Genomic DNA, 144,179 nt, shown 5'->3' on the forward strand with positions numbered 1-144,179 from the left:
CTGTTGAAGAGAAATGGGTCTCCTGTAGCATAGCAATTGAAACGCTTTCCTTTTTTAAGAATGTTAGAATTTTCTTCCTCTTGACCACATGCCCACTGCGCCGAACATTCCAGGAGACTGCTTTAAATGAACTGTTTATGTTACAGTAGTATTATAGAATAACTTAACCCAGACTGACTAGTGCATCACAAAAACAAAACAATTAATAAGACGTTTGTGTAACCGTAAACTAAAATAAAACATAAAAATACAATTTAGAAAACCCCCACTGCCGAGTCCCCAAATGAAACAACAGACCCCCAAAACAGTACCTACCTTGTTTTCTGTCACGTTACTAACAGGAAGCCCACTAAGGGTTTTTAAGAAAAAAAAAAAAAAGTTGCACTATGTCCTATGTTGAATAACGGGGAATTAACATAGATCTATGGACATGTGGTTGAAAATGTATGACCTAATCTTTTAAATTGCCCTAAGCATTATCACTTTTGCACTCATATGCACGTGCCCGTATACACACACCATACAGTCACATGTAGCCTATATAATAAATGAAAAAATATAAATTGCAGGCCTAAAGTAAATGAATTTAGCCTAGTAACTACGCCCCGTTGCCTACCTTGAGGCCCAACTAAAGTAGCAAATGAACAGGAACGTCATTGGGCTTTGGCTTTTTCATTCATGAAAAAATAAAAAAGAACCTCAGTTCTATACATGAAAAGCTTAGTTACATTACACCATAATGCTTATTAACGATTACTTTGTATACCATGGCATGGTAGACGGTTCCATCCCGAGGTAGTCCTCCATCTATATGTGGTGCATGGACTGCCCAAATTGGGGAAATAAAAGTTACTCACGTTCACGTCCATAAACTGACCATGTGTGCGACCTAATAACATAACTAGCAGCCTTCGCGGATCTGGGTTCTGTGCCGCTGTTGAGTGGATATTGTCCCTGTAGAAGGTTAGTGCAGACTGGGTGTCGTCAAATGATGTGTGGCTATCCCCTTGTAAAGATAGCCGGGTGTATCAGGCCAAATCTGACTCCTGCCTTGTGAAGGTGGGCTTTCACATCTTTGTATGCAGCTCTGCGTCTTGTCAGGTCTGCCGAGTAATCTGGGAAGATATGGATCCGCTTGCCATTGTTGTTCAGCTGTCCTCTTTCGCGGGAGGGCCGAATAATTTTCTCTTTGGTCTGGAAGTAATGTAAGCGGACCAGCACTGCTCTGGGAGGGCGACCGGGCTGTGGTTTTGCTGCTAGAGTGCAATCCGCCCTGTCGATGACTGGGGACCTGTCAAATGTCTCTCCGCCTAGGACGTCTTGCAGGAAAGAGGCCATGAACTCGGTAGGATTGCGCCCTTCCATCCCTTCTGGGATTCCGACCACACGTATGTTGTGTCTCCGGGAACGCTTTTCCTGTTCATCTAGACTAACCTTTAGCTTCACGTTCTCTGAGGTAAGCTCGTCGTTTTTGGTCTCCAATTCGGTAAGACGCTTATCGATGTCGGTCAACAACGTTTCCATGTCACCATAGTTAACTGGACTTCTGTCATAATTTCAGCTCGTAGACTTGACACAGATGAACAAAGTTTGGTCATGAAATCAGAGCGTAGTGTAGACATTTCTGCGTGGATGGTGACTAGCATCTCCATAACGTTAGTATCCGCCATCTTGTTGCTACTCTTCGTCGTTGTTAGGCCTACTGCTGCTAGGTAGCTCTCTCTCTGCTCTCCCCCTCCCCTCTGTCTGTCCTTGATTGCAGGAGTGAGGTCTGGTGTGCGGGAGTCAGGGTTCCAGCTGCAGCTCATTCACCATAATCACCTCAGCCTTTAAGACCCGGTCAAACTTGCCACTCATCGTCAGATCATAGTCAAGACGACCATGTTAGTTTTGCTGTTGACTCAACCTGCTTGTTTTCGCCCTTTGTGTTTTTGGCCTGTTCTAGTTACTTTTCTCCTGTGCCACAGATTATTGGAACCTGACTCCTGCCTCCGCTTCACTCCTGCCACCACCATCCTGCTTTCCACTACCGGACCTCACTTTTGGACTCACCACGGACACTAGGACATTACGGTACCACACCTGCTCTGAACCTGGATTTGTTACCCTCCCTGTAAACCTGGACTTGCTCTTCCCCTATTATTGGAAACCTGGACAAATTGAACTTTGTAAATAAACCTGTTAAACCTTCTCTGGCTCGGTGTAGTTGTCTGCATTTGGGTTCAAATCCAGTTAAATCATGACAGTATGATCTGACCAACATGAACCCAGCAGACAGTAGCTCGGATACCACCCCAGAGTGCACTCAAATTCGGACTGCCATAGCCAATCAGGGCATTTTACTTGGCCAACATGATACCCTGTTTAAGACTATATCCGAGAACAGTCAGGTGCTGCTTAATCAGGTTCAATTACTCACCAATCAAGTGTCTGCCCTTACTACCCAAGTTAATAATGCACCCCTCGTTCATGGCATACAAACTGCTCCTTCTCATGCTCCGCCTGTTTTTCCGGCTCCTCCAGCCCAGATCAGAGAGCCTTTTGTTCCTGCTCCAGAGCGCTATGACGGGAACATGGGAACCTGTGGTGATTTTTTGACTCAATGCTCAGCCCCTCACCTACGCCTCAGAAAGAGCCCGTATTGCCTACCTTATCAACTCTACTAGCGGTTCCGCTCGTTCCTGGGGATCCGCGGTCTGGGAGAGTCAGTCGGACATTTGCAACGCTTACGTTGCCTTCACCACTGAGATGAGGAAGGTTTTCGACCACCCCGTACGGGGCAAGGAGGCTGCTAAACGTTTGTTTTCTCTTCGGCAGGGGGTCTCGCAGTGTGGCGGAGATGGCAGTGGAGTTTCGGACTTTAGCGGCAGTGAGTGGTTGGAATGACGAGGCATTACAAGGAGTGTTCATTAATGCTTTGGCTGAGACCTTGAAAGATGAATTGGTGTCATATGATGAATCGCCTACGCTGGATAATCTTATTTCACTCACCATCAGGTTGGATAATCGGATTCGGGAGCGCCGCCGGGAGAGGAGTGGTAGATCCAAGCAACCTGTCTGTCGTCAACCAACTCCTCCCCGCCTCTTCCCTACGGAGAAGGCAGAGTCTTCCCGAGTCGATACTAGGAGCACTGAACCCGAAGCCATGAAGGTGGGTCGTGCACGGTTGTCCTCAGAGGAGCGTGCACGTCGTATTCAGGCTCGGGTCTGCCAATATTGTGGAGAAGCTGGTCATTTCGTTCCTTCCTGCCCAGTTCGTCCGGGAAAAGGGCCGGCTCATCATTAATGGGAGAAGTTTTGGTGAGCCGAGCAGCGGATTCTTCCTCTTCTCCCCGCATTCTGCTCCAGGCATCCCTCCAGTGGCAGTCCCAGGATTTCCCTGTTAGTGCGCTGGTTGACTCTGGTGCCGATGAAAGCTTTTTGGATCGAGAGTTGGCTCAACAAATGGATTTATAGACTGTACCTATGGACCGTCCGCTGCAGGCTAAGGGTCTAAATGGACAATTGTTGACCCGTATTACTCATCAGACTGTGCCTGTTTGTCTCAGAGTGTCGGGTAATCATCAGGAGAACATTCAGTTTCACATCATTGACTGCCCACAGACCCCCCTGGTCCTTGGTATCCCCTGGCTCATAAGACACAATCCACACATTGATTGGGTGACAGGTAGAATTGTTTCATGGAGCACATTTTGTCATGTGAATTGTTTGTGTTCTGCTCAGACCCCTGCCAGCACTGTGCCTCAACCTCCACTGGAGTCCATGGATCTCTCTGCTGTTCCTGACGTGTATCATGACCTGGCATCCGTTTTCTGCAAACACAGAGCTACTTCTCTTCCTCCTCACCGGCCTTACGACTGCGCCATTGACCTCCAGCCAGGAGCCCCTCTCCCCAGCAGTCGCCTGTACAATCTCTCCCGCCCGGAGACGGAGGCTATGGAGAACTACATTCGGGACTCCTTGGCGGCAGGTATTATTCGTCCTTCCTCGTCACCTGTAGGAGCGGGATTCTTTTTTGTTGGAAAGAAGGATAAGACCCTCAGACCCTGTATTGATTTCCGTGGACTTAACAACATCACCATTAAGAACAAATATTCTCTGCCTTTAATTAATTCTGCTTTTCCCCTCCTTCATGGTGCAACTATCTTTACCAAACTGGATCTACGAAATGCGTATCACCTGGTGCGCATTCGTAAAGGTGATAAATGGAAGACTGCCTTCAACACACCCTTGGGACATTTTGAGTATCTGGTTAAGCCTTTTGGGTTGTCCAATGCCCCTGCTGTTTTTCAGGCACTAGTCAATGATGTCCTTCGGGACATGTTGAATCGGTTTGTTTTTGTCTATCTGGATGATATCCTGATTTTCTCAGAGTCTTCCCAGGAACATGAACTGCATGTGCCAGGTGTTGCAAAGGTTGTTGGAGAACAAACTGTTTGTGAAGACCTCTTTTTTGGGTTACATCATAGCTCAGGGGGAGTTGCGGATGGACCCAGCTAAGATCTCTGCTGTCACGGACTGGCCAGCCCCCTCCACCCGCAAACAACTTCAACGATTCCTGGGGTTTGCGAACTTCTACAGGAGGTTCATCAAGGACTACAGCCGCATTGCGGCGCCACTCACCGCTCTCACCTCCATCTCACTACCGTTCGCTTGGAATGAAGGGGGCCGAATCAGCGTTCGAAGAACTGAAACATCGCTTCGCCTCGGCTCCCATTCTGATGCAGCCGGACCCCGACCGCCAGTTTGTCATGGAGGTGGATGCATCCGACACTGGGGTAGGTGCGGTGTTGTCACAACGTTCTCCTGAAGATAACAAACTGCATCCCTGTGCTTTTCTTTCACAGAAACTTTCTCAGGCAGAGAGGAATTATGATGTTGGCAATCGTGAACTGCTCGCCGTTAAGCTGGCTCTCGAGGAGTGGCAGCATTGGTTGGAGGGGGCGGAACAACCCTTAATCGTTTGGACGGATCATACAAATCTGGCATACATCCAGTCAGCGAAGCAGCTCAACCCCCGTCAAGCCAGGTGGGCACAATTTTTTGGGAGATTAAATTTTTCTCTGTCTTACCGTCCTGGGTCACGCAACGTCAAGCCTGACGCCCTGTCTCGTGTTCATTCGGCTGTTGATACTGGTAGTAACCCTGAACCCATCTTGCCTCCTACCTGCAGTATTGCGGCCATCACATGTGACATCGAAGGGATTGTTAGACAGGCTCAACATCATCAAGCTGACCCTGGGAGGGGTCCTCCTAACCGGTTGTTTGTCCCTGAGTCTGCTTGACAGTCGTGTCTTCTTGTTTACCATTTCGTCTCGTTTTCCCAATTCCAGACATATCCAAGAATGCCACCCAAATGTTGCTAGAGCCAGTAGGTGTGCAAAGTGTGTCCTCGTTTTAATAGATAAAAGGTTAAAACATAAAAGTATTAACCCTTAGTGGAGAGGCCTCGGAACACGTCTTTACGTATCCATGTTGAAACCGCACCCCAGGAAGGTGTTCTTAATGTTTTGTACACTCAGTGTATATTTCCACGCTATGAGGTTGGAATAATACTGTGAAATTGTGATAATGATGATAATTCCATTTTAGTGTAAGTAAGAGCTGTTTGAAAAGACTGTCTGAAATTTCCTGGTGACATCACCAGCTGGTAAATTAGTTAATAAACCAATAAGAAAGAGTTCCAAACCTCTCTGCCAATAACAGCTATTTTCCCCCTCCCCGCTCAGACCACTCCCAGACAGTCCTAGCACAATTATTGCTTGAGAAATTGCTCTTTTCTAAAAACCATTTTAGTTTATTTTTGACCATTTTAATTGAAAACATTCAGAGTAAGGTATTTAATTGTTACCCATAAATGATTTGATATTGAGATAAAAACGGATGCATTGGAACTTTAAAAAATAATAAAAAAATATCTAAGTGCCTATTGAGTACCAAATAAAGTAACAGGGTTGACAATTTCATTTTAAATCAGCCATCAATCCCCTTGTGACAGGGGAAATGGAATATTGTTGTGTGCAAGATTCACAAAAAAACTGTAATTGTTAAAACATTTCTAGCCTGTCTGTCTATGGGTAACATTGTTGACATGTTATGCTCGACCCGCTCAGAATTCCACCACAACACACCAGAAAATGGCCAAAAATAATAGAACCTGCTTTTACACTATGATTTACTATTAGATGCTCAATGTTGTTTTGAAATACAGTGGGGAAAAAAAGTATTTAGTAGCCACCAATTGTGCAAGTTCTCCCACTTAAAAAGATGAGAGAGGCCTGTAATTTTCATCATAGGTACACGTCAACTATGACAGACAAAATGAGAAAAAAAAATCCAGAAAATCACATTGAAGGATTTTTAATGAATTTATTTGCAAATTATGGTGGAAAATAAGCTTTTGGTCAATAACAAAAGTTTCTCAATACTTTGTTATATACCCTTTGTTGGCAATGACACAGGTCAAACGTTTTCTGTAAGTCTTCACAAGGTTTTCACACACTGTTGCTGGTATTTTGGCCCATTCCTCCATGCAGATCTCCTCTAGAGCAGTGATGTTTTGGGGCTGTCGCTGGGCAACACGGACTTTCAACTCCCTCCAAAGATTTTCTATGGGGTTGAGATCTGGAGACTGGCTAGGCCATTCCAGGACCTTGAAATGCTTCTTACGAAGCCACTCCTTCGTTGCCCGGGCGGTGTGTTTGGGATCATTGTCATGCTGAAAGACCCAGCCACGTTTCATTTTCAATGCCCTTGCTGATGGAAGGAGGTTTTCCCTCAAAATCTCACGATACATGGCCCCATTCATTCTTTCCTTTACATGGATCAGTCGTCCTGGTCCTTTTGCAGAAAAACAGCCCCAAAGCATGATGTTTCCACCCCCATGCTTCACAGTAGGTATGGTGTTCTTTGGATGCAACTCAGCATTCTTTGTCCTCCAAACACGACGAGTTGAGTTTTTACCAAAAATTTCTATTTTGGTTTCATCTGACCATATGACATTCTCCCAATCCTCTTCTGGATCATCCAAATGCACTCTAGCAAACTTCAGACAGGCCTGAACATGTACTGGCTTAAGCAGGGGGACACGTCTGGCACTGCAGGATTTGAGTCCCTGGCGGCGTAGTGTGTTACTGATGGTAGGCTTTGTTACTTTGGTCCCAGCTCTCTGCAGGTCATTCACTAGGTCCCCCCGTGTGGTTCTGGGATTTTTGCTCACCGATCTTGTGATCATTTTGACCCCACGGGGTGAGATCTTGCGTGGAGCCCCAGATCGAGGGAGATTATCACTGGTCTTGTATGTCTTCCATTTCCTAATAATTGCTCCCACAGTTGATTTCTTCAAACCAAGCTGCTTACCTATTGCAGATTCAGTCTTCCCAGCCTGGTGCAGGTCTACAATTTTGTTTCTGGTGTCCTTTGACAGCTCTTTGGTCTTGGCCATAGTGGAGTTTGGAGTGTGACTGTTTGAGGTTGTGGACAGGTGTCTTTTATACTGATAACAAGTTCAAACAGGTGCCATTAATACAGGTAACGAGTGGAGGACAGAGGAGCCTCTTAAAGAAGAAGTTACAGGTCTGTGAGAGCCAGAAATATTGCTTGTTTGTAGGTGACCAAATACTTATTTTCCACCATAATTTGCAAATAAATTCATTAAAAATCCTACAATGTGATTTTCTAGATGTTTTTTTCTCAATTTGTCTGTCATAGTTGACGTGTACCTATGATGCAAATTACAGGCCTCTCTCATCTTTTTAAGTGGGAGAACTTGCACAATTGGTGGCTGACTAAATACTTTTTTCCCCCACTGTAAATATTTAAAAAGGAATAGTTTCACCATATTTAAGCGAGAGTTCAGTTCACGTAACACTGTTGACCATAAAATGACATACAGACGTAAATGAATCACTAGTCACATGAAATAAAATGACTTTGTCAAATCAACAAAATAAGGCTTTACAATGATGGTAAAAACTTGGCGAAATTGTGGGGTTAAGTGGGTTAAAAGTCACATTAGCAAGCCTCAGATTTATTGAATTCTCCATGTGGTCTGTATTAAAGGGCACTACATTTAATATAACAGGCTTTTAAAATTCAATATTGGTGCACAATTTCGACTTAAAATGTCAAAAGGACGCAAAGGCATTATTTTCGTGAATAGACTCAAGTACCAATATCTACACTACACAACAATGTGGTGATTGGCTGGTTGGCTATTGGTTGAATCGGCTGTCACACCATGGTCAGAAAAATCTATGACAAGTGTTACATCATGTTTATTAAAGTATAATTACACATTTACAATTTGTATATTTCTAGATAAAATTAGATCTCCCTAAATCTCTGTCGATGAAGCGAAAAATTGAAGGATTTAGATAGAATGTATTTATTTGACTTGAGCCTTTTGCCTCCCAAGGAGACCGGGCCAAGTTATTCTTTGGCACGTCTTTCCTAAAACAGACACATGCTGTAGAATAGCAACCTCACCTCCATCCTCATCCACATCCTTCGGCCCCCTCACCTCCTTTCCCACGCCTGGAGTTTCTATTTGTCAGTGGTCTGTGTTTGGAGTCCCGTCCGAAGTACGGATTAGTGGACGAGAGGCTTTGTCTTCCTTCAGCTCCAATACCAGGGCCTGTATCCACAAAAAGTCTCAGTTTTGGAGTTCTGATCTAGGATCTGTTCATATAATCTTATTCATTATTATCTAAAAGGCTAAACTGATCCTGGATTAGCACTCTTACTCTGAGACTCTTTTGGATACGGACCCAGATCTCGCCAATATACAATGGGAGTTATTTAGCTTGTCCCCACTGTTAGGTAATCTATGTGCCTTCAGAAAGTATTCACAACCCTTGACTGATTGTTGTGTTTCAGCCTGAATTTAAAATGGATTAAATTTAGTTATTTTTGTCACTGGCCTACACACAATACCACATAATGTCTAAGTGGAATTATGTTTTTCAACATTTGTACTAATTAATAAAAAATTAAAAGGTGAGAGGTCTTGAGTCAATAAGTATTCAACCCCTTTGTTATGGCAAGCCTAAATAAGTTTAGGAGCACAAACTTGCTTAACAAGTCACCTAATAAGTTGAAGGGACACACAGTGTGTGCAATAATAGTGTTTAACATGATTTTTGAGTGACTACCTCATCTCTGTACCCAACAAATACAATTATCTGTAAGGTTCCTCAGTCGAGCAGTGAATTTCAAACACAGATTCAACCACAAAGACCAGAAATATTTTCCAATGTCTCGCAAAGGAGGGCACTTATTGGTAGATGAAAATAAAATATGACAAGAAGCAGACATTGAATATCCCTTTGAGCATGGTGAAGTTATTAATTACACTTTGGATGGTGTATCAATACACCCAGTCACTACAAAGGCGTCCTTCCTAACTCAGTTGCTGGAGAGGAAGGAAACCACTCAGGGATTTCACCATGAGGCCAATGGTGACTTTAAAGGAGAAAACTGAGGATGGATCAACAACATTGTCGTTACTCCAAAATACTAACCTAATTAGCAGAGTGAAAAGAAGGAAGCCTGTACAGAATACATTTTTTTCCAAAACATGCATCCTGTTTGCAACAAGGCACTAAAGTAATACTGCAAAAAATGTGGTAAATCAATTAACCTTTTGTCCTGAATACAAAGTGATATGTTTGGGGCAAATCCAATACAACTTATTACGGAGTACCACTCTCCATATTTTCAAGCATAGTGGTGGCTGCATTATGTTATGGGTATGCTTGTAATAGTTAAGGACTAGGGAGTTTTTTCAGGATAAAAAAGAAACGGAATGAAGCTAAGCACAGGCAAACTCCTAGAGGAAAACCGGTTTAGTCTGCTTTCCACCAGACACTGAGAGATGAATTCACCTTTCAGCAGGACAATAACCTAAAACACAAGGCCAAATCTACACTGGAGTTGCTTACAAAGAAAACAGTGAATGTTCCTGAGTGGCCGAGTTACAGTTTTGACTTAAATCTGCTTGAAAATCTATGGCAAGACCTGAAAATGTTTGTTTAGCTATGATCAGCAACCAATTTGACAAGCTTGAAGAATCTTGAAAAGAATAATGGGCAAATGATGCACAATCCAGGTGTGGAAAGCTCTTAGAGACTTACCCAGAAAGACTCACAGCTGTAATCGCTGCCAAAGGTGATTCTAACATGTATTGTCTCAGGGTTGAATAAGTATATAATCAAGATACGGTGAGCGGAAAAAAGTATTTGATCCCCTGCTGATTTTGTACGTTTGCCCACTGACAAAGACATGATCAGTCTATAATTTTGATGGTAGGTTTATTTGAACAGTGAGAGACATAATAACAACAAAAAAATCCAGAAAAATGCATGTCAAAAATGTTATGAATAGATTTGCATTTTAATGAGGGAAATAAGTATTTGACCCCCTCTCAATCAGAAAGATTTCTGGCTCCCAGGTGTCTTTTATACAGGTAATGAGCTGAGATTAGGAGCACACTCTTAAAGGGAGTGCTCCTAATCTCAGCTTGTTACCTGTATAAAAGACACCTGTCCACAGAAGCAATCCATCAGATTCCAAACTCTCCACCATGGCCAAGACCAAAGAGCTCTCCAAGGATATCAGGGACAAGATTGTAGACCTACACAAGGTTGGAATGGGCTACAAGACCATCACCAGGCAGCTTCGTGAGAAGGTGACAACAGTTGGTGCGATTATTCGCAAATGGAAGAAACACAAAATAACTGTCAATCTCCTCGGCCTGGGGCTTTGCAGCTCCTTCAGGGTTATCTTTGGTCTCTTTGTTGCCTCTCTGATTAATGCCCTCCTTGCCTGGTCTGTGAGTTTTGGTGGGCGGCCCTCTCTTGGCAGGTTTGTTGTGGTGCCATATTCTTTCCATTTTTTAATAATGGATTTAATGCTGCTCCGTGAGATGTTCAAAGTTTCAGATTTTTTTTTTATAACCCAACCCTGATCTGTACTTCTCCACAAGTTTGTCACTGACCTGTTTGGAGAGCTCCTTGGTCTTCATGGTGCCGCTTGCTTGGTGGTGCCCCTTGTTTAGTGGTGTTACAGACTGTGGGGCCTTTCAGAACAGGTGTACAGTGGGGAGAACAAGTATTTGATACACTGCCGATTTTGCAGGTTTTCCTACTTACAAAGCATGTAGAGGTCTGTAATTTTTATCATAGGTACACTTCAACTGTGAGAGACGGAATCTAAAACAAAAATCCAGAAAATCACATTGTATGATTTTTAAGTACTTAATTTGCATTTTATTGCATGACATAAGTATTTGATACATCAGAAAAGCAGAACTTAATATTTGGTACAGAAACCTTTGTTTGCAATTACAGAGATCATACGTTTCCTGTAGGTCTTGACCAGGTTTGCACACACTGCAGCAGGGATTTTGGCCCACTCCTCCATACAGACCTTCTCCAGATCCTTCAGGTTTTGGGGCTGTCGCTGGGCAATACGGACTTTCAGCTCCCTCCAAAGATTTTCTATTGGGTTCAGGTCTGGAGACTGGCTAGGCCACTCCAGGACCTTGAGATGCTTCTTACAGAGCCACTCCTTAGTTGCCCTGGCTGTGTGTTTCGGGTTGTTGTCATGCTGGAAGACCCAGCCACGACCCATCTTCAATGCTCTTACTGAGGGAAGGAGGTTGTTGGCCAAGATCTCGCAATACATGGCCCCATCCATCCTCCCCTCAATACGGTGCAGTCGTCCTGTCCCCTTTGCAGAAAAGCATCCCCAAAGAATGATGTTTCCAGCTCCATGCTTCACGGTTGGGATGGTGTTCTTGGGGTTGTACTCATCCTTCTTCTTCCTACAAACACGGCGAGTGGAGTTTAGACCAAAAAGCTCTATTTTTGTCTCATCAGACCACATGACCTTCTCCCATTCCTCCTCTGGATCATCCAGATGGTCATTGGCAAACTTCAGACGGGCCTGGACATGCGCTGGCTTGAGCAGGGGGACCTTGCGTGCGCTGCAGGATTTTAATCCATGACGGCGTAGTGTGTTACTAATGGTTTTCTTTGAGACTGTGGTCCCAGCTCTCTTCAGGTCATTGACCAGGTCCTGCCGTGTAGTTCTGGGCTGATCCCTCACCTTCCTCATGATCATTGATGCCCCACGAGGTGAGATCTTGCATGGAGCCCCAGACCGAGGGTGATTGACCGTCATCTTGAACTTCTTCCATTTTCTAATAATTGCGGCAACAGTTGTTGCCTTCTCACCAAGCTGCTTGCCTATTGTCCTGTAGCCCATCCCAGCCGTGTGCAGGTCTACAATTGTATCCCTGATGTCCTTACACAGCTCTCTGGTCTTGGCCATTGTGGAGAGGTTGGAGTCTGTTTGATTGAGTGTGTGGACAGGTGTCTTTTATACAGGTAACGAGTTCAAACAGGTGCAGTTAATACAGGTAATGAGTGGAGAACAGGAGGGCTTCTTAAAGTAAAACTAACAGGTCTTTGAGAGCCGGAATTCTTACTGGTTGGTAGGTGATCAAATACTTATGTCATGCAATAAAATGCAAATTAATTACATAAAAATCATACAATGTGATTTTCTGGATTTTTGTTTTAGATTCCGTCTCTCACAGTTGAAGTGTACCTATGATAAGAATTACAGACCTCTACATGCTTTGTAAGTAGGAAAACCTGCAAAATCAGCAGTGTATCAAACACTTGTTCTCCCCACTGTATATATACTGAGATCATGTGACAGATCATGTGACACTTTGATTGCACACAGGTGGACTTTATTTAACTAATTATGTGACTTCTGAAGGTAATTGGTTGCACCGGATCTTATTTGGGGGCTTAATAGCAAAGGGGGTGAATACATATGCACGCACCACTTTTCCGTTATTAATTTTTTTGAATTTTTTGAAACAAGTTATTTTTTTTCATTTCACTTCACCAATTTGGACTATTTTGTGTATGTCCATTACATGAAATCCGAATAAAAATCCATTTAAATTACAGGTTGTAATGCAACAAAATAGGAAAAACACCAAGGGGGAAGAATACTTTTGCAAGGCACTGCATATATTTATACAAGCTATATATCTTCCCCGACTGCCTCTGGCCTTTCAATCCTTGGCTGCACTCGCTTCTGTCTTAAATGGAGAATGATACGAGGTTGTCTCTAGAAAGGCTCAGTTTTGATTATGACCTGGGCAGTCATTTTTAGCAAGAGGTAGCATGTTAGCCATCAGGAAGCATGCTCTGTGTACACAGTTTGAGACATTGTGCCCCTGAAATAAGAATTTAACCTAGCTCTCCTTGACAGAACTAAATGCTCTGCTCTGGGACCCAAGACCACCTCAAGAACACAATTTGAGTTTTGTTGAGCTGCAGTGGTTTCTCAAATGGTGGGAGAGAGCTCTCAAACCTGAATGTGAGAGAAAATATTGGGTAATGTTAAGTCACTCTTATCTCTCTGCACATTGTACATTTTTATTTATTTAACCTTATTTTGACAGGGAGTCATGCTGAAACCAAGGTCTCTTTGTGTCAAACATACACATCAATACACATAAATATACACTATATACATCAATCTACACATCAATACACAAAAAGCAAAACACAATAATATAAAACAAACACATTCATGAGTAAAAAGGTCCTAAATCAGCCATCTGAATTGCCCTAAGAGGCACCAACCCTTCCTATTTTAGAGAGCATTGGAGATTATTCCACAAGTAAGGTGCAAAAAGCAAATGTACCTAAATTAGCCACCCCTAAGACTGGGTCTGGTAGCTTTTACGTCTCTAGGTTAACAGTGAAGGAAGGTACGGTGGAAGTTTATGCAAGAGGGCTTTATAAACAAAAAGAGTACAATGCATCGATCAACAAGACTTCAAAGAGGGCCAGCCTACTCTGATACAGAAAGCAATGATGTGTACTGAACCTGTCTCCTGTAATAAACAACACAATCTCACACTCAATTCGTGCAAATATTTACAAAAAGTATTTCAGCAGATTTGGTGTGTTTTTGTGTGGCTTAATTCCTGTGAAAATACAAAACATTTTGTGCGACTTAATTCGTAGGAAAATACATTTTTGGGGGGCAAACTTCGGAACAATCGTTTGAAAGTTGTTGGAGCAATGCATTTTGGGCAATGGTTTCTACACTGCCTTTTTTTGTGTCCCACATTTATTTATATATTTAAAAAAACGTGTTAAGAACACAATATTGTTCATCAACCAGGTTGTCACTGAAATACTTATAATATAATAGTAGCCTTATGTTGTTTTATTCATTATTAATGCCAATGCTGTTTTCAATGCTTGTTTTTGCTACATACTTTGGGATATTGGTGCTATGTCGGATTTTATGAGGGTTGCCAGATTGGAATAAAAAGTTGTATTTGTCCGTTTTTATTTGTGGTATCGATTAAGGTATTTGATTGGGGAATGGGGATACATTTTCATAATGGGAAATTAGTTAATCAATAAAATGTGAAGACATGGAAAATACATTTGTTTGGTTTAAATTCCCCTAATGCATGTTATGTGCAACTAAAACGAGCCAGGACTATTATCAATTAAGCCATATCAATGCAGTTAAACAGGTTAATGTAAAATAATGAATTATGTTGACTTACACTTATGGCACTTCCAAGGCCGTTTCATGATGATTATTACGGTCGTGTCAATCATGTTATATACTTAGGCTATTGTAACAAGGCATATGCCAGCATTGTAGGCCTACTGCCTCTGCCCAGAGGCCTACTAGGCTTTCATGGCATTGGCCGTTAGAGCTCACTTTGCCATGTATGAGTCCTGGTTAGAGTCCCTGTTGCAGCTTTCACTTTCTTCCGCTACATTGGTGGCAGCGTTGGGATCATGTCCAGCTCACGTCTAGTTATGTGATCTAGTGGTGGGAAGCAATCTGTTTTCAACATTGTATTGGGTGTAATTACATTGATATATCTAGTGAACAATGGATAAGCAACATTGCACGTGATGGATAGAAGTAGTCACTACAGGTGTGATCAAGCCTTACATCAAATTTGCCTGAAGCTGAATGGAAATTGCTATGCCCTCACCAGTTATTCAGAAGAAAATCCTCTGTGACTGTCTAATTTACATAAGTTAACATACCCGTGTGGACCCAAAACAAACACATTCTACACATTTACAAACTACCTATTTAAAGTGTTATTACAACCATGGTGTTCTTTTGTTACTGAAGCTTATATATCAAATAACCTGACAATGATCCACATCATCTGGGTTGACAAATAATGTAAGTGTTTTATGCAGCAAAACACAACTATCCTTTTCAAGGATGAAAACCATTCAAATGAATCACTGTTGATCCATCCTGTTTTGATCTAATGAGATGGATGTAGGATTTTCTACGGTCTAGAATCAAGGCCTTTCCCAGTCATGAAGGACGAAGCTAGGCCCCTCTTGGTTCTCATTGGCGAAGACTGAACTCAAGTTAGGGGTTATATGTCAGACTCTCCTATACCCCTTTGCCCAACATGTTATACCCCCAGAGGTTGTAAATAAACCCTTTTTAAGGTGATATAACTCGTATCATTATTATAGGGCTGTGAAACCCAGAGCCGAATGGCTTCAGACTGAGCATTTCTCACTGGAAATTGCTGCTGACATTGAACATAGCTTAGGGTTAGGGTATTTTATTCGTTTCAGACTCTCCTATGTCACTATTCCCAACATCTTATACCCCATAGGTTGTAAATAAACCCTTTTTAAGCTGATATAACTTGTATCATTATTATAGGGCTGTGAAACCCATAGCCGAATGGCTTCAGACTGAGCATTTCTCACCATTTATTTACGGAGAGCAATTTCCATTTTATTACTGGTAGTGTCCATTTATTTACAGTAGTGTGTTGATTAACTATTGCTTTCTTCAGTGGAAATACAGAATATGTATAAAAATGAGATTTACGACTATTTAACCATGTTAATCATTACTGAAACATTCACACTACAAACATTTAACCAGTTAAAGATAATGAATACATGACAAATAGATACAAATATGTTATTCAAAATAATTCATACACAAGTCAAGAGTTGGCTATAACATGAGTACAAAGTGAGTGTGTGTATTTGACATAGCCTTTATAAAATACATTATGAAAGAAATGGTGTAATGTACACGAAAAAGTGGAGCCTTGTATTAAATGCATTATGAAGAAAATTGTGTAATGTAGACAAGTGCACCCGTATCCAAAGTATTAAGTGAAAAAAAGCACAGAAAACAGTATTGGCATTAATTTAAAAAAAATAACAACGTAAGGCTACTATTATATTATAATTATTTCGGTGACAACCTGGTTGATTAACAATATTGGGTTATTAACACATTTTTTTAAATATTTTTTATAAATGTGGGATACAAAAAAATGGCAGTGTAGAACACCATTGCCCATCATGCATTGCTCTAATAACTTTCAAAAGATTGTTCCGAAGTATTCCCCAAATTGTTTACTTTTCCTATGAATGAAGTCGCACAAAAATGTGTCTTTTCACACGAATTAAGTCACAAAAAAACACACAAAATCTGCTGAAAAAAAATGTGTACATATTTGCACGAATTGAGTGTGAGATTGTGTTGAAATAAAACGTAATGCGTTGTGATAAACTGCATCCAATGGCTTCAATACAATTGGCAGCTGCATTCATGTAAACGATATCACCATAATCTATAACCGTTATGAATGTCGACTGAATTATTTAATGAAAGGTATGCTATTTAAGGAAAGGCATGCCCTATTCCTATAAAGGAAGCTCATTTTAATTCTTAACTTCTTAACTATCATCAATATGCTTTCTGAATGATAGATTCTCGTCAATCAAGATACACAGATATTTATAAGTGGGGACAAGATCAATGTGGGCACTATCCAATGTACAAATGCATAAATCATCAGATACCTATTTAAGCTTTTTAGAAAATAACTTATACTTAGTTTTACCTGCATTAAGGACTAATTTCAGTTCAACAAGGCCTTTCTGCAAAGCAAAAAATCAGATTGTAGCTCAGAGAGAGCCTTGTCAATAAAAGGGGCAACAGAATACACAACAGTATCATCCACATACAAGTGGAGGTTACAACTTCCTACAGACAAACAAATGTTGTTTATATAGACAGTAAAAAGTACAGGGCCCAAAATTGATCCCACAACCAAGATACCTTAGTTGTGGGACTAGAACTGCCTACAGAGATACTATTGAAAATATGAGGCAAATAATTCAGTAGGCCATTTTTTACTCTGAATTAATTGTGTTTGTTTAATTCATTAGTATTTGAAAGTTTATTTTATGGGAAGTTGAGGGGTTGAAAATACTGCAACCTGAAACTGTAACAAAAGGGAAGTAATGTTTCCCGTAGGAGGTATAAAAATAATCGCATTGCACCTCCCCAGAAAATATACTCTAGGGACCCAAACATTTTTTTGTTTCCTGATACAAATCAATGAACAACTCTGCGAATGGAATAATATTTTGATATCAAACTTGTTATTCAGGAAATGGTTTATAGACAGCCCTCGGCCTGTCCTGCTGGGTTGTAGGACTGGTAGAAGCCATTTATCGGGCCACGATCTCACCCTAAAAACCTCAATGTACAAGTAACACACACACAGGGAACTTAGCAAAGAAACACACATACCGAGAGCTGAGCAAAGATACACATACAGAGGGCTTTGCACATATCGCCGGGAGGCAAACAGACTTGATGGCTTACTGCTCACACACCCTGCAATGCGGTCACCTTGTGTGCGCCTTTGCCCTCCAATGAAAATATTATGAACACAGCTTCTCACAACCGCAGACAAAAAGGCAGTGTGGCTGACAGTTACACATCACAGCTGGGGCTCAATTAGTACTACTGTGTTATTTATTTAGCCTATTCTAACTCCCTACACCATGATGAAAACCTTTCCGACATAGTGTAAGCATGTTCGAGGGAACACAGTTTATTAGTTGGCTTAGCATTTATTATACATGTAACCTACGCTCAATATGCTTTAATGCACTGTATCTATATTTGTGATAGCTGTTTATAATGTGTCAATAAGCTATATATAATAAATCATTAATAAGCATTTATGGCTGAATTATCTTATATCAGTGAAATGTATCCCTATTTATGTCCGCATGGATGCTTGATATTGATATTGCATAATGGGCTATATAGCTAGTTTTCTGTAGTACTTTATACATGCATAAAGAGTTTTCCCTTCACGACAAAATGTGCTGGAGGGTAATAAAACATGCATATTTTACATTACAGTCCATTCCCCGCTTTTGAAGTACACTACCGGTCAAAAGTTTTAGAACACTTACTCATTCAAGGGTTTTTCTTTATTTTTTACAATGTGAATAATAGTGAAGACATCAAAACTATGAAATAACACATATGGAATCAGATAGTAACCAAAAAAGTGTTAAACAAATCAAAATATACTTTATATTTGAGATTCTTCAGATAGCCAACCTTTGCCTTGATGACAGCTTTGCACACTCTTGGCATTCTTTCAACCAGCTTCATGAGGTAGTCACCTGGAATGCATTTCAATTAACAGGTGTGCCTTCATAAAAGTTAATTTGTGGAATTTCTTTCCTTCTTAATGCGTTTTAGCCAATCAGTTGTGTTGTGACAAGGTAGGGGGGGTATACAGAAGATAGCCATATTTGGTAAAAGACCAAGTCCATATTATGGCAAGTGCAGCACAAATAAGCAAAGAGAAACGACAGTCCATCATTACTTTAAGACATGAAGGTCAGTCAATACGAAATATTTCAAGAACATTGAACGTTTCTTCAAGTGCAGTAGCAAAAACCATCAAGCACTATGATGAAACTGGCTCTCATGATGACCGCCACAGGAATGGAAGACCCAGAGTTAACTCTGCTGCAGAGGATAAGTTCATTAGAGTTACCAGCCTCAGAAATTGCAGCCCAAATAAATGCTTCACAGAGTTCAAGTAAATGACACATCTCAACATCAACTGTTCAGAGGAGACTGTGTGAATCAGGCCTTCATGGTCGAATTGCTGCAAAGAAACCTCACCAGTATTAAGAAGAGACTTGCTTGGGCCAAGGTACACGAGCAATTTCCCACTGTAAAGTATGGAGGAGGAGGTGTTATGGTGTGTGGGGGTGCTTTGCTGGTGACACTGTCTGTGATTTATTTAGAATTCAAGGCACACTTAACCAGCATGGATACCACAGCATTCTGCAGCGATACGCCATCCCATCTGCTTTGGGCTTAGTTGGACTATCATTTGTTTTTCAAGAGGACAATAACCCTACACACCTCCAGGCTGTGTAAGGTCTATAATACCAAGAAGGAGAGTGATGGAGTGCTGCATCAGATGACCTGGCCTGCACAATCTCCCGATCTCAACCAAATTGAGATGGTTTGGGATGAGTCGGACCGCAGAGTGAAGGAAAAGCAGCCAATAAGTGCTCATTATATCAAATCAAATCAAATCAAATTTTATTGGTCACATGCGCCGAATACAACAAGTGCAGACATTACAGTGAAATGCTTACTTACAGCCCTTAACCAACAGTGCGTTTATTTTAAACAAAAAAGTAAGAATAAAACAACAACAAAAAAAGTGTTGAGAAAAACAAAGAGCAGAAGTAAAATAAAGTGACAGTAGGGAGGCTATATATACAGGGGGGTAACGGTGCAGAGTCAATGTGCGGGGGCACCGGCTAGTTGAGGTAGTTGAGGTAATATGTACATGTGGGTAGAGTTAAAGTGACTATGCATAAATACTTAACAGAGTAGCAGCAGCGTAAAAGGATGGGGTGGGGGGGCAGTGCAAATAGTCCGGGTAGCCATGATTAGCTGTTCAGGAGTCTTATGGCTTGTGGGTAGAAGCTGTTGAGAAGTCTTTTGGACCTAGACTTGGCACTCCGGTACCGCTTGCCGTGCGGTAGCAGAGAGAACAGTCTATGACTAGGGTGGCTGGAGTCTTTGACAATTTTGAGGGCCTTCCTCTGACACCGCCTGGTATAGAGGTCTTGGATGGCAGGGAGCTTTGCCCCAGTGATGTACTGGGCCGTACGCACTACCCTCTGTAGTGCCTTGCGGTCAGAGGCCAAGCAGTTGCCATACCAGGCGGTGATGCAACCAGTCAGGATGCTCTCGATGGTGCAGCTGTAGAATTTTTGAGGATCTGAGGACCCATGCCAAATCTTTTTAGTCTCCTGAGGGGGAATAGGCTTTGTCGTGCCCTCTTCACGACTGTCTTGGTGTGCTTGGACCATGATAGTTCGTTGGTGATGTGGACACCAAGGAACTTGAAGCTCTCAACCTGTTCCACTACAGCCCCGTCGATGAGAATAGTGGAACAGGTTGAGAGCTTCAAGTTCCTTGGTGTCCACATCACCAACGAACTATCATGGTCCAAGCACACCAAGACAGTCGTGAAGAGGGCACGACAAAGCCTATTCCCCCTCAGGAGACTAAAAAGATTTGGCATGGGTCCTCAGATCCTCAAAAAATTCTGTGGGAACTCCTTCAAGACGGTTGGAAAAGCAATCCAGGTGAAGCTGGTTGAGAGAATGCCAAGAGTGTGCAGAGCTGTCATCAAGGCAAAGGGTGGCTATTTGAAGAATCTCAAATATAAAATATATTTTGATTTGTTTAACACTTTTTTGGTTACTACATAATTCCATATGTGTTATTTCATAGTTTTGATCTCTTCACTATTATTCTACAATGTAGAAAATTTTAAAAATAAGGAAAAAACATTGAATGAATAGGTGTTTTAAAACTTTTGACCGGTAGTGTATATTTGTCCGTATAATATCTTAATTTGAATATATTCCACAGAGCATGCCAAACATCGTTTTCATGTAAATGGGTGCCGTGGGATTCCGATAGCGGTTTTAATAATAGAATATGACTTGAAAGGTTAAAGGAGCTCGGTTAAATATTTGTACGTTTAATTATGAGCGATCGGCATTTGATGAAGTCCCGCTTTGGTCTCCAAAGCTTTAAAGAGCTTTCTTCTTCATTAGCAAAAATGAACACCACTCAAATCAAGTATGGCAGGCCATTTCTTTCTACTATGAATTAACGGTGCACATTATTTAGCTTGTGTTTACTTAGCTGGGAACATTTACAATTCCTCAGGAACAAAAACGGGGAAAGCGCACATACTTTATTGTGGATAAATGCCCTCATCCTTCTCCCAGACTTCCCTCCACTCACCCATGCCTATGGACAAACATTCAGCCAGGAAGGAAGCAAAGGATATTTGGGCCACTTGAAGTTCAGAATCATTTCCAGGTAGAGAAGAGACGGCGAGGCTGGTTCTGAGAGTGAGTGAATGAAGAAGGGATGGGAACGACAGAGAGATGAAAGAAAGTGGTAACCAGCAGGAAAGAGCTGGATGTCTCACTTTCCCAACATGCTCCTGGCGGTGGAAGCTAGCAGGGCCTAACAGGGTGTTGACATGTCTGAGGGGGAAGCTGTTTGGAGAACGATTCCCCCGTGCCCCATCACTCCTCTACGGACTAGAGAGAGTGATAGAGAGAGAAAGAAAGGGAGAAAGAGAATAAGTGAGAATGAAAGAGAGAACAAAAAGGTGTGATAGAATGTTTGGCTTCTTAACCGAGAGCAACAACAGTGTATGTTTGAAATGGAGAGGAGAGAGAGAGAAAGAAAGAGCAATAACAACAAAGGAGGAACTGTCAGCTAAAGAAGGCACCTCATTAAAGAAGGCACCTAGATAATATACCGGCTGGCAGATTATGACAGATCTGCTGCTCAATGCAGCATCGCCTCCTCATGCTCCTCGCTGGGAAGACATTACTGTAAGCTGCCTGAGTCTAAAAAATGCAATCACCATGCTTTTATTGACTCACCCAGGCAATGATTTTCCCCCTGATGATTTCACTTAGTCTTAAATAACCATTTATTAGTGGTGTCAAAAAATCTCTCTCTCTCCCTCTCTGACAGACAACTCTGACATTTAAAGTGCCATAGCAGTCTGTTCTCTATGCTGTGCTGTGACTTCAGTCATGACATGAGTTGGGCCTTTCCATGACTGTTGTACTGGCATGCAGTCTGCAGTCTCTGACATCAATGCCAGCTGGCCTGGTCGCTCAGGTGGGGGGCTAGTCGTCTGAGACAAAGAGAAAAGGAGAAGGATGGAGAGAAGGAATTAGGAAAGGAGAGATCAGCATATGAATAAGCACAACCTGTCGCATTTAGTGTGGAATTAAGTTAGTTTCATAATAGCAACTTTTAACATTATTTCAAATGCACATGAAATGCAAGGGGGAAATATTGCAGTACATCAATGCAGTGAAAACTGATTACTGGCTTACTGTTGAACTGGCTTTCTGTTGAACTTGAAAACAGACAAAATATGACTTCTTGTGCCAATGGCATAGTGTGCAACTTCACACATGGTATGTATTTCTCTGTTCTGTTCTTTGCTTTTTGTCTGATGAAAAAGAGAAAAGCTTCAGTTGCACAGTTCTTCATCAGCATTCCTTTACAGGGCTGCTTCCGTAATGTTTCAGTGAAGGTCCTCACCAACTGTCCTTACTGTAGTTCTGTTAAAAAGGGTGTTGAGTTGAAGCACCTGGTATCCATTTGGAGCACATCATATTGAGTGTACGTGCTATGGAGCACAAAGTAAAGCTGAGAATTGGTGTCCATGGTCAATTAGTTGAGAATTTGACCAAAAACCAAAGCAGTCCCTGACCAAGAGCACAAAGGAACAACTGTGGAAATTAATAACATAGTTTAGCTCTTAAGATAAACATCAACAAATAATTCAGCAGAGACATTGTTTGCAAGAGCTGTGATGTCAATTTATTGCTATGATATCATTTCAAACTCTTTTCCATGTAAGCAGGCATACACGCACACACACAAGTACATTCATATTCTTGCCCTCTCAACACACATCCTTCCCAAAGCTAATATAATTTGGGCCATATCCTTAGCAGGGCCGTCTCCCTGGAAACGTGTCTGCTCGTCTTGTGTATCCGAGGAATCCGCTTATCTGATGCTGACTTCCTGAGCCAGTTATTTTTTTTTCGTAAACAGGTCTGGAGTCAGCAGTGCTGTATAAAGCCCAATTCAAACAAGACACGTTACATTTTTAAGTGAGCAAAGCGCACCAACTTAAAAAGCGTCTATTTTTCTTGCGTCTATGCGAAGCAATGCAAGTTGTTTGTGCATATTTTCATGTAAAAGCGTTAATAAATTGTTCATGAAAGTACACTTTATTGTGTTGTTCAGTTCTGCGTTTCTAAATTTAGCTCACCCCACAAAAATAATTGCTAGCTTAGTACCTTGACTGGTCACCTGACCTGAGCTCGTATATTACCAACAAAAACTAATCATGGACAACGAGAGGCTTATTATCAAAGTGGAAAAGTATACAGAGCTTTATAATGTGAAAAGCAAACACTACAAAGACATGCCAAAGAAGGAGATTGCTTGGAATGCAGTTGCTTCAGTGCTTGACGAACCATCTTGTGAGTTCACTTTTTAGGTTGTGTTTTGTAGCTAGTAAATTTGAGCTAGCTTGTGTGCATGCATCAGCTAGCATGGTTCTATTGGAGGGTGGTAGCTAGCTATCTCAATGGTGAATATGGATTGTGTGTAAAGTCATTGACCATGTTCTCAGGTATATGAACCATAATAGGAGCTTGCTGGCATTTTACCTGACCAGAATACCGACATTGCATTGAAGTAGGCCTACAAAGGTAGAACACAAGAATGAGCAACATCACCTGAAACAATGAGAACTTGAACTCTGTAGTATTGTTCATCTTGACCTTCACTCCCGAGTCAGAAAACAGACCTTCACTGACCTGCTTGGTTGTTAAGGGCGTGTCAACACTTTTTGCCACTGTCACCATTTGTAGTGCAGGTGAGTCAGCTAAACAATGTTCAGTTTCTACTGCCAGTACCTCAGCAGAACCCAGGACAGGGTCAGACCACTCTCCAGCTTCAGGCCTAGGGCACAGCTCAGTATTGTCAGTTTCAGTAGGAAATAGTGTGAGAGGCTCTTCACTCTTGCCAGCAACCGGCAGAGATACCGCCCCACCGCCATCCATCAGCTCCGCAGTAAAGGCCATGGGAAGCTGGATCACCACCAGCTCATCAACAGTATCAGAAACCCTGCAGCTACTCTGGAGTATCAGGCACCCCAGCCTGCAGCACGGCTTGCACAGAGAGAGTAAACTCTGCGCACTCCTCTCCTTCAGTGGACGGAAACACCGGAACCATCACCGGCTCAGGAACAGCCCCCTCCATCGGCAGCTCAGCAACAGCCCAACGCTGCAGCTCAGACTCAACCCCAGCAGGGAGCAGAAGATCAGGGACAGGTATCTCGGCGACCTCAACATCAGACAGGGAAAGCTCATCCTCTCTTCCAGGAGCAGACCGCAGAACAGGAGACAACAGAATGGGCAGCTCCTCATTGATAACTGGGCTTGACTGTGGGGTCTCTACAGCAGACCTCCATGGCTGGTGGAACACTCTGGTAGCCAGTACCGCAGGTAACACCAGTTCTTGCCACCAGGAGAGACTTCCCAGTCACATACACAGCTTCTCTTAAGGGTGCGGGTATCGCAGTCGCACCTCCTTCCCCGGAGACAGGCCTTCAGCAGAAACCGCTGCGCCTGGAAGAGCTGCACCAGCAGTGAGTCGGCCAGCTAAGCATCTGCCCAGTGCTGCCAGGCCTGTGGGAATTCATGGATAGAGGCCCGGATGACCTCTGCAGCCCCTTCAAACAGGTCATCCTCAATGTTCAGCCACCAGAACAAGTGGTAAGCAGTGTTCACCAACTTGAGCGTCAAGTCACCTTCCTCCATCTTCAGCCAATCACCCGTGTCACAAGTCAGTATTCAACGTCCATCTATGTCTGAGGATGTTGGGAGATGACGTGGAAACCGGCCTCTAGGGGCAACAGTGAGCGCTGTTACCGTCAAGTAGGTTTCAGTTTTGCTAGGGCATTGTGGACGGGCGTAAGCATCTGCCTCTGATTCCAAAGGTTGCAAGTTTGAATCCAGCGATAGAAAGTTGTTTTTGTGATTTTTGTTTTAAGCCTATCCCAAACCTTAACCATTCAGAGTTAATGCCTAAACTTAACCTTAAACAGTTAGAAATTTGACATTTGCAACAACTTCGAAATTTGAGGTTTGAGAAACATGGATGAAAGCCTAATTCTGATGTGAGACTGTGAGAGCTAGTTTCCATCTCATAGCGTTCGCCTGCACTCCTCACTGTGATGGGATTGATCCCACTTCTGACACCATTCTGAGGTTGACCATGCGGTTGGATTTTAACACTGACTAAGTAGATGCAGTATTCTTGTCAGGGTGAGGCTATCTATTTGCAAAGTGAGGATAAAGAGCCTGCAAACTGTACAATTATTTACAAAAAGAATAAACTGAACAAGGTTCAGAAGGTAGGAATCAAAGAGAGCTCTAACAAACGCATACCCAGGCTTCAATCATCCTATCATCCTATCATCCTATCATCCTATCATCCTATCATCCTGCCAACATGCCAACATGCCGACCTGTCTGTCAAACAACGCAATGGCATGCTTCTTGTAGTAACATCCATTACCCAGAGTGCATCACAAACCCTACCAATTACAGTGGGGAAAAAAAGTATTTAGTCAGCCACCAATTGTGCAAGTTCTCCCACTTAAAAATATGAGAGAGGCCTGTAATTTTTATCATAGGTACACGTCAACTATGACAGACAAAATGAGATTTTTTTTCCCAGAAAATCACATTGTAGGATTTTTAATGAATTTATTTGCTAATTATGGTGGAAAATAAGTATTTGGTCAATAACAACAGTTTCTCAATACTTTGTTATATACCCTTTGTTGGCAATGACACAGGTCAAACGTTTTCTGTAAGTCTTCACAAGGTTTTCACACACTGTTGCTGGTATTTTGGCCCATTCCTCCATGCAGACCTCCTCTAGAGCAGTGATGTTTTGGGGCTGTCGCTGGGCAACACGGACTTTCAACTCCCTCCAAAGATTTTCTATGGGCTTGAGATCTGGAGACTGGCTAGGCCACTCCAGGACCTTGAAATGCTTCTTACGAAGCCACTCCTTCGTTGCCCGGGCGGTGTGTTTGAGATCATTGTCATGCTGAAAGACCCAGCCACGTTTCATCTTCAATGCCCTTGCTGATGGAAGGAGGTTTTCACTCAAAATCTCACGATACATGGCCCCATTCATTCTTTCCTTTACACGGATCAGTCGTCCTGGTCCCTTTGCAGAAAAACAGCCCCGAAGCATGATGTTTCCACCCCCATGCTTCACAGTAGGTATGGTGTTCTTTGGATGCAACTCAGCATTCTTTGTCCTCCAAACACGACGAGTTGAGTTTTTACCAAAAAAGTTCTATTTTGGTTTCATCTGACCATATGACATTCTCCCAATCCTCTTCTGGATCATCCAAATGCACTCTAGCAAACTTCAGACGGGCCTGGACATGTACTGGCTTAAGCAGGGGGACACGTCTGGCACTGCAGGATTTGAGTCCCTGGCGGCGTAGTGTGTTACTGATGGTAGGCTTTGCTACTTTGGTCCCAGCTCTCTGCAGGTCATTCACTAGGTCCCCCCGTGTGGTTCTGGGATTTTTGCTCACCGTTCTTGTGATCATTTTGACCCCATGGGGTGAGATCTTGCGTGGAGCCCCAGATCGAGGGAGATTATCAGTGGTCTTGTATGTCTTCCATTTCCTAATAATTGCTCCCACAGTTGATTTCTTCAAACCAAGCTGCTTACCTATTGCAGATTCAGTCTTCCCAGCCTGGTGCAGGTCTACAATTTTGTTTCTGGTGTCCTTTGACAGCTCTTTGGTCTTGGCCATAGTGGAGTTTGGAGTGTGACTGTTTGAGGTTGTGGACAGGTGTCTTTTATACTGATAACAAGTTCAAACAGGTGCCATTAATACAGGTAACGAGTGGAGGACAGAGGAGCCTCTTAAAGAAGAAGTTACAGGTCTGTGAGAGCCAGAAATCTTGCTTGTTTGTAGGTGACCAAATACTTATTTTCCACCATAATTTGCAAATAAATTCATAAAAAATCCTACAATGTGATTTTCTGGATTTTTATTTCTCAATTTGTCTGTCATAGTTGACGTGTACCTATGATGAAAATTACAGGCCTCTCTCATCTTTTTAAGTGGGAGAACTTGCACAATTGGTGGCTGACTAAATACTTTTTTTCCCCACTGTACGTACCTAATTGACAATCAACTTCAATAAAGCTATGAAAATGGTATATGAGCACATTCAGGTAATATATTCACATGATAAATATCCCCACATCAATCACAGTCAATAAATGTGCTTCTCATAATAAGCAGGTGTTAAACTCTTAAATGTAATATCCCCATATTCGGGGACCCTATTAGATTTGTTTTATTCAATTCAGTCTGGTATGAGAACGGTAGCCCGTATCTTCAAAAGCAGGGTGTCTGTGGAAAGCTGAGTATCTTGGCTATTGACCTATGCCTTAAAATCTTTGTTGTGACTTACTACCATATATGGGCAAACAAATGTTTAAGGACAGGCCAAGCCGATGACCTCATTTTAAGATGGATGCTACCTTCATTCAGGTTAGCGTTGCGAAGCATAAACAAAATAAACACGGAATACGTCTTTACTCACCGAAAGACGGGACTACACAGATCATGAGTATGTCTTATTTGTCTGCCTGTGACCTACCGTTATTGATTACCAGCCCCGAGAGTCAAAATGTTTATTTTACGCAACGTTTTCACCAAACAGCAAACATCTTACAAGGTAAGCTTCGATTTGGTCTGTGTTTGAGCTATAGCTACACGGGGGTATGAAATGAATCCTTAGGTTGGTAGGAACAAATCTAGCCTATTGCCAATGTTATCTGATGATGTATGACTGAATGGCAACATCGAATGTCCCCCGACACCACCACAATGTTTGAGAGAGGTTGGTGTTGTAGAAATTTAGTTTTCATAGTGAACAATAACTTTTAGGCACATCCAGTGTGCAAAAACAGTGCAATTACCACATTCGGACACTTTAGAGAGGTTGAATGGACACTTGAATGTACCCTGGATACCCCATAACACCACCACAATGTTTGAGTGAGGTTGATATGGTAGACATTGTTTTTATACTGAACAAAACGCATTTAGGGATTGCAAATATGTAATAGCACTGGAATTATCTAATTTACAGACATATGCCACTTTGGAGAGGTGTAGGGACACTTGGAAACGTCCTGTTTCTAGTTGTTAGGTCTATCAATCCCATATTTTTTTCTGCTATTGTTCACATGTTGTGGAAGCCATCTGATGTGTTTCTAGCTCTGGGACAGGGGCGGTGTGTTCAATAGGGCGATATGGGCGACGCACTGCCAAACGGGAAAAGGAAGGGATTTTTTTTCTAATCAATTATATCACGGCAACAGTAGTTATCAGTGTTGTAATCTAGACGTCTGATCTGCCACAGTGCCACACTGCCACTAAATGTCCAATCAGGCTAAAGTCGTGCTTCAAATGCCCCCCCCCCTTTTGGGGCGATTTCAGTCAGGTTGAAAATCGCCCAGAAGTCTGTCATAGACTCCCATGTAAAATCTATTTTTTTCAAATTTCAGAGCTTTCAATACAATCTCTATGGGTTTCTGAGGGCTTGCACTTACGCGCTTTCGTCATACGTAACGTAACCATGAACGTAACTAAGAAAAGAGCGGGTAGCAGCATCAATCAATTCACGTACTACTATCAAGATGGCTATAGCGTTCAGTGCAACTCGATTGTCTCTTTGAAAGAAGTTCACATCAAAGAGACAACCACAAAGTGCAGGAGCGCTTTTTTGAGTTCCTTCCCATCTCGGAATCAACCTCAGTCTCAATCGCCAGTGTGCTTTTGGAGAGACTGAACGGTCTTTTTGCCGACGACGTGAAAGTCAAACTCATTGCGCAAGCTTACGATGGAGCCAGTGTGATGAGGCGAGAGAAGGCAAAAGGTGCGTGAGCATTTCAAGAAAGGCCATTACGTGCATTGCTATGCGCATCAGCTGAATTTGATCATGCAGCAAGCTAAAAAGTAACTAGTAAACTAGTCCTCAGCATGCCTGATTTCAATGAGAAAGTCATTGACCGCTTTGCTGCATTGAAAGAGAGAAGAGAACAGTTTCAGTACAAGTAATGTAGCCTCTCTCTCTCTTTGTCCCTCCCTGTCTGTCTCTTTAACACACACACGCCCAAATCAGTTCACAGTTGATGTTGTTTAAAATAGTTATTTTTCATTTTTAAAAAAAGTAAACAATTTTTTTTACAAATCTATACAATTGGCCAGAATATGGTTGTTCATATTTACAAAGCCATACAGATAGCTGTGTTTACCTTTTCTAGAAATTATTTTCAAATTCTGTTTTCAGGCAAAATGTCTATCACTGTTCATTTTCACAAATCTATACAAGAGGGCAGAATATGGAAGTCTATAAAAATTTCTTATTACCAATAACTTGCATCAATGTTTTCAGTAGCCTCTATCAAAAGCTCCTGCTTGCTCAGGTGCACATATTTCCAATTCAACCATGAGGCCTTTTTGAAGCAAGTAATGTGTATATCAGTATTGACTTATATGCTGCCCCTGTCTTCATGTTGTTGCTGGACATATCTTTTTTAAAATGTGTGTAGGTCACCTAAATCATCAGAAAAATTGCCCCCCCTGAGAATTTTTTCAGGAGCAGCCACTGCTCTGGGAATCAATAATTCACTTATAGCTTGTCAAAGAAAGATGACTTTCAATAAAAAAACTAAAAAACAGTTATTTTGTGTGTGCTTGATCTTGTGTATTCTGAACTATGCAACTCCTATCTATTTTCTGATCATATCCTCATAATCTCCCAGATGTGTTCTTTCCAAATATACCAAGTTTTGGCATGTCAGAATCATGTAATTACACATGAATAGCAGTTACTTTTGGGTATGCCTATTTACGTGGAAATCTAAATTTTGCCATTACATTTAAGAGGTTAATCAATGTCTGGACATAAATCAGGCAAGATTTTAGATTATGTGACGTATGACATTTATCTAAATGTAATCTGTTACAGTTACCTGTCCAATTGTAATATAACTTTTGGATTACCCAAACTCAGTAATGTAATCTGATTACTTTCACTTACTTTTAGATTACTTTCTCCTTTAAAAGGGATTAGAAGAAGACAAACATTTATATTACCAATTGAACAAAATCTATTGCAGGATAAATCAATGTCAGAGTTTACATAGCTGACCATAAATGGATGTTGCATTTTACTTTATGGGTTGGTTATGCAGGCTTCTTCTAACCAATTGCTTTCTACTACAGATAATAATATGATTAGGTTATATATTTACATTAAAAACCAAAGTCTTTCAGATTTCCAGTCATTCCAATTAAGTGAATACACCTTGGACATTTTATTTGATTTATTAGGATCCCCATTAGCAGACGCCAATGGCGACATATGGAAGTATAGATTAGCTAATTGTTTTACTTGAGCATAACCCAAAAACTAAGGACTTTTTTAGCCTACCCTTTTAGTTTATGATTTTGTTGTCATGGAGGACTGATTGGTCTCATTGCTTTGAGTTGAAAAAGAAATGCTGCTCTTGTGGAGTGGCATGCTTTGAGCACTACTGAAAAGTGCTATTTGCATGTGAAAAATGTATGTAATATGCTGCATTTGCTATAAGCCTCTTTAAGTTTTTGTTGGTGACACTTAATATATAATTTGCCTCTTTTTAAAGGGTGAATCCACACTTAAAACAATAACAAAGCTAAAAAGCTGAGGGATGGGCCTGGATAAATGTAACCATCCTCAGATTAATAGACAGTGTTATGGATGCAAGGACTGACCATCCATGATATCAACATTATTGTTTTAAGCATGTTTTGAGGCTATACAATGTTTGTTTACATGTACAATGTTTACAAACATTGGAGAAAAACAAGCTCATATTTTGGGTTCTCATGGGGTGTGACAGTTGAACTAAGCTCATGAGGCATTCATAAGTTATATTCTTCAAGAATCAATGGGTATATGAGCAATAAAAGCCCCACTCATGGTCTTTGTAAATTAAACTTGTTTTTGACAGTATGAAGCACAATACCACAGAGGAGTTTAAAAGGTACGAAATCCCTCAAGCTTTTATTCCATAGGCTGCCCACTGGTCGCAAAAAAACATGATTGATAGGCAGCTTAAACTTCTTCAATTCAACAATTAATGGGTTAGAATACACATACATTTCTGAACAGCCATCCACACCAAAACAACCACAATCCGTAAGATGCAAATAACTAAATGAGAGAGCAGCAGTGTGATTCACATCAATACGTTATGTAGATACAGTATCAATAATAAGTGATATCTGTATCCCCGTAGGCTACGCCACTGCTGTCGTCCTTACTTCCAAGCGTTTATTCAAGTTGGATAATCTTTGGGTGCTGACAGCATTCGCACCATTGTAGCCTACAAAAGCCTATTCCTGTTATTTTCCTGTGATCCATCAAACGCATTTGGTGTGTCATCATAGTGGTCTCTGACTTGTGATCAGAATCGTTCAGGCGGAACAAACTTAAACTTGCGCCTTTTTTCAATGCCGATTTGAATGTCATTGAGAAAACAGAAAGGTGTCAAATTTTTTATGCAAACATCCTTTCTAAATTTAATAGTAATCCTAGAAGTAATCATCTAGTTTTTCCAAAAGTATCTGTAATCTGATTACAATATTTTGCTGGTAACATAACGGATGACAGTTTTTTTGTAATATGTTACATGTAACGCAATCCGTTACTCCCCAACCCTGGAATGCAGTACAGTAGGTTAGCAGGTAAATTAAGTCATTGAACTTTTATGGAAAGACAATCTAGTAATGTGTACCTCCATTACAAAGTGTTTATGTAATAATTTCTAATTGTTGACACATGCATGCAGCCACATGGTAACCAGTGATTCCCAATCTATGCACACACACACACACACACACACACACAATCACTCACTCATTTAAGCTAGGCATACATTAGTTGACCAAACAAATCTTTACGTCATTGGAGCACTCACATTATGTGAATTGTCTGTATAATCTTGTCATCCTGAAGTCTGTGACCGTTTGTGTTCACATTACACGATTTTGATCAAATTGCAACCTGTCTAGACCCCTCCCTGTCCTGAGATTTCCAGATGTGTCGTGGCCCGCCTCCTACTCCGTGGCTGTAGCCGAGCAACGGAGGACAAGTTGCACAAGTTGCAAGTTGCATTGTAGCACCCCCCTCACTACACAAGATACAACAAAAATGTCTGGCATGTCCGAAAAATTATCGGGACCTAAGATGCGGACCTAAGATGTGGGTATTTGTGGATGTATTGTGATGGAAGTTGTGGTGTGTGTTTTTGTGTTTGGAAAAGTTTGGCGTTATGTGAGTGAGAATATACATTTAAAAAAAAAGTATACATCTAATGTATTTTTTATTGTTCTATCATGATGGAACGATCCCCAACCCTATATCCCAGACACCCACCTGAGCGACCCATACACCAAAGAGAAGTCCCCATCTGCTTTATGGCCCTGCTGTAAGTTGCCTCTATGCAGCCAAAACAGAAAGATAAATGCGGTCAGAGACCTACTAGAGCAGCACCGCCCCCTCAAAGATTCTGAGCCTGCCTGGCAGGGTTGGTCCTACAAAGCCAGAGCCCCCTGATGGGAGAGCATAATACAGTTCCTTGCAAAAGTATTCATACCCCTTGGAGTTTTTCCTATTTTGTTGCATTACAACCTGTAATTTAAATGGATTTTTATTTGGATTTCATGTAATGGACATACACAAAATAGTCCAAATTGGTGAAGTGAAATGAAAAAAATTACTTGTTTCAAACAATTCAAAAAAATAAATAACGGAAAAGTGGTGCGTGCATATGTATTCACCCCTTTGCTATGAAGCCCCTAAATAAGATCTGGTGCAACCAATTACAGTGGGGGAAAAAAAATATTTAGTCAGCCACCAATTGTGCAAGTTCTCCCACTTAAAAAGATGAGAGGCCTGTAATCTTTATCATAGGTACACGTCAACTATGACAGACAAAATGAGAAGAAAAAAAATCCAGAAAATCACATTGTAGGATTTTTTATGAATTTATTTGCAAATTATGGTGGAAAATAAGTATTTGGTCACCTACAAACAAGCAAGATTTCTGGCTCTCACAGACCTGTAACTTCTTCTTTAAGAGGCTCCTCTGTCCTCCACTCGTTACCTGTATTAATGGCACCTGTTTGAACTTGTTATCAGTATAAAAGACACCTGTCCACAACCTCAAACAGTCACACTGCAAACTCTACTATGGCCAAGACCAAAGAGCTGTCAAAGGACACCAGAAATAAAATTGTAGACCTGCACCAGGCTGGGAAGACTGAATCTGCAATAGGTAAGCAGCTTGGTTTGAAGAAATCAACTGTGGGAGCAATTATTAGGAAATGGAAGACATACAAGACCAGTGATAATCTCCCTCGATCTGGGGCTCCACGCAAGATCTCACCCCGTGGGGTCAAAATGATCACAAGAACGGTGAGCAAAAATCCCAGAACCACACGGGGGGACCTAGTGAATGACCTGCAGAGAGCTGGGACCAAAGTAACAAAGCCTACCATCAGTAACACACTACGCCGCCAGGAACTCAAATCCTGCAGTGCCAGACGTGTCCCCCTGCTTAAGCCAGTACATGTCCAGGCCCGTCTGAAGTTTGCTAGAGTGCATTTGGATGATCCAGAAGAGGATTGGGAGAATGTCATATGGTCAGATGAAACCAAAATATAACTTTTTGGTAAAAACTCAACTCGTCGTGTTTGGAGGACAAAGAATGCTGAGTTGCATCCAAAGAACACCATACCTACTGTGAAGCATGGGGGTGGAAACATTATGCTTTGGGGCTGTTTTTCTGTAAAGGGACCAGGACGACTGATCCGTGGCACACCGCCCGGGCAACGAAGGAGTGGCTTCGTACGAAGCATTTCAAGGTCTTGGAGTGGCCTAGCCAGTCTCCAGATCTCAACCCCATAGAAAAACTTTGGAGGGAGTTGAAAGTCCGTGTTGCCCAGCGACAGCCCCAAAACATCACTGCTCTAGAGGAGATCTGCATGGAGGAATGGGCCAAAATACCAGCAACAGTGTGTGAAAACCTTGTGAAGACTTACAGAAAACGTTTGACCTGTGTCATTGCCAACAAAGGGTATATAACAAAGTATTGAGAAACTTTTGTTATTTTCCAAATACTTATTTTCCACCATAATTTGCAAATAAATTCATTAAAAATCCTACAATGTGATTTTCTGGAGAAAAAAAATCTCATTTTGTCTGTCATAGTTGACGTGTACCTATGATGAAAATTACAGGCCTCTCTCATCTTTTTAAGTGGGAGAACTTGCACAATTGGTGGCTGACTAAATACTTTTTTTCCCCACTGTATGTTCATTAACACAGTAGTTATTATTCAATGTGTCCTCACCTGGGATTTGAACACACAACCTCTTGTTTCACAGCAATATGATATTCCTGCTACGCCACCTAGTCTGCTTCAATGACTGATTCCACCTGTATTCCTCTACTTTGAACTTCAAAGTAAATATCAGCTCACTTAAAAATACAATTAAGAAAAACAATTATATTCCTCATAGTGATCGAGGACTAACATTAAAACAGAATAATATGCCACACCAACATTAACGCTAGAATCTCCAAGACAGTATATTTCAATAAAAACCTTCAACCCACCTGTCCCTGACTTTTCCTAAATATATGTTTTTTACACTCTAGCAGAACCTTGAGATAAATATCATAAAATACTAATACTTTCGGAACATTTCTATCTCAAAACGACATGACAGTCAAAATGACCGTATGCGTAATTAACAGTAGAATAGCCGGGCATCGACGAGTACCAATTAATCCATTTAATATACACAATCACAAAGAAGTGCATTAGTATTTGGTTAAGGGAGGTCATAAAAAAACATGATAAAATACTATTTATTTATCTGTGCTCAGTAGCCGAGGCTATATGGCTGCGCCATGGCAATGAAATCAACTTGTTCATTAAGCAGATATCAGAGGTGTATATTCCCCTGCCCTACCACAGTCAACACACATGTATTTTACAAGTACAAATATAATGGAATAAAAAAATATATAGAAAGGGTATTTTTCCCCAATGCCTATAGTTGGTTGTCACCAATACTCATTACATTACATTTTAGTCATTTAGCAGACGCTCTTATCCAGAGCGACTTACAGGAGCAATTAGGGTTAAGTGCCTTGCTCAAGGTCACAGACAGATTTTTCACCTAGTCGGCTTGGGGATTAGAACCAGCGACCTTTCGGTTACTGGCACAACGCTCTTAACCACTAAGCTACCTGCCGCCCTCAAATGAGGAAATCGTGGAGATGCGCTTATTCTAGGCAAATCTAGATTCATTAGAAACCTTTGAATATGCCCTTTCCAATAGGGTACATCAATCAAAACGTCTGGCCTGCATGGACCTCTTAGAGATAGTTGAAAAAGTGCTGTTTGGTAAGCTCCATTCCCTTCTTTGTCAATGCACGCTGTGCTGGTCATCAGTCTGTTCCAACTGGGCATACCACGTCATTTCAACGTGGAGAATTTGATTGACATGTTGATCAATGAGATTACAACCTATTTTCACCCACCCAAAAAGACAGTCAAAAGTTTGTTGAATTCCCACTATGCTTTAAATCATCTGAAAGCAAAACCAAATTCCATTGGAAAATCTATGTTCAAATGGGAATACAATGATAGATATTTTGTTTATTTATACAACAACTAAATGTGTTATCATTGTGATTGATCTACTAGCACAACCAAATTACCTGGATTGCAATTGAGTTTACTTAAATACATGGTGCAAGTGGTCAATGCCATTTGAGATTCTGCGCAGATTATTAAAGCAATTGTGAAGATCTCCACAGACCTGCGACATTCAAATGCTATCTTGAACATGCACGCTTTTTTCTGATTACATAAGACCGTAACCTCAATGTGGCCAGGGATTTGTTACTCATTATTAAAGTTGAATAAACACTGTTACATTAGTTTGTAAAATTGCCTTAACTTTAGGCTATTTACTCTATTACAAAAGTTATATTGAATTGTGTTGGTTAACAACCCAACCAAATATCAAAATTTGAAGGAGACATATCTAATGCTTGGATAGTTCCATTTGAGCCACTGGCTTAGCCCTTTACACTCGTACCTGTATACGGGTTGGACATTGCCGATTTGGGCACTGATGAGCGCCTAAATTGGAACGCACTGGCTGTACTGATCAAAAATATAAACGCAACATGTAAATTGTTGGTCCCATGTTTCTAAAAAATTTTCTACACAAATTTGTTTACATCCTTGTTAGTGAGCATTTCTCCTTTGCCAAGATAATCCATCCAACTGACAGGTGTGGCATATCAAGAAGCTGATTAAACAGCATGATCATTAAACAGCTGCACCTTGTGCTGGGGACTCTAAGGACACTCTAAAATGTGCAGTTTTGTCACAAAACACAATGCCACAGATGTCTCAAGTTTTTAGGTTTGAAACTGTGGGTTTGCACAACCAAAGAATTTCTGCACATCTGCTCATCTGCATGCTGGTCGTCCTCACCAGGGTCTTGACCTGAGTGCAGTTTGGTGTCATAACTGACTTCAGTGGGCAAATGCTCACCTTCGATGGCCCCTCGCACGCTGGAGAAGTGTGCTCTTCACGGATGAAGCCCGGTTTCAATTGTACCAGGCAGATAGCAGTATGGCGGTTTGCTGATGTCAACGTTGTAAACAGAGTGCCCCATGGTGGCGGTGGGTTATGGTATGGGCAGGCATAAGCTACGGACAACGAACACAATTGCATTTTATCAATGGCAATTTGATTGCGCAGAGATACTGTGACGACATCCTGAGGCCTATCCTGAAGCCTATTGTTGTCCATTCATCTGCCACCATCACCTCATGTTTCAGCATGATAATGCATGGCCGCATGTTGCAAGGATCTGTACACAATTCCTGGAACCTGAAAATGTCCCAGTTCTTCCATGGCCTGCATACTCACCAGACATGTCACCCATTGAATATTTTTGGGATGCTCTGGCTCGACGTGTACGACGGCGTGTTCCCACCAATATCCAGCAACTTCGCACAGCCATTGAAGAGGAGTGGGACAGCATTCCACAGGCCACAATCAACAGCCTGGTCAACTCTATGCGAAGAAGATGTTGCGCTGCATGAGGCAAATGGTCACACCAGATACTGACTGGTTTTCTGATCCAGTCCCCTACCTTTTTTTAAGGTATCCATGACCAACAGATGCATATCTATATTCCCAGTCATTGACTGATTTCCTTATATGAACTGTAACTGTAAATTGTTGCATGTTGCGTTTATATTTATGTTCAGTGTATAAATGACGTCAGAGCTCAGGCTCTGCATTTCACAACGCTGTATGGGTTTTGACTGACAGACATTCTGAACTTGAGCACCGTACGCGACAAGAAGTACCCCGAACCCTCCTGCTAATTGGGCAAATGTTTTGTTGTCTGAGTGACGTTGAGGATTATAATAAATACAGATACAGCGTCAAAGTTGATGATCACTCTGTTTGATGTACAGTTACAAGATGACATGGCATCATACCCTGGGCCATGCATAGACCTTTCAGCGGGCAGGTGCTCAAAATGAAAAATGGGCATCTTAACATTTTTGAGCAAAAGCCTATTTATTTCTGCAACAACCCACTCACTCATTATCACAAATTGTAAGCAAGCTAGTTACAGTGCCTCCTAAAGACATGATTGACATCAGGAAAAGAGCCTATGTCTTTCGGCTGCGTGTATCAGCCAGCCGAACTGAATATTGATGATGGTGTAGACTTTATCAAGTGGTAAACAAATTTGTATTTGTATTTATTAGGGATCCCCATTAGCTGCTGCCAAGGCAGCAGCTACACTTCCTGGGGTCCAAACATATTAAAGCATATTAAATTACATATAAAACAAAATATAAAACAGTATGACATTATTACACCACTACCTATCTACAATACAACATGTTTAATACCACCATACAACAATATCACAATGTGTGCGTATGCACGTGTCTATACCCTTATGTGTGTGTCTCTTCACAGTCCCGGTAGTTCCATAAGGTGTATTTTTACCTGTTTCTTAAATCTGATTCTACTGCTTGCATCAGTTACCTGATGTGGAATAGAGTTCCATGTAGTCAAGGCTCTATGTAGTACTGTGCACCTCCCATAGTCTGTTCTGGACTCCCATAGTCTGTTCTGAAGAGACCTCTGGTGGCACGTCTTGTGGGGTATGCATGGGTTTCCGAGCTGTGTGATAGTAGTTTAAAACAGACAGCTTGGTACATTCAGCTTGTCAACACCTCTTACAAAAACAAGCAGTGATGAAGTCAATCTCTCTTCCACTCTGAGCCAGGAGAGACTGATATGCATGTAATTAATGTTAGCTCTCCGTGTACTTTTAAGGGCCAGCCGTGCTGCCCTGTTCTGAGCCAACTGCAATTTTCCCAAGTCCCTCTTTGTGGCACCTGACCACACTACTGAACAGTAGTCTAGGTGCGACAAAACTAGGGCCTGTAGGACCTGCCTTGTTGATAGAGTTGTTAAGAAAGCGCTTAATTATGGACATACTTCTCCCCATCTTAGCTACTGTTGTATCAATATGCTTTGACCATGACAGTCTACAATCCAGGGTTACTCCAAGCAGTTTAGTCTCCTCAACTTGCTAAATTTCCACATTATTCATTACGAGATGTAGTTGAGGTTTAGGGTTTAGTGAATGATTTGACCCAAATGTTATGCTGATGTGGCAATACTGTTGATATTTAAACTGGGTAGCTACACACACTCAACCTGTGACCGCATCTCTCAAGCCATGCATGTTTGGATACCGGGCCTGTGCAATCTCCATACAGGGCAGACTGGGAAAAGGCGTGTGAGCTCCATACATGGCAGATCAACAGGTGCAACAAACAGATTGGGTGGGGGTGGCACATTTTGGGGGGGAATTTATACCACCACCCATAAGGGACTTTGGAGACTGGAAGGGCAAAGGGGCATGTGCTCTGCACAGGTAGCGCCCTATCGGGGCACGTGCCTGGGCTGGGTTTCCCAAAAGCATCGTAGCACTAAGATCATCTTTCGTCCATTTAGTTTAAATGGAATTAAGATGATCTTAGTGCTACATATATGATGCTTGTGGGAAATCCAACCCTGGTCCTACCCTGGGTTGTTCTGAACAGAATGAGCCCATGTTTGTCTATTGTGAAGAAAATTAGCAGCGGAACATGCACCTGAATGCACGCATGACTCCTTTCTATGCGCACCAAAATTACTATCTGTTTCTCTGAATTGCCCTGTGAAAGCCTAACACTAAGATCGTATAATATTTTTATTTGGTTGTGCAACCAAATATCAACATTTGAAGGAGATGTATCCTTGGATAGTTCCGTCTGTGCCACCGAGTCTGGCATTAATTCCAGTTTGTCTATAAATTAATAATTGATATGTTGGATTCACTTCTCCAAATCAAATCAAACTTTAAATGCACTTTAAATACAGTTTGATTTGATTTAGTCATATTCTTTAACTTAGATTTTTGGTTGCGATGGAGACGTGAAGCCAACAACTTCTAGATTCCATTTGAAATCAACCAAAACTGGAAACCCTATAGGCCTATATGTATTGTCTATTTTTAGTTGAATCCTGGTGTGAATTTAAACAACAGCTGTTGATGACTTCCAAAATGCTATATAGGCCTAAATAACATTATTGATGCTATATGATTGATAAAGTATGGTTACATTTAATTTGTTCTGTTAAACCTACCATTTGGAATGACTTTGATAGCAACAGTGAATCTATTAAGTGGAGATTTATCAACAATCATCCTCACGATAGCACATTGGTAACAGCCAGTGACAAATATCAAAGCTAATCAGTGCTGGGCTTTGTTAAAACCCTGGATGGGAGACCAAAGGGTAGCTTTAGATGGATAAAATCTCCAGTAGGAGGTGCTGCCCAGCCTATAGTTTTTTTTATTATAGGGGAGATTACGGTAAAGATCTGACGTTGCAATAAAACTGGCCTTCTTGAGACTAGAGCATCAGCAATTGTGGGTTCGATTACAGGCTCAAAATAGCCAGAAACAAAGAACTTTCTTCTGAAACTCGTCAGTCTATTCTTGTTCTGAGAAATGAAGGCTATTTTATGCAAGAAATTGCCAAGAAATTGAAGATCTCGTACAACACTGTGTACTACTCCCTTCACAGAACAGCGCAAACTGGCTCTAAACAGAATAGAAGAGGAGTGAGAGGCCCCGGTGCACAACTGAGCAAGAGGACAAATACATTAGAGTGTCTAGTTTGAGAAACATACGCCTCACAGGTCCTCAACTGGCAGCTTCATTAAATAGTACCCGCAAAACACCAGTCTCAACGTCATCAGTGAAGAGGCGACTCCGGGATGCTGACCTTCTAGCCAGAGTTGCAAAGAAAAAGCCATGTCTCAGACTGCCCATCTTAATCTTTTATTTTTATTGGCCAGTATGAGATATGGCTTTTTCTTTGCAACTCTGCCTAGAAGGTCAGCCTCCCGGAGTCGCCTCTTCACTGTTGACGTTGACACTGTATTTCTGATCAATTTGATGTTATTTTAATGGACCATTTTTTTTGCATTTCTTTCGAAAACAAGGACATTTCTAAGTGACCCCAAACATTTGAACAGTAGTGTAGTTTTTAGTATTTGCGCTCCTGGATCAATCAATACATTTTCTGATTGATTACAATTTACATTTGGTGTCTTATAACCTATTTTAACATAATAAATGCATTCATTTTGCGATGTATTATTTATTATGGAATATTACACAATTGAAATATCAAATGGTCAGAATGACCGTCATGGCCATCGTAGTAGTTATGGAATTCCGCCGCTCCGAGTGTTAAACAACTATACTGAAACCCCGAACTCAAATTGCTGAAATAAGTCAATTAAATCAATGATGAGAGAAGTCAGATTAACTAATAACTAAAATAGCATTGCAGATGGCACTCTTTTGCTAAGTGCAGATATGTATTATAGGTAATGAATGTGTAGGGGACTTCTACAGACTTTGTGGCTCAGCAGAAAGATCAGCATACCCCAAATCCAGAGGTTGTGAGTTTAAATCCCAGGTGGGGTCATATTGAAAGGTCAGTACTAAATGATCATGTCAAATGTTATCATATTGTCAATGATTAAACAGAGAATGTTCCCTTGGGACCATCACACAATGTCCTAATGACTAGTAAAATTACAGTCCTGAGAACGTCCTAAAAAGATCCTGACATGGTCCTCAGTGACGTCCTGGTAACGTACAGGGATCTATACAAAGGTCCCCCAGAGTACGTTCCCTTGGGACCATCATGTGACGTCCCCTTGTGGTAATTGAATGTCCCATGTATATCGTCCTATCAGAACCAAATTGGAACCTTTTGATAACATTCCCTAATGGACATCAAAATACCATATTATAACGTTATGCTGCAACCAAACCAAGACCTGTACTGAATGTTTTAATGTTCCTGGAACGTTCTCAGAACGTATTGACGAAACATTTAAAGGGACCTAATGGGAACATTGCCGAATGTCCTTAGGACATCCACTGTTTGCTGGGTATAAACTATGAAATATCAACTTCATTTAAGTCATCTTGTAGGGTTCTCTAAATCACTTTATGTATGTTATAAAAAATACTATACAATACAATACAAACTAATATTAGTAACCATGCTCTGACTTGCCTTCTATCTTTTATGTGAGGCAACAGGAAAGACATGATGTTGAAGTACGTCCATGTCGGTTTCCCTATGCTGCTCCGGAAACCACTGGGCGTATACCCCTTGCACTTCCTGGCAAATGTGTCTAGTAACACTTTTCACCTTTAGGCAGTCATCCGCTGTGAATTAAATGTTAATTGTTAGCATTTCATAAACATGAATCAATGACATACAATCACAAACTATAATTTTTCTATATTTTAGATAGGGGCAATCAGCAGTTAAAAAAATAACAAAGCATCCTCCCTGCCACTGTTTTGGAGGGATGGGGCTAGAGAAATTGTTCTAACTATTATTTTTCTATCTTTTAGATTCCTGGGATCGGGAGACTAATTTAGTAGCCTGGCATTCAGTTACAGGCTTGGCAACTCAAAGGTGGCTGCTTGTGTTGACGACATCTGCCAGACAATTGTCAGAAGACTAAAGCCGGAACAGAGGCCCAGCCCTAGCGAGGAGGACTGGAAAGCTATTGTGCTGAGAAGTGGAACTACCCTCTTTGCATAGGTGCAATAGATGGAAGAATTTGCAGATTCAAGCTCCACCGAGATCAGGAAGCGAGTTTTTAAATATACTGTAAGAAGACATTTTCTATTGTGCTTCTTGCCCTGGTGGATGCTGACTACCGTTTCCATGTAGTACAGGTTGGGGATTTCGGCCGCACAAGTGATGGAGAGGTGTATGCGGGCTCTGCACTTGGGAGAGGAATGGAGGCTGGATCCCTACATGTGCCTGCAGATCATGCTGAACATCTGTCATTCTGGGGGATTCCGCTTTCCCATTGAAGCGCAACTTGTTGAGACCATACCCACGGCATTACCTCCCACATGTTAAGAAGGTATTCAATTACCGCCTGTCTCGAGTGAGGAACGTAGTGGAAGATGCATTCGGAATTCTGTTATTCAGGTTCAGGATCTTCTACAGGAGGATCAAGGTACTCCCCCACAAGAGAGATGTGCAGATACTGGCAACCTGCCTCCTCCACAATCTTTTGCAGAGGCCGAGTGAGAGTCAGAGATGGCTGGATGCGAGAAGTGCAGGGCACCCCAGAACATCCGCAACATGGGCAGAATTCAAGGATCGAGGGATTCCTTCAATGTGAGAGAGGCAGTTACTTTGTCTCACCAGAGGCATGGTTTAACACCTGAGGGTGTGTGGGTGTGTGTGTATGTGTGTGTGTATCTGTTGTCTCTCACCCTCTCTAACCACCAGCTCGACCCATCTCTTGCATCCAGAGAGAGTAAACATGAATCAATGAATGAGTGAGTGAAGCTGGCCATACATTACACGATTTTAAACTGGGATTTTGCCACAATTTGGAGTCTACAACACATTTCTGGGATCGCAGTTAAATCCTAAAGTCATAGGCTCCGACCAAGACGTCAAAGGTCGCATAATGTGAGCGGGGAAAGATGTGCGATTATGGGTCTTACGCTCTCCCGATCCTCATCTTTTTATTTATATTTTTTTATTATAAGGGGGTAGATCAGCTTTAATATTGCAGATAGATTGTAACTTCCATCAATGTAATTATCTGCATAATTTCCAATCCCCCATATGTCCCCCCCGCGCAAATATAAAAATATATATATACATACATAGAGCGTCTGCTAAATGACTAAAATGTAAATGTAATATAAATATATATACAGTGGGGAAAAAAAGTATTTAGTCAGCCACCAATTGTGCAAGTTCTCCCACTTAAAAAGATGAGAGAGGCCTGTAATTTTCATCATAGGTACACGTCAACTATGACAGACAAATTGAGGAAAAAAATTCCAGAAAATCACATAGTAGGATTTTTAATGAATTTATTTGCAAATTATGGTGGAAAATAAGTATTTGGTCACCTACAAACAAGCAAGATTTCTGGCTCTCACAGACCTTTAACTTCTTCTTTAAGAGGCTCCTCTGTCCTCCACTCGTTACCTGTATTAATGGCACCTGTTTGAACTTGTTATCAGTATAAAAGACACCTGCCCACAAGCTCAAACAGTCACACTCCAAACTCCACTATGGCCAAGACCAAAGAGCTGTCAAAGGACACCAGAAACAATATTGTAGATCTGCACCAGGCTGGGAAGACTGAATCTGCAATAGGTAAGCAGCTTGGTTTGAAGAAATCAACTGTGGGAGCAATTATTAGGAAATGGAAGGCATACAAGACCACTGATAATCTCCCTCGATCTGGGGCTCCACGAAAGATCTCACCCCGTGGGGTCAAAATTATCACAAGACCGGTGAGCAAAAATCCCAGAACCACACGGGGGGACCTAGTGAATGACCTGCAGAGAGCTGGGACCAAAGTAACAAAGCCTACCATCAGTAACACACTATGCCGCCAGGGACTTAAATCCTGCAGTGCCAGACGTGTCCCCCTGCTTAAGCCAGTACATGTCCAGGCCCGTGCTAGAGTGCATTTGGATGATCCAGAAGAGGATTGGGAGAATGTCATATGGTCAGATGAAACCAAAATATAACTTTTTGGTAAAAACTCAACTCGTCGTGTTTGGAGGACAAAGAATGCTGAGTTGCATCCAAAGAACACCATACCTACTGTGAAGCATGGGGGTGGAAACATCATGCTTTGGGGCTGTTTTTCTGCAAAGGGACCAGGACGACTGATTCGTGTAAAGGAAAGAATGAATGGGGCCATGTATCGTGAGATTTTGAGTGAAAACCTCCTTCCATCAGCAAGGGCATTGAAGATGAAACGTGGCTGGGTCTTTCAGTATGACAATGATCCCAAACACACCGCCCGGGCAACGAAGGAGTGGCTTCGTAAGAAGCATTTCAAGGTCCTGGAATGGCCTAGCCAGTCTCCAGATCTCAACCCCATAGAAAATCTTTGGAGGGAGTTGAAAGTCCGTGTTGGCCAGCGACAGCCCCAAAACATCACTGCTCTAGAGGAGATCTGTATGGAGGAATGGGCCAAAATACCAGCAACAGTGTGTGAAAACCTTGTGAAGACTTACAGAAAACGTTTGACCTGTGTCATTGCCAACAAAGGGTATATAACAAAGTATTGAGAAACTTTTGTTATTGACCAAATACTTATTTTCCACCATAATTTGCAAATAAATTCATTAAAAAATCATACAATGTGATTTTCTGGATTTTTTTCCTGATTTTGTCTGTCATAGTTGACGTGTACCTATGATGAAAATTACAGGCCTCTCTCATCTTTTTAAGTGGGAGAACTTGCACAATTGGTGGCTGACTAAATACTTTTTTTCCCCACTGTATTTTTAAATAAATTTGCCTTTATTACTTTCCAACCCCACCACCCCTCCCCTAATTGGAGTAAACTAGTGAACAACAACGCTTAGGCCTCTACTTCCAGCTTATTCATACTATATACATTTTATGGACACAGTCAATTTTACAATAATGATATTTTGTTTGTTTTTACTCCTGAACTTCCTCTACCCTCAACCTCTCCGATCATTTTTATGATGTCCATCCGGTTTGCTTCTATAAGCCATATCTTTCTAACTGTGCTCTTTCACAAAAGCTCTCAACCTATAACCTATATACTTATTATGGACACAGTATCCTTTACATTAGTTATCTTGTTGTTATTAGTTTTTGTTAGTTGTTATTAGTCCCATCTTTCAGCTCCATTCAACACCTCCCATCTATCTCTTAACACCATCCATATTGGATTTCTATTTGCCATATATTTTTCAACTTTACTGTGATGTTTCACAAAAGTTCTGAACCCTTCTATTCTCATTGTTTCTACAGATTGTAAATAAACATTTTTGCTAAAAGTATTATTATATTATTGATCGATTGACTATGACTTTTCAGATCACCCAGTAGTGCTATCTGCAGGGTTAGCTCCAGGTAAATATTGCAATCCTTCAGCCATTCCTGGACCTGTGACCAAAACAAATGATCTAATGATTCTCTTCGCAGCAAAATCTGCAGAGCTGGGAAGATTGTATCCCCCATATAATTAACATTCTATTAGTAGCAAGAATTATGTATAATAATTTAAATTGAAAAGTTCTAAGTTTTGAATCCGGCATCGTTTTGCGTATCAGTTCATAAACACTATGCCATGGAATCGGTACGTCAAAAATCTCTTCCCAACTATTTTGCAATCTAAATGGGACGGCTGTCAATCCTTTGGTCCTTAAATGAAACTGGTATACTTTTTTATTTATCACTATTTTCTTTAACCAATTATGGTCTTTAATGCAGGGCCGAGAGACAAGTTCCTTACTTTTTCTCCATTCCACTTTCCTCTTCCATTTTTGCGGTAATGCTGCAATTATTTGGTTGTAATTTTGGGTAGAGCAGACATTTCCATATGTTTTTGTTAGCTGCATGTGCGACATAACTCCACCAGTCCTACCTATGATATCATTTACGAAAATTATACCTTTTTTAAAAATGTTATCAAAATATAATGTTTTTTTATCAATTAGTATATTTGAGGTTAACCACAATATTTGTTGCATTATTTGTTCTGTAGTTTCTGGAGGATTAAATTGAAATTGCAACCAACGTTCCATGGCTTGTTTTAGAAATTGTGATATTTGGGAGATTATTTCCTTTTCAAATAACTGAAAGTGAGAGGTTGTAATCTGAATAAAGGGAAAATGGCCATTCTTGAACATGAGGTGAGACAATCTTACTTATTTGCTAGAGAACCATTTCGGATTTAAGTATAACTTTTGCATGACTGAAGCATTTAGTGATAGGTCTAATGCTTTAGTATTTAATAATTTCCGTCCTCCGAATTCATATTCATTATATAAATAGGCCCATTTAATTTTGTCTGGCTTGCCGTTCCAAATAAAATTAAAAAAAATTTTCTCATAGAATTTTTAAAACTGTTCACTAGGCGTAGGCAAGACCATCAGCAAATAGGTAAACTGGGATAATACTAAAGAGTTAATCAGGTTGATTTTTCCACAAATAGACAGGTATTTACCTTTCCATGGTAGCAAGATCTTATTTATTTTTGCTAACTTTCTATTAAAATGTATTGGAGTGAGATCATTTATTTCATTTGGGTTATGTATTCCGAGTATATCCACATCACCATCAAACCATTTTATTGGTAAATTACATGGTAATGTAAATGTTTTATTTTTTAGAGATCCAATATGTAATATAGTACATTTATCATAATTTGGCTGTAATCCAGAGAGGTTAGAAAATGTATCTAGATCCTCTATGAGGCTGTGGAGGGATTCAAGTTGTGGATTTAAAAGAAAACATGAATCATCAGCGTACAATGACACCTATGTTTTTAAGCCCTGGATTTCTAATCCCATGATATTATTGTTGGATCGGATTTTAATAGCTAATATTTCGATGGCCATAATAAATAGATATGCCGATAGTGGACAACCTTGTTTTACTCCTCTTGACAGTTTAAAACTTTCAGAGAAATTATTTACTATTTTACACCTAGGGTTACTATACATGATTTTAACCCATTTTATAAGAGATTCTCCAAAATTGAAATGTTCCAGGGTTTAATATATAAACTCCAGTTGTACTTTATCAAATGCCTTCTCAAAGTCTGCTATGAATAGCAGGCCTGGTTTCCCAGATTTTTCATGGTGTTCTATTGTTTCTAATATTTGCCTTATATTACCTCCAATGTATCGTCCATGTAAAAAACCTGTCTGATTAGAATGAATAATGTCCGACAATACCTTTTTTAATTCTATGCGCTATACATTTTGCTAGAATTTTTGCATCACAACACTGAATTGTAAAAGGCCTTCAATTTTTTATATTTTCCACATGTATCCTGTTTCAGTAATAATGAAATCAGACCTTCTTCTTGAGTGTCTGATAATCTACCATTTACATAAGAGTGATTAAAACATGCTAATAACGGTCCTCTGAGTATATCAAAAAAGATTTGGTATACCTCGACTGGTATGCCATCCAACCCTGGAGTTTTCCCGGACTTAAAGTCTTTAATTGCATCCAGAAGTTCCTCCTCTGTAATTTCACCTTCACATGAGTCTTTCTGTATGGCTGTTAATTTTACATTATCAATTGAAAAATTATCCCTACAGTTAGCTTCAGTTAGATGAAATGGAGGAGACTGAAATTAAAACATATGCTTAAAGTACTTTGCTTCCTCCTTCAAAATATAATTTCGTGAATCATGGGTGACTCCGTCATTTGTAACCAGTTTCAGTAAATTCTTTTTGGTAGCATTTCTATGTTGAAGATTAAAAAAGAATTTGGTGCATTTTTTTGCCATATTCCATACAGTTTGCTTTATTTTTATAATATATTACACTTGATCTTTCTTGAATAAGTTTCTCCATTTCTTTTTGTTTTTCCCTGTAATTTATCCTGAGCCTCTATGTTACAGCTTTTATTGCTATCTATCTATCTGTTCTGTTAGACCTTCTATTTCCTTTGTTAGTATGGACTATTTTAATCTAAATTGCTTTTGTTTTCGAGATGAGTACTGAATTGCATGGCCTCTAAAGGCACATTTAAAAGTGTCCCATACAATAAGGGGATTTGCTGTACCTACATATGTTATGTCGGAAAATATCAGTTATAAATTCCTCTGTCCTAATTTAAAACAAGTTATCATCCAATAGGCTTTGATTAAATGTCCAATATCCTCGCCCACGTGGAAATTCAGTAAGAGTAATGTATATGCCAATTATATGATGGTCTGACCGCATTCTGTCCCCTATCAACACTTTTTATACTTTTGGTGCCAAGGAGAATTACATAAGAAAGAAGTCAAGACGACTAGTTTGATTGAGTCTCCACCATGTATATCTCACTAGATCAGGATATTTAAGCCTCCATATATCCACTAGTTCTAATGTATCCATGACATTCATGATTCCTTAAGAGCATGAGGGTGATAATTTGTAGTGTGATTTCCTGAGCTATTTAAAACAGTATTATAATCTCCCACCATAATAGTAGAGTCTTGTATTGCTTGTAGGGTTGATAAATTATTATATACAGTGGGGAGAACAAGTATTTGATACACTGCCGATTTTGCAGGTTTTCCTACTTACAAAGCATGTAGAGGTCTGTAATTTTTATCATAGGTACACTTCAACTGTGAGAGACAAAAATCCAGAAAATCACATTGTATGATTTTTAAGTAATTAATTTGCATTTTATTGCATGACATAAGTATTTGCTCACCTACCAACCAGTATGAATTCCGGCTCTCACAGACCTGTTAGTTTTTCTTTAAGAAGCCCTCCTGTTCTCCACTCATTACCTGTATTAACTGCACCTGTTTGAACTTGTTACCTGTATAAAAGACCCCTGTCCACACACTCAATCAAACAGACTCCAACCTCTCCACAATGGCCAAGACCAGAGAGCTGTGTAAGGACATCAGGGATAAAATTGTAGACCTGCACAAGGCTGGAATGGGCTACAGGACAATAGGCAAGCAGCTTGGTGAGAAGGCAACAACTGTTGGCGCAATTATTAGAAAATGGAAGAAGTTCAAGATGACGGTCAATCACCCTCGGTCTGGGGCTCCATGCAAGATCTCACCTCGTGGGGCATCAATGATCATGAGGAAGGTGAGGGATCAGCCCAGAACTACACGACAGGACCTGGTCAATGACCTAAAGAGAGCTGGGACCACAGTCTCAAAGAAAACCATTAGTAACATTTACATTTACATTTTAGTCATTTAGCAGACGCTCTTATCCAGAGCGACTTACAGGAGCAATTAGGGTTAAGTGCCTTGCTCAAGGGCACATTTACGTCATTTAGCAGACGCTCTTAAACAGAGCGACTCACAAATTGGTGCATTCACCCTATAGGCAGTGGGATAACCACTTTACAATTTTTTTTTGGGGGGTAGAAGGATTACTTTATCCTATCCCAGGTATTCCTTAAAGAGGTGGGGTTTCAAATGTCTCCGGAAGGTGGTGAGTGACTCCGCTGTCCTGGCGTCGTGAGGGAGCTTGTTCCACCATTGGGGTGCCAGAGCAGCGAACAGTTTTGACTGGGCTGAGCGGGAACTATGCTTCCGCAGAGGAAGGGGAGCCAGCAGGCCAGAGGTGGATGAACGCAATGCCCTCGTTTGGGTGTAGGGACTGATCAAAGCCCGAAGGTACAGAGGTGCCGTTCCCCTCACTGCTCCATAGGCAAGCACCATGGTCTTGTAGCGGATGCGAGCTTCAACTGGAAGCCAGTGGAGTGTGTGGAGGAGGGGGGTGACGTGAGAAAACTTGGGAAGGTTGAACACCAGACGGGCTGCGGCATTCTGGATGAGTTGTAGGGGTTTAATGGCACAGGCAGGGAGGCCAGCCAACAGCGAGTTGCAGTAGTCCAGACGGGAGATGACAAGTGCCTGGATTAGGACCTGTGCCGCTTCCTGTGTAAGGCAGCGTCGTACTCTCCGAATGTTGTAGAGCATGAACCTGCAGGAGCGGGTCACCGCCTTGATGTTAGCAGAGAACGACAGGGTGTTGTCCAGGGTCACGCCAAGGCTCTTCGCACTCTGGGAGGAGGACACAACGGAGTTGTCAACCGTGATGGCGAGATCATGGAACGGGCAGTCCTTCCCCGGGAGGAAGAGCAGCTCCGTCTTGCCAGGGTTCAGCTTTAGGTGGTGATCCGTCATCCATACTGATATGTCTGCCAGACATGCAGAGATGCGATTCGCCACCTGGTTATCAGAAGGGGGAAAGGAGAAGATTAGTGTATCGTCAGCGTAGCAATGATAGGAGAGGCCATGTGAGGATATGACAGAGCCAAGTGACTTGGTGTATAGGGAGAAAAGGAGAGGGCCTAGAACTGAGCCCTGGGGGACACCAGTGGTGAGAGCACGTGGTGCGGAGACAGCTTCTCGCCACGCCACTTGGTAGGAGCGACCGGTCAGGTAGGACGCAATCCAGGAGTGAGCCGCGCCGGAGATGCCCAGCTCGGAGAGGGTGGAGAGGAGGATCTGATGGTTCACAGTATCAAAGGCAGCAGACAGGTCTAGAAGGACAAGAGCAGAGGAGAGAGAGTTAGCTTTAGCAGTGCGGAGAGCCTCCGTGACACAGAGAAGAGCAGTCTCAGTTGAATGACGAGTCCTGAAACCTGACTGGTTTGGATCAAGAAGGTCATTCTGAGAGAGATAGCAAGAGAGTTGGCTAAAGACGGCACGCTCAATAGTTTTGGAAAGAAAAGAAAGAAGGGATACTGGTCTGTAGTTGTTGACATCAGTGGGATCGAGTGTTGGTTTTTTTGAGAAGGGGAGCAACTCTCGCTCTCTTGAAGACGGAAGGGACATGGCCAGCGGTCAAGGATGAGTTGATCAGCGAGGTGAGGTAGGGGAGAAGGTCACCGGAGATGGTCTGGAGAAGAGAGGAGGGGATGGGGTCAAGCGGGCAGGTTGTTGGGCGGCCTGCAGTCACAAGTCGCAGGATTTTATCTGGAGAGAGAGGGGAGAAAGAAGTCAAAGCATAGGGTAGGGCAGTGTGAGTAGGACCAGCAGTGTCATTAGACTTAACAAAGTAACACACTACGCCATCATGGATTAAAATCCTGCAGCGCACGCAAGGTCCCCCTGCTCAAACCAACGCATGTCCAGGCCCGTCTGAAGTTTGCCAATGACCATCTGGATGATCCAGAGAAGGAATGGGAGAAGGTCATGTGGTCTGATGAGACAAAAATATAGCTTTTTGGTCTAAACTCCATTGCCGTGTTTGGAGGAAGAAGAAGATGAGTACAACCCCAAGAACACCATCCCAACCGTGAAGCATGGAGGTGGAAACATCATTCTTTGGGGATGCTTTTCTGCAAAGGGGACAGGACGACTGCACCGTATTGAGGGGAGGATGATGAGGCCATGTATCGCGAGATCTTGGCCATCAACCTCCTTCCCTCAGTAAGAGCATTGAAGATGGGTCGTGGCTGGGTCTTCCAGCATAACAACGACCCGAAACACACAGCCAGGGCAACTAAGGAGTGGCTCCGTAAGAAGCATCTCAAGGTCCTGGAGTGGCCTAGCCAGTCTCCAGACCTGAACCCAATAGAAAATCTTTGGAGGGAGCTGAAAGTCCGTATTGCCCAGTGACAGCCCCAAAACCTGAAGGATCTGGAGAAGGTCTGTATGGAGGAGTGGGCCAAAATCCCTGCTGCAGTGTGTGCAAACCTGGTCAAGACCTACAGGAAACGTATGATCTCTGTAATTGCAAACAAAGGTTTCTGTACCAAATATTAAGTTCTGCTTTTCTGATGTATCAAATACTTATGTCATGCAATAAAATGCAAATTGTTTACTTAAAAATCATACAATGTGATTTTCTGGATTTTCTTTTTAGATTCCGTCTCTCACAGTTGAAGTGTTCCTATGATAAAAATTACAGACCTCTTCATGCTTTGTAAGTAGGAAAACCTGCAAATTTGGCAGTGTATCAAATACTTGTTCTCCCTACTGTATATATATTGTCAAAGAAGTGTGGATCATCATTATTTGGTCCGTAAAGGTTAATGAGCCATATTTGTTTATGGTCCAATAACATATTTAAAATCATCCATCTACCTTGCAGATCTGTTTGCAAATCAAATCAAATCAAATTTTATTGGTCACATGCGCCGAATACAACAGGTGCAGACATTACAGTGAAATGCTTACTTACAGCCCTTAACCAACAGTGCATTTATTGTTTTACAAAAAAAGTAAAAATAAAACAACAACAAAAAAAGTGTTGAGAAAAAAAAGAGCAGAAGTAAAATAAAATAACAGTAGGGAGGCTATATATATACAGGGGGGTACCGTTGCAGAGTCAATGTGCGGGGGCACCGGCTAGTTGAGGTAGTTGAGGTAATATGTACATGTGGGTAGAGTTAAAGTGACTATGCATAAATAATTAACAGAGTAGCAGCAGCGTAAAAAGGATGGGGTGGGGGGCAGTGCAAATAGTCTGGGTAGCCATGATTAGCTGTTCAGGAGTCTTATGGCTTGGGGGGTAGAAGCTGTTGAGAAGTCTTTTGGACCTAGACTTGGCACTCCGGTACCGCTTGCCGTGCGGTAGCAGAGAGAACAGTCTATGACTAGGGTGGCTGGAGTCTTTGACAATGTTGAGGGCCTTCCTCTGACACCGCCTGGTATAGAGGTCCTGGATGGCAGGAAGCTTGGCCCCAGTGATGTACTGGGCCGTACGCACTACCCTCTGTAGTGCCTTGCGGTCGGAGGCCAAGCAGTTGCCATACCAGGCGTGATGCAACCAGTCAGGATGCTCTCGATGGTGCAGCTGTAGAATTTTTTGAGGATCTGAGGACCCATGCCAAATCTTTTCAGTCTCCTGAGGGGGAATAGGCTTTGTCGTGCCCTCTTCACGACTGTCTTGGTGTGTTTGGACCATGATAGTTCGTTGGTGATGTGGACACCAAGGAACTTGAAGCTCTCAACCTGTTCCACTACAGCCCCGTCGATGAGAATGGGGGCGTGCTCAGTCCTCTTTTTTTCCTGTAGTCCACAATCATCTCCTTTGTCTTGGTCACGTTGAGGGAGAGGTTGTTGTCCTGGCACCACACGGCCAGGTCTCTGACCTCCTCCCTATAGGCTGTCTCATCGTTGTCGGTGATCAGGCCTACCACTGTTGTGTCATCGGCAAACTTAATGATGGTGTTGGAGTTGTGCCTGGCAATGCAGTCATGGGTGAACAGAGAGTACAGGAGGGGACTGAGCACGCACCCCTGAGGGGCCCCCGTGTTGAGGATCAGTGTGGCAGATGTGTTGTTACCTACCTTTACCACCTGGGGGCGGCCCGTCAGGAAGTCCAGGATCCAGTTGCAGAGGGAGGTGTTTAGTCCCAGGATCCTTAGCTTAGTGATGAGCTTTGAGGGCACTATGGTTTTGAATGCTGAGCTGTAGTCAATGAATAGCATTCTCACGTAGGTGTTCCTCTTGTCCAGGTGGGAAAGGGCAGTGTGGAGTGCAATAGAGATTGCATCATCTGTGGATCTGTTGGGGCGGTATGCAAATTGGAGTGGGTCTAGGGTTTCTGGGATAATGCTGTTGATATGAGCCATGACCAGCCTTTCAAAGCACTTCATGGCTACAGACGTCAGTGCTACGGGTCGGTAGTCATTTAGGCAGGTTATCTTAGAGTCCTTGGGCACAGGGACTATGGTGGTCTGCTTGAAACATGTTGCTATTACAGACTCAGTCAGGGACATGTTGAAAATGTCAGTGAAGACACTTGCCAGTTGGTCAGCACATGCTCGGAGTACACGTCCTGGTAATCCGTCTGGCCCTGCGGCCTTGTGAATGTTGACCTGCTTAAAAGTCTTACTCACATCGGCTACGGAGAGCGTGATCACATAGTCATCCGGAACAGCTGGTGCTCTCATGCATGCTTCAGTGTTGCTTGCCTCGAAGCGAGCATAGAAGTGGTTTAGCTCGTCTGGTAGGCTTGTGTCACTGGGCAGCTCGCGGCTGTGCTTCCCTTTGTAGTCTGTAATAGTTTTCAAGCCCTGCCACATCCGACGAGCGTCATTCAGATCAAAATTACTGGTAATTAATATCATCACCCCTTTTGAGTTTCTTTGCCCATGGGAGAAGTATATTTGCCCCCCACCCCCTCAGTCCTTTTTCCACACAACTTCAATTGTTGAATGAGTCTCCAGTAAACAATAAATATTAAATTCCTTCTCTTTGAGCCAAGTAAATATTGTTCTTCTTGTGTTATTATCTGCTAAGCCATTACAAGTATGAACTGGCTATACTTATTTCACCACTTACCATAATGAGATACAAGATTCATATCTATTTATCATAATATATGTTTGTAAATTTACCAATAAAAAGTACCATAGTGATTGAGTGTCCATATACAGTGGGGAAAAATGTATTTAGTCAGCCACCACTTGTGCAAGTTCTCCCACTTTAAAAGATGAGAGAGGCCTGTAATTTTCATCATAGGTACACGTCAACTATGACAGACAAAATGAGAAAAAAATATCCAAAAAATCACATTGTAGGATTTTTAATGAATTGATTTGCAAATGATGGTGGAAAATAAGTATTTGGTCAATAACAAAAGTTTCTCAATACTTTGTTATATACCCTTTGTTGGCAATGACACAGGTCAAACGTTTTCTGTAAGTCTTCACTAGGTTTTCACACACTGTTGCTGGTATTTTGGCCCATTCCTCCATGCAGATCTCCTCTAGAGCAGTGATGTTTTGGGGCTGTCGCTGGGCAACACGGACTTTCAACTCCCTCCAAAGATTTTCTATGGGGTTGAGATCTGGAGACTGGCTGGGCCACTCCAGGACCTTGAAATGCTTCTTACGAAGCCACTCCTTCGTTGCCCGGGCGGTGTGTTTGGGATCATTGTCATGCTGAAAGACCCAGCCACGTTTCATCTTCAATGCCCTTGCTGATGGAAGGAGGTTTTCACTCAAAATCTCACGATACATGGCCCCATTCATTATTTCCTTTACACGGATCAGTCGTCCTGGTCCCTTTGCAGAAAAACAGCCCCAAAGCATGATGTTTCCACCCCCATGCTTCACAGTAGGTATGGTGTTCTTTGGATGCAACTCAGCATTCTTTGTCCTCCAAACACGACCGAGTTGAGTTTTTACCAAAAAGTTCTATTTTGGTTTCATCTGACCATATGACATTCTCCCAATCCTCTTCTGGATCATCCAAATGCACTCTAGCAAACTTCAGACGGGCCTGGACATGTACTGGCTTAAGCAGGGGGACACGTCTCGCACTGCAGGATTTGAGTCCCTGGCGGCGTAGTGTGTTACTGATGGTAGGCTTTGTTACTTTGGTCCCAGCTCTCTGCAGGTCATTCACTAGGTCCCCCCGTGTGGTTCTGGGATTTTTGCTCACCGTTCTTGTGATCATTTTGACCCCACAGGGTGAGATCTTGCGTGTAGCCCCAGATCGAGGGAGATTATCACTGGTCTTGTATGTCTTCCATTTCCTAATAATTGCTCCCACAGTTGATTTCTTCAAACCAAGCTGCTTACCTATTGCAGATTCAGTCTTCCCAGCCTGGTGCAGGTCTACAATTTTGTTTCTGGTGTCCTTTGACAGCTCTTTAGTCTTGGCCATAGTGGAGTTTGGAGTGTGACTGTTTGTGTCACGGTTCAGACAGACGACCAGAGGACCACAATTGCGTCACACCAGAAAGTTTATTAAACTTAAGGGAAAAGGGAAGTAGGGAGTGAATGAAGGCTCCAGGGGTAACAGGGATCCCGTCCAATGCGCTGGGTCTGTGCCCCCCAGTGGCAGCGATGCGTCCTATGAAGCCGGTGGTGGGTGGTCCAGAAGTCCTGGGGGGGGGGAGACACAGACACAACAGGGCGGAATGAAACCAGGCAGCAGTACAGTTCAAGGGAAATCCAAAATACGTAGTAGCAAGGCAGAAGGCTGGTCAGAGTTACCGGGATTGAAGAGTAGTCAGGAGTCGTAATGGCAGAAGCAGGTCTGGATCTCCTGAGGCAGAAGAGTATCCAAAAAACAGGCAGGTCCGGGGTCACAAAACCAGGGTGAGCCAGAAGCGCGAGCAAACAGGTTCCGGGTGTGAGCTTTGCAGACGATCTGACACCGGAGAGCTGAAAGACAGGGCCTAAAATACTGGGAGAGGTTAGTGGGTAATGCAGCGCAGCTGGCAGAGTAATTAGAGCCGAGCAGAGCAGGGACAGGTGGAGCTAGTTAGGCTGAGTAGAGAGAGGGAGGTGAGCAGAGTGGAAGATAGTGGAAACAAATTAAGGTGGTAACCCGGTGGAGTGAGAGGGCTCATGACAGTTTGAGGTTGTGGACAGGTGTATTTTATACTGATAACAAGTTCAAACAGGTGCCATTAATACAGGTAACGAGTGGAGGACAGAGGAGCCTCTTAAAGAATAAGTTACAGGTCTGTGAGAGCCAGAAATCTTGCTTGTTTGTAGGTGACCAAATACTTATTTTCCACCATAATTTGCAAATAAATTCATAAAAAATCCTACAATGTGATTATCTGGGAAAAAAAATCTAAATTTGTCTGTCATAGTTGACGTGTACCTATGATGAAAATTACAGGCCTCTCTCATCTTTTTAAGTGGGAGAACTTGCACAATTGGTGGCTGACTAAATACTTTTTTTTCCCCCACTGTACATAATGTAATCATGCGTGTCAAATATGTAAGTTGAAAACACTGTGTGGCCATACTTGTGAACTTTTGTTTATGGCTAGCTGCTAGCTTTTCTCATAGGCCAAATTGCCCAAATTAGCCATGACGCTGAGGACGGCCAGCTGAGCAGATAATTATATCTAGTAACTAATTCTGTATCAGCCGATTAAAATCGTCCACGTAGTTGGATTTGATCCAACACTTTTTCACTAAAGCATCTTTACTAAAGTCCACTAGTATGTTCTGTTACTCAAATTAACTGCATCACATGCAAAAACAAAATTAGCTCACAGTGTAAGACACCTAGACACTATGCTTTCAACCATCTAAAAGCACAACCAAATTCCAATGGAAAAACACATTTTGTTTTAGTTGTCACCTAAATGTGTTATCACATTTATTTCAACCATTTTAAAAGCACAACAAAGTTCAAATGGGAATACATTTTGCACGTATAAAACAACTTAATATGTTATCACTGTGCTTCATCTAATAGCATGAACTGGATTACAGTTGAGATTCCTTTAAGAGTACATAGTGCAAGTGATTAATGCTGTTCGAGTTTCTGCACAGATTATTATAGCAATTGTGAAGATCTCCACAGACCTGCGATCTTTACACGCTATCTTGAACATGCACGCTTTATATGACTACATTTGAAGTCAGAAGTTTACATACACCTTAGCCAAATACATTTCAACTCAGTTTTTCACAATTACTGACATTTAATCCTAGTAAAAATTCTCTGTTTTAGGTCAGTTAGGATCACCACTTCATTTTAAGAATGTGAAATGTCAGAATAATAGTAGAGAGAATTATTTATTTCAGCTTTTAGTTCTTTCATCACATTCCCAGTGGGTCAGAAGTTTACATACACTCAATTAGTATTTGGTAGCATTGCCTTTTAAATTGTTTAGGTTGGGTCAAACGTTTCGGGTAGCCTTCCACAAGCTTCCCACAATAAGTTGGGTGAATTTTGGCCCATTCCAACTGACAGAGCTGGTGTAACTGAGTCAGGTTTGTAGGCCTCCTTGCTCGCACACACTTTTTCAGTTCTGCCCACACATTTACTATAGGATTAAGGTCAGGGCTTTGTGATGGCCACTCCAATACCTTGACTTTGTTGTCCTTAAGCAATTTTGCCACAACTTTGGAAGTATGCTTGGGGTCATTGTCCATTTGGAAGACCCATTTGCGACCAAGCAATATATCCACATAACTTTCCTCCCTCATGATGCCATCTATTTTGTGAAGTGTACCAGTCCATCCTGCAGCAAAGCACCCCCACAGCATGATGCTGCCACCCCCGTGCTTCACGGTTGGGATGGTGTTATTCGGCTTGCAAACCCCCCTTTTTCCTCCAACCATAACGATGGTCAAATGGCCAAACAGTTCTATTTTTGTTTATAATATTATAATAATATGCCCTTTAGCAGACGCTTTTATCCAAAGCGACTTACAGTCGTGTGCATACATTTTTACGTATGGGTGGTCCCAGGGATCGAACCCACTACCTTGGCGTTACAAGCGCCATGCTCTACCAATTGATTCTACCAATTGAGCTACAGAGGACCACCACCAAAATCTTTTTCTATGAGCAATTGTGTTAGTATAAAATAATACAATTTCCCCAATTCCTTTGAGCATACAATATAGCTCAGTATTTGAACCACTGATTTTATACAGTCAGGGCGCCAATAATTTCGGACCCCACTGTACATGATCCAAGTCACTGTAATGGACCTAGGGCTTTGAAAGCCTTCACAAAGCAACAGGTCTAGATGATGAATGGAAGAGGCAGCCCTGGATCCTACCTCAGTAAGGGGATATCACATTCAGTTAGGATTTGTCCCAAATGACTACCTATATCCTGCATAGTGCACTACTTTTGACCAAAGCCCTATGGGGCCTGGTAAAAATTAATGCACTATTTAGGTAACAGGTTGCCATTTGGGATGCATCCGTAAACTAATTTTTTCTTACACAACTTACACAAACACGTTTACAGTGGTTTAGAAGCTATTGCTATCTAGCTTTAGCATAGACGTTAAAAAAAACACTGCAGTTGTCGCGAGCCTTTAGAAAATACATTCAGCTCTGCATTGGGGAATAAGTTCACTGATAGTCTATGACATCATTACATCTTTATTATGGCATCTGGCTTGGAAACAAACCAATCATTTCTCATGTTAATAAATAGATATTGCAACACATGGGCGAGCAAATCTGATTGGTTCTGGGTGGATTCTTCTATCAATCAATCAATCTTTAAATTGATTGATGGAGGACTCTTGGGGCTATGAGCCTCAGGGAAGTTGGGCTAATTAAGACTTCAAATGAATTAAAAACACTGCAGTTTAAAAGCTTAAGACTAAATATAATGATGACTTTCTGTTTCAAACTTACTCTGGTAAGAGACATTTCTGGTAAATTGTTTATAATTTCAAGGATAACTTCTGGGAAATTTTTTATATTTTCAAGGATAACTTCTGGGACATTTTTTATTACATTTACATTTTAGTCATTTAGCAGACGCTCTTATCCAGAGCGACTTACAGTTAGTGAATACATATATTTTTTATACTGGCCCCCCGTGGGAATCGAACCCACAACCCTGGCGTTGCAAACGCCATGCTCTATCAACTGAGCTACATCCCTGCCGGCCATTCCCTCCCCTACCCTGGGCCAATTGTGCGCCGCCCATGAGTCTCCCGGTCGCGGCCGGCGGCGACAGAGCCTGGATTCGAACCGGGATCTCTAGTGGCACAGTTAGCACTGCGATGCAGTGCCTTAGACCACTGCGCCACTCAGGAGTACTATTTTATAATTTCAAGGATAACTTCTGGGACATTTTATTGCTGTAACTTGTGGTCTTAACATTTACATTTTAGTCATTTAGCAGACACTCTTATCCAGAGCGACTTACAGGAGCAATACGGGTTAAGTGCCTTTGGTTCTGTTTCATCAGACCAGAGGACATTTCTCCAAACAGTACGATCTTTGTCCCCATGTGCAGTTGCAAACCGTAGTCTGGCTTTTTTATGGCGGTTTTGGAGCAGTGGCTTCTTCCTTGCTGAGCGGCCTTTCAGGTTATGTCGATATAGGACTCATTTTATTGTGGATATAGATACTTTTGTACCTGTTTCCTCCAGCATCTTCACAAGGTCCTTTGCTGTTGTTCTGGGATTGATTTGCACTTTTTGCACCAAAGTACGTTCATCTCTAGGAGACAGAACGCATCTCCTTCCTGAGCGGTATGACGGCTGCGTGGTCCCATGGTGTTTATACTTACGTACTATTGTTTGTACAGATGAACGTGGTACCTCCAGGCATTTGGAAATTGCTCCCAAGGATGATCCAGACTTGTGGAGGTCTACAATTTTTTTTCTGAGGTCTTGGCTGATTTCTTTTGATTTTCCCATGATGTCAAGCAAAGAGGCATTGAGTCTGAAGGTAGGCCTTGAAATACATCTACAGGTACACCTCCAATTGACTCAAATTATGTCAATTAGCCTATCAGAAGCTTCTAAAGCCATGACATCATTTTCTGGGATTTTCCAAGCTGTTTCAAGGCACAGTCAACTTAGTGTATGTAAACATCTGACCCACTGGAATTGTGATACAGTGAATTATAAGTGAAACACCACTCTCAACGTCAACAGTGAAGAGGCGACTCCGGTATGCTGACCTTCTAGGCAGAGTTGCAAAGAAAAAGCCATATCTCAGACTGGCCAATAAAAAGAAAAGATTAAGATGGGCAGCATCCCGGAGTCGCCTCTTCACTGTTGACGTAGAGACTGGTGTTTTGCGGGTACTATTTAATGAAGCTGCCAGTTGAGGACCTGTGAGGCACCTGTTTCTCAAGCTAGACACTCAATATGTTTGTCCTCTTGCTCAGTTGTGCACCGGGGTCTCCCACTCCTCTTTCTATTCTGGTTAGAGCCAGTTTGCGCTGTTGTGTTTAGGGAGTAGTACACAGCGTTGTACGAGATCTTCAGTTTCTTGGCAATTTCTCGCATGGAATAGCCTTCATTTCTCAGAACAAGAATAGACTGACGAGTTTCAGAAGAAAGTTCTTTATTTCTGACCATTTTGAGCCTGTGATTGAACCCACAATTGCTGATGCTCCAGATACTCAACTAGTCTCAAGAAGGCCAGTTTTATTGCTTCTTTAATCAGCACAACAGTTTCCAGCTGTGCTAACACAATTGCAAAAGGGTTTTCTAATGATCAATTAGCCTTTTAAAATGATAAACTTGGATTAGCAAACACAACGTGCCATTGGAACACAGGACTGATGGCTGCTGATAATGGGCCTCTGTACGCCTATGTAGATATTCCATAAAAAATCAGCTGTTTCCAGCTACAACAGCCATTTACAACATTAACAATGTCTACGCTGTATTTCTGATCAATTTGATGTTATTTTAATGGACAAAAAAATTGCTTTTCTTTCGAAAACAAGGACATTTCTAAGTGACCCCAAACTTTTGAACGGTAGTGTATATTTCTTACTTCAGTTTATTTGAGTAAATACTTTCTTAACACTTATTTTTCTTGAAACTGCATTGTTGGTTAAGGGCTTGTAAGTAAGCATTTCACTGTTAGGTCTACACTTGTTGTATTCGGCGCATGTGACAAATAAAATGTGATTTGATTTGATCTCTCTTTATTGCGCAATAGGCCTCGGAGGTGTAGGCTGAGGCTCAGAATCAGAAGAATAATCATCAGCGATTTCATGATTAATTTCTTCCCCACCTATCTGAGTCGTTTCACTCAGATTCTGTATACTATGCACGCTCTCACTGTGTACACCAAGTAGGCCAGAGTAGACTGATAACACTGCTTGGACTGCTGTTCTTCATTCACAATTGGTGGTTACATAATTATGCATCATTTGCTTCCTTTCGCTCATCAACTCACCCATTCTCCGCCGTTATACTACTTAATTTAGTTAATCTGTTATATGTGTGAATTATTTTTGGTATAGTTTAGGTTCAGTTTCAAAGCAATTATCACGGCACTTTCAAATGTGACCGACCGGCTCGATTCGGTCTTATGTAGCTAAATTTTAAATGGTGTTTTTTACATTGGATAAAAGTAGCGACTCTGAGCTACAAAATGGTATATCCTACACTACAGTTGAGGAACAATGGGAAAGTAATTCTGCTTTGAAAGTTGTTAAACTTGTAACCTCACTTTTGAGAAAATGGCCCTTGAATGTTTTGGTAAACCTACTGGAGAGCTATTTTTTGTCTACACCCATTCAGCATCGTTCACACCCTCTTAAGCCTAAGCCCCACCCATCTCTTTAAGGATTCACATGTGAGGCCATGTACTAAACAACCAAAGATTTCAAGACTAAAGGCTGGTTTATACTACGTCTATCGACAGTTGTCGCAGTGACATCATGAACATTCTATTGTTGTCAGACATCAAACTTGTCATTGTCGTTATGAAAAAGTATAAACACAAAAACTACAGGCTGCATGACATCAGCAGCCTGGTGGACCAACATAGCATAAATAGTGTATTTTAACACCAATAAACCCACCCGTTTAAAAATGAATTTAGTATATGTCAATTTAGCAAACCAGGCAACTAAAAGCAACTTTCTAAACAATGTTTTGGTTCGTTTCTAGCTTGTTAGCTAGCTAGCTAAAGTTAAGTTATCTGGCTAGCCAGTTCAAATAATGACCATATCATGTAGCTGACGTCTTCACCTTAGCTCATTTGTCTTCATTATTACAGGAAAATAAACTCTCAACAAGATCATTATTTACAAGTTAATGGTGAGCCAATTACAGAAAATAGCTTACGGTTGTGAATGTGCTGAAATAAAAGCAGGGCATTCTACCAAAGAATTTTAGAACTTGGACACTGTCTCATTGGCCTAGCGTTATATCCTAATTTGACTTTGGTGCAGGTCATGTTCTTCACATTACCGTCTCTGGTAAACATGTACTATATCGAATAAAATCAAAGTTTATTTGTCACATGCACAGGATACAGAAGGTGTAGTGAAATAGTTACTTGCATAGTGGAGTCTTTTGTTTAGACATGTAGCTAGTTAGTTAGCTAAACAATTAACCATAATCCCAACTCATAACATTACTACCCTGCATGAATCTGCAGGTAACTAACCAACCAGGTTTAATGTTAGCTAGCTAGCTAACATTAGGCTATAACTAGTAATGAAAATGGCTCTGAGATATGAATAACATTACTACACAGATCATACAAGTAACATTAGCTAGCGAGCAAGCCAGCTAACATTAGCTAGCTAGCTAACAGTATGCTTTAACTTGCAATGAAAACATATTTCTGACAAAATTAGATATGTATAATATCTGAAAATGTAGCTAGCTAGACTATCTTACTTGTATACATGGATGGACACTTCTCCCTTTCTGTCATGGTTGCCCTTAGTTTGAAGATGTAACCCCGAGACAGATGTTTTATACAACAGCTTTCTGTGTGTTCTCTTTTCGACTCCCTCTGCATATTTGCAATCAAACGCCAGAATTTTCTCCATCTCCTTAGCTATCATACTCTAATTCCACCGGGCATTCCCACTGATTTCAAAACTTGGTCCTCCAGAAAGTGGAGAGCAACACTTTTGCAGTTCTACTACGTGATGTCTTTAAAAAAAAAAAAAACGCGTTAGAAAGGATTACCTACACATACTGACCAGCTCATTTTATAGACAGAAGCGTGCTACATGGCAACTCATCTCTCGGCATGTCCAGCCCATCCATTATCTCAGCCAATCATGGTTAGCGGGAAGGTTCCTGTCTTTTTCCATGGCTAAACCAACTAGGCTCGTAATTTAACCATTTCATTTGTATTTACATATGGCATACAAGTTTGTTATTAAGGCACATTAAAGTTCACATGTTCCAGAAGGCATTTCTGCCAAAAAGACATTCAGCATGAGTATAGGGAAGGGCACTCGACTCTGCTAAAGGAAATGGATAATAAGACGATAGTTGGCGCTGTATTGTTAGAATTCAGTGCAGCCTTTGATGTCATTGATCATAATCTCTTATTGAAAAAACACTTGTTATGGTTTACATTACCTGCCATCACATGGTTGGAGAGTTACTTATCCAATAGAACTCAGAGAGTATTCGTCAATGGAAGCTTCTCTAACATCAAATATGTACAGTGCGGTATCCCTCAGGGCAGTTGCCTTGGGCAGTTACTTTTCTCAATTTTTAGATTTGCCACTTGTCTTACAAGAAGCTAAAATGACTACGTATGATGATGATTGAAAATGGAGAGAGGTACAGTGCCTTCCGAAAGTATTCATATCCCTTGACATTCCACATTTTTTTGTGTTACAGCCAGAGTTCACAATGGATTTAATTGATCTACACACAATACCCCATAATGACAAAGTGAAAACATGTTTTTAGAAATGTTTGCAAATTTCTAGAAAATTAAATACTGAAATATCTCATTTATCTCAATACCATTGTAGAAGCACCTTTGGAAGCGATTACAGCTGTGAGTCTTTCTAGGTAAGTCTCTTTGAGCTTTCCATACCTGGATTGTGCAACATTTGCCCATTATTATTTTGAGACATTTTCAAACACTGTCAAATTGTTTGTTGATAATTTTTAAGTAGATTTAAGTCAAAACTGTAACTCGGCCACTTAGGAACATTCACTGTCTTCTTGGTAAGAAACTCCAGTGTAGAATTGGCCTTGTGTATTAGGTTATTGTCCTGCTGAAAGGGGAATTCATCTCTGTGTCTGGTGGAAAGCAGACTGAACCAGGTTTTCCTCTAGGATTTTGCCTGTGCTTAGCTCCATTCCGTTTATTTTTTATCCTGATGAACTCCCTAGTCCTTCACTATTACAAGCATACCCATAACATGATGCAGCCATCACTATGCTTGAAAATATGGAGAGTGGTATTCAGTAACGTGTTGTATTGGAATTTTCCCCAAACATAACACTTTGTATTCAGGACAAAAAGTTAATTGCTTTGCCACATTATTTGCAGTATTACTTAAGTGCCGTGTTGCAAATAGTTACTCCACAATACTAACCTAATTGACGGAGTGAAAAGGAAGCTTGTACAGAATAAAATATTCCCAAACATGCATCCTGTTTGCAATGAGGTACTAAATTAAAACTGCAAAAAATGTGACAAAGAAATTAACTTTGTCCTGAATACAAAGCGTTATGTTTGGGGCAAATCTAACACACATCACTGAGTACCACTCTTCATATTTTCAAGAATGGTGGTGGCTGAGGTCCAGTAAAATTAAGGCAGTTATACATTTTAAAACCATTACAATACATTCATAACAGATTTCACAACATATTAAGTGTGTGCCCTCAGGTCGTTACTCTACTACCACATATCTATAACACAAAATCCATGTGTACATGTGTGTATGTTATTGTGTGTTTGTATGCATGTGTCTATGTTTGTGTTGCATCACAGTCCTCACTGTTCCATAAGGTGTATTTTTATCAGTCTTTTAAATGTAATTTTTACTGCTGGCATGAGTTACTTGATGTGGAATAGAGTTCCATGTAGTCATGGCTCTATGTAGTACTGTGCGCCTCCCATAGTCTGTTCTTGACTTGGGGACTGTGAAGAGACCTCTGGTGGCATGTCTTGTGTGGTATGCATGGGTGTCCGAGCTGTGTGCCAGTAGTTCAAACAGACAGCTCGGTTCATTCAACATGTCAATATCTCTCACAAATACAAGTAGTGATGAAGTCAATCTCTCCACTTTGAGCCAGGAGAGATTGACATGCATATTATTAATGTTAGCTCTCTGTACATCCAAGGGCCAGCCGTGCTGCCCTGTTCTGAGCCAATTGCAATTTTACTAAGTCCCTCTTTGTGGCACCTGACCACACGACTGAACAGTAGTCCAGGTGCGACAAAACTAGGGCGTGTAGGACCTGCCTTGTTGACTTCTCCCCATCCTAGCTAGTGTTGTATCAATATGTTTTGACCATGACTGTTTACAATCCAGGATTACTCCAAGCAATTTAGTCTACTCAACTTGCTCAATTTCCACATTATTCATTACAAGATTTAGTTGAGGTTTAGGGTTTAGTAAATGATTTGTCCCAAATACAGTGCTTTTAGTTTTGGAAATATTTAGGACTAACTTATTCCTTGCCACCCATTCTGAAACTAACTGCAGCTCTTTGTTAAGTGTTGCTGTCATTTCAGTTGCTGTGGAGAGGCTTCCATTAAAGAACACCTTCTGTGTTCTGTTAGACAGGTAACTCTTTATCCACAATACAGCAGGGGGTGTAAAGCCATAACACATTTGTTTTTCCATCAACAGACTATGATCGATAATGTCAAAAGCCGCACTGAAGTCTAACAAAACAGCCCCCACAATCTTTTTATCATCAATTTCTCTCAGCCAATCATCAGTCATTTGTGTAAGTGCTGTGCTTGTTGAATGTCCTCCGCTATTATCCTCAGTAATTTTCGATCTAAGTTGTCAGACCCCAGTGACTTGTCATTGTTGATAGACAACAATACTTTTTTTTACCTCTTCCACACTTACTTTACGGAATTCAAAATGACAATGCTTGTCTTTCATAATTTGGTCAGATATACTTGGATGTGTAGTGTCAGCGTTTTTTTGCTGGCATATCATTCCTAAATTTGCTAATCTTGCCAATGAAAAAATTATTAAAGTAGTCGGCAATATCAGTGGGTTTTGTGATGAATGAGCCATCTGATTCAATGAATGATGGAGCGGAGTTTGCCTATTTGCCCAAAATTTCATTTAAGGTGCTCCAAAGCTTTTTACTATCATTCTTTGTCTGTTTCATAGTGTAGTTTCTTCTTCTTTTTATTCAGTTTAGTCACATGATTTATCAATTTGCAGTACGTTTGCCAATCGGTTGTGTGTGTAGATCGTTGACAAAAAATGACATATAAATACATTTTGATCTGACTTTGTAACACAACAAAACATGGAAAAAGTCAAGGGGTGTGAATACTTTCTGAAGGCGCAGTAATTTGCCAACATCGTAACTGGAACTGGAGTTGCTGACATCTTTCTTCCCGAAGATTGATGCCAGCTTTTGTATTCTAGCAACATACTGTTTGAACGTACAATTACAATGATAATTACATATGCATAACCCATATTTCAATATTCTTACAAAAACTGCATTCCCACCCCCACCCCTAAAGTCATAGTATCAAGGCAGGTCGCCTGTCAAGTCAGTCAGTCAGTAATCGCTGTATACAGTACCTTCAAAAATAATTCAGACCCCTTGACTTTTTCCACATTTTGTTACATTACAGCCTTATTCTACAATTGATTAAATTGTTTTTTTCATCATCAATCTACACACAATACCCCATAATGACAAAGCAAAAACAGGTTTTTAGAAATGTTTGCTCATTTATTAAAAATAGAAAACTGAAATATACATTTACATAAGTATTCAGACCCTTGTCTCAGTACTTTGTTGAAGCACCTTTGGTAGCGATTACAGTATCGACTCTTCTTGGGTATGACGCTACAACCTTGGCACACCTGTATTTGGGGAGTTTCTCCCATTATTCTCTACAGATCCTCTCAAGCTCTGTCAGGTTGGATGGGGAGCATTGTTGCACAGCTATTTTCAGGTCTCTCCAGAGACGTTAGATCGGGTTCCAGTCCGGGCTCTGGCTGGGCCACTCAGGGACATTGAGACTTGTCCCGAAGCCACTCCTGCGTTGTCTTGGCTGTGTGCTTAGGGTCGTTGTCCTGTTGGAAGGTGAACCTTCGCCCCAGTCTGAGGTCCTGAGTGCTCTGGAACATATTTTCATCAAGGATCTCTCTGTACTTTTCTCCGTAAATCTTTGCCTCGATCCTGACTAGTCACCCAGTCCCTGCTGCTGAAAAACATCCCCACAGCATGATACTGCTACCACCATACTTCACTGTAGGGATAGTGCCAGGTTTCCTCCAGACGTGGCGCTTGGCATTCAGGCCAAATATTAAAATCTTGGTTTCATCAGACCAGAGAATCTTGTTTCTCATGGTCTGAGAGTCTTTAGGTGCCTTTTGGCAAACTCCAAGCGTTCTGTCATGTGCCTTTTACTGAGGAGTGGCTTCCGTCTGGCCACTCTACCATAAAGGCCTGATTGGTGGAGTGCTGCAGAGATGGTTGTCCTTCTGGAAGGTTCTCCCATCTCCACAGAGGAACTCTAGAGCTCTGTCAAAGTGACCATCGGGTTCTTGGTCACCTCCCTGGCCAAGGCCCTTCTCCCCCGATTGCTCAGTTTGGCCGGGCGTCCAGCTTTAGGAAGAGTCTTGGTTGTTCGAAACTTCTTCCATTTAAGAATGATGGAGGCCACTGTGTTCTTGGGGACCTTCAATGCTTCAGACATTTTTTGGTACCCTTCCCTACATCTGTGCCTCGACACAATCCTTTCTCAGAGCTCTACAGACAATTCCTTCGACCTCATGGCTTGGTTTTTGCTCTGACATGCACTGTCAACAGTGGGACCGTATATAGACAGCTGTGTGCCTTTCCAAATCATGTCCAATCAATTGAATTTACCACAGGTGGACTCCAGTCAAGTTGTAGAAACATCTCAAGGATGATCAATTGAACCAGGATGCACCTGAGCTCAATTTCAAGTCTCATAGCAAAGAGTGTGTATACTTATGTAAATAAGGTATCTGTTTTTTATTTTGAATTAATTTGCAAAAATGTACATTTTGTCATTATGGGGTATTGTGTGTAGATTGATGAGAATTTTAGAATAAAATGTACATTTTTAAAACCTAGTTCCGTAACCATCTCACTTGTTAGCTGGCAATGAACTATGTGGCCATTGAGGACAGTAGTGTCAATCAGATGGAAAAATATATTACCACTTGGTGGTACATGCCACAAAGCTGTTTATCATGTCTGCCTTATCCACTGACTCCATTTTGCGATTATAGTCAAGCACACGGTCTGATTTGATCTTTCTCTCTCCCTTCAGGTGGTCCACCTTCCCTGTGGCTTGCTCTTCTCCTGTAGCTCCAAAGCATAACGATTGGTCTCCTCCACTATGTCTCCCACCAGCTCCTCTATCAGAAACAGCTTGAAGCACTCCGCCTCAGAGGGAGATGGCAAGCGGCTTTGCGCTCCAGACTGGGACTCATCAAAGCCAACAGCAGGGCGAGGTGGGGTTAAATGACTGGCAGCCTTCCAGCTACCGCAGACCTCATGTACACGCTTCATCACCATCATCTTCAAAAGGAACCTGGGACTTTGTCGGTGGGCGAGCGGTCCTCAGATTCAGGGTTCTCAATGGCCAAAAGGTTGGGGGCAGTTCCTCACTGTCAGAATCTGATTCCTCACTTTCATACTCACTCATTGTCCGAATTTACACATTTGTGAGTTGTCTCTGTTTGAAAGACATTGCTAATGCTACATCTTAGCCCACTAGCTACATACAACACTGTATGGCCCCGAGTGAGTGTCAGGGGTGACGTGATTGGCTGTCTGCACCACCACTTATCAATTAATCTAACATAGCAGGCGTAAAAGAAAGGCCTGAACTAGATCCCCTACATACTGGTCTTGTCGAGAAGAAAAACAACTGTTGGGGGAGGTTCTCTTCTGCACTGTTCAACCAATCCAGTAAATGTGGAGGAGGAGTTCAAATGGAGTGTCACCTTGTTAACGTCCAAAGGCGGAAGTCGCATCACAGGTTCTCTTTTCATTTCCCCTGAAAACCGGAACATTCGGTTTTTGGGGACTCGGCAGAGGACATGTATCAGTAAATCTCTATCAGAAAATTGTTTGTGTGGTTATTATTTCTTTATTCACTGTTTTATTCACGTTTTCAAGTACTTGTGACAAATCATGCATTCCGATTCTTGCGTACATTTTAAAGGACGCATGTGTAAAATACTTATTTGAAGGTTGTACTGATTTTGATGAGCTAATGATAAACTAATTTCCGGCTATGTGCGCAACCATGTTTTTTGCCATTGTCATCATTTTAATGCATTCTGGGTGTCAGGTAAACATCTGTCAGACCAAAGATGTTATAACAAAACAAGACAAGGTGAAGGGATGTCTTTTGGGTAAACGTCCCGAAGTGAATGATGGGAAGTGAAAGATGGGAGTTACTTATCTTGTCCTATGAAACTCCCCAGACGACACACACTCCCTTCAACATGCATACTGCAAACAGACCCAACTCATCTTGTCACCTTGTCTTACCATTGGTTGACGCGTAAAAACAAATATGGTTGCGCGAACAAACTCTAGCCACTGTCGGATTACTTTGGACTTTTAGAAAGTGTTTTACTCAATTTAACTCACCCGTGATGTGATCAATTGTAAATACTAATTGCTATTATCTAATTCATATTATGGTTTCTTTCAGCCAAGAGTTAGCTAAATATGACCGCTTGTGTTGCTCAGTCTTTCCTCAGTCAGTGCTAGGACCAACACAACCTACCTTTTCCGAGTTGGATGATAATTGTTTTATGCTGTTGCTTCTTCTGTGAATGTCTGAACATCTGCATCCAAAAATATACTGCTCACATTGAGGACATACAGTTGTAAAGACTGTGTTTGTGCAAAATGTTTCTGTGAAAAAAACAGTGTGGCCAGCTCAAATGCTGACTGTTATGTCAATTGTAACTAGATGTTCTTATGAAGTGTTCTAATCACACTGCTGCAGGGATCACTGTAGAATGATCACACCTGTTTGATTGTATGCATCAAAAGGTTAATCAGCTGTGTTTGCTAGGGATTGGGGAAAAGTGTGACACCACTCCAGCCCCTGAGGATTTTGCTCTATTTTGGTAGATTCTGCTCTATCAGTAGAAAACATAGCCTGCATGGTGATACGTCAGCACTTACGACCAACAGCAGGACCAGCTAACTTGCCCACTCTAGCTAGCTAGCTGGCTATCACTATCAGTTTACAGAGTCACGTTTAACCAACAACAAAAAAACGATTACAATCTATTTGTGGACTAATTATTTCTGAGTGAGCGTGCACATTCTATTTCTGCATTCTGTAGATGAGACTGCTCTCCATTTCTTCTTAAATAAAATGTTTTATTGGCATCTAAAAACCTTGGTTTCAGTTCACTGTGGCAACAAATGAAAGCTATGCAAATTCACTATTTACCTCAAAGTGACTGCAAACTTACAGTATATTTGGACTCGATGGGATTCCTGAAGTTGGTAGATGTCTTGGTCAACTAGCTAACAAATATATGCTCTGTTTTGAAAGATAATTGTAGGAAAGCTAGATAATCATCAAGCCATGATTTTAACTCTCTCACCCATGATGAAGTATTCACTTCAAATTCTCAGCAGGGGTGTCTAAATATTTGTAAACAATGATTTAAACAATAGATCAAAGTGTGCAGTAGTTGGGCGCCTAGTGTGAATTGACGCAGTCAAATATTCGCTGTTGACACACGTCTTCCATTTGATTTGGGCTTAACCCTTTGACGCGTACGATCACATATTTGTGATCATTGTTGAGTGGTCCCTGCAGTATACCATCGCAAATAATGTATGTGATTAGAACAGTAGCAACAGAACATAGATGCAACAAACACGTCTAAACAGCATTGTTGGCTGAAAAGCATCTAAACAATGTTTTGTAGTGATGGGAAATAAAGGTCTTCACAACTTTATTCCTCAATTTGACCTTTTATTGTAGAAGATAAATGTGAACTTCATCATCCAAACATCACACGGAACACATCCACAGCTAAACTCATTCCATAAATCAGTCTAAATAATAGGTTGCGCTTACAAAAAACTAAACATAACAGCTAACAGCTAGACTTCTTTACAATGTACCACATCTCTGGTGAGCACAAGGGAGAAATGTAATATTGTTTAGAAAAGAGATGTGTCAGCTAAGCTAACAGCAGCTACATTCTTTATGATGGCAGCCATTACATTTACATTTACGTCATTTAGCAGACGCTCTTATCCAGAGCGACTTACAAATTGGTGCATTCACCCTATAGCCAGTGGGATAACCACTTTACAATTGTTTTTTTGTTTTGCCAGACAACAGTTAGCAGCTGCACATGGGGACAAAGATTGTACTTTTTGGAGAAATGTCCTCTGGTCTGATTAAACAAAAATATAACTGTTTGGCCATAATGACCATCGTTATGTTTGGAGGAAAAAGGGGCAGCTTGCAAGCCGAAGAACACCATCCCAACCGTGAAGCACGGGGGTGGCAGCATCATGCTGTGGGGGTGCTTTGCTGCAGGAGGGACTGGTGCACTTCACAAAATAGATGGCATCATGAGGAAGGAAAATTATGTGGATATATTGAAGCAACATCTCAAGACATCAGTCAGGACGTTAAAGCTTGGTCGCAAATGGGTCTTAAGGACAACAAATGGGGCTTAAGGACAACAAAGTCAAGGTATTGGAGTGGCCATCACAAAGCTCTGACCTCAATCCTATAGAACATTTGTGGTTAGAACTGAAAAAGCCTGTGCGAGCAAGGAGGCTTACAAATCTGACTCAGTTACACCAGCTCTGTCAGGAGGAATGGGCCAAAATTCACTCAACTTATTGTGGGAAGCTTGTGGAAGGCTACCCGAAACGTTTGACCCAAGTTAAACAATTTAAAGGCAATGCTACCAAATACTAATTGAGTGTATGTAAACTTCTGACCCACTAGGAATGTGATAAAATAAATAAAAGCTGAAATAAATCATTCTCTCTACTATTATTCTGACATTTCACATTCTTAAAATAAAGTGGTGATCCTAACTGACCTAAGACAGGGAATTTTTACTATGATTAAATGTCAGTAATTGTGAAAAACTGAGTTTAAATGTATTTGTCTGAGGTGTATGTAAACTTCCGACTTCAACTGTAGATCCGACTGGGAAATATATTTTTGAATGGTCATCCAACTCAGAATTCCAACTCGGGAACTCAGGCTTCTTTCTAGAGCTCTGACTTTCCAACCTGATGATCACTGACGTCATGATTTGACCTTGTATTCTTCCGAGTTCCTAGTCACTGTAAGTCAGTTGAGTGAACTATCACTTCACCTCATTTATTATAACATCTTTGGTCTGACAGACATTTACGTGACAAACAGAATGCATTGTAGAATGCATTGTATGATGTCAAACACAGTTGAAGTCGGAAGTTTACATACACCTTAGCCAAATACATTTAAACTCAGTTTTTCACAATTCCTGCCATTTAATCCTAGTAAAAATTCCCTGTCTTAGGTCAGTTAGGATCACCACTTCATTTTAAGAATGTGAAATGTCAGAATTATAGTGGAGAGAATGATTTATTTGAGCTTTTATTTCTTTCATCACATTCCCAGTGGGTCAGAAGTTTACATACACTCAATTAGTATTTGGTAGCATTGCCTTTAAATTGTTTAACTTTGGTCAAACGTTTCGGGTAGCCTTCCACAAGCTTCCCACAATAAGTTGGGTGAATTTTGGCCCATTCCTCCTGAAAGAGTTGGTGTAACTGAGTCAGGTTTGTAGGCCTCCTTGCTCACACGCGCTTTTTCAGTTCTGCCAACACCTTTTTCTATAGGATTGAGGTAAGGGCTTTGTGATGGCCACTCCAATACCTTGACTTTGTTGTCCTTAAGCCATTTTGCCACAACTTTGGAAGTATGCTTGGGGTCATTCCACTGCTCCTGGCCAACCGGAGAGGACGTGTTTTTCTCTGGCTGGAGGTAAGTAGGAGGTAAGCTACATGTAGTGTTGAGTAAAGCTTAACCATGTATTAGATCGTAGGTAGGTAGTTAGCTGTAGTTAGGTATTATATTTATTGTAGGTTAGTATTGTTGTTATTGTAGCTTTCCGTAGGTAATTGTGGATTAGTATCGAGGCACGAGGCTAGCTAGCTAGCGGGTAGCTATTGGTAACGATTAGCAACGCTGGAGAGCTGGCTCCAACGGTAATGTAGTCCTACCCAACGTTTAACTTTTGCTTAACCATGTATTAGATCGTAGGTAGGTAGTTAGCTGTAGTTAGGTATTGTATTTATTGTAGGTTAGTATTGTTGTTATTGTAGCTTTTCGTGGTTAATTGTGGGTTAGTATCGAGGCACGAAGCTAGCTAGCTAGCGGGTAGCTATTGGTAACGATTAGCAACGCTGGAGAGCTGGTTCCAACGTTTAATTATTATTATTTTTATTTTTTTTTTTTTTGCTGCGTTGTGAAGGGAACTCGACACGGACTTGAATTGTCTGTTTGGTGTGCTGACACACTCTTGGCAGTTTGTTGTGGCCAGGTGTTGATGCTAAGTTGTGTGTTAATGGATGCTAGCTTGCAGGTTGGCTACGGCGTCATAGCTAGGCTTCGTGGGTTGTTGTGGGTAGTTACTGTGTCTTGGCAGTGTCCTCGGCCGTGCCAGCTGTAGCACGAAGCTAGCTAGCTAGCCGTTCTTCAAACAGAGTCGACACAGTGGCCATTGCTAGCTACCCAACATGACCATTTGGCTGTACTGTAGTAGCTAACCACAATTTACTTGTCCTAGCTAGCCAACGTCTAATCATTGCTGCGTCATGTAAGGAACTTGACACAGACACGAATGATCTGTTTAGTGTGTTATCACAATATTGGTGGTTTGTTGTGACCAAGTGTTGGCGCTAAACGGTGTGTTATTGTTATTGGATGCTAGTCTGCTAGTTGGCTATGGAGTCATAGTTGGCTAGCTGAACAGAGTGGGTTGAGTCTATTCCTTTAAACATTGAACCGCTGTGGTTCACAACAATTCTGATTTCCAAAGGCGGAAGTTGGGAGAGTTTTTTTTAAATTTTATTTATTTTTTTTTAATTTTTTTTTTTTTTTTTTTTCGGGTGGTTCAGTGAAACAATTTTAGTTTCCGAGGTAGAAGTTTTGGTGAGGGGAGGCCCTGCTCTCTCCGCTCCCAGATGCTTAGCCCATTTCATTCCGATCTCCTCTGCATTTTTGTAGCCATTTGCTACAGCCTGTCAACTATGCCTCTGCCTATCCCTGTTCTCTCCTCTCTGCACAGGCTACACAAACGCACCACACCGCGTGGCTGCTGCCTCTCCAATCTGGTGGTCCCTGCACGCACCACCCACGTGGAGTTCCAGGTCGCAGGCAGCCTCTGGAACTGCCGTTCTGCTGCCAACAAAGCTGACTTCATCCCAGCCTATGCCAACCTCCAGTCCTCGACTTCCTGGCGCTGACGGAAACATGGATCACCACTGAAAACACCGCTACTCCTACTGCTCTCTCCTCGTCTGACCATGTGTTCTCGCATACCCGAGAGCATCTGGTCAGAGGGGTGGTGGTACAGGAATCCTCATCTCTCCCAAGTGGACATTCTCAATTTTTCCCCTAACCCATCTGTCTATCTCCTCATTTGAATTCCATGCTGTCACAGTCACTAGCCCATTTAAGCTTAATATCCTTGTCATCTATCGCCCTCCAGGTTCCCTTGGAGAGTTCATCAATGAGCTTGACGCCTTGATAAGTTCCTTCCCTGAGGATGGCTCACCCCTCACAGTTTTTGGGGGGATTTCAACCTCCCTATGTCCACATTTGACTCATTTCTCTCTGCCTCCTTCTTTCCACTCCTCTCCTCTTTTGACCTCACCCTCTCACCGTCCCCCTACTCACAAGGCAGGCAATACGCTTGACCTCATCTTCACTAGATGCTGCTCCTCTACTAATCTCACTGCAACTCCCCTCCAAGTCTCCGACCACTACTTTGTTTCCTTTTCTCTCTCACTCTCCTCCCACACTACTCACTCTGCCCCTACACAGATGGTAATGCGCCGCCGCAACCTTCGCTCTCTCTCTCCCACTACTCTCTCCTCTTCCATCCTATCATCTCTTCCCTCTGCTCAATCCTTCTCCCTCCAATCTCCTGATTCTGCCTCCTCAACCCTCCTCTCCTCCCTTTCTGCATCCTTTGACTCTCTGTGTCCCCTATCCTCCCGGCCGGCTCGGTCCTCCCCTCCAGCTCCGTGGCTTGATGACTCATTGCGAGCTCACAGAACAGAGCTCCGGGCAGCGGAGCGGAAATGGAAGAAAACTAAATTCCCTGCCGACCTGGCATCTTTTCCTCCCTCCTCTCTACATTTTCTTCATCTGTTTCTGCTGCTAAGGCCACCTTCTACCACTCTAAATTCCAAGCATCTGCCTCTAACCCTAGGAAGCTCTTTGCCACATTTTCCTCCCTCCTGAATCCTCCCCCTCCTCTCTCTCTGTGGATGACTTCGTCAACCACTTTGAAAAGAAGGTTGACGACATCCGATCCTTGTTTGTTAAGTCTAATGACACTGCTGGTCCTGCTCACACTGCCCTACCCTATGCTTTGACTTCTTTCTCCCTCTCTCTCCAGATAAGATCCTGCGACTTGTGACTGCAGGCCGCCCAACAACCTGCCCGCTTGACCCCATCCCCTCCTCCCTTCTCCAGACCATCTCCGGTGACCTTCTCCCCTACCTCACCTCGCTGATCAACTCATCCTTGACCGCTGGCCATGTCCCTTCCGTCTTCAAGAGAGCGAGAGTTACTCCCCTTCTCAAAAACCAACACTCGACCCCACTGATGTCAACAACTACAGACCAGTATCCCTTCTTTCTTTTCTTTCCAAAACTATTGAGCGTGCCGTCTTTAGCCAACTCTCTTGCTATCTCTCTCAGAATGACCTTCTTGATCCAAACCAATCAGGTTTCAGGACTGGTCATTCAACTGAGACTGCTCTTCTCTGTGTCACAGAGACTCTCCGCACTGCTAAAGCTAACTCTCTCTCCTCTGCTCTTGTCCTTCTAGACCTGTCTGCTGCCTTTGATACTGTGAACCATCAGATCCTCCTCTCCACCCTCTCCGAAATGGGCATCTCCGGCGCGGCTCACTCCTGGATTGCGTCCTACCTGACCGGTCGCTCCTACCAAGTGGCGTGGCGGGAAGCTGTCTCCGCACCACGTGCTCTCACCACTGGTGTCCCCCAGGGATCGGTTCTGGGCCCTCTCCTTTTCTCCCCTATACACCAAGTCACTTGGCTCTGTCATATCCTCACATGGCCTTTCCTATCATTGCTACGCTGACGATACACAACTAATCTTCTCCTTTCCCCCTTCTGATAACCAGGTGGCGAATCGCATCTCTGCATGTCTGGCAGACATATCAGTATGGATGACGGATCACCACCTCAAGCTGAACCCCTGGCAAGACGGAGCTGCTCTTCCTCCCGGGGAAGGACTGCCCGTTCCATGATCTCGCCATCACGGTAGACAACTCCGCTGTGTCCTCCTCCCAGAGTGCGAAGAGCCTAGGCGTGACCCTGGACAACACCCTGTCGTTCTCCGCCAACATCAAGGCGGTGACCCGCCCCCTGCAGGTTCATGCTCTACAACATTCGGAGAGTGCGACCCTGCCTTACACAGGAAGCGGCGCAGGTCCTGGTCCAGGCACTTGTCATCTCCCGTCTGGACTACTGCAACTCGCTGTTGGCTGGGCTCCCTGCCTGTGCCATTAAACCCCTACAACTCATCCAGAATGCCGCAGCCCGTCTGGTGTTCAACCTTCCCAAGTTCTCTCACGTCACCCCCCTCCTCCGCACACTCCACTGGCTTCCAATTGAAGCTCGCATCCGCTACAAGACCATGGTGCTTGCCTTTGGAGCAGTGAGGGGAACGGCACCCCTGTACCTTCAGGCTCTGATCAGTCCCTACACCCAAACGAGGACATTGCGTTCATCCACCTCTGGCCTGCTGGCTCCCCTTCCTCTGCGGAAGCACAGCTCCCGCTCAGCCCAGTCAAAACTGTTCGCTGCTCTGGCACCCCAATGGTGGAACAAGCTCCCTCACGACGCCAGGACAGCGGAGTCACTCACCACCTTCCGGAGACATTTGAAACCCCACCTCTTTAAGGAATACCTGGGATAGGCTAAAGTATTCCTTCTAACCCCCCCAAATTGTAAAGTGGTTATCCCACTGGCTATAGGGTGAACGCACCAATTTGTGAGTCGCTCTGGCTAAGAGCGTCTGCTAAATGACGTTAATGTGCCCTTGAGCAAGGCACTTAACCCTAATTGCTCCTGTAAGTCGCTCTGGTTAAGAGCGTCTGCTAAATGACTAAAATGTAAATGTAAATGGTCATTGTCCATTTGGAAGACCCATTTACGGCCAAGCTTTAACGTCCTGACTGATGTCTTGAGATGTTACTTCAATATATCCACATAATTTTTCTTCCTCATGATGCCATCTATTTTGTGAAGTGCACCAGTCCCTCCTGCAGCAAAGCAAATCAAATCAAATCAAATCAAACCCCCACAGCATGATGCTGCCACCCCCGTGCTGCACGGTTGGGATGGTATTCTTTGGTTTGCAAGCTATCCCCTTTTTCCTCCAAACATAACAATGGTCATTATGGCCAAACGGTTCTATTTTTGTTTCACCAGACCAGAGGACATTTCTCCAAAAAGTACGATCTTTGTCCCCATGTGCAGTTGCAAACCGTAGTCTGGCTTTCTTATGGTGGTTTTGGAGCAGTAGCTTCTTCCTTGCTGAGCGGCCTTTCAGGTTATGTCGATATAGGACTCGTTTTACTGTGGATATAGATACTTTTGTACCTGTTTCCTCCAAGGTCCTTTGCTGTTGTTCTGGGATTGATTTGCACTTTTCGGTAGCTAGGTTAGGACATCTACTTTGTGCATGACACAAGTAATTTTTCCAACAATTGTTTACAGACAGATTATTTCACTTATAATTCACTGTATCACAATTCCAGGTTATGTCGATATAGGACTCGTTTTACTGTGGATATAGATACCTTTCAGGTTATGTCGATATAGGACTCGTTTTACTGTGGATATAGATACTTTTGTACCTGTTTCCTCCAAGGTCCTTTGCTGTTGTTCTGGGATTGATTTGCACTTTTCGCACCAAAGTACGTTTTCGCACCAAAGTACGTTAATCTCTAGGAGACAGAACGCATCTCCTTCCTGAGCGGTATGACGGCTACGTGGTCCCATGGTGTTTATACTTGCGTACTATTGTTTGTAGAGATGGCATATTATTATTATTATGAACGTTGTACCTTCAGGCATTTGGAAATTGCTCCCAAGGATGATCCAGACTTGTGGAGGTCTACAATTTTTTTGATGTCAAGGAAAGAGGCACTGAGTTTGAAGGTAGGCCTTGAAATACATCCACAGGTACACCTCCAATTGACTCAAATTATGTAAATTAGCCTATAAGAAGCTTCTAAAGCCATGACATCATTTTCTGGAAATTTCTAAGCTGTTTAAAGGCACAGTCAACTTAGTGTATGTAAACTTCTAACCCACTGGAATTGTGATACAGTGAATTATAAGTGAAATAATCTGTCTGTAAACAATTGTTGGAAAAATTACTTGTGTCATGCACAAAGTAGATGTCCTAACCTAACTACAGTTTGTTAACAAGACATTTGTGGAGTGGTTGAAAAACGAGTTTTAATGACTCCAACCTAAGTGTATGTAAACTTCCGACTTCAACTGTAGTTGGCAAATAGCTTAGCATTAGCTCATCATAATCAGTACAACCTTCAAAAAAGTATTTTATGCACATCATATGTGTCCATTACAATCTTTGCAAGAATCGGAATGCATGATTTGTCATCAGTACTTGAAAACGTGAATAAAACAGTAAATACATTATGCGCCACACATACATACACATACAAGGCCTGCTCAGTATAATTGGTTGAGACTTTAGTAAGAGAGACCAGTATTCAAAATGCATAATTACGATAGTACAATAACCAATAATTGGTTGTCATATTAATAATGAGAAAAAAAATACTATACAATCCTACTGATACTGAACTCAATTAAAGAAAGTGTTGATGTGAATATTTCTTTATGGAGAAATGTTAATTAATGTCTCAATTGTACCCACACTATTGACTAATTTCTATTGTGACTGATGTTTAAATCTTGTCCTTTCTTAAACCTCAGAACCAACATTATAATGCTATTCAACAAAATGTCCTTTGACACATCCATTCAATTCATTTTAATGGCATTAAGAAATGTTTGAGGAAGTGTTTTTATGAAAAAAAGGAAGCGACAAATTGAATATGATTTAAATCAACAAACAAACCATTAAGCGTCACAGTCTAAACTAATTTACACATTAATAAACGACCCCAAGAGCTACAACTTTATTGTCTAGAGAGGGGAGTGAAAGTATGAGAATATAAAAAAAAAAACATTTTCATTTCAGTCATTAGTTTCTCATCTTTGATGATTGAATGAATGGGATAACACAAATGGGGAAGTGGAAAATATGGTCATGCTGTTTGATATTCCCTTACCCTACATTTGGTGATGCCAAACCCAAATCCTACAATGGTGCCGGGGGGGGATGGCTGCCGTTTTACGGGCTCCAAACCAACCGTGCTATTTTGTTAGTTTTTTTTCGCATCGTTTGTAACTTATTTTGTTGCTGCTACCGTCTCTTATGACCGAAAGGATCTTCTGGACATCAGAACAGCGATTACTCACCTCAAACCTGACCAAGATTTTTTATTTAATGAGTCCGACGTGAAGGATATACTGCTCTCAAGAGACCAGGCCCAAATCCCTGTCATTTGCATGCAGAAAAGGCGGAGATACAGAGGGAGAAGGTCGGGGTGTCTTGTTAGGATTCATAGGCGAGTGAGCAAATCGCCATTACCATCGGTTCTATTGGCCAACGTGCAATCACTGGAAAACAAACTCGATGATTTACGGTCGAGACTATCCTACCAACGTGACATTAAAATTGGTAGTATCTCATGTTTCACTGAGTCGTGGCTGAACGACGACACGGATATAGAGCTGGCTGGGTTTTCTGTGCATCTGCAGGACAGAGCAGCTACGTCTGGTAAGACGAGGGGCGGGGGTGTGTGTCTATTTGTAAACAACAGCTGGTGCGCAATGTCTAATATTAAAGAAGTCTCAAGGTATTGTTCGCCTGAGGATAAGCTGTAGACCACACTATCTACCAAGAGAGTTCTCATCTATATTATTCGTAGCCGTCTATTTACCACCACAAACCGATGCTGGCACTGACCGCACTCAACGAGCTGTATAAGGCCATAAGCAAACAAGAAAATGCTCACCCAGAAGCGGCGCTCCTAGTGGCCGGGGACTTTAATAAAGGCAAACTTAAATCCGTTGTACCTCATTTCTACCAGCATGTATAGCTAAACCTGCCTTAGTTAGCTCCTTTGTCCCTCCGCCCATACACTCAGAGACCGACTCAATTGATGCCTCTAGAGATACTATCTCTTTCATTGTTACCCAACGCTTAGGTTTACCTCCACTTTACTCATATCCTTCCATATCCTTGTCTGTACATAATGCCCTGAATCTTTTCTATAACACCCGGAAATCTGCCCCCCTTTATTCTATGTACCCAACGCACTAGAAGACCAGTTCTTAAAGCCTTTAGCCGTATCCTTATTCTAGTCCTCCTCTGTTCCTCTGGTGATGTAGAGGCTAACCCAGGGCCTGTAGCCCCCAGTATCACTCCTACTCCCCAGGAGCTATCATTTGATGACTTCTGTAATCGCAAAAGTCTTGGTTTCTTGCACATAAATATCAGAAGTCTACTTCCTAAGTTTGAGTTATTCACTGCGTTAGCACACTCTGCCAACCCTGATGTTCTAGCAGTGTCTGAATCCTGGCTCAGGAAGGCCACCAAAAATTCTGAAATTTCCATCCCCAACTATAACATTTTCCGTCTAGATAGAACTGCCAAAGGGGGTGGAGTTGCAATCTACTGTAGAGATAGCCTGCAGAGCTCTATCATACTATCCAGGTCTGTGCCCAAACAGTTTGAGCTTCTACTTCTAAAAATCCACCTTTCCAGAAATAAGTCTCTCACTGTTGCCGCTTGCTACAGACCCCCTCAGCCCCCCAGCTGTGCCCTGGACACCATATGTGAATTGATTGCCCCCCATTTATCCTCTGAGTTTGTACTGCTTGGTGACCTAAATTGGGATATGCTTAATACCCCAGCCATCCTACAATCCAAGCTAGATGCCCTCAACCTCACGCAAATTATCAACGAACCTACCAGGTACAACCCTAAATCCTTAAACATGGGTACCCTCATAGATATCATCCTGACTAACATACCCTCTAAATACACCTCAGCTGTCTTCAACCAGGATCTCAGCGATCACTGCCTTATTGCCTGCGTCCGTGACGGGTCTGCGGTCAAACGACCACCCCTCATCACTGTCAAACGCTCCCTAAAACACTTTAGCGAGGAGGCCTTCCTAATTGACCTGGCCCAGGTATCCTGGATGGATATAGATCTCATTCCGTCAGTAGAGGATGCCTGGTTGTTCCTTAAAAGTAATTTCCTCTCAATCTTAAATAAACATGCCCCATTCAAAAAATACAGAACTAAGAACCGATATAGCCCCTGGTTCTCCTCAGACTTGACTGCCCTTGACCAGCACAAAAACATCCTGTGGCGTACAGCATTAGCATCAAATAGCCCCCGCGATATGCAACTTTTCAGGGAAGTTAGGAACCAATATACACAAGCAGTCAGGAAAGCAAAGGCTAACTTTTTCAAACAGAAATTTGCATCCTGTAGCACTAACTCCAAAAAGTTTTGGGACACTGTAAAGTCCATGGAGAATAAGAGCACTTCCTCCCAGCTGCCCACTGCACTGAGGCTAGGAAACACTATCACCACCGATAAATCTACAATAATCGAGAATTTCAACAAGCATTTTGCTACAGCTGGCCATGCTTTCCATCTGGCTACCACTAACCCGGCCACCAACTCTGCACCCTCTGCTGCAACTTGCCCATGCCCCCCCGCTTCTCCTTCACACAAATTCAGACAGCTGATGTTTTGAAAGCGCTGCAAAATCTGGACCCCTACAAATCAGCTGGGCTAGACAATCTGGACCCTTTCTTTCTAAAACTAGCCGCCGAAATTGTCGCAACCCCTATTACTAGTCTGTTCAACCTCTCTTTCATAACGTCTGAGATCCCCAGAGATTGGAAAGCTGCCGCGGTCATCCCCCTCTTCAAAGGGGGTGACACTCTAGATCCAAACTGCTACAGACCTATATCCATCCTGCCCTGCCTTTCGAAAGTATTCGAAAGCCAAGTTAACAAACAGATCACCGACCATTTCGAATACCACCGTACCTTCTCCGCTATGCAATCCGGTTTCCGAGCTGGTCACGGGTGCACTTCAGCCACGCTCAAGGTCCTAAACGATATTATAACCACGATTGATAATAGACAGTACTGTGCAGCCGTCTTCATCGACCTGGCCAAGGCTTTCGACTCTGTCAACCACCGCATTCTTATTGGCAGACTAAATAGCCTTGGTTTCTCAAATGACTGCCTCGCCTGGTTCACCAACTACTTCTCAGATAGAGTTCAGTGTGTCAAATCGGAGGGCCTGTTGTCTGGACCTATGGCAGTCTCTATGGGGGTGCCACAGGGTTCAATTCTTGGGCCGACACTTTTCTCCGTGTATATCAATGATGTCGCTCTTGCTGCTGGTGACTCTCAGATCCACCTCTACGCAGACGACACCATTTTGTATACATCTGGCCCTTCATTGGACACTGTGTTAACAAACCTCCAAACGAGCTTCAATGCCATACAACAATCCTTCAGTAGCCTTCAACTGCTCTTAAACACTAGTAAAACTAAATGCATGCTTTTCAATCGAACGCTGCTAGCACCCGCCCACCCGACTAGAATCACCACTCTACTGGGTCTGACCTAGAGTATGTGGACAACTACAAATATCTAGGTGTCTGGTTAGACTGTAAACTCAACTTCCAGACTCACATAAAGAATCTCCAATCCAAAGTTAAATCTAGAATCGGCTTCCTATTTCGCAACAAAGCCTCCTTCACTCATGCTGCCAAACATGCCCTCGTAAAACTGACTATCCTACCGATCCTTGACTTCGGCGATGTCATTTACAAAATAGCCTCCAACACTCTACTCAGCAAATTGGATGTAGTCTATCACAGTGCCATCCGTTTTGTCTCCAAAGCCCCATACACTACCCACCACTGTGACCTGTACGCTCTTGTTGGCTGGTCCTCACTACATGTTCGTCGTCAAACCCACTGGCTCCAGGCCATCTATAAATCACTGCTAGGCAAATCCCCGCCTTATCTTAGCTCATTGGTCACCATAGCAGCACCCACCCGTAGTCTGCGCTCCAGCAGGTATATCTCACTGGTCATTCCCAAAGCCAACACCTCCTTTGGCCGCCATTCCTTCCAGTTCTCTGCTGCCAATGACTGGAACGAATTGCAAAAATCTCTGAAGCTGGAGACTCTTATCTCCCTCAATAACTTTAAGCATCAGTTGTCAGAGCACCTTACCGATCACTGCACCTGTACACAGCCCATCTGAAATTAGCCCACCCAACTACCTCATCCCTATATTGTTATTTATGTTGCTCTTTTGCACCCCAGTATCTCTATTTGCACATCATCTCTTGCACATCTAGCATTCCAGTGTTAATACTATTGTAATTATTCTGCACTATAGCCTATTTATTGCCTTACCTCCATAACTTGCTACATTTGCACACACTGTATATATATTTTCTGTTGTATTTCTGACTTTATGTTTTTTTACCCCATATGTAACTCTGTGTTGTTTTTATTGCACTACTTTGCTTTATCTTGGCCAGGTCGCAGTTGTAAATGAGAACCTGTTCTCAACTGGCTTACCTGGTTAAATAAAGGTGAAATAAAAAAAATAAAAAATAGAAAATGTCACAAGTGCAACCAGAGGAAAGAAAACTCGTCCTCCATTTGGCAAATCTGACCATCATTCTATCCTCCTGATTCCTGCTTATAAGCAAAAATTAAAGCAGGAAGTACCAGTGACTCGCTCAATACGGAAGTGGTCAGATGACACGGATGCTATGCTACAGGACTGTTTTGCTAGCACAGACTAGAATATGTTCCGTGATTCATCCAATGGCATTGAGGAATATACTTTCTCAGTCACCGGCTTCATCAATAAGTGCATTGACGATGTCGTCCCCACAGTGACCATACGTACATATCCCAACCAGAAGCCATGGATTACAGGCAACATCCGCACCAAGCTAAAGGCTAGAGCTGCCGCTTTCAAGGAGCGGGACACTAATCCGGACGCTTATAAGAAATTCTGCTATGCCCTCAGACAAACCATCAAACAGGCAAAGCGTCAATACAGGACTAAGATTAAATCCTACTACACCGGCTCTGATGCTCGTCGGATGTGGCAGGGCTTGCAAACTATTATGGACTACAAAGGGAAACCCAGCCGCGAGCTGCCCAGTGATGCGACCCTACCGGATTAGCTAAATGCCTTTTATGCTCAACTCGAGGCAAGCAACACTGAAGCATGCATGAGACCACCAGCCGTTCTAGATGACTATGTGATCACGCTCTCCATAGCCGATGTGAGCAATACCTTTAAACAGGTCAACATTCACAAGGCCGCGGGGCCATACGGATGACCAGGGCGTGTACTCAGAGCATGCGCGGACCAACTGACAAGTGTCTTCACTGACATTTTCAACCTCTCCCTGACCAATCTGTAATACCCACATGTTTCAAGCAGACCACCATAGTCCCTGTGCTCAAAAAGTGAAGGTAACCTGCATAAATGACTACCGCCCCGTAGCACTCACGTCTGTAGCCTTGAAGCGCTTTGAAAGGCTGGTCATGGCTCACATCAACACCATCATCCCGGAAACCCTACACCCACTCCAATTTGCATACTGCCCCAACAGATCCACAGATGATGCAATCTCAATCGCACTCCACACTGCCCTTTCCCATCTGGACAAAAGGAACACCTATGTGAAAATGCTGTTCATTGACTACAGCTCAGCGTTCAAAACCAGAGCGCCCACAAAGCTCATCACTAAGCTAAGGACCCTGGGACTAAACACCTCCCTCTGCAACTGGATGATGGACTTCCTGACGGGCCACCCCCAGGTGGTAAGGGTAGGCAACAACACATCTGCCACGCTGATCCTCAACACCGGGGCCCCTCAGGGGTGTGTGCTTACTCCCCTCCTGTACTCCCTGTTCACCCACGACTGCGTGGCTAAGCACGACTCCAACACCATCATTACGTTTGCTGACGACACAACAGTGGCCTGATCACCGACAATGATTAGACAGCCTATAGGGAGGAGATCAGAAACCTGGCAGGGTGATGCCAGGACAACAACCTCTCCCTCAATGTGAGCAAGACAAAGAAGATGATCGTGGACTACAGGAAAAGGAGGGCCGAACAGGCCCCCATTAACATCGACGGGGCTGTAGTGGAGCGTGTCGAGAGTTTCAAGTTCCTTGGTGTCCACATCACCAACAAACTATCATGGTCCAAACACACCAAGACAGTCGTGAAGAGGGCACGACAACACCTTTTCCCCCTCAGGATATTGAAAAGATTTGGCATGGGTCCCAAGATCCTCAGAAAGTTCTACAGCTGCACCATCGAGAGCATCCTGACCGGTTGCATCACTGCCTGCTATGGCAACTGCTCGGCATCCTACCATAAGGCGCTACAGAGGGTAGTGCGTATGGCCCAATACATCACTGGGTTCAAGCTTCCTGCCATTCAGGACCTACAGTGAGGGAAAAAAGTATTTGATCCCCTGCTGATTTTGTATGTTTGCCCACTGACAAAGAAATGATCAGTCTATAATTTTAATGGTAGGTTTATTTGAACAGTGAGAGACAGAATAACAACAACAAAATGCAGGAAAACGCATGTCAAAAATATAATAAATTGATTTGCATTTTAATGAGGGAAATAAGTATTTGACCCCCTCTCAATCAGAAAGATTTCTGGCTCCCAGGTGTCTTTTATACAGGCAACGAGCCGAGATTATGAGCACACTCTTAAAGTCAGTGCTCCTAATCTCAGTTTGTTACCTGCATAAAAGTCACCTGTCCACAGAAGCAATCAATCAATCAGATTCCAAACTCTCCACCATGGCCAAGACCAAAGAGCTCTCCAGGGATGTCAGGGACAAGATTTTAGACCTACACAAGGCTGGAATGGGCTACAAGACCATCGCCAAGCAGCTTGGTGAGAAGGTGACAACAGTTGGTGCGATTATTCGCAAATGGAAGAAACACAAAATAACTGTCAATCTCCCTCGGCCTGGGGCTCCATGCAAGATCTCACCTCGTGGAGTTACAATGATCATGAGAACGGTGAGGAATCAGCCCAGAACTACACGGGAGGATCTTGTCAATGATCTCAAGGCAGCTGGGACCATAGTCACCAAGAAAACAATTGCTAACGCACTACGCCGTGAAGGACTGAAATCCTGCAGCGCCCGCAAGGTCCCCCTGCTCAAGAAAGCACATATACAGGCCCGTCTGAAGTTTGCCAATGAAAATCTGAATGATTCAGAGGAGAACTGGGTGAAAGTGTTGTGGTCAGATGCGACCAAAATCGAGCTCTTTGGCATCACCTCAACACGCCGTGTTTGGAGGAGGAGGAATGCTGCCTATGACCCCAAGAACACCATCCCCACCGTCAAACATTGAGGTGGAAACATTATGCTTTGGGGGGGGTTCTGCTAAGGGGACAGGACAACTTCACCGCATCAAAGGGACGATGGATGGGGCCATGTACCGTCAAATCTTGGGTGAGAACCTCCTTCCCTCATCCAGGGCATTGAAAATGGGTCATGGATGGGTATTCCAGCATGACAATGACCCAAAACACACGGCCAAGGCAACAAAGGCGTGTCTCAAGAAGAAGCACATTAAGGTCCTGGAGTGGCCTAGCCAGTCTCCAGACCTTAATCCCATAGAAAATCTGTGGAGGGAGCTGAAGGTTCGAGTTGCCTAACGTCAGCCTCAAAACCTTAATGACTTGGAGAAGATCTGCAAAGAGGAGTGGGACAAAATCCCTCCTGAGATGTGTGCAAACCTATGGCCAACTACAAGACACGTCTGACCTCTGTGATTGCCAACAAGGGTTTTGCCACCAAGTACTAAGAGGGGGTCAAATACTTATTTCCCTCATTCAAATGCAAATCAATTTATAACATTTTTGGCATGCGTTTTCTGGATTTTCGGGTTGTTATTCTGTCTCTCACTGTTCAAATAAACCTACCATTAAAATTATAGACTGATCATGTCTTTGTCAGTGGGCAAACGTACAAAATCAGCAGGGGATCAAATGTCAGGAGCTTTAGGATGTTCTCATTTCTTTCATTTTACTAGTCCTCTACAAGACCATAACGCAATGTCCCGAGAACATCCTAAAATCGTCCTTGTGGATGTTCCAGGAACAAACTGGCCGCTAAACAAAACCTCCACAGGACCATGACACAATGTTCTGACGACTTTAGGCAACCATTCTGTGACGTTCCAGGGACATCCTAACGACTCGTTTTTTTATTTGCTGGATGCACTCTTCTTTCATAACCACCCTTAACGCACACCCTCTCAGCACAACTCTCCTCTTTTGTGATGATTGCTATAGTCTCCTCTGAGTCTGCTTTCTGTTAAGCACATTCCTCTCTGCTGGTGAGTCATGAGGCATATCTCAAAGCCATGTTTCAATCCCTGATATGAACTTGATACCGGTGGAGACACATCAGTTCAATTCAGGGCCTTAACTGTATATCAGTAGACTGCGATGTCAGTGGTTTCTCTCTTGGACATGGCGGTAGTGACTAGAGAGTGATTAAAGACAATTTCAATGTGCAGACAAGTTCTAAAACTCACAGCTTGCTGGCTGGTGATTAGTCAAGAGGAATGTTTCTAAACATGTCTCACTGTAGAGAACGACGTGCACATTTTCATAATCCATTTGTATTCTGCCTGGGCCAGTTGCCGCATTCTGAACATTTCTGCCATACAATGCCTAATCCAGAAGTGTTTTTTTGGCACCATCGGTCAGACATCTTTGATCCAGTAGGTTTTGACAGGAAAAACAAGAGAGGTTTCGGTAATTTTACGTGCTGCAGCTAAACTCGGCTCTTTTCATCTTTAGTCATTTAAACAGTCGATTACAGAGCAAAAATGCCAGGGAGCAAGCTGTGCGTGGAGAGACGAGATGATGGATTTAGTTGTTAAAGGTTGTTTTATGTTTTGTCTTTACTCCCTCAAAGACATATATCTGTGTCCGAATTCTGGGTCAAAAGGTCGGGGGAGATAATGCACAGGGCCCGGTTTCCCGAAAGTATCTTAAGGTTACGTTCATCAATAGAACCTTCATATGAGAGTCGTTAAATCACTGAGCTGTTTTCCAAAACCATCGTTACTAAAGTTGCACTTGAAAATGCTCGTTATGTACCGACTGCCTCAGACCACAGGTAGAACAACTAAGTTCATCGTTAGATGGATTTCTTTCCCTACTGCGTCACTTTATATATAAAAGATACTGTATCCGCTAAACATAGAATCAAGATGTTTATCTGTTTCTCTGTGATCGATGATAACTTCAAAACAAAGTTGACTACAAATTGTTAGAAACAAGCGAAAGGAAAAAAAGATGCTTCAAATGAAAACAGAGATGACTGCATTAAAAGATAAATAGCCCACAGTATAGGCTACACAGGCCTTTATAATTCAATAATATTGAAGTCAATTTCATGTTCATTCAATTTAGTTATATTTTGCTAGTTGTAGGCTACTTTCTGTAATTTTACTTCAATATATTTCATGATGTGTAACAACATGTGCTCAATGATGTGCAAATCATGATTTAGTGCATTATTATAGGGTAAGCAGTATAAGCAGACTCAATATTTGCAGCCATAGTTGATTATATATTTTTAGGAGCTGTTCCGTCATCAGTACTGTGGAATAATTTTAATGTCAATTTAAGATTTGAATGGAGAAAGCTGATCCGAGAGCAGTGTTGTCTTTCTTTCGATCCTATCAGTATCGACACATGCCTCAACGACGCACTTAGCGAACATACTATTTGCGTGGTCTTTTGGGAAACGCATGTTACATCTTCGGCCATTGTAGGAAACATGCATCGTTAAAACACTCTGAAGCCTAAGTTCCATCACTATCGGGAAACCGGACCCTGTTCAATAGAAATAAATAGTAGTGCCGTCTATTTGTAAGCACTAACAGAGGCTAACTCTGCCATTGCTCGTTGGCCAAAGCCTATGGGGAAATAAATGGGTTTTTTGTTGGGTGTGAAGCATTTATGTAATCAAAATAAGCACATTAAGGCTTCATAATTCATAAAGGTCATGTTAACTGACATTATCGCAAAGAACAAAACATGTAAGTTCTCCTCAGCCTGTGTTAACCTCAGACCTTATTTTCGGCATTTATCCCAAAACCCCATTCTATCCCTATTCATTTCCCCCATAGAAATGTCTGAATGAACCAGAGGTTTCATTTCCGTTTTTTAGGACTGCAAACTGGCGAGCTCTATGGCAAAGCCTTTTCTAAAAATGGCACCAAAATGACACCGGTGGATTCAGATTAACAAACAGAAACTAAAATATCTCAAGATATGAATGTCCTATCAACGTGACATTTTCAGGGGTTATACAATATACAATACAGTCGATTACAGAGCAAAAATAACCAGGGAGCAAGCTGTGTGTGGAGAGACGAGATGAAGGATTTACCTGTGAAAGGTTATTTTATGTTTTGTCCTTTACTCCCTCAAAGACTTGATATGTGCTACCTAATTTGTCTCTTCCCACTAATATCTTCCCTAATTCAAGGTAGAGGTCTCCACAGCTCCAACAGACCCGAAATTCAGAGATCTGACCCGGGACCTGAGCGGGTACGGTCCTAAATCCTGAATTTTGTCTCGAATCTGGGTCGGGTCTGATGTAATTGCCACGGGTCTTGGGTAGGTGTGTAATTAAAATAGATTTAACAACTGGACCCATTTGACCCATTCATCCTCTGTTAATTTAATGTGTGAGGTGATGAGAACTGCGCCAGCCAATTCCAACTCAATGAAATGTATTGCTTATGTCCAGCTGAAAAGGGTTCTGGCCACTCACCTCATGTGAGAGAGAGAGAGCGAGTTAAAGGAGCCTTGGCCTAGGCCCTAGGCTACTGTTGATTGCGAAGATGGAGTCCTTTTTTTAGGAACAATCTTAAGTACTGTGTAGACCCAGTAAAATGTCACACTTTGAATTAGAGGTTTTCACAGGTCCAAAAAGTTGGACCCGTTCCGAAATGGACCCGAGGACAGTCAGAACCGTTCCTAAAAGGCCTGTGGAAAAACAGACTCAAACAGACCCGTGCCGGTTCAGATCCGAGAGTAGAAAGAGAGATAGAAAGAAAGAAACAGACTGGGTGCAACCAGCGTCATCAATAAACTAGCAATATTGGCCAAATTATCCACAGTTAGGCCTACGTGTCCTTAAAAATTGCCTACAACAAATTACTACTGAAGACCTCTATTCAAGGTGTGACACTTTACTGGGTCCACATAGTACTTAATAGGTCTGTACTCTTCCCACATTTAACATATCTTGCTCATCTAGATGGCCTCGTCTACCGCTCTTCTGACCAATTAGTCTGTATAATGTAAGTATATACAGACACACACACACACACACACACACAAACACACACACAGTAGTCTAAGTCTATGTGAGAGAGGGGTAAAAGGTGGAAGAGATGTCAAGGTAATGTGTGAGCTCATGATCATTATGCTCAGAGTTTAAACTCATCACAGTCTACATTTGAACCATCAAATGTCATCTCTCTCTCTCTCTCTCTCTCACACACTTTATTGGTTGTTGTATGACATTACAGATACTAATAATTTTTTGTTTGATATTCTCCCCATGTTTAAAAGACATCTTGCTTGTCTGGATGGCCTCTTCTACCCCTCTTCTGGCCAATTAGTCTGTATATAATGGAAGTACACACAGATTGTTGATTACATGAAAATGCTCATTCTGCTTTTTGTTTGATATGAATAGGCATGTATTCTTTGCATGTTCACTATGAACTATGGAACATAAGATACAATATGTACCTACTGTAATGACGTCTGTCTGTATGGACTGTTTTATCGTTGCTGCTAATAAATGGGCAAAAGACCCAACCAAGAATCTGTTTGGAAAGCGGTTTGTTGTGCACTCATTTATGAACTTGCAATCTCACCTATGCTAGAGTAGCTATCAGGAAGGTTAGCCGCCCCACCCACACACACTCACACACTGTGTAGTTTAAGGGAGGGGTAAAGGTTTGGTGAGTCTAGCATATATGGTGTTGGAGGAGATGCAAATAGAAATTGGCCATTGGAATGCATTGATTTGTATGCACTGCTATTGTTTAAAAAGTAGAAATAGTATCAAAAATATTTTCTCAGGTGATCTAATCTAAAGCAGTCTGTAATGTTAGTAAGGTGTCTCTAGCTTAAATGTTTTAGAGCAGGGGTGGGCAGAAGACAAATAGTATGAGTATTTCGTGTCTGTAACAAGCACACTAAAACCATAAAAGTATTACCTCTGGTTAGTTCAGTAGCATATAGTACCAGTCAAAAGTTTGGACACACCTACTCATTCCAGGGTTTCTCTTTATTTTTACTATTTTCTACATTGTAGAATAATAGTGAAGACATCAAAGCTATGAAATAACACATATGGAATCATGTAGTAACCAAAGAAGTGTTAAACAAATAAAAATATATTTTAGAATCTTAAAAGTAGACACCCTTTGCCTTGATGACAGCTTTGCACAATCTTGGCATTCTCTCAACCAGCTTAATGTGGAATGCTTTTCCAACAGTCTTGAAGGAGTTCCCACATGCTGAGCACTTGTTGGCTGCTTTTCCTTCACTCTGCGGTCCAACTCATCCCATACCATCTCAATTGGGTTGAGGTCGGGTGATTGCAGAGGCCAGGTCATCTGATGCAGCACTCCATCACTCTCCTTGGTCAGATAGCCCTTACACAGCCTGGAGGTGTGTTTTGGGTTATTGTCCTCTTGAAAAACAAATTATAGTCCCACTAAGCGCAAAGCAGATGGGATGGCGTATCGCTGCAGAATGCTGTGGTAGCCATGCTGGTAAAGTGTGCCTTGAATTCTAAATAAATCACAGACAGTGTTAACAGCAAAGCACCCCCACATCATCACACCTCCTCCTCCATGCTTCACGGTGGGAACCACACATGCGGAGATCATCCGTTCACCTTCTCTGCGTCTCACAAAGACAAGGCGGTTGGAACCAAAAATCTCAAATTTGGAGAGATTTCCACCGGTCTAATGTCCATTGCTCGTGTTTCTTGGCCCAAGTAAGTCTCTTCTTCTTATTAGTGTCCTTTAGTAGTGGTTTCTTTGCAGCAGTTCGACCATGAAGGCCTGATTCACGCAGTCTCCTCTGAATAGTTGATGTTGAGATATGTCTGTTACTTGAACTCTTTGAAGCATTTATTTGGGCTGCAATCTGAGGTGCAGTTAACTCTAATGAACGTATCCTCTGGTTCTTCCTTTCCTGTGGCGGTCCTCATGAGAGCCAGTTTCATCATAGCGCTTGATTGTTTTTGCGATTGCACTTGAAGAGACTTTGTTCTTGACATTTTCAGAATTCAAGTAATGATGGACTGTCATTTCACTTTGCTTATTTGAGCTGTTCTTGCCATAATATGGACTTGGTCTTTTACCAAATAGGGCTATCTTCTGTATTTCACCCCGACCTTGTCACAACACAACTGAATGGTTCAAACGCATTAAGAAGGAAATAAATTCCATAAATTAACTTTTAAGAAGAAACACTTGTTAATTGAAATGCATTCCAGGTGACTACCTCATGAAGCTGGTTGAGAGAATGCCAAGAGTGTGCAAAGCTGTCATCAAGGCAAAGGGTGGCTACTTGAAGAATCTCAAATATATAATATATTTTGATTTGTTTAACACTTTTTTGGTTACTACATGATTCCATTTGTGTTATTTCATAGTTTTGATGTCTTCACTATTATTCTACAATGTAGAAAATAGTAAAAATAAAGGCTTGTGGGTAGAAGCTGTTAAGAAGCCTTTTGACCTAGACTTGGCGCTCCAGTACCGATTGCCGTGCGGTAGCAGAGAGAACAGTCTATGACTAGGGTAGCTGGAGTCTTTGATCATTTTTAGGGCCTTCCTCTGACACCGCCTTGTATAGAGGTCCTGGATGGCAGGAAGCTTGGCCCCAGTGATGTACTGGGCCATACTCACTACCCTCTGTAGTGCCTTGCAGTGATGCAACCAGTCAGGATGCTCTCGATGGTGCAGCTGTTGAACTTTTTGGGGATCTGAGGACCCATGCCATTCTTTTCAGTCTCCTGAGGGGTAATAGGCTTTGTTGTGCCCTCTTCACGACTGTCTTGGTGTGTTTGGACAATGATAGTTTGTTGTTAATGTGGACACTAAGGAACTTGAAGCTCTCAATCTGCTCTACTACAGCCCTGTCGAAGGAATGGGGGTGTGATCGGTCCTCTTCTTTTTCCTGTAGTCCACAATCATGTCCTTTGTCTTGATCACGTTGAGGGATAAGTTGTTATCCTGGCACCACACTGCCAGGTCTCTAACCTTCTCCCTATAGGCTGTCTCATCGTTGTCGGTGATCAGGCCTACCACTGTTGTGTCGTCTGCAAACTTAATGATGGTGTTGGAGTCGTGCCTGACCATGCAGTCATGGGTGAACAGGGAGTACAGAAGGGGACTGAGCACGCACCAATGAGGGTCCTCCGTGTTGAGGATCAGCGTGGCAGATGTGTTGTTACCTACACTTACCACCTGGGGGCGGCCCGTCAGGAAGTCCAGGATCCAGTTGCAGAGGGAGGTGTTTAGTCCCAGGGTCCATAGCTTAGTGATGAGCTTTGAGGGTACTATGGTGTTGAACACTGAGCTGTAGTCAATGAATAGGATTCTCATGTAGGTGTTCCTTTTGTCCAGATGGGAAAGGGCAGTGTGGAGTGCAATAGAGATTGTATCATCTGTGGATCTGTTGGGGTGGTATGCAAATTGCAGTGGGTCTAGGGTTTCTGGGATAATGGTGTTGATGTGAGCCATGACCAGCCTTTCAAAGCACTTCATGGCTACAGACGTGAGTGCTACAGGTCTGTAGTCATTTAGACAGGTTACCTTAGTGTTCTTGGGCACAGGGACTATGGTCTGCTTGTTGGTATTACAGACTCAGTCAGGGACAGATTGAAAATGTCAGTGAAGACACTTGCCAGTTGGTTAGTGCATGCTCGGAGTACACGTCCTGGTAATCCGTATGGCCCTGCAGCCTTGTGAATGTTGACCTGTTTAAAGGTCTTACTCACATCGGCTACGGAGAGTGTGATCACACAGTTGTCCGGAACAGCTGATGCTCTCATGCATGCTACAGTGCTGCTTGCCTCGTAGAAAGCATAGAAGTAATTTAGCTTGTCTGGTAGGCTCGTGTCACTGGGCACCTCGCGGCTGTGCTTCCCTTTGTAGTCTGTAATAGTTTGCAAGCCTTGCCACATCCGACGAGCGTCGGAGCCAGTGTAGTACGATTCAATCTTAGTCCTGTATTTACGCTTTGCCTGTTTGATGGTTCGTCGGAGGGCATAGCGGAATGTCTTATACGCGTCCAGGTTAGAGTCCTGTTCCTTGAAAGCGGCAGCTCTACGCTTTAGCTCAGTGCAGATGTTGCCTGTAATCCATGGCTTCTGGTAGGGGTATGTACGTATGGTCACTGTGGGGATGACGTCAACGATGCACTTATTGATGAAGCCAGTGACTGATGTGGTGTACTCCTCAATGCCATCGGAAGAATCCCGGAGCATATTTCAGTCTGTGCTAGCAAAACAGTCCTGTAGCTTAGCATCTGCGTCATCTGACCACTTCTGTATTGACCGAGTCACTGGTGCTTCCTGCTTTAGTTTTTGCTTGTAAGCAGGAATCAGGAGGATAGAGTTATGGTCAGATTTGCCAAATGGAGGGCCAGGGAGAGCTTTGTACGCTTCTCTGTGTGTGGAGTAAAAGTGGTCTAGAGTTTTTTTTCCCTCTGGTTGCACATTTAACATGCTGGTAGCAATTAGGTAAAACGGATTGAAGTTTCCCTGCATTAAAGTCCCCGGCCACTAGGAGCTCCACCTCTGGATGAGTGTTTTCCTGTTTGCTTATGGCCTTATACAGCTTATTGAGTGTGGTTTTAGTGCCAGTTTTAGTTTGTGGTGGTAAATAGACAGCTATGAAAAATATAGATGAAAGCTCTCTTGGTAAATAGTGTGGTCTACAGCTTATCATGAGATACTCTACCTTAGGCGTGCAAAACCTTGAAACTTACTTAATATTAGATTTCGTGCACATGCTGTTGTTTAAAAATATACACAGACCGCCACCCTTTGTGTTACCGGAGGCAGCTGTTCTATCTTGCCAATGCAGCGTATATCCCGCTAGCTGTATGTTATCCATGTCATCGTTCAGCCACGACTCGGTGAAACATAAGATATTACAGTTTTGAATGTCCTGTTGGTAGGATATCCGTGATCTTAGTTAGTCTATTTTGTTATCCAATGATTGTACGTTGGCTAATAGGACTGATGGTAGAGGCATATTATGCACTTGCCATCAGATCCTTACAAGGCACCCTTACCTACGTCCCCGATATCTCCGTCTCTTTCTCATGCGAATGACGGTGATTTGGGCCTCGTCGGGTGTCTGAAGAAAATCCTTTGCGGCCGCCTCATTGAAGAAAAAATCTTCGTCCAGTACGAGGTGAGTAATCGCTGTCCTGATATCCAGAAGCTCTTTTCGGTCATACGAGACGGTGGCAGAAACATTATGTACAAAATAAGTTACAAATAACGCAAAAAAACACACATAATTATAGAGGCCTTATGTTGCCTATACTTTGGGTTATTTATATTTTAATGCAGTCATCTCAGTTTTCATTTTAAGCATATTTTTTTCCTTTCACTTGTTTGTAACAATTGCAAAGACTTTGGCAACTTTGAAGGCTTTTTGTAGTCAACTTCGTTGTGAAGTTATCGGCGGTCTCAGAGACAGATGAACATCATGATTCTATGTTTAGCAGATATCTTTATAGTGGGCAGTAATATATTTGACATGTGTATATACAGTTTATATGATATTATAAATACCTCACATCCAACTCGTAATAAGACTAAGCAAATCAGCCTATTAAAATGTTTATCTGACTTCATAAAGATAATTAGCAATATTTAAGAGACTATAGTTGAGTTATAATAATAGGCAATGAAGAAATGTCTGAGAATGGAATTCTAAATACAAGTGTATTTAATTACTTTGTAAAATAAATGTTCACATACAAGGCATGAAGCTTAAGTTACAAAGCATTAACAAGCATTACAAGGCATGGTCAGAGAGAGTGTCACGATCGTCGACAGATGAAGCGGACCAAGGCGCAGCGTGATAAGCGTACATACTTTATTTGTGTACATACACGAACCAAAACAATAAACCAAACGATACGTGAAGTCCTAGGTTATACACAAAACCCTACGGAACAAGATCCCACAAAATACTAGTGCCAAACAGGCTGCCTAAGTATGGTCCCCAATCAGAGACAACGAGCTACAGCTGTCTCTGATTGGGAACCACCCTGGCCAACATAGATATAAACGATCTAGAACAAAAGCATAGAAAATGTAACAGAAACTCCACACCCTGGCTCAACATTTAAGAGTCCCCCGAGCCAGGGCGTGACAGTACCCCCACCCAAAGGCGCGGACTGCGACCGCGCCACACCAACACAATGGGGTAGGGGCCGGATGGGCATTCCGCCTCGGAGGCGGATCCGGCTCCGGGCGTGACCACCACTCTCTCTCTACCCCCCCATAGCGCCCCTGGTCTGGTCCCGCTGGCCGGAGCTGGACTGGACACCGGTGGAGCGGATTGCTCTGCCTCCGGTGTGGAGCAGCTGACCGGTGCCGGACCAGGCACCAGTGGAACAGGCACGGACCGTGCCGGACTGACGACGCGCACCACTGGCTTGGTGCGGGGAGCAGGAACGGGCCGGACCGGGCTGACGACGCGCACCACTGGCTTGGTGCGGGGAGCAGGAACGGGCCGGACCGGGCAGGCGACGCGCACCACTTGCTTGGTGCGGGGAGCAGGAACAGGCCGGACCGGGCTGGCGACGCGCACCACAGACTTGGTGCGAGGGACAGGAACAGGCCGGACCGGGCTGGCGACGCGCACCACAGGCTTGGTGCGGGGAGCAGGAACAGGCCTGACCGGGCTTGCGACGCGCACCACAGGTTTGGTGCGAGGGACAGGAACAGGCCGTGCTGGACTTTGGAGACAGACTGGAGGTCTGGAGCGGAGAGCTGACACAACCCGTCCTGGCTGAATGCCTACTTCCACACAATCTGTTTGAGGCATCAGCACAGGACGTACAGGGCTGTGCACTTGTACTGGCACTACAGCAAGTGGCACTGGCGCAGGATATCCGGGACCGAGGAGGGGTACTGGAGGCCACGAGCGTTGAGCCGGCACACTCCGTCCTGGCTGCATGCCCACCTTAGCACGACACGTGCGTGGTGCTAGCACAGGTCGTACAGGACTGTGCCGGAACACTCGCGGCACAGTACGTGGCTCCGCATAACACGGAACCTGCCCAGTCTCACGCTGCCTAGCCTGAGTACGGGGAGTTGGCTCTGCTCTACCTCTAGGCTCCGCCAACCACCCTTCCAGCCCCCCAAACCTGGTGGCCTCCTCTCCTAGTCCGGCGATTCGTCCTGTAGCTGCCTCTAGCAGCCCCGTCGTCCACGCCACAGCGAATCGCACATAACAGTAGAGTGTTCTCTCCTCTCTGCACAGGCCATATAAACGCTTCATACCACGTGGCTGTTGCCACTCTAATCTGGTGGTCCCTGTGGGCACGACCCACGTGGAGTTCCAGGTCTCTGGCAGCCTCTGGAACTGCCGTTCTGCGGCCAACAAGGCAGAGTTCATCTCAGCCTATGCTACCCTCCAGTCCCTTGACTTCTTGGTGCTGACGGAAACATGGATTACACAGAAAACACTGCTACTCCTACTGCTCTTTCCTCGTCTAACCATGTGTTCTCGCATACACCGGGAGCATCTGATCAGCGGGGCGGTGGCACAGGAATCCTCATCTCTCCCAAGTGGATATTCTCTCTTTTTCTCCTGACCCATCTGTCTATCTCCTCATTTGAATTCCATGCTGTCACAGTCACTAGCCCATTCAAGCTTAACATCCTTGTCATTTATCGCCCTCCAGGTTCCCTTGGAGAGTTCATCAATGAGCTTGACGCCTTGATATGTTCCTTTCCTGAGGATGACTCACCCCTCACAGTTCTGGGTGACTTTAACCTCCCTACGTCTGCCTTTGACTCATTTCTCTCTGCCTCCTTCTTTCCACTCCTTTCCTCTTTTGACCTCACCCCTCTCACCATCCCCCTCTACTCACAAGGCAGGCAATACGCTTGACCTCATCTTTACTAGATGCTGTTCTTCTACTAATCTCACTGCAACTCCCCTCCAAGTCTCCGACCACTACTTTGTATCCTTTCCTCTCTCGCTCTCCTCCAACACTACTCACTCTGCCCCTACTCAGATGGTAATGTGCCGTCGCTACCTTCGCTCTCTCTCTCCCGCTACTCTCGCCTCTTCCATCCTATCATCTCTTCCCTCTGCTAAATCCTTCTCCCTCCGATCTCCTGATTCTGCCTCCTCAACCCTTCTCTCCTCCCTTTCTTTATCTTTTGACTCTCTATGTCCCCTATCCTCCCGGCCGGCTCGTTCCTCCCCTCCTGCTCCGTGGCTTGACGACTCATTGCGAGCTCACAGAAGAGGGCTCCGGGCAGCCGAGCGGAAATGGAGGAAAACTAGACTCCCTGCGGACCTGTCATCTTTTCAACTCCCTCCTCTCTACATTCTCTTCCTCTGTTTCTGTTGCTAAAGCCATTTTCTACCACTCTAAATTTCAACCGTAGGAAGCTCCTTGCCACCTTCTCCTCCCTGCTGAATCCTCCTCCTCCTCCCCCTCCCTCCTCCCTCTCTGTGGATGACATTTTGAAAAGAAGGTTGACGACATCCGATCCTCATTTATTAAGTCAAATGACACCGCTGGTCCTGCTCACACTGCCCTACCCTATGCTTTGACTTATTTCTCCCCTCTCTCTCCAGATGAAATCTTGCGACTTGTGACGGCCGGCCGCCCAACAACCTGCCCGCTTGACCCATCCCCTCCTCTCTTCTCCAGACCATTTCCGGACACCTTCTCCATTACCTCACCTTGCTCATCAACTCATCCTTGACCGCTGGCCATGTCCCTTCCATCTTCAAGACAGCGAGAGTTGCAAACCCTCCTCAAAAAACCTACACTCGATCCCTCCGATGTCAACAACTACAGACCAGTATCCCTTCTTTCTTTTCTATCCAAAACTCTTGAGCGTGCCGTCTCTAGCCAACTCTCCTGCTATCTCTCTGCTCTACACTGTGTCACGGAGGCTCTCCACACTGCTAAAGCTAACTCTCTCTCCTCTGCTCTTATCCTTCTAGACCTATCTGCTGCCTTTGATACTGTGAACCATGGGATCCTCCTCTCCACCCTCTCCGAGTTGGGCATCTCCGGCGCTGCTCACTCTTGGATTGCGTCCTACCTGACAGGTCACTCCTACCAGGTGGCGTGGCGAGAATCTGTCTCCGCACCACGTGCTCTCACCACTGGTGTCCCCCAGGGCTCAGTTCTAGGCCCTCTCCTATTCTCTCTATACACCAAGTCACTTGGCTCTGTCATATTCTCACATGGTCTCTCCTATCATTGCTATGCAGGCGACACACAATTAATTTTCTCCTTTCCCCCTTCTGATAACCAGGTGGCGAATCGCATCTCTGCATGTCTGGCAGACATAACAGTGTGATGTCGGATCACCACCTCAAGCTGAACCTCGGCAAGACGGAGCTGCTCTTCCTCCTGGGGAAGGACTGCCCGCTCCATGATCTCGCCTTCACGGTTGACAACTCCATTGTGATCTCCTCCCAGAGTGCAAAGAACCTTGGCATGACCCTGGACAACACCCTGTCATTCTCCGCTAACATCAAAGCGGTTACCCGATCCTGCAGGTTCATGCTCTACAACATTCGTAGAGTACGACCCTACCTTACACAGAAAGTGGCACAGGACCTAATCTAGGCACTTGTCATCTCCCGTCTGGATTACTGCAACTCGCTGTTGGCTGGGCTCCCTGCCTATGCCATTAAACCCCTACAAGTTATCCAGAACGCCGCAGCCCGTCTGGTGTTCGACCTTCCCAAGTTCTCTCATGTCACCCCACTCCTCCGCATACTCCACTGGCTTCCAGTTGAGTCTCGCATCTACTACAAGACCATGGTGCTTGCCTATGGAGCTGTGAGGGGAACGGCACCTCCTTACCTTCAGGCTCTGATCAGACCCTACACCCAAACGAGGGCACTACGTTCATCCACCTCTGGCCTGCTAGCTCCCCTACCTCTATGGAAGCACAGTTCCCGCTTAGCCCAGTCAAAGTTATTTGCTGCTCTGGCACCCCAATGGTGGAACAAGCTCCCCCACAACGCCAGGACAGCGGAGTCACTGACCACCTTCCGGAGACACTTGAAACTCTACCTCTTTAAGGAATACCTGGAATAGGATAAAAAAACATTTATTAAACGGAAGCAAACAAGGATAAGCACACATGAATTTGTCTAATGGAATCTCTCGTTTGCAGCTGTTGGACTAATTATTACAACCTAGATCAGCTAGATGCAGACAAGAGTGTGCAAGGCGGAATTGAATGTGCCACTGTGTCACCTTGATTACTCAAAATTCTCTCAACCTGTGCACTTATGTTGTAAACTTTCATTCATAGGCTAGGTTGTCGCAACCTCATGATGGGTACAGGGAAAATTTGAGTATCATGTAGTAGCCTAAATCTATCGATGTTACATTGAGCTGGGTGAATGCAATATGAATGACAGTCATCCAATATGCTGGAATAGAAATAAGGCCATGTTCATAGAAACATATTTATCATCCTCCCTCATCTTAAAACGGCACCGACCGCCACTGTACTGAACTAAACAGGGTTTTAGTGTGCTTGTAACAGACTCGACATACTACTTTTCTTCTGCTCACCCCTGCTCTAAAACATTTGAGCTAGAGACACCAAAGTAACATTACAGACTGCTTTAGACTAGATTACCTGACAAAATATTTATGATACTATTTCAACTGTTTAAACCACAGCAATACAGTTGAAGTCGGAAGTTTACATACACTTAGGTTCGAGTCATTGAAACTTGTTTTTCAACCACTCCACACATTTCTTGTCAACAAACTGTAGTTTTGGCAAGTCGGTTAAGGACATCTACTTTGTGCATGACAAAAGTAATTTTTCCAACAATTGTTTACAGACAGATTATTTCACTTATAATTCACTGTATCACAATTCCAGTGACTGTGCCTTTAAACAGCTTGGAAAATTCCACAAAATGATGTCATGGCTTTAGAAGCTTCTGATAGGCTAATTGACATCATTTGAGTCAATTGGAGGTATACCTGTGGATGTATTTCAAGGCCTACCTTCAAACTCAGTGCCTCTGCTTGACATCATGGGAAAATCAAAAGAAATCAGCCAAGACCTCAGAAAAAAAATTGTAGACCTCCACAAGTCTGGTTCATCCTTGGGAGCAATTTCCAAATGCCTGAAGGTACCACGTTCATCTATACAAACAATAGTATTCAAGTATAAACACCATTGGACCAAGCAGCCGTCATACCGCTCAGGAAGGAGACGCGTTCTCTCTCCTAGAGATGAACGTAAAGTGCAAATCAATCCCAGAACAACAGCAAAGGACCTTGTGAAGATGCTGGAGGAAACAGGTACAAAAGTATCAATATCCACAGTAAAACGAGTCCTATATCGACATAACCTGAAAGGCCGCTCAGCAAGGACGAAGCCACTGCTCCAAAACCGCCATAAAAAAGCCAGACTACGGTTTGCAACTGCAAATGGGGACAAAGATTGTACTTTTTAGAGAAATATCCTCTGGTCTAATGAAACAAAAATATAACTGTTTGCCCATAATGACCATCGTTATGTTTGGAGGAAAAAGGGGGTTGCTTGCATCATGAAGCATGGGGTTGGCAGCATTATGCTGTGGGGTTGCTTTGCTGCAGGAGGGACTGGTGCACTTCACAAAATAGAAGTCATCATGAGGAAGGAAAATTATGTCGATATATTGAAGCAACATCTCAAGACATCAGTCAGGAAGTTAAAGCTTGGTCGCAAATGGGTCTTTCAAATGTACAATGACCCCAAGCATACTTCCAAAGTTGTGGCAAAATGCCTTATGGACAACAAAGTCAAGGTACTGGAGTGGCCATCACAAAGCCCTGACCTCAATCCTATAGAACATTTGTAGGCAGAACTGAAAGGAGGCCTAGAAACCTGACTCTGTTACACCAGCTCTGTCAGGAGGAATGGGCCAAAATTCACCCAACTTATTGTGGGAAGCTTGTGGAAGGCTACCTGAAACGTTTGACCCAAGTTAAACAATGTAAAGGCAATGCTACCAAATACTAATTGAGTGTATGTAAACTTCTGACCCACTGGGAATGTGATGAAAGAAATAAAAGCTGAAATAAATCATTCTCTTGTTATGATTTAACTGGATAGAACCCAAATGCAGACAAGTACACCAAGCCAGAGAAGTTTTAACAGGTTTATTATAATGTTCAATAGTCCAGGTTTCCAATAAATGGGGAAGAGCAAGTCCAGGTTACAGGGAGGGTACAGATCCAGGTCAGGGCAGGTGTGGTACCGTAATGTCCTAGTGTCCGTGGTGAGTCCAAAGGAGAGGCCCGATAGTGGAGAGCAGGATGGTGGTGGCAGGAGTGAAGCGGAGGCAGGAGTCAGGTTCCAAATATATGGTTGTCTTGACTATGATCTGACGATGAGTGGAAAGTTTGACCGGGTCTTAAAGGCTGAGGTGATTATGGTGAATGAGCTGCAGCTGGAACCCTGACTCCCGCACACCAGACTTCACTCCTGCAATCAAGGACAGACAGAGGGGGAGGGGGAGAGCAGAGAGAGAGCTACCTAGCAGCAGTAGGCCTAACAGTACCCCCTCTCTACGGACGCCACCTGGCGGCCGACAGGGTTTATCAGGATGTAACCTATGAAACTCACGAACCAGAGCAGGATCCACAATGAAGCTCCTGGGCACCCAGGAACGTTCCTCAGGACCATAACCCTCCCAATCCACCAGGTACTGGAAACCACGACCCCGGCGGCGAACATCCAGAAGTCGCCGGACAGTGTAGACCGGACCCCCACCCACGATCTTGGGCGGAGGAGGGGGACGAGAGGGCGGGCACAAAGGGCTAACCGACACAGGCTTAATCTGGGAAACATGAAAGGTGGAATGAACCCGTAGGGGAGGCAGGAAGCTGTAGCTTAACCGCGCAGGGGTTAACAATAGACAGTATCTTGAACGGTCCTATAAAACGAGGCGCCATCTTCTTCGACTCCACCTTCAATGGAAGGTCCCGTGACTTCAGCCATACCTCTTGACCAGGAGAGTAACCGGGAGCCTGGGACCGGTGACGGTTGGCTTGCCTCTGCATGTACGCCGAAGCTCGGGACAGAGCTACCCTGGCCTTCCTCCAGACCTTGCAGCAGCGGCGCATGTGAGACTGCACCGAGGGTACCGCAAGTTCCCTCTCTTGGGAAGGGAACAGGGGAGGTTGATAACCCAGAGCACACAGAAAAGGAGACAAACCAGAGGAAGCGTTAGTCAAGGTGTTATGAGCATATTCCACCCAGGGGGAGCATGGAGCTCCATGACCCAGGGTTAGACCCAGTGACACAGCGAAGTGCGGTCTCCATCTCCTGGTTCGCTCTCTCGGCTTGCCCGTTGGTCTGGGGGTGATATCCAGAGGACAGGCTGGATGTAATGCCCAAAGCTTTACAGAAAGCTTTCCACACCTGGGAGACAAACTGGGGACCCCTGTCAGAGACAATATCCGTGGGTAGACCATGAGAGCGGAACACATGTTCAACCAAAATATCAGCCGTCTCTCTGGCAGTGGGCAGTTTAGGTAGGGCCAAAAAATGAGCGAACTTAGAAAAACGATCAATCACCGTAAGAATGACAGTCTTACCAGATGAGGGGGGAAGTCCAGTGACAAAATCCATAGCGATATGCGACCAGGGCCGGCTGGGTATAGGTAGAGGTCGTAGATGACCAGCGCTGGCCTGGGTGGAGTTTTTACTTCGTGCACATACCGTACAAGCAGCAATGAAGGCTCGAGTGTCCGCCTCCATCGTGGCCCACCAGAACTTCCGTCGCACAAAGTCAAGGGTCCGCGAAACTCCAGGGTGACAGGTAAGGGGGAGACGAGTGAGCCCACTGAAGTACCTGGGAGCGAGCAGACTCAGGGACAAACATCCGGTTAGGAGGACCCCTCCCAGGGTCAGCTTGATGATGTTGAGCCTGTCTAACAATCCCCTCGATGTCACATGTGATGACTGCAATACTGCAGGTAGGAGGCAAAATGGGTTCAGGGTTACTACCAGTATCAACAGCCGAATGAACACGAGACAGGGCGTCAGGCTTGACGTTGCGTGACCCAGGACGGTAAGACAGAGAAAAATTGAATCTCCCAAAAAATAGTGCCCACCTGGCTTGACGGGGGTTGAGCTGCTTCGCTGACTGGAGGTAAGCCAGATTCTTATGATCCGTCCAAACGATGAAGGGTTGTTCCGCCCCCCTCCAACCAATGTCGCCACTCCTCGAGAGCCAGCTTAACGGCGAGCAGTTCACGATTTCCAACATCATAATTCCTCTCTGCCTGAGAAAGTTTCCTTGAGAGAAAAGCACAGGGATGCAGTTTGTTATCTTCAGGAGAACGTTGTGACAACACTGCACCTACCCCAGTGTCGGATGCATCCACCTCCACGACAAACTGGCGGTCGGGGTCCGGCTGCATCAGAATGGGAGCCGAGGCGAGCGATGTTTCAGTTCTTCGAACGCTGATTCGGCCCCCTTCATTCCAAGCGAACGGTCGTGAGATGGAGGTGAGAGCGGTGAGTGGCGCCGCAATGCGGCTGTAGTCCTTGATGAACCTCCTATAGAAGTTCGCAAACCCCAGGAATCGTTGAAGTTGTTTGCGGGTAGAGGGAGCTGGCCAGTCCGTGACAGCAGAGATCTTAGCTGGGTCCATCCGCAGCTCCCCTGAGCTATGATGTAACCCAAAAAAGAGGTCTCAGACACATGAAATTCACATTTCTCCATCTTCACAAACAGTTTGTTCTCCAACAACCTTTGCAACACCTGGCGCACATGCAGTTCATGTTCCTGGGAGGACTCTGAGAAAATCAAGATATCATCCAGATAGACAAAAACAAACCGATTCAACATGTCCCGAAGGACATCATTGACTAGTGCCTGAAAAACAGCAGGGGCATTAGACAACCCAAAAGGCATAACCCGATACTCAAAATGTCCCAAGGGTGTGTTGAAGGCAGTCTTCCATTCATCACCCTTACGAATGCGCACCAGGTGATACGCATTTCGTAGATCCAGTTTCGTAAAGATGGTAGCACCATGAAGGAGGGGAAAAGCAGAATTAATCAAAGGCAGAGAATACTTGTTCTTAATGGTGATGTTGTTAAGTCCACGGTAATCAATACAGGGTCTGAGGGTCTTATCCTTCTTAGCAACAAAAAAGAATCCCGCTCCTACAGGTGACGAGGAAGGACGCATAATACCTGCCGCCAAGGAGTCCCGAATGTAGTTCTCCATAGCCTCCGTCTCCGGCCGGGAGAGATTGTACAGGCGACTGCTGGGGGAGCGGGGCTCCTGGCTGGAGGTCAATGGCGCAGTCGTAAGGCCGGTGAGGAGGAAGAGAAGTAGCTCTGTGTTTGCAGAAAACGGATGCCAGGTCATGATACACGTCAGGAACAGCAGAAAGATCCATGGACTCCAGTGGAGGTTGAGGCACAGTACTGGCAGGAGTCTGAGCAGAACACAAACAATTCACATGACAAAATGTGCTCCATGAAACAATGCTACCTGTCACCCAATCAATGTGTGGATTGTGTTTTATGAGCCAGGGGATACCAAGGACCAGGGGAGTCTGTGGGCAGTCGATAATATGGAATTGAATGTTCTCCTGATGATTTCCCGACACTCTAAGACAAACAGGAACAGTCTGATGGGTAATGCGGGTCAACAATTGTCCATTTAGACCCTTAGCCTGCAGCGGACAGTCCATAGGAACAGTCTCCAAATCCATTTGTTGAGCCCACTCTCTATCCAAAAAGCTTTCGTCGGCACCAGAGTCAATCAGCGCACTAACAGAGAAATTCTGGGACTGCCACTGGAGGGATGCCTGGAGCAGAATGCGGGGAGAAGAGGAAGAATCCGCTGCTCGGCTCACCAAAACTTCTCCCATAAATGATGAGCCGGCCCTTTTCCCGGACGAACTGGGCAGGAAGGAACGAAATGACCAGCTTCTCCACAATACAGGCAGACCCGAGCCTGAATACGACGTGCACGCTCCTCTGAGGACAACCGTGCACGACCCACCTCCATGGCTTCGGGTTCAGTGCTCCTCGTATCCACTCGGGAAGACACGGCTCTCTCCGTAGGGACGATGCAGGGAGGAGTTTGTTGATGACAGACAGGTTGCTTGGAACTAACACTCCTCTCCCGGCGGCGCTCCCGAATCCGATTATCCAACCTGATAGTGAGTGAAATAAGATTATCCAGCGTAGGCGATTCATCATATGACACCAATTCATCTTTTAAAATCTCAGACAAAGCATTGATGAACACTCCTTGTAATGCCTCGTCATTCCAACCACTCACTGCTGCTAAAGTCCGAAACTCCACTGCCATCTCCGCCACACTACGAGCCCCCCTGCCGAAGAGAAAACAACCGTTTCGCAGCCTCCTTCCCTCGTACGGGGTGGTCAAAAACCTTCCTCATCTCCGTGGTGAAGGCCACGTAAGCGTTGCAAATGTCCGACTGACTCTCCCAGACCGCGGATCCCCAGGCACGAGCGGAACCGCTAGTAGAGTTGATAAGGTAGGCAATACGGGCTCTTTCTGAGGCGTAGGTGAGGGGCTGTTGTTCAAACACTAACGAGCATTGAGTCAAAAAATCGCCACAGGTTCCCATGTTCCCGTCATAGCGCTCTGGAGCAGGAACAAAAGGCTCTCTGATCTGGGCTGAAGGGGTAGTAAGGGCAGACACTTGATTGGTGAGTAATTGAACCTGATTAAGCAGCACCTGACTGTCCTCAGCAATCGTCTTAAACAGGGTATCATGTTGGCCAAGTAGAATGCCCTGATTGGCTATGGCAGTCCAAATTTGAGTGCACTCTGGGGTGGTATCCGAGCTACTGTCTGCTGGGTTCATGTTGGTCAGATCATACTGTTAAGATTTAACTGGATAGAACCCAAATGCAGACAAGTACACCAAGCCAGAGAAGTTTTAACAGGTTTATTATAATGTTCAATAGTCCAGGTTTCCAATAAATGGGGAAGAGCAAGTCCAGGTTACAGGGAGGGTACAGATCCAGGTCAGGGCAGGTGTGGTACCGTAATGTCCTAGTGTCCGTGGTGAGTCCAAAGGAGAGGCCCGATAGTGGAGAGCAGGATGGTGGTGGCAGGAGTGAAGCGGAGGCAGGAGTCAGGTTCCAAATATATGGTTGTCTTGACTATGATCTGACGATGAGTGGAAAGTTTGACCGGGTCTTAAAGGCTGAGGTGATTATGGTGAATGAGCTGCAGCTGGAACCCTGACTCCCGCACACCAGACTTCACTCCTGCAATCAAGGACAGACAGAGGGGAGGGGGAGAGCAGAGAGAGAGCTACCTAGCAGCAGTAGGCCTAACATCTCTCTACTATTATTCAGACATTTCACATTCTTAAAATAAAGTGGTGATCCTAACTGACCTAAAACAGGGAATTTTTACTAGGATTAAATGTCAGGAATTGTGAAAGTTTAAGTTTAAATGTATTTGGCTAAGGTATATGTAAACTTCCGACTTCAACTGTATGTGCATAAATCAATGCATTCCAATGGCCATAGACTTTCAATGGGGAAATTTCAATTCGCAACTCCTCCCACACCTTATATGCTAGACTCACCGAACTTTTACCCCTCCCTTAGACTACACAGTATGTGTGTGTGTGAGTGTGTGTGTGTGTGTGTGTGTGTGTGTGTGTGTGTGTGTGTGTGTGTGTGTGTGTGTGTGTGTGTGTGTGTGTGTCGGCTAACCTTCCTGATAGCCACTCTAGCGAAGGTGAGATACAAGTTCATAAATGCATGCACAACAATCCGCTTTCCAAATATAAATTCTTTGTTGGGTCTTTGGCCCATTTATTAGCAGCAATGATAAAACAGTCCACACAGGCAGATGTCATTACAGTAGGTACATATTGTATCTTAAGTTCCATAGTTCATAGTGAACATGCAAAGAATACATGCCTATTTGGGCTCCCGAGTGGCGCAGCAGTCTAAGGCACTGCATCTCAGTGCTTGAGGCGTCACTACAGACCACCTGGTTCGATTCCAGGCTGTATCACAACCGGCCGTGATTGGGAGTCCCATAGGGCGGCACACAATTGGCCCAACGTCGTCCGGGTTTGGCCGCTGTAGGCCGTCATTGTAAATAATAATTTGTTCTTAACTGACTTGCCTAGTTAAATAAAGGTAAAATAAATTAATATCAAACAAAAAAACAGAATGAGCATCTGTACTTTTCACGCAACCAATAATTGGTGTGTACTTACATTATATACAGACCAATTGGTCAGAAGAGGGGTAGAATAGGCCATCCAGACAATCAAGATGTCTCTTAAACATGGCGAGAATATCAAAATTCCATACCTAAAACCTTGATTTTGGACAAAATTACCTGAATGGATTATTACTACCAAGGACTATCAGGAAAAAATGTACTGATAGTCCTTGGTAGTCACACCTCTTCAAACTGTCACCCCCCCAGCACTGAACACACCCAGGTCCCACAATGGCACTGCTCCTCCATCATTGAGAGGGATACATTCATAGAGCTGGAGAGAGACATAGTAGAGCTCAGAGAGCTAGTCCACACAATCCAGACAGAACTTACCCACAAAACAGACCAGCACAACAACCCCCCCACAAGACCCGGAGGGCTGAAGGTGGAGATAGACGGCTGTCTGAGAGAGCTGGCTGCACTCCGGACTGAGGTGAGAGAACTTAAGGAGGAGAGAAAGGAACACATGGCAGAGCTAAATGCAGTGAAGGAGGAGAAGGGAGAGAGACACATGGCACAGCTAACAGCAGTGAAGGAGAAAGGAGAGGCACACATGGCACAGATAACAGCACTGAAGGAGGAGGGAGAGGAACACTTGGCACAGCTAACAGCACTGAAGGAGGTGGTGAGAAAGGTGAGGTGTGACAGAGAGCAGGACACTCCCCCAGAGAAGGCAGCAGAACAGCCCACCTCCGGCCTGGAGCACAACCTCAACACCACAATGGGACAGACAACACAGGACCCACCAACCCAACAGACCCCCCCCCCCAACTGCCCCCCTGTCAGCTCCCCCAATAGCCTTCCTGACAACCCCCACACATCCACTGAGGAGACACAAAAGCCAGAAATTGTGCTCCTCATTGACTCAAATAGCAAATACATTCAAGAGAATAAACTTTTTCCCAAACACAAAGTGGCTAAACTCTGGTGCCCAAACACTAGGCATGCCTTGGAGCTGTTGTCAGAGGACAGACTAGGGTCTCCCAGCCATATCATAATTCACATGGGCACAAATGACCTGTGGGCCCAGCAGGAAAGGGTGGCCACAGCACTCAAGGGAGTGATTGAAAAAGCTTCTTCCACTTTCCCTAACGCACAAGTGGTTATCTCCACCCTGCAACCACGAAAATACAGTGGTTGAATGCAAGCATTTCCCGGGACTGTGCCTCAAAACCTAATGTTTACCTGGCCCACCACTCCACCCTGGACTTGAACAGCCTTTACGACCAGGTCCACCTCTACAAGGCAGCAATCCCAACTTCTGCCAGGACCCTGGAGGACGTCACCCTCAACCGCAGCCCCAGCACCTCACATAGGAGCAACAGACAACGGACACCCTGCCAGACCAGCGAGACACCCTCCCAGACCTGCAAGACCTCCTCCCGAAGGACCTGCACCGAGAGAACCCACTCCAAGAGGACCTACACCCAGACCACAGCATCACCAGCCCCACCCCAACCAGATGAGACCACCCCAAACAAACCCTGGCCACACCCTATATAGGCCCCCCCAGATCAGGCCTATGCCCCTTCTGCGCCCCCCCCTCAACAGAGAAAAACTTCCTCATGTGTGCTACCTATATCCCCCCAATAGAATCCCCATACTTTAACGATGACAGCTTCTCCATCCTAGAAGGGTGATCACCCATTTCCAGGCCCAGGGACATGTACTAGTCTGTGGTGACCTAAATGCCAGAACTGGACAAGAACCTGACACTCTCAGCACACATGGGGACAAACACCTAGCTGGAGGTGACAGTATTTCCTCTCAAATATGCCCCGCTAGACACAACTATGACAAAACAACCAACAAAAATGGGTCACAACTCTTGCAGCTTTGACACATGCTGGGTCTGTACATAGTCAATGGTAGGCTTCGAGGAGACTCCTATGGTAGATACACCTAAAGCTCATCCCTTGGCAGTAGTACTGTACATTACTTCATCACTGACCTCAAACCAGAGTTTCTCAGAGCGTTCAAAGTCAGCCCACTAACACCCCTATCAGATCACAGTAAAGTCACAGTCTACCTGAACAGAGCAGTACTTAATCATGAGGCATGAAAGCCAAAGGAACTGCACAATATTAAGAAATGCTATAGATGGAAGGAAAGTAGTGTAGAAACCTACCAAAAAACAATTAGGCAACAACAAATTCAATCCCTTTTTAGACAACTTCCTGGATAAAACATTCCACTGTAATAGTGAAGGTGTAAACTTGCAGTAGAAAGCCTAAACAGTATATATGACCTTTCGGCTTCCCTATAAAATCAAAAAATGTCAAGCAGACAACCTAAGAAAATGAAAAACAATGGCAAATTGTTTGATGAAGAATGCAAAAACCTAAGAAAGAAATTGAGAAATCTATCCAACCAAAAACATAGAGACCGAGAAAGTCAATGCCTTCACTATGGTGAATCACTAAAACAATACAGAAATACACTATGGAAAAAGAAGGAACAGGATGTCAGAAATCAGCTAAATGTAATTGAAGAATCAATAGAATCTAACCACTTCTGGGGAAATTGGAACACACTAAACAAACAACAAAGAGTTATCTATCCAAAATGGAGATGTGTGGATAAACCACTTCTCCAATCTTTTTGGCTCTAGAACAAAGAACAAACAGCAAAAACCTATACATTATTAATTAAAACTCTTAGAATCAGCTATTAAAGACTACCAGAACCCTCTGGATTCTCCAATTACATTGAATGAACTACAGGACAAAACACAAACCCTCCAACCCAAAAAGGCCTGTGGTGTTGATGGTATCCTAAATGAAATGATCAAATATACAGACCACAAATTCCAATTGGCTATACTTAAATGTTTTAACATCATCCTCAGCTCTGGCATCTTCCCCAATATTTGGAACCAAGGACTGATAACCCCAATAACTACCGTGGGATATGCGTCAACAGCAACCTTCGGAAAACCTCTGCATTATCATTAGCAGACTTGTACATTTCCTCCGTGAAAACAATGTACTGAGCAAATGTCAAATTGGCTTTTTACCAAATTACCGTACGACAGACCACGTATTCACCTTGCACACCCTAATTAACAAACAAACAAACAAAAATAAAGGCAAAGTCTTCTCATGGTTTGTTGAGTTCAAAAAAGCTTTTGACTCAATTTGGTATGAGGGTCTGCTATACAAATTGATGGAAAGTGGTGTTGGGGGAAAAACATACATTATAAAATCCATGTACACAAACAACAAGTGTGTGGTTAAAATTGGCAAAAAACACACACATTTCTTTCCACAGGGCAGTGGGGTGAAACAGGGATGCAGCTTAATCCCCACCCACTTCAACATATATATATATCTATGAATTGGCAAGATCACCAGAACAGTGTGCAGCACTTCTGCACAGATTCTGTCAGACCTGGGCCCTGACAGATCTCAGTAAGACAGAAATAATGGTGCCCTAGAGCACACAAAAAATTATACATACCTCGGCCTAAACATCAGCGCCACAGGTAACTTCCACAAAGCTGTGAACGATCTGAGAGACAAGGCAAGAAGGGCCTTCTATGCCATCAAAAGGAACATACAATTCGACATACCAATTAGGATCTGGCCAAAAATATTTGAATCAGTTATATAACCCATTGCCCTTTATGGTTGTGAGGTCTGGGGTCCGCTCACCAACCAAGAATTCACAAAATGGGAAAAACACCAAATTGAGACTCTGCATGCATAATTCTGTGTACAACATAAAACCCCAAATAATGCACGCAGAGCATAATTCTCTGTGTACAACGTAAAAACCCAAATAATGCATGCAGAGCAGAATTCGAAAACAAATCCAGTTTTACAACTCCCTTACATAGACTACTGTGTGTGTATACTTATATTTTACATACTAATTGGTCAGAAGAGGGGTAGAAGAGGCCATCCAGATGAGCAAGATATCTGTTAAACGTGGGAAGAATACAGGCCTATTAATATCAAACAAACAAAAACAGAATGAGCCTCTGTAATTTCACACAAGTGTGTGTGTGTGTTTGTGCAGACTGGCAGTGCTTGCTGAGAGCATTTATCAGCCAGTGGTCTTTTCCTTCCCTCCCATCTCTTCTCCCTCATCTTTCTATCTCTCCTCATCCCTCACTGCCTACTACTCTCTTTCCCTCCCCTTACTCTCCCTTTTTCCTTCCTTTCGCTGAAAGACAGGCGCCAAGCAAAGTTCCTCTCTCTCCCCCTCAACTACATAGCTAGCTAGCAGACGTGCTAAAAACAGCTTGTTACCTCTGTGGTTAATCTCTGGTCGCATCCACAATTCTAAATGCAGTCTCAATTGCTGCATATCAAATTGTTCCTAAGAACATGAGGTTAAATGTATTAAAGTTAATTTTAGATTCGCGAGATAGAGGGATCGGTGAGAGGAGAAAATCTCAACCATAGCCAAGCAGAACGCCCCACTCTCTCCCTCAGTTAGCTAACGTTAGCTAGCTAGCTAAACAACTTGTTAGCCACCTACTTGCGCTAAATCTACGATCGCTTCAACAATTCAGAATGAAATCTTTTGCACTTGCTCCACAAAACTCCTTCCAGATGTCAGTCAACCTGTATACTTCGAGTTGATAGTCAAATATTTTATGATTGGTCAAGATAACACCTCCCGAAATGGATGAATGCGAAAGCAGTATTTTCACGAGAGGGTAAAAAGTGGTTGTCAGAAGCATCAAACCACTCTGGCCCCACTGATTGAGGGAGTTCACCGATATCAGAGAGACATGCTCACGAACGGTTATTCAGATAACATTGACATTTGTGACTCGTTTCAAGAAACTATGCGTATGTCGCGCGTCACTACATCACAGGAGAGGCATTTGAACATTTTAAAATATCAAAATGCGTTTTTTGGCAGAAATGCCTTCTGGAACATGTGAACTTTCTTGCCATCTTTAAATATGAGTAACATTGTTAAATAACGAGCCTAGTTGGTTGAGCCACGGAAAAATACAGGAACCTTCCCGCTAGCCTTGATTGGCTGAGATAATGGATGGGTTGGACATGCCAAGAGATACGTTCGGATTGGTCTGCCATGTAGTACAGTCGTGGTCAAAAGTTTTCAGAATGACACAAATATTAATTTTCACAAAGTCTGCTGCCTCAGTTATTATGATGGCAATTTGCATTTACTCCAGAATGTTATGAAGAGTGATTAGATGAATTGCAATGAATTGCAAAGTCCCTCTTTGCCATGAAAATGAACTTCATCCCCAAAAAATATTTCCACTGCATTTCAGCCCTGCCACAAAAGGACCAGCTGCCATCATGTCAGGTGATTCTCTCGTTAACACAGGTGAGTGTTGATGAGGACAAGGCTGGAGATCACTCTGTCATGCTGAGTGAGTTAGAATAACAGACTGGAAGCTTTAAAAGGAGGGTGGTGCTTGAAATCATTGTTCTTCCTCTGTTAACCATGGTTACCTGCAAGGAAACACGTGCCATCATCATTGCTTTGCACAAAAAGGGCTTCACAGGCAAGGATATTGCTGCTAGTAAGATTGCACCTAAATCAACTATTTATCGGATCATCAAGAACTTCAAGGAGAGAGGTTCAATTGTTGTGAAGAAGGCTTCAGGGCGCCCAAGAAAGTCCAGCAAGCGCCAGGACCGTCTCCTAAAGTTAATTTAGCTGCGGAATCGGGGCACCACCAGTGCAGAGCTTGCTCAGGAATGACAGCAGGCAGGTGTGAGTGCATCTGCACGCACAGTGAGGCAAATACTTTTGGAGGATGGCCTGGTGTCAAGAAGGGCAGCGAGGAAGCCACTTCTCTCCAGGAAAAACATCAGGGACAGACTGATATTCTGCAAAAGGTACAGGGATTGGACTTCTGATGACTGGGGTAAAGTCATTTTCTCTGATGAATCCCCTTTCCGATTGCTTGGGGCATCCGGAAAAAAGCTTGTCCAGAGAAGACAAGGTGAGCGCTACCATCAGTCCTGTTTCATGCCAACAGTAAAGCATCCTGAGCCCATTCATGTGTAGGGTTGCTTCTCAGCCAAGGGAGTGGGCTCACTCACAATTTTGCCTAAGAACACAGCCATGTGTACCAACACATGCATGGTACCAACACATCCTCCGAGAGCAACTTCTCCCAACCATCCAATAACAGTTTGGTGACGAACAATGCCTTTTCCAGCATGATGAGCACCTTGCCATAAGGCAAAAGTGATAACTAAGTGGCTCGGGGAACAAAACATCAACATTTTGGGTCCATGGCCAGGAAACTCCCCAGACCTTAATCCCATTGAGAACTTGTGGTCAATCCTCAAGAGGCGGGTGGACAAACAAAACCGACATATTCTGACAAACTCCAAGCATTGATTATGCAAGAATGGGCTGCCATCAGTCAGGATGTGGCCCAGAAGTTAATTGACAGCATGCCAGGGCGGATTGCAGAGGTCTTGAAAAAGAAGGGTCAACACTGCAAATATTGACTCTTTGCATAAACTTGATGTAATTGTCAATAAAAGCCTTTGACACTTATGGAATGCTTGTAATTATACTTCAGTATACCATAGTAACATCTGACAAAAATATCTAAAAACACTGAAGCAGCAAACTTTGTGAAGACCAATACTTGTGTCATTTTCAAAACATTTGACCACCACTGTATGCTTCTGTCTATAACATGAGCTGCTGTCTACCGTGGCTTTTTTTGAAAGATATCATGAAGAACTGAAAAAGTTTTTCTACTGTTCTCAACATTGCTGCCCTGAAGTTAGTGGCGCTATCGACATAGCTCAGTGGGAGAAAGTGATGGAATACTTTCTGGAGGATGATCATGCTGACTCTCTCAGACTAGGTAAAATCATGTTCATTGAACCAGACATTGTAGAGTCTTCTGATGACAATGGTTTGGAAGAAACAGTGTTGTTGTCACGGAAGAAGTTGACAGAGTTTTGAAATCAGTGCAATGCCCGGTGGAAGCAGAGAGATGATTGCCAAATGTGGGTGTCCAAAAAGAGAACACAGAAAAAAAGCTGTTGTATAAAACACCTGTCTCCAGATTATATCTTCATACTAAGGGAAACCATGGCATCCACGACAGAGGGAGAAGCGTTCATCCATGTATACAGGTAAGAGTTTAGCTATATTTTCTGATATTATATGTTTAGAATTTAGTCAGAATGTCGTTTTCATTGCAAGTTAACACATACTGTTAGCTAGCTAACGTTACGTGCAGGATCTGTGTAGGAGCTATAGAAAGCAGCCTGAGCTCCGGATGACAGTTCAAATGTATTTTTCCCAGTCTGAGTTTTTTTTGTTTGTTGAGTTCATAGTTGTTTTGAATGCGGCATTAGAGTTGGGATTATGGTTAATTGTTTAGCAAGCTAAACAAAAGACTCCACTATGCAAATATCCATTTCACTGTACCGTTTACACCTTCTGTATTCTGTGCATGTGACAAATAAACATAGATTTTATTCGATATAGTGTGTGTTTATCAGAGATGGTAATGTGAAGAACAACATGACCTGAACCAAATTCAGATTAGGATGTAGGCCAAGGACTAGATAGTGTATTTTTACTACTACTTTTTGCCACCACTTTTAGGGAGGGGGGGTATATGGAATTGTTGTAAGGTCATAACAAGGATCATTTAACTATTTGATTTTGAATTTTAAGACCCCTTGAAGTATAAAAAAATGGAAAATGGAAAATTATTTTTGCCGTTACTGCTATTACCCCATACAAACGCAATGAATAACAGATTCACTACATGGAACAACAGATAGTACCTCAAAAAAATCTAAAATACGTTTGTTTTCAAGTGTACAGTGGGGAAAAAAAAGTATTTAGTAAGCCACCAATTGTGCAAGTTCTCCCGCTTAAAAAGATGAGAGAGGCCTGTCATTTTCATCATAGGTACACGTCAACTATGACAGACAAATTGAGATTTTTTTTTGTAGAAAATAAAATTGTAGGATTTTTTATGAATTTATTTGCAAATTATGGTGGAAAATAAGTATTTGGTCACCTACAAACAAGCACGATTTCTGGCTCTCACAGACCTGTAACTTCTTTAAGAGGCTCCTCTGTCCTCCACTGGTTACCTGTATTAATGGCACCTGTTTGAACTTGTTATCAGTATAAAAGACACCTGTCCACAACCTCAAACAGTCACACTCCAAACTCCACTATGGCCAAGACCAAAGAGCTGTCAAAGGACACCAGAAACAAAATTGTAGACCTGCACCAAGCTGGGAAGACTGAATCTGCAATAGGTAAGCAGCTTGGTTTGAAGAAATCAACTGTGGAAGCAATTATTAGGAAATGGAAGACATACAAGACCACTGATAATCTCCCTCGATCTGGGGCTCCACGCAAGATCTCACCCCGTGGGTTCAAAATGATCACAAGAACCACACGGGGGGACCTAGTGAATGACCTGCAGAGAGCTGGGACCAAAGTAACAAAGCCTAGCATCAGTAACACACTACGCCGCCAGGGACTCAAATCCTGCAGTGCCAGACGTGTCCCCCTGCTTAAGCCAGTACATGTCCAGGCCCGTCTGAAGTTTGCTAGAGTGCATTTGGATGATCCAGAAGAGGATTGGGAGAATGTCATATGGTCAGATGAAACCAAAATATAACTTTTTGGTAAAAACTCAACTTGTCGTGTTTGGAGGACAAAGAATGCTGAGTTGCATCCAAAGAACACCATACCTACTGTGAAGCATGGGGGTGGAAACATCATGCTTTAGGGCTGTTTTTCTGCAAAGGGACCAGGACGACTGATCCGTGTAAAGGAAAGAATGAATGGGGCCATGTATCGTGAGATTTTGAGTGAAAACCTCCTTCCAACAGCAAGGGCATTGAAGATGAAACGTGGCTGGGTCTTTCAGCATGACAATGATCCCAAACACACCGCCCGGGCAACAAATGAGTGGCTTCGTAAGAAGCATTTCAAGGTCCTGGAGTGGCCTAGCCAGTCTCCAGATCTCAACCCCATAGAAAATCTTTGGAGGGAGTTGAAAGTCTGTGTTGCCCAGCGACAGCCCCAAAACATCACTGCTCTAGAGGAGATCTGCATGGAGGAATGGGCCAAAATACCAGCAACAGTGTGTGAAAACCTTGTGAAGACTTACAGAAAACGTTTGACCTGTGTCATTGCCAACAAAGGGTATATAACAAAGTATTGAGAAACTTTTGTTATTGACCAAATATTTATTTCTCACCATAATTTGCAAATAAATTCATTTAAAATCATACAATGTGATTTTCTGGATTATTTTTTCTCATTTTGTCTGTCATAGTTGACGTGTACCTATGATGAAAATTACAGGCCTCTCTCATCTTTTTAAGTGGGAGAACTTGCACAATTGGTGGCTGACTAAATACCTTTTTCCCACTGTATGTGGACACCCCTTCAAATTAGTGGATTTGTCTATTTCAGCCACACCAGTTGCTGACAGGTGTCTAAAATCGAGCACACAGCCATGCAATCTCCATAGACAAATATTGGCAGTAGAATGACCCATACTGAAGAGCTCAGTGACTTTCAACATGGCACCGTAATAGGATGCCACCTTTCCAACAAGTCAGTTCGTCAAATTTCTGCCCTGCTAGAGCTGCCCCGGTCAACTGTAAGTGCTGTTATTGTGAAGTGGAAACTTTTAGAAGCAACAACGGCTCAGAAGCGAAGTGGTAGGCCACACAAGCTCACAGAATGGGACCGCCGAGTGCTGAAGCGAAACTCGGAAATCTCAGACTTCAGTAAGTTCAAGACAACTTGGAACTTGAAAAAATATGAGCTCCGACTGGAAAAATACGTTTTGAACGGTCATCCAACTCGGATTTCCAAATCGGGAACTCTGGCCTCTTTCTAGAGCTCCGACCTGAAGATCACTGACGTCATGAATCGACCTTGTTTTTCTCAGAGTTCCCAGTTGTCTTGAAAGCACCATAAATATAGAGAATGCCAGACTTTGATGACAAAATTTGCCCACAAGAAGGACCGCCGCGCCAACTTCCTTTTGAAGTGAGCAAGCACGACAAGGCGAGTCCAAAAATGTCTTGTATGCTGCAGCATTTTTTTTGCTGGCTATCTTTGTTTTTTATCATCTACAAGCAATATAACATTATTACCTACTTATCCGATTCACCTCCATCACTGATGCCGCCCACCGTCGTGCTGTCGTAAGCCCGGTGTCGTAAGCCCGGTGTAAGCCCGGAGCCTACATTGCCTGTGGGCACAGAACCGTTTTTTTAGCCTCAGCTTTATGATGAATCCACTCTTCCACTGTTGGTAGCCATCATAATAGTTTGGGACAAAGTGAGCCCATACTATGAGTGAAGTGCCAGGGGTTCCCCTGACCAAGTCTACCCGCCGCATCCTCATGAAGTGGTCCCACTTTCTTCCCCTTTTCGCATTTTGGCCAAACATGCATGCCGGTAAACAGTGGTGTAGTGCACTGCCGCCACCACCAGGCCATCCGCTTCTTAACGTCAAAGCCGCAATGTATTGTTGGTATATGAGTTTTTGATAAATGTAATTGAAATTATGAAAATAGAAGTGTATACAGTGCATTCGGAAAGTATTCAGACCACTTTACTTTTTCCACATTTTGTTACGTTACAGCCTTATTCTAAAATTGATTGAATAAATGTTTTTCCTCATCAATCTACACACAATACCCCATAATGACAAAAATAAAAACAGAAATACCTTATTTACATAAGTATTCAGACCCTTTGCTATGAGACTCGAAATTGAACTCAGGTGCGTCCTGGTTCCATTGATCATCCTTGAGATGTTTCTACAACTTGATTAGAGTCCACCTGTGGTAAATTCAATTGATTGGACATGATTTGTAAAGGCACACATCTGTCTACATAAGATCCCACAGTTGACAGTGCATGTCAGAGCAAAGACCAAGCCATGAGGTTAAAGGAATTGTCTGTAGAGCGCCGAGACAGGATTGTGTTGAGGCACAGATCTGGGGAAGGGTACCAAATCATTTCTGCAGCATTGAAGGTCCCCAAGAACATAGTGGCCTCCATCATTCTTAAATGGAAGACGTTTGGAACCACCAAGACTCTTCCTAGAGCTGGCCGCCCAGCCAAACTGAGCAATCGGGGGAGAAGGGCCTTGGTCAGGGAGGTGACCAAGAACCTGATGGTCACTCTGACAGAGCTCCAGAGAGATGTGGAGATGAGAGAATCTTCCAGAAGGACAACCATCTCTGCAGCACTCCACCAATCCGGCCTTTATGGTAGAGTGGCCAGACGGAAGCCAGTCTTCAGTAAAATGCACATGCCAGCATGCTTGTAGTTTGCCAGAAGGCACCTAAAGGACTCTCAGACAGTGAGAAACAAGAATCTCTGGTCTGATGAAAACAAGATTTAACTATTTTGCCTGAATGCTAAGCCTGGAGGAGGTCTGGAGGAAACATGGCACCATCCCTACGGTGAAGCATGGTGGTGGCAGCATCATACTGTGGGGATGTTTTTCAGCGGCAGGGACAGGGAGACTAGTCAGGATCAAGGGAAAGATGAACGGTGCAAAGTACAGACAGATCCTTGATGAAAACCTGCTCCAGAGCGCTCAGGACCTGACTGGTGCGAAGGTTCACCTTCCAACAGGACAATGACCCTAAGCACACAGTCAAGAAAACACAGGAGTGGCTTTGGGACAAGTCTCTGAATGTCCTTGAGTGGCCCAGCCAGAGCCCGGACTTGAACCCGATCGAGCATCTCTGGAGAGACCTGAAAATAGCTGTACAGCGATGCTCCCCATCCAACCTGACAGAGCTTAAGAGGATCTGCAAAGAAGAATGGGAGAAACTCCCCAAATACAGGTGTGCCAAGCTTGTAGCGTCATACCCAAGAAGACTCGAGGCTGTAATCGCTGCCAAAGGTGCTTCAACAAATTACTGAGTAAAGGGTCTGAATACATATGTAAATGTGATTTTTCAGTTGTTTATTTTTAATACATTTGCTAAAATTTCTAAAAACCTGTTTTTGCTTTGTCATTATGGGGTATTGTGGTGTAGATTTCATCAATTTTAGAATAAGGCTGTAACAAAATGTGGAAAAAGTCAAGGGGCCTTGTCACGATCGTCGTAAGAAGCGGACCAAGGCGCAGCGTGATAGGCGTACATCTTTATTTACGTCCACAACACGAACAAAACAACAAACCAAACGATACGTGAAGTCCTAGGTTAATACACCAAAACAAACCTTACGGAACAAGATCCCAAAATAAACAGTGCCAAACAGGCTGCCTAAGTATGTTCCCCAATCAGAGACAACAAGCAACAGCTGCCTCTGATTGGGAACCACCCTGGCCAACATAGAAATACATGAACTAGATCAAAACATAGAAAATAACACATAGAAAATCCACACCCTGGCTCAACATATAAGAGTCCCCAGAGCCAGGGCGTGACAGTACCCCCAAAGGTGCGGACTGCGACCGTGCCAACCAAACACAAGAGGGTAGGGGCCGGGTGGGCATTCCGCCTCGGAGGCGGATCCGGCTCCGGGCTTGACCACCACTCTCTCTCTACCCCCCCGTAGCGCCCCTGGTCTGGTCCCGCTGGCCGGAGCTGGACTGGACATCGGTGGAGCGGATTGCTCTGGCTCCGGTGTGGAGCAGCTGACCGGTGCGGACCAGGCACCGGTGGAACAGGCACGGACCGTGCGGACTGGCGACGCGCACCACTGGCTTGGTGCGGGGAGCAGGAACGGGCCGAACGGGCTGACGACGCGCACCACTGGCTTGGTGCGGGGAGCAGGAACGGGCCGGACCGGGCTGGCGACGCGCACCACTGGCTTGGTGCGTGGAGCAGGAACAGGCCGGACCGGGCTGGCGACGCGCACCACTGGCTTGGTGCGGGGAGCAGGAACAGGCCGGACCGGGCTCGCGACACGCACCACTGGCGGGGAGCAGGAACAGGCCGGACCGGGCTGGTGATGCGCACCACGGGCTTGGTGCGGGGAGCAGGAACAGGCCGGGCTGGACTGGGAACACGCACCATTGGCTTGGTGCGGGGAGCAGGAACAGGCCGGGCTGGACTGGGAACACGCACCATTGGCCTGGTGCGGGGAGCAGGAACAGACCGGGCTGGACTGGGAACATGCACCATTGGCTTGGTGCGGGGAGCAGGAACAGGCCGGGCTGGACTGGGAACATGCACCATTGGCTTGGTGCGGGGAGCAGGAACAGGCCGGGCCAGACTGTGGATACGCACCACTAGCCTGGTGCGGGGAGCAGGAACGGGCCGGGCCGGACTGGGAACACGCACCACTGGCTTAGTGCGAGGAGCAGGAACGGGTCGGGCCGTACTGGGAACACGCACCACTAACTTAGTGCGGGGAGCAGGAACGGGCCGGACCGTACTGGGAACACACACCACTGGCCTTGTGCAGGAAGCAGGAATGGGTCGAGCCGTACTGGGAACACTCACCACTGGCTTAGTGCGGGGATCAGGAACGGGCCGGACCGGACTGGTGACACACACCACTTGCTTGGTGCGAGGAGCGGGACTGCTGGGTTTCCTCATAAACGCTGACCTGGATGGACTGCTGGATAGGCTGGGGGACTAGCTCGTTGGGACGACTCGTGGTAGAGGACCCTCCGCTATTTGAAAGTGACTCCTCTCGGGTGGTGTCGAAGGTGGAAAGGATGTGGAGGACCTCATCCATAGTCGTACGCAGTTGCGCCAGCTGATTGTGGTGTTTGAATGTCTCTGTGTTACAGGGACAGATTGCCGCCCAAAACTCGAAACGACCAAAGGTCAGTATATTTCAACATCCGAATGTTAGGAGTGATGAGAGAGGGAATTTGGAAAATGTATGTCTATTTTGTGATGTCATGAAAACATTTATTAAAACGTTATAACGAAAACATTGTAACTTGAGAAGTTTACATCCATTACAATGTGTAGGAAATATCCAGGAGGAAGATAATATTTTTATAAAGATAGGCAGATGATTTTGGTTCTTTAACGAAATCATAGTGTTCAGAATACTTTGCCCCAGTAACTAGCCAGGCCCACGGGAGCTCAGAAAGATTGTCCGCATGACGTAAACGCCCTCTTTACCAGAGTGTATAAATGATTGAGATAAGAATTAACATATTGGAGCCCCATTGTGAGGAGTCTAAAATAGAACTAGGCATTACTGTTGAATTCAGTCTATAGGAATTGTGTAGCAAGATACGTTATACACCAACAGCGCTGTAGGCAGGATTGTTGTTGAGAGTGGCATGTGTGTGGTCCCTTTTCATCCAGATAGTAGTAGGGAGAGATTGACTCCAGTGTTGTATATCTGACGAAAAGTCAGTGTGGAGGGGATTTACTGAATGCTACGAGCGAGGACAACTGAGAAAGTTGGGCCAAACGTGGTACTATTTCTGTCTCTCGCGTTTCAGGAGCGAGTAGACTCGGTCAGTATTATTTTCTTGAGCTAGGACATATGAACCGGCAAATTAAAGAAATTTGAGAAGATATAGTTGTTGGCCGAAGCTAAGTATTATCTCTCTGTCTATCGCGCAACAGTAGCGTGAGTAAGACCACGGCAATATTTCTTTATGTAAAACATTGCTAGCAAAGAATCGCCAAAAGGGTTAACGTGAGACGTCATTAATAAACGCCTCCTTTGTTAAAGGGGATCCTGTGTGTGCATGGAAGTGAGATTCCCTGTACAAGTAGGGTAGCTTTGCACTAGATGCTAAGCTAACGAAGGGAAAGCAGCCATTTTTGTTTTTCCCTTTGTTCCAACGGAAGTTCCGCCCCTCGGGACTCCTGTTTGATTTCAGCTTTCTGCGATCAGCGACCTCTGGTGGTGAAGAATTGGCAGTAGTTGTTTTTGAAACAATTCATGTGAGGGCACACTCTTAACACACTGTTACAACGGGTTACACTTTATGATATCCATCCAATCTCAACTGGTTGGATATCATTGTCTCATTCGATTTAACAGGGAAGGTGAATCGCCAAACAAACCTTTTTCAGGGTTGGTCATTTGGATAAGGTCCAAATGTATTTGTTCAAACCAATGAGACATTTTATACTTTCTCCACATTAACCTAGATACAGCAAAGCTTTTCAAGTTAATTAAAGTTTAATTCCCAGATAGCCTATACAGGTATGATTGATCATTATCATTGATTAATCAATTCAATTTGCTTTTGAAAGCTCATTGGAGCCAACTCCCACAGTACTGGTCTAGTATTGACGGAAGTCCCGCCTTCACGGAAATCACGTGGTTCCAGCCCTTAGGGATAAGTGACCCAGGTGGTGAATGTATACTCACATTTGAACTACTGGTTACACTTAGGATATCCAGCAAATCTCAAATGATTGCATATCATTGTCTCATTCCATTTAATAAGTTAAATTGCCGAACATAGCTTTTCAGGTTGATAATTTGTATAAGATGCAGATTGATTTGGTTCAACAAAGGAGACAAATTAAACTTTTCCATATTAACCTAGATACAACAATGCTATCAGGTTAATTAAAGTTTAATTCCCAGATAGCCTATAAAAGTATGATTAATCAATAACATTGATTAATCAATTAAAATTGCTTTTGCAAGTTTGTTAAAAGCCAACTCCTACATTACTGATCCAGTATTGATGATTCATTGACGTCTATAAACCGGATAAAATCGTTTTTGCAGCTTCCAACGACTCAAAACTCAACATTTTATGTAAGTTGAAACAACTAATAATCATCAAAATGAGCAAGCTATCAGAGGGGGTGTCATCCATTCCCCCTCTAATAAGTGAACCCTCACCCACAGAAAGATTGATCGCTGACCTCAGCAGCGATGCAATTCCAAACTATGCCTACGGGTTGAGAATGTTAGATCACAATACCATAATCGACAACACTGCAGAAATCGCGACCGACGCCCTCCAAAATAGGCCAGCAGGCACAGGCCTTGTAAAGGTTCTATCCAGTTTAGACCTGAACTATGCCCACCAGCAGAGATGGACATTGGTCCAATACCGCTGTGCTCAACAGAAGCACGCGCAAGAAACTGTTGAGATGAAGGGACAGGTGGAGAGAACCAGGAAGCTAATGACAAAAGCCGACAAAGACAAGATACTGCTAGCCGAGGAGCTGCATTTGAGAACGGAGCAATTAAAAGATCTGGCAAAAACTTATGACGATGAACGAGAACAAACTCTTGAACAAAATCGTCTGCTACAGGAACAACTCCATTTAGCCAAGACTAAATATGACGAAGTCCACACAAAACTAGATCAATTTGACAACCTACTTAAAACCAGGGACGAGCAACTTGATACCATGCAAGCAGTGTTGAATGACACCACTCAAAGCAATAAGGTTCTAGATCAAAAGCTGCAAACCACAGATTATCAATTAAAGAACACAATGTCCAAGTTGAATGAAAAAACAGCGGATCTCATTGAAGTCAATGATCAAATGAATGATGAGAAAACTCAGGTGAGGAAGGTGGAAAAATTGAACTCTAACCAAGCAGAGGAAATCTCATCAATGAATCTCTCGCTACAGACTCAAAACCTCTCCCTGCAAACCATAACAGATAGGTATGAAGCCGAACGGAGCAAGAGCGACACTCACGTGTCTGAAATAAATACTCTAGGAGCCCAAGTGGACTCGGCAACGCAGCAGAATTTCACCCTTAGGTACCGTCTAGAGGAACTCCGAACCAGTCACACGCTGCAGCGTGACTACCCAGCCAAACAACCAAGCTCGCAACCGGAGTTTGGTACACAAAGGAGTGAAGACGACAGAAGGTTTCAGCCTTTACCTTTCTCAGGTGTTCCTCTGTCTTTTCCTCTTGGAAAAAAGCGGTGAGTGATGACACACAAAAACGGTACCTACCACAAAACAACCAAACCAATAACCTTAGCGGTAAAACTATACCGAACATTCCCAACCAAACCGGTATCGTAACGATCAACATGGCTGCCACATTCCTGCACCCAACCCACAAAAGGGTCATGGTACAAGAGTAACAAGGGTGACAAAGGGTTCAATTAACTACAGGAGCGAGACAAATTTGAAAAACAGGACAAAGATAAGTCACCATGACTAGGCGTGGACTTGCGTGGACAAACAGGTCAGCAGAAATTAACACCATTTGCAAGGACGTGAATGATCAAATTACCCCAGCACTCACTCCAAACCTTATCCAGGGCCCGCTCGATCAAGAAACAATCCCACAGGTTTTGTTTACAGACTCTGATACAGATGTGGGGACGCACAAGGTAAGCAGCTTTGCAAAGGTTGATTGCTCTCACATTCCAATAGAGGACCCACTGGGTCACGAAGGTGGGTTATCTGTCTTGGAAATCGACACGGATAACTTATGGCTCCGTTCTTCCAACCCACCCCACTTTGTTGGGGATATGACCAGAAAAAACAACTCGAACAGGCCATTGCTCAAAGCGGTCTTAGAGGACTGTATGACATGTGATGCACTGATAGATTCAGGTTCAACTCTTTCCCTCATATCTCAAACTTTGCTGGATGAACTCAAAAGGGCAGTGGACCCAGCAAAACGTTGGTTAAAAACGGAACGTTGCGACACTACACTTCAAGGTTTCACTCAGGCTACCTCGCCTTTAACCAAGCGCCTCCTACTAAAACTAACCTTCAAAAGCGTGCCACTTATCCACCCTGTTTATGTGACTAGCATTGACACCGAACAGATGCTGATTGGGATAGATTTAATTGACCGTTTGGTACCGCTGATGGATTGGAAAGCCAACCAAGTCTTGTCACAAATAACTACCCCATCTCCGATGACCCCACCGCCTTTGTCGAAGAATACATGCAATACACTATACAACGATGAGGGTTCGGCGCCATCAACTGACGTACCCCCGGTGAACTTGGTCATGAGTCCACCATTTGTGGCAAATGACAGGGGTGACAAGTTCAACTCTGAAATTAACCAAACATTGGGTTTTCCTGTGTGGCTTGGCACTGATAGGTGGCGTGTGCCTAAACGGGACAATGATTGAGGATGCCATACTGGCAACCTGGTTGGAAAAATCTGCAATCTGTTTGGAAATGTTCAAAGACATTTCGAAAGTGGCTCACTGCCACCCCCTTGTTCCGAAAACATTCAGATTCCCACTGGGATGACTCCCCAGACGACACTCACCACTTTAGGAGTATGTGCGCTATCACTCTGCATCGGAACCAAGGAAGTATCTCACTACCCACTGGTTGTCACGAACCTCCCACATACACCAAGTTCTTTGGTCTTTGACGCTGCCAGCCCAACACGCCTTTTCTTTCGACCCTGTGTGGATGGCATCTGGGCAGACTATTCCTGAAGCTTGCAAAGTGATAACTGAGTGCACCGTGGTGATACCAGCAAGAACCACAGAGGTTTCTGTAAGACTGAACTTGGCGCCCGGCTACCGGATGGAAGGCAACACTGCGTTCTTCCAACTCTCTCCGCAACTATTCTACTTGGGGCTAACTATCAATGGTAACCCGCTGTTAGAGCTACACGCTAGATCCACTTACCTCTTGGAGCAGAATCTGACTCAAGTGGATATTTCTGTTCCTCGGCACACTCAGCTGGGAACATTGATTGATGACTCCTTCCATGATTTTGAACTTACTGTTCCCGTCATTGGGCCTCTTCCTTCCTACCTAGACATATGTGATGAGGGAGGGACGCTTTTTACTTGTCAGTCAAAGGCAATCGCAATAACTCCCGTATTGCCACTTGACGACACAACGACGTTCAGGATGGATGTTGATTCGGACAACGACCTGTTGATATACTCCATCATCATGGAGGATGATACCACATCTCCTTCTGCATGTGGGGTACACACTAATGAGGTAACAGCCAATGATTCCCCCACCATTGACATGTCGTCACCCCCTGAGGAAGACCTGTACAATGCCTCCGAACCGTATCCTGGTTTCCATGCACAGGTACTACAGCTACTGTCGGAGGCAGACGCACTTGTCAATGACACTGAATTAAATCAGTTCACTGGAATTGTTTAACAAACACAGACAGATCTGGTCGACAGACTCGCTGGATTGCGGTGTTATGGATATTCATGTGGTGCGTATTCCTACGCCACCCGGGGCAGCTCCTACGTTTGTGAGACAATACAAAATTCAGCTTGCAGCATACTCAGCGGTGCAGGAGATTATCGACTCCCTACTAGCTAAACAGATAATCAAGGAATGTAACAATACGTACAACGCTCCGGTGTGGCCTGTTTTTAAGCCAACTGGTAAATGGCGTCTTACCATTGACTATAGACAACTCAACAAGCTGGTTCCGTTGTCTCGTTGGCCTATGACACAGCGTGACCAAGAGTTGCCAAAGGTGGCAAATGCCAAATACTTCTCCACTGTCAACGTTGCAAATAGTTTTTGGACCATGACAGTCAACCCTCGTGACCAACACAAGTTGGCTTTCTCTTTCCAGAACAAGCTCTTCACATTCAATCTTTGCCCGTTCATTTATTCAAACTCCCCCGCAGAGTTCAACATCTTCCTTTACAAACCAATGCCAGATGCAGCCACCAGGGGAACGATAGTTTATGTGGATGATGTTCTCAGGAGGAGCGAGACTTGGTCACATCACCACAACGAGATGGACCACGTTCTTACCCAACTAGGAACGGCTGGGGCTAAACTGGCTATCATGAAAGGACAATGGTGCAGGACCGAGGTCAACTATGTTGGACTTCTGGTGGGTGCTGAGGGCATCCTACCACAATCTAGCAGAATCCAAGCATTCCGCAACATCAAAATGCCTGCAAATCTTCATGAGGTACGCAGCTTCTTGAGAGTATGTAATTACTCCCGTCAGTTCATCGAAAATTATGCCGACTTGTCAAAGCCTTTGACCCGTCTTCTTCAGAAAGACACCCCGTTCGTTTGGGGTGACACTCACGACGAAGCTGTGACTTCCTTGAAAGACCTGCTTTGTGCGGCACCCTGCCTGGTCTACCCCTACAAAGACGTTATTTTTGGAAGTAGGTTTCTTAGAGCACTGCCTTAGTGCTGGGTTGTACCAAAAATACGACCAAGACAGACGTGTGGTTGCTTATGTGAGCAAAACACTCAACCCTGCTGAACACAAGTACTCAGACTGCGAAAAAGTCTGTGCAGCACTTCACCAGTTATGTCAGCAGACAAAAGGTGATCATAGAAACATGTCACCAGCCGGTGACTTTTCTGAAAAGCCAAAGAATCCGTGAGGGTGCTGTACACAACAGCAGGATAGCGGCTTGGCTCATGACGCTGCAGAGCCGTGATGTGGTTGTCAACTACGCAAAAGCGGAAAACCTGCCTTTGGGTGGGACTCTGGCGCTGTGTCAATGCTGCGGTGACAACGAAACCGACTTCGCACCACCCCCATTTGACGTAACTCTGCCGTTGCCGTCAAACCATCACTACTTCGAAGAGAACGTGTGTCTTGGCATGCCGATGGCATTTGTGGATGGCTGTTCTTACCGTCAGCTAGACCACTTGCGAGCTGGTGTGGGATTGGTATGGCACACCGACAATTCTGTGCAAACCGCTTCAATTTCAGCTAGACAACAAGACCAGCCAGTTTGCAGAAGTAGCTGGCGTACTTGTCACACTGCAAAGTGTGGTAAAACATGACTTGTCAGAACTGGCAATCTGCACCGACTCAAACTCACCCCTTGGGTGTTCGATGCTCGGGACGCAATGATCACAGAGGCGCCCATGGTGTCTGCGGTAACATGTAGCCATGTAGCACCGCTGTAATCATTTTCGCACTAACATAATGTGTTGCTAACTCATTCATTCTTGAATGTTGACCTTGTAGCAATGCAACACCAAGATGAGTCCTTCGCCACTTTCTTTGATGGCTTTCTTTTCTGATCCTGTCAAAGGTGGGTTGTTCCTAAAACACAGAGGGGGATAATGATAGCTCATGCCCACGACGAGCCATGTGGGGGCCATAGGGGGGTCAAGGCTACATGTGAAACATTGCGACAGGTGGCCCACTGGCCTCCCATGGAACAAGACGTGGCACAATACGTGAGGGGGTGTCTAGTTTGCTGCCAGTTTCAACCCTTGGAGCTCGATCCAGATCGACTGGGTCGGCCCAGTTGCCAGGTCAGCAAGAGGCAATAAGTATCTCCTCACAGTGACTTGCGCATTCACAAAGTGGGTGGAGTGCCTGCCCGCACCCAATGACACAGCGGAAACCACAGCCGTTCTTTTGCTCAACCAAGTTTTCAGTCGTTTCGGACTGCCAGGAGAAACCATTGATAGCGACAGAGGAACCCATTTTTCGGCTGCTGTAATGAGGAGTTAAAGCTAAACTCCACATTGCGTACAACCCTAGGAGCTCTGGCAGGGTAGAAAGGAGCAACCAGACAATCGTCAGAATCCTGAGGAAATATGTGGCAGCCAACCACAAAGATTGGGACCTCAAACTCCGACTGGTATTGATGGCGATCAGAGCCACACTCAACAGGTCTACGGGAATAACACCATTCGAGATGATGATGGGCCGGCAAATGACGCTTCCGCTGCATCTCCTGTACCAACCAGGAGATGTCGCCGCAGCCTACACAGCTCATCAATACATGACGGACTTGCGAGCCCACCTCCATACTACCTTTGCGTACGCTCAAGGAAAGTTGGAAAGAAGGACAGAAGGTGACAAGACGCAGTATGACAAAAAGGCCTCACTCAAGGTTTTTGAGTTTGGGGATAAGGTGTGGTACTACATATACACTAAACCCGTGGGCATTGTGACAAAGTTCCTGCCCCACTGGACGGGGCCACACGAGATTGTGGTAAAGTTGTCACCTGTGGTTTTTATCAAATCAGAATCAGCAAAGGTCGACAAAACACCACATTCAAGTGGGTCCACAGGAACCAAATCAAGTTGTACACTCCCCCCATGGGAATAAAAGGGGTGCAAGCCAGCACCGAATAGATAGAAACCTAGCAAATCAGAGGTACTAAGAAAATTCTGAAGTATCCTCAGCTGATCCCTTCCAGGAAATCCGTACGTTGCACTAACATATTTTCTTCTCTTCCCAGCTACAAGATACATGTTTCGTTGCCATTGTTGATATTGTACTGTTCGAAATAGGAAAATCTGCTAAATTTGTTGTCAAAATGTTTATAAAAAAATATATAACTGAAATAATCAAACAATATCTCTAACTATGTGTTTTTGTGGGATGGAGTTCCTTTGGCTGATCCTGACACTCTGTACCCTGGTCAAAACCAATCCAGCAGATGTACTCACGAGCGGACCCCCTACGGGAATCATGCTCCGTGATGATCCATGAGGGTGTAGAGGGTGTACGTCCACCTAGGTGCAGAGAACGTGTAACGCCAACACATTCCACCTGTGGCACATTTGAGTTGGGCCAGGGCTGACTGGACCACCCAGGCAGTTAAGCACACCCAGCTAGACACTGCCCATATGTTGGCCCAACTCCAAAAGTTCACAGTCACCCAGTCAGAATTAGCAGAGCCCAGGCGAGAAAAAAGATTTGTTGGGGCTCTACTCTCAATAGGTGCAACGCAGTCAGTCTAGCCACAGTCAAAAGAAATGTTAGGGAGATTACTGAAGAAATGCCACTTATCCAGCAACAGATGAAATCACAGGCACTCAGGTTGCAGCATATGGGAAAGTCTCTCCAGGACACTATTCTGGTGGTAAACACACACGCTACTCTCCTGAACAAAACCCTCCTGTCGGTAGGAAAGCTAGTAGAGGTAATGAACCATGATTATGCCCATGTCCAATTGGTTTGATTGTTGTTGGAGGATTTTCTCCGTGAAATTAGCTCTTCTATGGACCACTTGGCCATGAATAGAATCCCCTCATATCTAGTGCCCCTCTCAATGGTGAACAACATATTGACCTCAGCTACCACAACCACAATAAAGCCATTACAGTCACATTTGGCCTATAGTCTGGGGTCGGCAATTCCAATACATGTTGATGTTAATCGTAATGAAGTGGGATTTTTACTGACTCTACCGGTTGTTGAACTGGAGAATATCTATAGATTGAAAACGGTTCTAAACATAGGGTTTTGGCGCGACAACACCCATGTGAAAATCGCTACAAGGAGCCACACACCGGGACATCCGATGGTCATTCTTTTGGTGGATTACCACTTGCAGAATACTTCCAAGGTTGGAACCCACCAGAGGGGGACTGTCATGACTCTCATGTTATGGTTTCACGTGAGAATGTCTATTTTGTGATGTCATTAAAACTTTTATTAAAACGTTATAACGAAAACATTATAACTTGAGGAGCTTTCATACTGTGCATTTCAAGTTTGCATCCATTACAATGTGTAGCCAGGTGGAAGATAATATTTTTATAAAGATAGGAAGATGATTTTGGTTCTTTGACAAAATCATAGTGTTCAGAATACTTTGCCCCAGTAACTAGCCACACCCACGGGAGCTCAGAAAGAGTGTCTGCACAATGTAAACGCCCTCTTTACCAGAGTATATAAAAGATTGAGTTAAGAATTAACAAGGAAGACTAGATGGACTCAAGCTGCAGCTTTTGTCTATATTGGTCCCGACCCAGAAAATCAACACGAGGTGAAGACGACAAAGTTGCCTCCACTAACAATCAATGTTACGGCTGAGTAGCTGTTCTAAGTATTGTATCTAAGAAGGTAAATTTAAGTGGGACCATCCTGTTACTCTCTTCAAACCATCATCTACTACACTGCTCTCATCACCCCACAGGGGATCATCGACACGGCTGATTAGCCGTCCTCAGAAGACCACTTCCAGAACTAGTAAAAGTAAACAGACAACTAAGAAGGACATTGCGACCCCATCTGGACAATCAGAGCCTTACATCTACAGCCCATCCGAAAGAGAAGGCCCAATCGACCCCTTTCCACGAAGGCCTAAGTCCAACAGAGATACACGACGAAGACCTCTAACACTTAAATAAATGCATTACTTCTTACCAAACGGACGGCAGTTCGGGGCAAGGTATTAGGATTACTGTGAGCGTAGTTCCATTTGTATCCAAGTGTTCTCTCTCTCTCTCTCTCTCTCGCCATCTTTTGTAACAAGTGTCATATTGTGTTAGTCCGCTAGGGACCCATTTTCATTGTATGAAGTTTGTAATCCCTACCTATACTGTGTACATGTTTGTATATTGTGTTATCATTTTAATTAGTTAGTAAATAAATAATTACATTAATTTGTGTGGTATGGAATGATCAGTACGACCTGGGTTTGTTCAGACTTAAATAGTCTATGACTTTCAGAATGAGACTGATTTGAGGTAAATTATTTATAAATGACTAAGAAATTATAAGAGATATCTAGATATCTTTAGAGTTAATTCGGGAAACGGTAACTCATTAAACAACTTTTTCTGTGGTGCCCCTAATGAGTTAATTGTTACATAATTACAGTTTTTCTCGATTGCTAAGACACATTTCTTGATACCTTCACCCATTTTCTCAAAACTTTAAGCACAAAACCTAATCTTCAAACTACATTCACAAAACCCCTGACTCTTCTGGCAAAATCAAACAATCGCCTCAAAACCATTTAATCTGTGCCTCTCAGATTGTGTCCATCCATTGTTGTTATCAACATTACAGTTTTTCTCAGTCGCTTTGGTGCATTTTTCACATCATCCCTAACATGTGCAAAATAATAAGTGCATTTCTCAGAACAATTTGTACAAACTGCAATATACAATAGATATGTTTCTAAAGCTAGTCAGTCACTAAAAATCCTTAGTACATCTCTCAAAAGTAAATATTCATGCCAATGATCATGTCAGTGTCATCAGAATGATAAGTCATTGAGTCATTGTTCACGAACAAGGTTGTCAAAATGTTTAGGCATGTTGTCAATGGAACTGTGTACTTTGACAGTATTACCTGATGTAAACTTAGGCTACAGTTTGGATGACAGTTACTGTATTGAAAATGCACAAGGCTGCACTTCTATGGCATATATCAATTTCAACAGTACTATTTACATATTACTGTATGTGGGTTATTGATTGAAAGAGACTGGACAACCCAAGGGGCACAAAGGAAAAAAAACTAAATTAGAAAGAAACACAGGAAACCACCCCTAAGGCACAACTTTGCCCACAGCACTGTTCTAGTGCTGTCTCTACACATCCAGACGTTCCTGTCTGTCAGCCCACATATTCTCATCCACATCACACCGGATATTTTCCCTTCCAATGCAACGTGGAAAGAATCTTTTGGAATGCCTTATCCATCCTCTGCAGGCGTCTACTGTGGTGTCCTCACATGCTGCATCCATTGCAGCCAGCAGGGTCATCTGTGTGTGTGGCTGACGATCGTACACCTTCCACCTCCATGCTGAAAAGAACTCCTCAATTGGGTTAAGGAATGGTGAATAAGGTGGGAGGAATTCTATGAGCATCCTCGGGTGGGTCACAAACCATTGCCTTATGATGTTTGATCGATGGAAACTCACATTATCACAAATGACCACATACTTTGGCAAATCCTCTCTAAACAGACCCCTCTCATCATCAGGGATGAGAGCCCTGTAGAGAGTCTCTAAAAAGTTGAGTAGATGCTGGGTGTTGTATGGCCCTAAAAGGGGGATATGGGTTAGGACACCATGCTCCGAAATAGCAGCACACATGGTGATATTTCCTCCCCGTTGGCCTGGCAAATCCACAGTAGCTCTGTGACCGATGATATTCCGACCCCGCCTTCTGCATTTGGTCAGGTTGAAGCCAGCCTCATCCACGTATACAAAGTTGTGAGAGGGTTCACTTGATTCCAACTCCATTATACGCTATATCCCAGAACACACAGTTGAATTTGTTTTGGTAAGGAAGAGTGACATAAAATGTACATATATTGCATGTTCCTTCCACAGCAATGGAAATGTGTGCAGTTTATGCTTACTGTACTATGTAACACTATAAAATGTTGCTGTAAAGTAGTTACATAGATATATGTTTTACCTGTACATACTGGTACCGTAGCTCCTTACAGTTTTTCTCAGTCGCTTTGGTGCATTTTTCACAACATCCCTAACATGTGCAAAATAATAAGTGCATTTCTCAGAACAATTTGTACAAACTGCAATATACAATAGATATGTTTCTAAAGCTAGTCAATCACTAAAAATCCTTAGTACATCTCTCAAAAGTAAATATTCATGCCAATGATCATGTCAGTGTCATCAGAATGATAAGTCATTGAGTCATTGTTCACGAACAAGGTTGTCAAAATGTTTAGGCATGTTGTCAATGGAACTGTGTACTTTGACAGTATTACCTGATGTAAACTTAGGCTACAGTTTGGATGACAGTTACTGTATTGAAAATGCACAAGGCTGCACTTCTATGGCATATATCAATTTCAACAGTACTATTTACATATTACTGTATGTGGGTTATTGATTGAAAGAGACTGGACAACCCAAGGGGCACAAAGGAAAAAAACTAAATTAGAAAGAAACACAGGAAACCACCCCTAAGGCACAACTTTGCCCACAGCACTGTTCTAGTGCTGTCTCTACACATCCAGACGTTCCTGTCTGTCAGCCCACATATTCTCATCCACATCACACCGGATATTTTCCCTTCCAATGCAACGTGGAAAGAATCTTTTGGAATGCCTTATCCATCCTCTGCAGGCGTCTACTGTGGTGTCCTCACATGCTGCATCCATTGCAGCCAGCAGGGTCATCTGTGTGTGTGGCTGACGATCGTACACCTTCCACCTCCATGCTGAAAAGAACTCCTCAATTGGGTTAAGGAATGGTGAATAAGGTGGGAGGAATTCTATGAGCATCCTCGGGTGGGTCACAAACCATTGCCTTATGATGTTTGATCGATGGAAACTCACATTATCACAAATGACCACATACTTTGGCAAATCCTCTCTAAACAGACCCCTCTCATCATCAGGGATGAGAGCCCTGTAGAGAGTCTCTAAAAAGTTGAGTAGATGCTGGGTGTTGTATGGCCCTAAAAGGGGGATATGGGTTAGGACACCATGCTCCGAAATAGCAGCACACATGGTGATATTTCCTCCCTGTTGGCCTGGCAAATCCACAGTAGCTCTGTGACCGATGATATTCCGACCCCGCCTTCTGCATTTGGTCAGGTTGAAGCCAGCCTCATCCACGTATACAAAGTTGTGAGAGGGTTAACTTGATTCCAACTCCATCATACGCTATATCCCAGAACACACAGTTGAATTTGTTTTGGTAAGGAAGAGTGACATAAAATGTACATATATTGCATGTTCCTTCCACAGCAATGGAAATGTGTGCAGTTTATGCTTACTGTACTATGTAACACTATAAAATGTTGCTGTAAAGTAGTTACATAGATATATGTTTTACCTGTACATACTGGTACCGTAGCTCCTTAACTCTGTCCTCATTCCTTTGGAATGGTACACGGTACAGCTGTTTCATACTCATCTGGTTTTTATGCAGCACCCTGTCGATGGTTGAGATGCTAACCGTATGGATGTTTTCAAAGACATCGTTGTCTTCTATAATGGTCCTTTGTATTTCCCTGAGTCTCATGGCATTGTTTGCTCGGACCATGGTGCAAATAGCCTCCTCCTGTTGAGGTGTGAAAAGGCGTCCTCTGCCACCGGTTTGAGGTAATCTTGCAGTCCTATGTGTGGAAAAATGCAGTGATGCATCGCACACTTTCACATAGACAAAAACTATGCGAACACACATTTTACTGTAAAACATACAGGTGGGTGCATGTAAGGTGCAGTATGTATCTCTATAGAGTATATTTCTGTATGCTGTGAAATACAAGTGGACTACTGTAATATGAAGCATTGTAGGAAGTATACAGTATACTGCTTATATACAGTAACAGTGCACTGTACATTGGTGGACATACCTGTTCTCTCTTCGAAACGTTTGTACTATTGAGGACACGGTTGATCTCCCAATATTCGGCTGCACCATTCGACCCGCCTCAGCCATTGTAAGGCCATGATTGACAACATGGTCTACAATAGTGGCCCTTATGTCATCAGATATGCGCCTATGTCCTCTTCTGCCTCTTCCTCTGTTTTGCCTTCCACCACGCATCCTTGCTCCTCTTCTTCCTCCTCTTGGCTGTTGACCCTGTTCGTTTCCTGGTCCATCCATTATTGGAAAATTGCAACTCTGTGTTGTGGTCTGTCTATATATGCTTGCCAATTGATTCTTCATGAGATGCACCTTTGAGCAATTTAGACAACGGGTTGATTGTTGGTTGAACTAACACTTTACATTCCTTCATGAGTGAGGGTTAATTTCACCTGCACGATTCAGCAATTTACGTTTTTTGTACAAAAGGTCTAATAGAAATGTGTAAAACTATGCTTGACAGTTTATGACAAATAGTTCAACAATTTTGCATGTAATGGCTTATGCAAGGAACTAATGCCTAGATGTTTTGAGGGGTAAGACTATTCAACAGAGAACCATCTACTATATTTTGATCAACATGACATGAGCAATTGAAAATGTGGAAAAAAGCTGACACTTGTACATTATCAATTGCAATAGGTACAAAAGCAATTGCAATTTGTTCAAAGGAATAAGAAATTGCTTTAATGATGTGCACAAGTGACTAGATGATTTGGAATTTGTACAAGTAGTATCAAGAATTGCACTTTTGATCTAAGAAATGCACCAAAGCGACTGAGAAAAACTGTAAACACACCTGTGCCACCTGTGCACTCTGAACTGGCTTATATTCTGTACAATTGGTTTGATCACATCATTAGAAACAAGTGTGAACAATTTGGAGTTGTTGTGTGTAAACGATGACAACTGTGTTGTAGTTGTGTTTAACTTTTGCCGCCTTTGTTTACCATTTTGTAACACAAGTGCATCACAGTGAGAAATGTGTTTTAGTGAGTGAGAATGTGTTTAGATATTTGCAAAAAGAGTGATTGATTCGACAAATGGGTTTAGGCCACTGAGCATTTGGTTCAGAGAATGGGGTTTAGTGTTTTAGCAATTCATAAAAACTGTAATTTAATCTAGTAACAATTAAACATAGTAGGTAATTATTTGCTAAATAATAGTCATCACAATAATGAAAGTCACATCACGACAGTGGTTAGACCAGGGCTTGAACAAAATCTGGGCCAGTGATAGGCTACTTTGTTTTATAAAAAAAAAAATCAAAACACAATTCCACACAAAATCTCAATCTCAAAATGTGGAAAAAGTCAAGGGGTGTGAATACTTTCTGAAGGCATTGTAGGTCTTTCTGTTTTCTCAGTATTTTGAAGAGTAGCTGCTGCTTTTGCAACAGCGAATGGGGATCCTAATAAATAACAAATTGAATGCATTCTGTTTAATACTTACACATTCAAAAGAGACATACTGTCATTCTTATCATTCTGGCTCGGGTCCATGTTACAGACAATCAGGAGAAAGGCAGTATCTGAGTCTGCACTGGAGTCTGCAAGCGAAGCTTTGATTCCAAACAATATGGCATCGATAAAAAGGTAATTCCACTGGCTCTCTGTTTAGACTTTGAAGACTTTAAATGGTATTTAATTGTACCATATGGCTCTCGACAAAGGGTTATTTTTAACCTGCATCAATTCCTTTGCCCTGTGCATTCCTTTGTAGTGATCCTGAGGTGCTGCCTGGGAATGGATAGAGGGCTCAATGCTGTCAGAGGGTGGGGGTGGGGGGGGGGGGGGGGTGAGAGAGAGCCAGAGAGAGAGAGAGAGACTTTTGTTTATCCATTTCACTTGCTTTGCATTGTAAACATATGTTTCCCATGCCAATAAAGCCCCTTGAATTGAATTGACTTGAGAGGGTGACAGAGAGAGAAAGCGAAGAGAGGGAGACAGAAATAGAGAGAGAGAGACAGAGAGAGAGAGAGAGAGACGAGAGAGAGAGAGAGAGAGAGAGAGAGAGAGAGAGAGAGAGAAAGAGATATTGGGTGAAATACCACAGTGTGCAATCACAGCAGCATGATTTGTGACGTGTTGCCACAAGAAAAGGGCAACCAGTGAAGAATAAACACCATTGTAAATACAACCTATACTTAATGTTTATTCATTGTCCTTTTGTACTTTAACTATTTGCACATCGTTACAACACTGTATAAATACATAATATGACATTTGAAATATCTTTATTCTATTGGAACTTTTGTGAGTGTAATGTTTACTGTTCATTTTTTATTGTTTATTTCACTTTCATTTATTATCTATTTCACTTCCTTTGGCAATGTAAACATATGTTTTCCATGCCAATAAAGCCCCTTAAATTGAAATTGAGAGCGCGAGAGAGAGAGAGAGAGAATCCACAGCTCCAATCATTGGGATTCAACAGCTCAACCAGAGGCATCTTTTGATTTGTTTTCTTCCTAACACAAGCAGACGCTAATCAAATGCCAAACCCAAGGGAATGCAATTTTATTTTTATTTTTAAGAAGCAGATGAGGGAAAAACGCAAAGGATTTATTTGAAGCTGCACACTCAGAAAATAAGGTTCCTAAAGGGTTCTTAGGGAAGGATGAACACTGCTGAACACTGTATGCTGGAAACACATGGTTTGTTATTTTAACTAAAACATAACGAATCTTTGTTAAACATAAATACTCAATGTGTTTTTGCATGGATTCCGCATCGCGGTTAGCTTTTACCAGCTAGGACCACTATCTCTTGTCCCGGAATCCCGTTTAACTGACAGGTTAAAGTTTGCTTGAAAGAGCCACTAACCTAGCTAAGCTGCTAGAGATAGCTTGAAGAGCATCAAGCATCAAGAGATAGCTTGAAGCCTGATTAACAGAGTAGGTCACCAGCCTACGTAAGAAACTGGGGAAAACTTAGAGTGGAATGTTTACATTTTCTACGCCGGTGGCTGGACGGAATTCGTGCTTGTTGGATACATCTCCACCTTGTCGTTTGTCGTTATCCGACTGGCAGGTGTTGCCCAGAGCTCCATCATCTGATAGCGCCGTTGAAGGAGCACAGCATGAGGAGAAAGGCAATCAACGATGGTCGCATGTCATGAGCCGTGGAAGCCGAAGACCTCCTGCAAAGCTGTCTACACTCCCAACGAGAGGCCATGAGCGGATACAAACAACGAATAGTTTCGACGTACTGGAGCCTGATATTCCTGCACCTTCGTCGCTGGGGGTGCCTGTGTCTGCGGCCGCAGTGCCTACTACTACGATTTCGAAGTCGACATCGGCAACCTTCCATCCCTGCTCTGGATCGGGCGGGGCTTCTCCAACTGTCGGAGGACTGCATACTTGTGAAACGTGGGAGTGGGCGAATTTCCTCGTCCTTCTCGCCAGCCATGATTTTGGGCAGCTCCATGGTAAGAAATGTGACCGTTCCTGGTGCAAAAACAATGTCCAATCCCGGAGCTCGAGTAAATGACATTACTAAGCTGCTCCCGAATGTACTATGTCAGGACATGGAAATCGATTCTATCGTAGTCCATGTGGGTTTTAATGACATTATGAAGGGCAGCACTGAACAGTTGAAACTGGATTTTAAAGAGCTGATTGACTCTCTGCTAGACACTAACAAAAAAAACATAATCTCTGGCCCTGTGCCCTCTCTGAATTGTGGAATTGAACGCTTTAGCAGGATTCTTGGTCTTCACAACTGGCTACGTGATTATTGCAGCTCAATGAGTGTAACTTTTGTTGACAATTTCGATACCTTTTAGAAACAAAACATGTTTTATAAGGAGGATGGGATCCACCCAAATCATTTGGGTTCCTGGATCCTTTCGCAGAATTATAAGGCTGCGTTGAGACAATGACTTAGCAATGACCCAAGCCCAGCTCAGCTTATCCCTGCCATTGTGACGCAGAGTTGTCAAAATGCTTCAGCAAATGTACATTACATCAGGGGCGTCGGTAGTCACAATATAAGTAACCTAATTTATGTCCCTCTAACTGCCCTGAATGCCACCGCTGATCCTATAGCTATTGCGTGCAGTAATCATGTGCCTAAGAACCAGATTTATACTGTTAGCACTGAGCCGGTGTGCCCAAGGACGCAGTCCACTGTGTGCAGCTAACCGTGCACTAACATAAAGAACACGAGCATATCTACTGCTGCTAAGCTTCCCAGTAAAGCAATAAAAACAAGTAAGCATCCCAGAAGAAAAGTGCTCAAAATAGACCACGTTAACATACAGTGAGGGAAAAAAGTATTTGATCCTCTGCTGATTTTGTAAGTTTGCCCACTAACAAAGACATGATCAGTCTATAATTTTAATGGTAGGTTTATTTAAACAGTGAGAGACAGAATAACAACAAAAAAATCCAGAAAAACACATGTCAAAAATGTTATAAATTGATTTGCTGCACCCCTCTGCAAAACATTACTTAGTACTTGGTGGCAAAACCCTTGTTGGCAATCACAGAGGTCAGATGTTTCTTGTAGTTGGCCACCAGGTTTGCACACATCTCAGGAGGGATTTTGTTCCACTCCTCTTTGCAGATCTTCTCCAAGTCATTAAGGTTTTGAGGCTGACGTTTGGCAACTCGAACCTTCAGCTCCCTCCAAATATTTTCTATGGGATTAATGTCTGGAGACTGGCTAGGCAACTCCAGGACCTTAATGTGCTTCTTCTTGAGCCACTCATTTGTTGCCTTGGCCTTGTGTTTTGGGTCATTGTCATGCTGGAATACCCATCCACAACCCATTTTCAATGCCCTGGCTGAGGGAAGGAGGTTCTCACCCAAGATTTGATGGTACATGGCCCCGTCCATCGTCCCTTTGATGCGGTGAAGTTGTCCTGTCGCCTTAGCAGAAAAACACCCCCAAAGCATAATATTTCCACCTCCATGTTTGACGGTGGGGATGGTGTTCTTGGGGTCATAGGCAGCATTCCTCCTCCTCCAAACACGGTGAATTGAGTTGATGCCAAAGAGCTCGATTTTGGTCTCATCTGACCACAACACTTTCACCCAGTTCTCCACTGAATCATTCAGATGTTCATTGGCAAACTTCAGACGGGCCTGTATATGCGCTTTCTTGAGCAGGGGGACCTTGCGGGCGCTGCAGGATTTCAGTCCTTCACGGCGTAGTGTGTTACCAATTGTTTTCTTGGTGACTATGTTCCCAGCTGCCTTGAGATCATTGACAAGATCCTCCCGTGTAGTTCTGGGCAGATTCCTCACCGTTCTCATGATCATTGCAACTCCACAAGGTGAGTTCTTGCATGGAGCCCCAGGCCGAGGGAGATTGACAGTTCTTTTGTGTTTCTTCCATTTGCGAATAATCGCACCAACTGTTGTCACCGTCTCACCAAGCTGCTTGGCGATGGTCTTGTAGCCCATTCCAGCCTTGTGTAGGTCTACAATCTTGTCCCTGACATCCTTGGAGAGGATGGTCTTGGCCATGGTGGAGAGTTTGGAATCTGATTGATTGATTGCTTCTGTGGACAGATGTCTTTTATACAGGTAACAAACTAAGATTAGGAGCACTCCCTTTAAGAGTGTGCTCCTAATCTCAGCTCGTTACCTGTATAAAAGACACCTGGGAGCCAGAAATCTTTCTGATTGAGAGGGGGTCAAATACTTATTTCCCTCATTAAAATGCAAATCAATTTATAACATTTTTGACATGCGTTTTTCTGGATTTTGTTGTTGTTATTCTGTCTCTCACTGTTCAAATAAACCTACCATTAAAATTATAGACTGATCATTTCTTTGTCAGTGGGCAAACGTACAAAATCAGCAGGGGATCAAATACTTTTTTGTACTGTATGTAGCTTAAGAAACAAGGTTCATGAAATCAATAATTTGCTAGTAACAGATGACATTCCTATTCTGACTATCTCTGAAACTCTCGTAGATAATACCTTTGATGATACAGTGTTAGCAATACAAGGTTATACTCTTTACAGAAAATATAGAAATGCCAATGGTGGAGGTGTTGCTGTTTATATTCAGAACCACATTCCTGTGACGGTTAGAGAGAATGTCATGTTAAATACTGTTGAAGTAATATGGCTACAGGTTAATCTGCCTCACCTAAAGCCAATTCTGGTGGGAAGCAGCTATAGACCACCAAGTGCTAACAGTCAGTATCTGGATAACGTGTGAAATGCTTGATAATGTATGTGATATCAATAGAGAGGTTTACTTTCTGGGTGATTTAAATATTGACTGGCTTTCATCAGGCTGCCTACTCAAGAGAAAGCTTCAAACTGTAACCAGTGCCTGCAGCCTGGTTCAGGTTATCAGTCAACCTACCAGGGTGGTTAGAAAGAGTACAGGAATTAAATCATCAACATATATTGATCATATCTTTACTAATGCTGCAGATATTTGTTTGAAAGCAGTATCCAAATCCATTCGATGTAGTGATCACAATATAGTACCCATATCTACGAAATTATTAGGCTGGGCC

At 43.4% G+C, this 144,179-nt stretch overlaps 1 long non-coding RNA gene across 1 annotated transcript; it reads left to right on the plus strand.

Annotated features, from left to right (window-relative positions):
• Positions 1-27,601: 27,601 nt before the first annotated feature.
• Positions 27,602-71,113, plus strand: LOC121533788. Its single transcript, XR_005994507.2, has 3 exons — positions 27,602-27,818; positions 42,260-43,043; positions 69,033-71,113. It is a non-coding gene; the product is annotated as an uncharacterized LOC121533788 (long non-coding RNA).
• Positions 71,114-144,179: the final 73,066 nt, after the last annotated feature.

This window comes from Coregonus clupeaformis, chromosome 18 (genome assembly GCF_020615455.1).
Source record: "Coregonus clupeaformis isolate EN_2021a chromosome 18, ASM2061545v1, whole genome shotgun sequence".
Lineage (NCBI taxonomy): Eukaryota > Metazoa > Chordata > Actinopteri > Salmoniformes > Salmonidae > Coregonus > Coregonus clupeaformis.